Source organism: Siniperca chuatsi, linkage group LG1 (genome assembly GCF_020085105.1).
Source record: "Siniperca chuatsi isolate FFG_IHB_CAS linkage group LG1, ASM2008510v1, whole genome shotgun sequence".
Classification (NCBI taxonomy): domain Eukaryota; kingdom Metazoa; phylum Chordata; class Actinopteri; order Centrarchiformes; family Sinipercidae; genus Siniperca; species Siniperca chuatsi.
Window position 1 is genome coordinate 10,020,627 of NC_058042.1, and position 144,179 is coordinate 10,164,805.

Sequence of the window (144,179 nt, forward strand, 5' to 3'; positions counted from 1 at the left end):
CTCAAGCAAAAGAAAACTCAGGTCACACTCTGGTCTTTTGAAAGGAACAATTGAAGTGGTGTCACAATCCCTTTACGCTGTCATGTTACACAACCCCAATTAAAACAGGCAATCCTCAAATCCTCAAACTGTTTGTCCTGTCTTACATCACAGAGTACCCACACGATCTGTCTGTTGTAATCACAGCTTTAACAATGAATTATTTTCCTTTCGCTCTCCCACAGACACAATATCAAAGACAATGTCATGGCAGAAACAATACAGAAACCAGCCATTCCACCATATTTGTTATGTCTTTAACAGGGGTGTGAAGGGAGTTCTGTGGTGGAGACCCTCATTAGAGACATGAGGATGTTGAGCCAGCAGATGCTGAGGGGGCACCTCTGGCCCTTCTCTCCTCTTTAGCCTCTACTCAACACACACACACACACACACACACACACACACACACAGTACAGTTATTTGCCGGTCTCACCTAGAGCTGTCAGTTTGATGTGCCAAACGCAGATTCACTCCCCTTTATTTGGGAGATAGCTACTAGCAGTGCTTTATGATGCAAATTCCACTGTGTCCTTTTATGTGGAACCTTGCTAACATGCCTGTCATGTCATGCTTTCCAGCAGGGCTACTTTAAATGCTGCACTCTCAATGCCATGGTCAGGATCAACAGTTCTGCTGCTCTTAACCCGGAGTTAATATTCCATGAGTGGAGAAACTCAGAGTCAAGCTAGGTGCTCCCAGAGCAACCCATCCTCACTCAGGTGGACTCATGATAGAGAATTATTTAGATGTGAATAGAAAGGACTGTCAGTGAGCGCATAAAAGAGGGAGGAGGAACTGAGATAGTACCTCTGCTCTTTTTTGTGGCTTTATTACTGAGCTATGGTCAGATATTGCATCATGTTTTTTTCTCTGGAGCACAATAATTTTATAGAGAGTTTAGTATAACTTGTCAAAGGAAGAACATTTAGCTTTCGGATTGTTTGGGCACACGTATTTCTCATGCGTTGTACAATCCAGCTTATACACAGTAACTTAAAGTAGACTGGTTTATCGACAATCAGCTTGCTTTTTTATTATTTATGACGCGAGAAGCAGCTTGTGTTGGTAGATGGTGGCAATTTTGTTACTGCACTGCTCGCTTAGAATGAAACACAGCGTGACGATAAGGCCTGCAAGAACACACACTGATGTCCTCTGATGTCCTCTACGTTCTCCCATCTCTCCCAGAACACACATATATCTCCTTATCACACACAATTAGTGCATAGTCCCAGTGTAAGCACAGGAATACAAGTTCAACACACAAACACACACCAAACACTGTTCCAACATGAAATCAATGAGCCCATCCGATGATGATTAACAGTACAAAGAAAGCACATTTTCCTGCCTCTTTGGCTATTTTTGTTCTGGATATGTTACTTTCTAGTCCACACAGACCTCACTGATTTTCATGAAAAGTCATTTCTGCATGCCAAATGCCGTTAGGATCACAGATGTATGAGTATCATATTGAGGATGTCACCTCAGGAGAAATGTGAGCTGTCCAGCATACTGAATTGAGAATTTGTTTCAGCTTTCAAGTCTCATCTGTTTTTGTGGTTTACAGAGATGCATTTGAATATGATTCAGTGCAATTTTTATTTTAGATGTCTTTCCATGCTGACAGGGAGGAGATCATAATCTCATTTGATCCTCTGTTACCCTATGCCGTAACATCACAATGTTATTTTTTTAATATCAAAACCGTTACACAAGTAGGCAGAGAATAAGGAAAATGCATTGCTTGTATGACATGACTGATGAAAGTAAACATGAAATCCCTGAGTGAAGTTGTTTTATGATCGTCTGTGGGTGCTGGCAATGTTTTGTGTTGAGTGAGGCAGATATAACTTGATGTGATATTTGCGTTATAAAATGTATTTTAGTTGGGTTTGGAGCCTTATTTTGGCCTTCCTCAATGGTTTATCTTCTCATGCCACTGCGAGATACAATGATTGGAGACAAATTTATCAGATATTTATTATTTTCATGTCCTTGAGTCCTTCGCAGATGGGAAATAGCGCACAAGCACTGCTTACAGTGCGTGCAGGTGATTCCTCGTGAGAGCTGGTTTGGGTTTTACTTCTACCATCTGTAATGCACTTGGAGGTCTGTGCGGCCTTTGTAGTAGCCAGGGATGGAAAGCGTACTAGAATAGTAAAAGTACTGTTACTTACAGATACAGAAATCTTGTTCAGGTCAATTAATTAATCAAGTACAATTAATTGTTTAAAAATTTACATTACTTACATTTTTATGGGGGGTCCAAACCAATATTAAATTCCTTTTCTAATGACAGACATTTGCAGCCTGTGCATACAACTGATGATCAGTTATTAATATATACAACCGCCTTCCTCAGTGTAGCGTTACAAGAATTAACCAAATAAGAGGACAACACTCAAGACAATTAAACAAAAATGACGACAATAAATAAAATGAGCTATGGAAACAATGAAAACAATTCTTATTTTCATTAAAACATGCTTATATTAATATTATATTTCATTTGTGCCGATAGCTCCTCCTACATGTTACACACTGGACCTTATACAAGTAGCCTACAATTACACTTTTTTTTTAAATTATCACTGTGTTACTTCCACCCCCAGTGCCGCTGCTAGCCATTTTGGTGCCCTAAGCATAATTCCTTTATTATTCGCCCGCGCGAACAACCGGAACGGGCCATCTGGCACGGGGGGGGGGACGACTAGACTAGAGCAATTATTAGATATCTTTCTTGTTCCCCCTTTTTTGTTACATATACATGGCTAAAATGTGCTTAATATTTCTATAGGCTAATGAAATAATACCGGCATTTAAAAAAAAAATTTCATTAGGCTATTTTTGGTGCCCCCTCAGCACTTGGTGCCCTACACACAGTGCGTGATGCGCGTGGTGGGAGCGGCGCCGCTGTCCACCCCTGGGTTTAGCAATTTTTTTGGTTCTGTGGGCTTCTCACAGACAAAATAGTCGGGTGTCACAGCTCTCATAATCCCCAATTATGAACTTGTGGCTGGAGCAGTAAGTCAAAAATCCAGTATGACCCAGAACTTTTTCTTTAGGAGTTGGTGGACCAGGCCAGTGCTAAAAGGCCAATGAATAAGGATTTAGATTGATCAGGGAGCCAGAAAACACAATGCTCAATGCTGTCATATTATGGCTGAGGACAAGATTTCACCCACATTCTTACCAACCTTTAAGAGTAACTTAACACCAGGCCGAAAAGCAGTGTTTCACTGCCCACTTGGGGCACACCCAGCGTCACTGAGGTGTGGTCAGAAGTGGGCTCTTTTGCACCTGTAACCACGACTGACACACCTTGGTGAACATTTCTACATCACTGCAGCAAGATGTGAAACCAATGAGAGTAATCAAAAACATGATTTTGATTTGATTTTGATGAAACAAACCTTTACCGAAAAGGACTGCCTGCCAAAATAAGACCGACACCCGACATGAACGTATTTACTGTAGGCTACATTAAACATGCTGCCCTGATGATATGGCATCTTACTAATACTTTCTTAAGTGTAAATTATTCCTCTTAAAATAACTTAAAGAACATATTTCGGGGATATATGATTGCCCCTGCCCCCCCAACTCGGGATTGCAAAGGCTGACGATGACCAGCTTTTGTTTTATATATAAATATATATACATATATAATGCTAATAATTCTGAGTGGTATAATTTACACTTATAATAAATTATTAGTAAGATGCTATACCATCATCAGGGCAGCATGTTTAATGTAACCTACAGTAAATACGTTCATGTCGGGTGTAGTCCTAGACCAGGTCCATACTGTTGAGTGAACGGTATGGATAACACATGCTAGAATGGATATGACAAAAGAACTTGAGTAGGCAGAGGAGATTTTACTGTACGTTCTCACCAACAGCAGCAGGTCCTTCAATTTTACTGAGAGACGCTAACAGTTACCTTAGCGGTAATGTTAGCCTAACGTTACCTGTCAAGAGAACTCTCAGCTAGCTAACATTAATGTGCAACTATCCAATCATGGTCATATCTGTATAAATGAAAGGTGTATAGTGTATATAGTTTTTATTATTTCTTATTTATCACTCTTATCCCTCGTCTTTTGACTCTTGAGCTGCTAACCTTAAAGTTAACGTTATCTTACCAACATTAACACAATGTTTACCCATACCGAACAACCAAAAGACAACTGGGCAGTATAAACATTGAATGTTATAAAGAATTAATTATTTCAGTCTTTCCAAAAACACTGTAGGTTACTGCGGTGGCAGGTCATTCACTCCGGTGACAGGTCCTTGCTGTTGCTGCTACGCATATCGACGTCTGATTGGTAGTCTTCAGTCGAATCCTAAGATCCAATTGGGAGTCTACAGTCAGACTGTAGACTCTAGGCCAATAAGAACACGTAACTGTCTACAGTCAATATCTACTTCTGCGATCTAATCTAAACATACCAATATCATGCCTAAACCCAACATTCTGGTTTAGAAAGGCCAGTCACAGTCCCCTTAACCACATCCCTGACTCATAGTTTCAACCGCTTGATGAGTATGTAGGTAGTTACTTGATTAGCCATACAGGTTAGCCATAACAACTAGAAAAAACAATAGTATAACAGGGTTGTGTTTGTCTGCGTTGCACATAAAAATCAATTAATGAAGCTTTAGGCCTCATGGGATAGAAGTTAGTTTTAAGGGATTAAAACATGAACGATAAACTAAACTACAGTACAGCCAAACCCCCACCCTTTGCTAAAGAAGCTCCTTTGCTATCTTTGTTAAGGTTCTCCCTCAAAGTATAATTTAAATCTATGATTACTCTTTGGTCGAACTCAATTATTCCGCTCAGAAAGAGATATAGAAATCCTCTGCAAAAGTTTTTCAATAAAAGTTTTACAATGAAAGATGAGTCCAATAAAAAGCAATAACACTAGCACATCCTCATTAAAAAGTGCTTTGTCATATTTCAACTCCAAAGGCAACATAGGACCAGAAGACTTTTATTAACCCATTAGCATGCTAATTACTCCCAGCGAATAACAACACATGGAGAGATGGGTGTTCAACCCCACCAGGCCATTTTAGTTGCAAGGAATGTGTTTCGAATAGTTGAGACATATTTTCATGGCCCATTTCTCATTTAGACAAATTGTGGGAAACGTACAACTTGCTGCTGAAAAATGATATTGTCAGTGTAATGAAGGAGCCACATTAAGCAATCCTGGCTTTACTGTTTGCAAACAAGCATCATTCATGATCAATATCCACAACTATGAAAGGTGATCCTTTCCTTTGTCTTTTGTCTGGGGTTTATGAGTATACTTGAGTGGCATACACTGCAAAAAGCTCTTAAATGTTTCTTTGTGTTTAGCTTGGTCTCTTGGCAATTTTGTTTGATTTGATCCGAAATAACCTCAAATAGCTAAAGGCTGTTTCTTCCCCTGTTACATATTGAAAGGTTTTTAATATATTGCTTCTTGAGAGGTGCTTATGAGCAGGCAAAGGGGGCTGGCAAAAGCAATGCTAAGTGTAGGGAAGAAGCTGGTGCTGCTAACACCATCATCCAGGTGATGGGTTATCCTATAAAATGAGATGAAAGTCATGACTTTTGGTCATGTACAGGAACACACCAGAGACCCATATGGAATTGTATGTGTGTGTGTTTCTGTGTGTGTTCGTATAAGCTAGAGACAGAAAGACAAAGAGGGAGAGTTTAATGGAGTGTCCCAGGGCGAGGCTCCGTTGTTCCCCCTCATCAAGCACGCTGGCAGTGCTTTAGCCCCATAATGGCTACCGTGTGCCCTGAGCCACTACACGCTCCACAGTTTCCTCTCACTCATTGCTCATGCTTATAAGCCAGGTGCAACCACATTCCATACTGGGGGCGGGAGGTTGAGAGGATGCACTACATTAAGAGACAAGAGGCAAGTGGGTGTCGTGATAGGGAAGAAAAGAGATGCAGGGACCAAAAGGGACAGAAAGGGGAGGAGGGAGAGTCAGAGGAAGGGTGACTGGTGAGGGCGGGAGGGGTTTACGAGGTGATTATGGAAGGAATCACATAACAGCACAGTCTAATCACAGAAACAAATGGCTGCCAGTCTGTGAGAGGGCAATGCTGGCTCTTATTAACATGCCCATCTGGAATCAAGTTCCACACATCATCAAACACACATACAGAAACTCACGCTTTTTCATGTGTAGACACACGTACACTCAAGAACATCTCTGACAGCAGCCATTTATAGGAGAGGAGTGATATTTGGCCAAGTGGAGAATAGTCTGGGACAGCTGAATCCCTCCCACATATATCACTGGCAGAAACCATTACAGACAACCATAACAGTGTCATTCAATGCACACGAGGAGGACATCAAAACAAAGCTGAATGGGCTGCCAACCTCCTCTCTCACACGCAGTCTGACTGCCTCTGTATGTTTCTGTTTGTGGTCACTGTTTTATTCTCTCCATCTTTGGCTGATTTACAAAACTATGTTATGAGTTGATCTCATGTGACTGAATAGGAAAACACCCAAAGATTAGATTTTTAAAGTAGTGAATGCTGTTATTATCTCTATTGATTGGGATAAATGGTTTTAGAGAAGTCTCAGGTATACGAATTATTAGTCAACCCTAAAATGGCACTTCCAGTTATTTACAGCTGAGCTTTTTTTCTTGGTCTCTACTGCCCCCTAATGATCATAAAGATACACATTCTGATTACAATGATTGTAGTAGGAAAGGTTAACCCAGAATGCAATACTATTAATGTAACTGGCTATTTAAAACAGTCACATAAAGACAATGTCATCATGAGTAATTTAGTGAGTACTTCCATCAAGCCTCTTTTTCTACCCAAAACATCCCACAGCATTTTCCCAAGATAGGCAAAATGCAGTGCTGGCACAATACAAGTAATGAAGGGAAGAACTGTTTCTTAACACGTAAATGTGTCATATCTGAGTCAGCTGAATGGCAGGATCGGTGACACTGTGCTTGCTGAGTGCCCTCATTTCATATCGCCCACAGTCAGGGGAAATTATCTGACTAAGCCTGGCGTTTTCAACTTATCAGTCCCACCAATCACTAATGTATAAGGTGTTAATGAAGGATGACACACAGCTGTTTTTTTTAACTAGAGATCCTACTTTTTCCTGTCTACATCATACTATTTGGCTCTGACCAAAATATGAATTGTTTTATTGCAGGGGAATTAAGTTTTGTTTGCCACAATGTGTCATTTTACAAAGATCAGTTTTACAAATTACGCTCCAAAAATCATCCCATCAACATGTAAACACATCTCTTTTAACACATTATTTGTTTCATTTGCTGTGACACATACCAGTAAAAAGATGTAGATGAAATTTCACACAGTTTTGTATAGTATCTTTTTTTTTTTTTTGCTCTTGTCAGCCAGTCATGCCTTCTTCACAGTAAGCATTAGAATGTTGGAAAAGATGTTTGCTGATTAGGATTTTACATGAATAGCCCACCGACAAGCAAAACATTTGTAGCTAACTCAACCAAACTATTCAACCAAATCGGCTACAGTTAACAGTTTTGACAATTTTTAACAGATTTAATTAGAAAATGAAAATCTATCTCTGCACCTGGGACTGAATCTCATCTTGCCACGGCTTTCTCTTCTCCCTGCCAATGCCTAATGGCACTTGTTTGAACAGGTATGGAGTAGTCAATTCTCCACCTCATAGACCTTTATTTGGTCCTCTCTCTTCACAGGCTTCATTGTCTCCTCAGCTCAGATAAGAAGTCTATTATGAGCTTCCTTTAAAATTTACAAGGGCTGCAGTATGACCATCATCAAACTCAAGGTCTTTTAAAGTGCTATGGTTTTACACTCTCTTCCTCTCTCTTACCTACACACACACACACACACACACACACACACACCCATCAGTATAAGAATGATCTTTTAGTTGCTTCTCTCTTTAGAAACATCTTATCAGTCCTGATGGCTGAGATTAATGATCAGCCAGAGTACAAAGACACACACAGACAGAACCATTTACAACAGTCCACTTTTAAATCAGGCACTATTCAAAAACACCATTTATTATTGCAGTCCTTTTCTCTCATATCCAATCTCTGTTAGAAAAAACACCTTTTCAAACCTGAATACAATTCCTAACTCTAAAGTAGTTTCTGTTGTTCACACAATGTGGACTATTGTATAACTATGAAGCAGGTATTTAAAAAACCTAAATCTGTGCCATATTTCCTCCTACTGGGGCTGGATGTGTGGCACTAGCTGCTAAATATCACTCAGCCAACTCTGACAAAAACAGTAACACTGAAATGTCTTCTACTTTATAGAAACACAACATAGTACATGTAGTTGTATTTTCTACTTTTCTTGATCCTGCATTCTAAGCCAATGAGCAAACACTTTGTGGGGTTGCTTTCCTAATCTTACTATCTGTCTTTTCTTTTTCATTGACCACATTGGTCTGTGTCATGATATAATCCTGATAATCTCACTGTAGGTTGTTGAGCCAACTGAGCCGTATGTAAGCTTGAAGGAGGGAGGGAGGGGCAGAGCTGCCGAGCAGCAGCAGTGGCACCGTGTGGTATAATAATTTCCTCTTTCTCTATAGGCTACTACATTCCTGGGGTTCACCCGTCTGCCAAGGCCAGACACACAAGTACTGTAAATGCATACTGCATGTGTGCATGCAAGAAAATACACATAAGCAGATGCACACAGACTCACATATATAGTAAACTCACTTATATACACAGAGAGCCGTGCACTTTCTGCACAAATTTGGCACATGTCAGCAAGAATAAATTTCACAAGCATAGACATACACACAAATGCACACACAGACATATTTCATCTACTACAGCTACTACTCCTGGTATGAACTATTGCCAGGACCTACAACCCAAGATAAGGAAATAACTCACATCCTTTGTCTAGTTTATTCATACACCAAAACCACACAGAGCAGGCCTCCGACCAGCTACGTCTGCATCTTATTTACTTGCTCATATTAGTGCTAAAACAGTCCCTTAGCTGAGTTGTCACCAGTCAACAGTGCCCTCTTCTGGCTACTATGTCATATTACACTATCACCAAGTAATTTTCGGTACAAGTTGCTGCAACTAGCTAAAATTTCTTCCATAAATGTCTCATACCCTGTATACCAATTCATATTAGATGCAAAACTGTGGAATCTAAGTTCAACTACAATAATTGGTGTTTGAAATGGAACATTTTTTGGTGTTTGTGCGTCTCAAAACAGGCTGTAAAATGCATTTACCATTAAAAAAAGTCATTGCTGATGGAACACCCAACACCTTCAGGTGGTACGGTGATATACCAGAGGTCTGAGTCATTTTCTATCATGTTTAGATTTTTGTAGGCCTAGAATAAATGTTCCTGCTTAGCTAGACTAAAGGACCAAAATGGAGGGACCAAAGTTACAGCAATTTAGATGATATAAGACATGTCACAACCCTGCCAAAATAGTTGTTTGTGCCTGTATTTTGAAATACAGTGTATGATTTATCTTGTATACTTTGGACATGTGCACCTTAAATGGAAAACTGTCCCACAGTCAACACATTTTTTGAAAAGAACTGCCAAGTCACCACTGTTGTCCAGGGTGACTTGAGGAAATCAGTTGAGTTAATGGTTTTACATCACCACACCTAAACCTCTCAGTCATAAACAAAAAGCCTGAGATAAAACCTGATTTTAAAGAAGCCTTACTGCCAAGGAGGCAGATATTTAAAGCCATTTTGAATTTTATTTGAATTATAGATACATATGTCAGGGACATAAAGTTTGAAGTCTAGTCCAAATAGTTTCACTGTATGTGATTTACTACTACAGGAAATTAGGAAATGGCAGCAATACATTATTTTATGGAACAGATTCGCTGAGCATCAAATGTTGGAAACCTTACTTGTGATATTGGGCTATATAAACAATGACTAGACTTACAAAATGGAGGGTCAATTCAGAAAAGATGTGAAATTGTCAACTACAGGTACAGTACACTACAGGAGGGAGCCACAATGTCCTTTCCACTTGTTGGCAACAGTGTAGCCTGAGACATCAGACTGTATGGGATCTAAGGGGTTACCCAAGCCCCAGTGTTTGAAATCCTATTAATAGTACTGTATTCCAATGAAGCTTTTCTGCTGAAATCAAATAAACTTCTCTTTGCCATATTACTTGCTAAAAAAAACAGTTCTAAAGATTATTTTATGGCATGTTGTCTTTATTAGATAGTTTTCAGGGGAGAGTGGCAGGAAATATGGAGAGAAAGAGAGGGTAATGATACTGGACTAAGGTCCCTAGTCACATTCATACTGGCTATAACAAAGTGCCCTGTGTGAGACTTTTTTATTGACTCCCAGAAAAAAGAAGATAGGCTTTACAGTATATATGGTAGAAAGAAGTAGTTCGAAGTGAGGATGATCCCTGTTTATGTATGCTGTCTGACTGACCCTTACTTCTGATGCCAACAATAATGATGATCTCTCTGTTGACCTCTAGTGGTTGACTACAGAAGAGCTCCCTTGCCTTCAGTGTACTGTGTATACAAATACAGTAGTCAACATTTATTTTTTTAAGAGGTTATAGTAATAATAGTGTTTTCTTAATATTGTTCTCCTTTGGTATTTCAAAACATTGTTTCATTAGAGGATATTTTCATGAACCTCAGTGCACAGAAAGCAACATGTATGCATATTCTTAGTTCAATGACAGCAGCTCCTGTGTCAGAGAATGCTTGTTGACAGGTAGCCAACCTTTTCTGCAGCGGCTTCAACCTGACTCCAGCCTTTGACCCTGCTAAGCAAACTGGCTTAATATCAATGAGTGATCTCACAGTCACTTTGTCTATTATTTTCAGTCTATACAGTAGATGCATGTCCACTCTTAAAACACTGTAGAACTTACAACTCAAAATATGACATAACCATCTACACAGGGTTTTACTCAAGCTACAATATTGATGCAGTAATATGACTAGTATTCTTCATTAGAGAACATGGGCTAGGATAACATTGTAAGAATGTGCTGAAGCCCCATGATGCAAACATGAATAACAGATGTGTGAACCTCTTGCTTTGCAAATGTTTGAAATTGTAGAGAAATAAATTGACATGCAAATTTGAAAATTTGTGTGCACCAGTTAATGCCAAAGTCATCTGAGGTGCATAATATAAAAACAAAATGACCGTACAGCTGTTATGCTCTCTCTAACATGCCCTCTCTTCTCTTCCCTTTCAGGAGCTCATCACTGTCTATCACAGTGAGTCAGTAACCTGTTGCAACACAACTGGGATTATAAGCTTAGGTAGGGTCTCTTTGTGTGTGTGTGTGTGTGTGTGTGTGTGTGTGTGTGTGTGTGTGTGTGTGTGTGTGTGTGTGTGTGTGTGTGCGTGTGTGCGTGATTGTTTGTGTGCCAAGCCCTTGATCTTCTCATCACACATCAGAGCCACCTCAGAAAACTGCTCACACCCACCATCTGGTCCTCTATCATATACTGTACTTTGCATAGAAGAACTCATATTTGTGTCTGACAAATTATATGCTACAGTATATCACTCATATGCACAGGTACTTGGAAAATAGACACATGCACACACTCTGTGAACACAGGCGCCTGCCTAAAATAGAATAGCATGTGATCCAAATATGAATGAGACAGAGAAACACAATAAAGCCCAATACTGTGGAAATGAAAAACCAGGTAATCCTATTACAGCTCAAAAGGGGCAGAGGAAACTTCCCAACACAAATGCACTCATGTGAGTGAACACACCCACACACACACACAATTATATTGCATTATTGAGCACAGGGACAGACCTGAATAGGATTCTTAACCCCTAAATAGAAAAGGAAATAATTCACACACACACACACACATCAGCAGTGGCAGTGAATAATCCCTGAAACAACTGCAGGTGTGAGAGATTCATCAGTTAGCCCAAGGCTGGCTGGACAGGAAAGCAGGAGAGACAGATGGACTAGTTAAACCACAGTAAGAGAGGCTGACCTTCCTCAGAGCGGGAAGAGGAGGGGAAAGCGACAAGAGTGTAGAGAGAGAGATGGGAAAGAGGGGGTGGTGTCAAAGACTGAGACAATGCTCTGGAATAGCTGTCATCAATCTTCAGTATCTCTGCAGACACAGAAATCTCTGAGAGTCTGAGCAGGATTGCAGTGTGTGTGAGACAGAGATAGAGGGGGAGCAGAAGAAAGAAAGCAATAACAGATGAGACTTACTGTAATAGGAAAGCAGATGTATGAGGTTAAAAAACATTCACACCAAAATCAAATACTGTAATGTGGAGGAAGAAGTTACTGAGGCTGAAGGGATGAGGAGAAGTAATCACACTTAACCACTGCAAGAAAATGCCTGCTGATAAAGGAACAAATTAACCTGTTATGAGAATCGCAGATTGTGAGTGGTTGTAATTTTTCCTCCAGGAAAGAAAAAAAACAATAAGCATCCATCCATCCAGAGGCCCTGGCTGCCATCTAGTTAGAGCAGTTTTATCCTATTAAAGGTGGGTTATGCAATTTTGGAGAAATCCAATAACATGAAAAAAAACATGTACAACAACACAGCAAGTAATGTAACTAACGTTAGCTAGGTTGTGGGTTAGCTTAGCTAGGTTGTTAACAAACTGTGCTACAGTTGCTGCTGCAAAGCTAACAGCCAGAGAGGACGAGACGGTTTCCCAAAGCCAGCAAACCAGCTCCAGACAGCGATACTCACAACTCTCCTGCTACTATAGCTAACATCAACAACAACAGCATATCTTGGCAAACTAGAAAGTAAGCTGAATGTCTGCGGGCAAGTCATTTAACGTTACCTGGCACATCATGGCTGGAATAGCTGGAATAGTGTTGTGTGGCTCGGTCCGAGCCACTTTGTTTGTTTAGCATTTACAGAGCCAGGGCTGTGTACAAACACCAGAGTTTATTTCAGCACACACAGAGCACTGAGAGTAAGCGGACCGTGAGGAGATATTTGCTGTATTTGACAAAAAGAAGTGTATTGGATTAGAATCGTATACCCCACCTTTAAGCGGTACTGTTACCAAGTACTGAGGCTGAAGACGATACAGACAGGATTTTCAACCTGTCTGAGATACTCACAAGAAAAACTGCAGCATTTGTTTAAATGTTTGAAACATTTGAAGACTTCAAGGTCCCCTAGCCGGGAGTTGAACTATGGATATTACAGTTATGTGGTATATGGTAGGCTTAACCATTAGGCTAGCAGGGTACCTCTCACCTGGATGTTTTTAATTTGTAATGACAGATGATGCCAGAGATTGGGAACAACAATAGCGAATGTGACGGCCTCCTTTAGTCCTAAAAAGCAGTCACAGGATTCTTTGGATTTAGCTGAAGAAATGGGATAGTTTTGCTCTGAGATACATACTTGCCCTTGCAGTGCTTTAGATTTGAACAAAACGAAGTTTAAACCCAATTCTGCTCTCAGTGGGTAATGAAGGGTGGAGAGCACTTGAGCAATGTGTCATATAACGTGACAAATTCTCACAGCAGCATTCTGCAGTAGGAGGCAGCTAAGTGTTATAAACATGGCATTATAGTAGTCTAGTAAAGAAGACAAAACTGATAATATTTTGGCAATTTTAGTTATAACAACAAAAGCAACTATCATTATCATACTGTATGATTTGTGAGTATGGTTTGACATGTTATGCTAAAGGACTAATGTGTGTTACTCTAAACATGTGACTCACACACACACAAAAAGCTAACAAGGTTACATCAGGAGTAGACCTTGCCCCTGACCACAGCTTCAGTCTGCATTACACAAACTATTGTACAGAGTGGTAAAGTGTCATTGGTAAATGGACTATACTTATATAGCGCCTTTCTAGTCTTTAGTCTTTAATTGAATAGACTCAAAGATTATAAAAAAGATGACAAATAATAATTTACTTATTTTATTTATTTGTTCTGTCAATTCATCAGGAAGTTAGTCATCATTAGTATCAGTCGTTACAGTTGAACACAATCAGCTTCGTGAAATATTAGGGGGAAGAAGAAAAAGCTAGAGACAGAGAGACTGCATGCAGTATGATCTGAGACCGGAGGCATGTACACATCTGTTCATGAATAGGGTAGATGGATGAACACTTGAGTGGCCTGTTTTAAGCCTGCTTCCAAATTCCTTCCTTGTTCTGTCTCACTTAGGGCCCTTGATAACTCCTCACAAGTGAATGGATGAGAACTGTGCCCAATTGTATACAAGAATCTTGTGCTTTGGAATGCAGCATTGCTTTTCTGCCATTAGTATGACACATTTCATCTTCTTTCTAAGCAGATACTAAGGAACTAATAGAATGACAAGTGAAACTTATAGTGCATAACGTGCAAAAGATAAAGCTTAGTCCTGCATGCATTTTGCTCATGCATTGAATTTACATACAGTCATGATGTACTGGTCATCCTAGTGGTCCTTAAGCTTTGATTTCTGATTGTGCTAAGAATTGTGCTAAGAGTTGAGAATTGTTTTAATACACAAAGGTAACCTGATCAGATCACCTGATTACACGTGATTCATTAAAGGACACTTGAAATATTCTGATCTCGTTATTCTAACTCATGGCTGCCATTAGTATGTCTTTTTGAGACTAAGAGCTAATAGTGTAATTTAATAGCAGTTCTGAAAGCTATCTTGAAATTTCTCTTCCCCCATACTCTCTCCATATTACTCAACATTTCAAAAGCAGCAATCAACATAATAGATGTCCTGTGTTGCTCTCCTGGGCCTCATTAGCATTATTTGCAAACATCACAATGAGTTTATCTGGTCATTTCTAACATAACTCTATTCAAAACTGCCTCATTTTCAGAGAACCAGTGAATAATTATTTTGGTTGGTCTCTGTTCCCTGCTGGTTAAGGCCCATTTCTTTTGAAACAGTGACAAGCCAAAATGCACATGCCAGTAATCACAAATTGCCACAGCACACAGAACAGCATGAATGGTGTTTCTCTTGGTTGTAAAATTAGATAAAAAAGATTCCTCAGAAATTCAAACTGATTATTTTCTTTTAATCAAAGTTTGATTGAAATGTCAGATTCACTTTTCCTCATTTACTGTGAAGACACAAGATACTATTGTGCTAAAGCTGTTGTTTATCACTGTATATATGTGCTACTTTGACAGACAACTAAGGCACTCACACTGTAAATATTGATATTCATGACAATCACATTTAAACAGTATGCAATGATTTAATTATTTAATATTGTGAAGAACACATTACATTTTTGTCCCAGGGAGCAGAATGTCTTGCACCTCAGGGTCAGACTGGAGCTCCCTACAGCTAGCAGCCATCCATGAAATGAGAAAATCTATAATGCATTTAATTCTGTTCTCTGTAGATCAGAATTCAGTCTCCCAATGGCACTGCAGGGACTACAAACACTGCATCAACCTTCTTCCAACCCTTCTGCAATAACCATACAACAGCTATCAGTGTGTACCATCTTTGTCTCTCTCACTCACACACACACCTGCTGTACACACACTTGCACGAGCCTCCTTTCCTGCTCTAAATACACTCTCCTCTTCACAGGTTAGCTATACTGCAGCAATGGGATATCCTTTTTTATATTTATTTATATATATACTTATTTATTGGCACTGTTCTCTCTGCAGTGATCTCAGCACTCTTGGCTAACTGCACAATGCCTCTGGTACCTAAGAGATTAATCCGTTGTTTCTTAATAATCTAAAGTGGATGCCCTCCGTCATCTCAAGAATAATCAGTATGGACAGGCACACATGAATAAACTTGCAGGGAATCTGCATGAACCTGTCCATCTATTTTTGTCTGGGTTGATGAAAGGGGTGAGAAGTATAAAATGCCTTTTTTCAGTCAGAAAGAGGTGCTTCAATCAATCACACTTTATTTATATAGCACCTTTTAAATCAAATGCAATTCAAGCCAGACTAAATAGATGGGTTTTTAGTTTAGTAAAGTTTTCAGCTGCTCTCAGATCCTCTGGAAAGCTGTTCCAGCGGCTTTGAGCGTAGTGGCTGAACGCAGCATCTCCAGATGTTTTTGTTCTGGTTTGTGAAACAGCTAAAAGAGAAGAACCGGAGGATCTGAGGGGCCTTCCTGGTTCATAAGCTAAAAGCATTTCTGAGAGGTAGTCTGGTGCAAGGCTATGTAGTGCCTTATAAACTAATAAAATTATTTAAAAATTAATACGAAACTAACAGGTAACCAGTGTAAAGACTTTATAATAGGTGTAACGTGTGCTCTCCTTTTGGTTTTAGTCAGCACTCGTACAGCAGAATTTTGAACTAATTATATCTGATTTATTGTATTCTTTGGTGGACCAGAAAGGAGAGCATTACAGTAGTCTAGCCTGCTAGTTATAAAAGCGTGCATCAGTCTCTCTGTGTTGCTCAGAGAGAGAAATGGCCTCACTTTGGAGATGTTCTTCAAATGAAAAAGGCTGTTTTTGTGACACCCCACACATGAGCCTTGAAATTGAAATCACAGTCAAAAATCACTCCTAGGTTTCCAGCTTCTTGGCTTGGGTCGAGTTCTAGTGTATTTAGTTTGAAGGCCAGTTTCTCTCTCTGAGCTTTTGAACCAATGATCAGTACTGAATGATCAGTAAGAAATTACGTGACATCCAGGCCTTTATATCTAAAATACAGTTAAAAAGTGAGTCAATTGGCCCGGTGTCATCAGGAGACATGGCCACATAGATACTGTGCCACCTGATGACACTGCCCAGGGGTAGCATGTACAAATTTACAAAAAGTAAAGGTCCTAAAATTGATCCTTGTGGTACCCCACAGGTAACTTCATAGTGCTTGGAGGAGTGGTCATCTATAGATACAAAACATTTTCTTCTGTAGAGATATGAGGTAAACAAGTTAAAAGCAATTCCAGACAGGCCAACATGCTCACTTAATCTATTTAAAAGAATCTGGTGGTCCACAGTATGAAAGGCAGCACTCAGGTCAAGTAGCACCAGAACTGAAGGCTTGTTGTTGTCAAGATTTTTTCTGATATCGTTCACTACTTTTAGCAGGGCTGTCTCTGTGCTGTGATGTGTCCTAAAACCTGATTGAAACATTTCCAATGTTGGAATTTAGTTTAAAAAGGTACTTTGCTGATTAAAAACTAGTTTCTCTAAAATTTTGCTTAAAAATGTGTTTCGAAATCAATCTAAAATTGCTCATGTCCTCACAGCAGTCTGCCCTAACTAATCAAAATAAAAAGGAGCTGAAAGAGGCATATTTCTAGCAGGAGTTTGCTGACTTTCAATTTACTGGATGATTATTTGGATTAAATAATTCTACATAGTTATCCAGGGATGTCACTGTTGATTTATAATGGCTTACAAAGGGCTGGTTGTGTAGTTTAAACATTACACTGGTCTTTAAGTTATTCTGTGATATCATTATAGAACAGCTGTAAAGTCTGACACTCGCAGTTAAAAAAATGCTAGTCACCAAATGCTAAATGGACAGACACAGTATTACACATGCTACAGGATGAGTGTGCCCCGCCATTGTTGTTGACACTGTTTATATGTATGTGTCACATTCTTGCAGGGCTACTGCCCTGCAATTTTATGTGCTGTTGTCCTGTGTGTCATGGTGGCTGGCAGGCAGGCCCTGTCTGATGATGTCAGTGTGGCTTAAATAACTAGGCCAATGCAATGATGGTTGTGTGTCACCACCATGGATCTCCTGTCAGTCCTCCATCATTTATCTAGAAACAATGAAGTAGAGAGTGTGACAATGGATTTGTAAGAGGGGGTACAAAAGGGAAAGAGGGCAAACAGTATAAAGGTGATTTGCTCCATCAAATCTCATCAGTGAGATGAATGAGTAGATAAGGAGATGAGGGACAGTTGCAGCTACAATGAACCTCAGCCTGGTCTAGCTAGCTCACTCTCTGTTCTCTGTAAAATGTCAAACAGTAGTGGACATTATTGTCACAGTATTTCATATCTAATGTTTTAGTTGCCCATGATATTAGGGCTGCAACTCAATTAATCAGCAGATTATTTTCTTGATTGGTTAATCATTTGGGTCTGTCGCTTGCTTGTTTTGTCTGTCTAACAGTTCAAACCTCAAAGGTATTCAGTTTGCTATAATGTAAGACAAGGGACAGCAGCTAATCCTTACATTTGAGAAGCTGGAACCATCAAATGTTTGGCATTTTGCCTGAAAAATTCCCATACCTGTTATTTGATTATCCAAAGTTAGAATTAATAGAATTAATTTTCTGTTAATCAACTAATCCATGAATCAACTAATTGCTTCAGTTCTACATACCTGGATACCTAAAGATAATATGAGCTAGTTAATAATTTCAATGTAATACTTTAACTCCAGGTAGGTTGGAAACACATACAGTTTTTGCTTATGTATGTATTGAGTGATTGCAGGACTGTTTCTTGTGCATCAAAAAATCAACAATTTCATGTGACTATTTTAGACTAGAATAGGAAGAGAATGAGGCCACTACCAACCCCACATAAACAAAAACACCTTCATGAATTTATGTCTGTTAAGAGTATGACTGCTCTCTGCTGCAATTGAACGGTGTTTTATGTGTATGTTTCCCTCATTCGATAACTTATTTTGACAAAATCACTATCCCATCAGTTTTGGTTTTACCCCAGACCCTAAATTTATGATCAATGAACTCAAATCGTCGACAGAGGGACTCGCCGTAAACATAGAAAAGCAGTGCTAGAGCAGCTGTACAGTGCCCCAGAAAGAAGCACGGTAAATCGTTAAAAGAGGTTTGTATGTCATTTCAAAGAATATATACGACAACGTAAACAACTATATTTTTATTTCAGGAATAAACCCAATGAAGTACTAAGTAAAATTCAGGAGTTGGTATTTCCCAGTCTAGATTTCACGTATCTATGGCCATGAAGTCGTGCCTTGACAACGCCGTGAACGCGCATGTCATCTTCGCTGCGGAGATCCGGCTGCCTCGGCTCTCACGATTAATCGCAGGGATGGTGTTGACAGCGAGAGGCGACGGACGGACAGTTTTACATGTTTAAATAGATGACAGGCAATGGCCAGGTGAAATTACATTTATACGGGTCGAACACAAATTCCCCGTAACACCACCGTTTGTGGAGGAAGACGACACTGCCAGGCCGAGGACAACGATAACGCTACTCATGGAATTCCCAGTCGTTAGATGGAGAAACCGAAAGGGTGGGCTCGTTATTAATAATTAACAAAAAAACATCTGCTGCTAAAATATAAGGAAAATGCATCTGCATCAGGTGCTGACGGGAGCTGTAAACCCTGGAGATTGCTGCTATTCGGTGGGAAGCGTGAATGACATTTCTTTCACGGTGAGGATTTATTTTGATATTATTTGCTCAAGAAAACACCCATTGAAGCTAACGAATGACTAGCTAGCTGGATAGTTAGCTAGCTAGCATTATATTGGCTGTAAACAGGCTGGCTAGCGAGATAAGGCACTGGCTAGCCGGGTAGTGTGCTAGCCAAACTGCCGCACCGAGAGATTCACAAATAGCGAGTCAAGACTACTCGGGGCATCCTTATCACAAGCCCCTCTTTCATTTACCTTGCTAGTCAGACATTGACAAGCTAATATGCTCAAGTAGATTTTCAACGGTAATGTCTGCATCTATTTCTTTAGGGGTACCGTTATATTATTTATCGCTCCAAGACAGCTAGCCACTCAAATGACCTTTAGCTGCATCTCGTAACGGTAGAATTACTGCAAGGGAATCCCTTTGCGCAGCCATAACATTGGCAAATATTTGCAATGGGACACGCTCCGACGAAATTTTGCAGTGCACACTACAGGTGACCAAGTTACGCATGGGGCTTGACAAAATTGCGCAGCAGTTCTGGATGAAAAAGCTTTGTTGTGTTGTGGTTGCAGAACTAGCTAAGCTTGCTACCATTTAGCGTTAAATCCTCCTCACGGATCATTAGCTAGCTGTCATCCTAGCATCAGCTGCGCCAGTCATGACGTAGAGAGCCATATATGGATACATGAGCCAGAGGGCTGAATGGCAGTGTTTTGGTGTCGAAAATAACATATTCAGAAACGTGGTGCCATCTGTCAAAATTTTGAGATAAGTGAAATAGAATACACTTACATTTTTATTACTGATGCGTATTGGCCCTTTATCGGCTCATATGGGGGAGCTTGACATCAGTCATTTAGACTTTATGTATTTGTACTCATGCTGATCAAAACGTTATACTTTGAACCAAAAACTGTGTCTGTTATTTATTGACCTCTTTGGGCTATATATATTCTTTTTCTGTCTGAGGTCTGGCAACTTCCCAACATTTCTCTTTGTGCCTCAAGTTGACAGCACCGAGCGGCTCAATCAATATTCCATTTTGTGCAGCGAGACATGGGAATAACCTATAATATTACGGCCTCTTTTGTGATGGCAAATAGGAAAAAGTGCACAATAATTCATAACCCCAACAAATGTTGTGGCTCTTTTGCTTAGAATGGATCTGTTGAAGTTAAAGTAGGGGTAGAGTGTAGTAGAAAGAAAACTGTAGCATCCTGAGTCAGCTCTTGTACTGAGAGCAGAAGATGAATGGTGATGACTTTCTTGATAGCTGAATGATCTTTCATAACATCCTATAAAACCCTTCAAAAGCCATTACTGTGTTTCGTTTTAACTGAGTGGTTTAACATTGCGTTGTCATCTTGACAAGTCCTAGCTTTTGGGGGTCTTTATTTGTTTACCATAATCTGTTTATATTAAAATTTTCATGTTTATCATGTTTCATGCAACTAGTCATTTTCTAAAAAGGCAGATACACATTCTCTAGAATAGTATTTACCTGAAGCTTAGGGTTTGTTGTCCTCAAAGAGTGATATGTGAGAAAATATGCTACTAATTTATCATTACATGATCAATATCAGTCCATACCAAAAGCATTGTGACTGCATTAGTTAAATTCTGCCAATGCAGGCTCACAGTAAATTCTTGAGCAGCTATGTCGCACGCTACCATTCCCCCATGCTGAGAACACTGTGAGCCTGTCCAATGGCTGCCAAATCTAGGCTTGGTCTGTTCCTGCTGACTATTAGTGAGGTAGTGCTTTGTTGTTGTTTCATATTTATATATATATATATTTTTTTTTTTTCAGAAACACAGACACCCTCTCCTCCCTCCTCTTTCATTCCCTCAGTCTTTTAGAATATAGTGCACTCATTCGTTGTCCTGCTCATTTTTGTTAAAACTATAAAGAGGCGTTGACCCCCTTTCCTCTTACTCCGCTCAACGACGGGAGCCGGCTCTGGCTTTGTACCTACGGTCATATCTGCTCAACAACATAGGGCAGAGTTGGTTGTGAGGCCTTGCGCGTTGCCACAGGGCCCCAGTTTCTATGCCTGGTCTTTTCTTTCTGTGTCTGAGAGGGTGTAAAGTAGACATCATGTCCAATCCCGTTACCTTCACACTGACCCCTAGGCCCAGACCCTGACACACACACACACACACACACACACACACTACATCTAACCTACAGCAGCCATGAACGCACCAGTTCAAATGAGCAAGCATGAGGTTAGAGCTTCATTGGATGTGGAATCATTCCATCTTTATGCTATTTGTTTCTGTGCTCCAGCATGGCTTCTACAATGTTGCATGCTCAACTTTGTACATTGGCAGATTGGCAGAAATCTGCCAATAGTTAATAGAGTAATAATAGAGTAGGAACGTGAAGGAACTAGATGGCAAGAATTAAGAAGAGATCTGTTCATTATTTAGGCAAAATAAAATGGTGTTCTTTTTCACAATGAAACATAATGTAGGTTGATTTTCAGTAATATAGTAATTGCCATTACCTAAATTGCCATTTTAAATTGTTGATTGTTCAAAATGGTTCAAGTCTGTTGTCAGTTAAATGACAAATATGACAGAGCAACTGATTAACTAAATTTAAAAAAAGCTATTTAGTGTGATTTGTGTCTGTTTATTACATTGTGAAACACTGATGACTGATAATGTCCTCTTGAGAGGTTGTAAAAATCATGGTTAGAAAGACTATTTCCATGTCTATTACAGTGTTTTTTTACCTGTGGTCGATGTACATACAAACAGCCTTGTGGGGTTTGATATGCAAATTATGTGCAAGCCACTAAAAATAGACTACATGTGTGAACTAGAAAGCAGACACAGAAAGAGATTACAATCTGGCAGAAAGGGGTGTGGCCCACGGAATGAAGGAAAATAAAAATTGCTTCTTTGTCTTACAATTCAATAATTATTAAGCCAAAAAGTAACATGCTTTATAAAGGATGACATGGTAGTTGTTTGCTCCAGATCCAAGCCAAAAACTGTTCCTTAGCCCATGGTGTAATTGTCCACAAAATTTCATAGACATCTGTTAAGCCGTTTTTTGATATCCTGCTAACTATAGATAGACAAACAAACAGAACATTATCACCCTTGTCTGTTTTTTGAGATCCATTAAGTTGCTGCAATTGCAGCCAGTCTAGCTGGATACATTGATTAAGTTGGATATGTTATGATCAACAGACAGTATGGAGACTTGGTGTAGTTTGGCTTTTAATGCACACTGCTTCACTGCAGTCATGTTACAGAGAATAACAAGGCCCATATGATATGACCATAGATGGTGGGATCAAAGTACAGGTCTGTTTTCCAGGGATAATGCAGATTAATACAGATTGACAGAAAGACCAGGTTACAACAGGCCAGAATTGATCAATTCATGTTTTTTAAATATTTGCAGCTAAGGCTTTTGAATACAGCTCAAAGCCATCTAGCTAGCACAAACATGAAAATGGTACACATGGTAGCAGCTGTGGCTATGGAACATGCTCGCATGATTGCATTGGGCATGGGTAATGAGTGGCATTTGATGGAAAGGCAGAAGTCATCTCTCACTCCCTTCCTCTTATCTACTTTCATTACCACAGCACATGACTGCATTCACTCTTTTCTTCAAAAATTCTTTACCCTGAAAAGCAGCTAAATCCCTGCCTCATGGTGTTTTACCATTGTTTTGCCAGTATTCAAATAGCATTTAAGATGCTCTTAACTAGCAAGATGTGAATCGATCACTCATCAGTAATATAAACATGCCATGTGGATGACCATGCTGTCATTCAATAGACTAAAAATAGAGTTTGCTGACTGAAATTTTTAAAGCATGATGCATGGGTTTCCCAGAGTTAGGCTAAAGAAACCAGCCCAGATTGGTGATTCAATGAGAGATGTTTTTGATTTTTTTGATCAGTAGGAATGGGTATCATTAAGACTTTAATAGTTCTACTACTCTTGCCAATACTGCTTATCCATCCGGTACTTTAAAGGCACTCTTGATGGTTCTTTTTGTTATGAATCCACCCATATTTATAGCTAAACAATCAGCTGGCTAATGGTAACTTTTAATCATTAACCCATGTTTGTATAATTTAGTTAACTCTTTGGGCTCTATGCTACTAGCATACATAACATACCTGAGTTGGATGGGGCACCGAAAGCATTGTCAGCATCGACTCTAGTGAAGTGTAACCAGACTTTTGAGCATTTAGTTCTCTCTGCCATTGTCACTAAGAGCAGGCTCTCTCTCTCTCTCTCTCTCTCTCTCTCTCTCTGTGTGTGTGTGAATGAGAGAGGCAGAGAGCTGGCCCCCACCCCTCGCATGTACGACAGGTTCCGAGAGAGAGCTCTCGCTTCTGGATTGGGAATAGCAAAAATGCATCATAGACGAATGTCTTAACCTTATTGCAAATTAGAAATGGAGTTGCTGAGATAAAAGGTACAAGATAACGTTTATGTAGCCTAAATAAATATGAAATCTATTTTCTTAATTTCTCCAATACCAAGAGCAGAAGCTGTAACGTCAGAGCTTATCAATACTACAGCCTTTAATAATTTAGCCCTGTGGCCTGTTTAATACCGGGTTTCGATACCCATCCCTTTACATCAGACAGTAAAAAGAGCATATCATATTAATATCCTTTGTCTCACGTACTGTATCGGGACATCTGTAAACCCTTTAGGCTATATGAAAGAATAGCATGCTCCCAACAAAGTGTCGGGGAAAAACTTTTGTGTGTGAATTACTTACAAGCAAAATGTCACATGACTCCACTAGACATTATTTAAATACATATAGTTCACTTTCTACAGATACTTGGGTGTAGATCAATTACATTCACAGACCGAATTAGTGACTTACTTGCTGTCTGTTGTTGAATCAAATAAATATCCTGACAGCTAGGCAAACATTAAATTGATTAGAATGGGCATTCAGCAGACCTTCATGTCTTCATTTAATTAGTTTCACGGGCTGCCTTTGATTGAAATAAACTATTAGTTGACTAATAGTCATAAAAGGTCTTATCTCGATCTTGACTTACTTTAAATATGTGTGAGACTGTTTCTCCCGTATTATTATTATACATATGTAGATAGATCTCTTAAAGTCGAGTGCTTACTAATGACCAAAGCGTACCATTTTTGTATTATTTTTGTGTCATTACATTTTCTAGTAATGACTGTTGAATATCTCACTCTCTATTAAAAGACCCCAAAAAACAACTGATCTTTGAACTGACTCAAAATGTTTCAAAACTCCTAATTGTTTGTTTATGCTGTGAAGTTGTGTCAATGTTTACCATGATGCCATGTATCAGTATTATGCTGCTACTACTAATGAATCATCCTACTTTGTATTGCCATCCCTCAGTACCTTTTTGTTTTCTCTTCTCTTTGTGTCTCTGTGTGTGTGTGTGCATGCGTTTGTGTGTTCATGCATGTGCATTTGTGAATGATGAAAGAAGTACAGGACACACACAAGCCCAAACCAAAGAACAAAGCAATGATGATAAGCCATCCTGTTTAAGGCAGATACACTCATGCCTACCAGCTTGGCTCAGGCTCCTACCAGGTCTAAATTACCTTGCTGACAAAGACAGTATAATGGACACACACATCGTGTGTGTGTGTGTGTGTGTGTGTGTGAGAGAGAGAGAGAGAGAGAGAGAGGTGCAGAGCAGCCCTAGACAGTGCGTGACGATGACCGCTTTTAATTCCAGCTATAATGTGCAGGAGCAAATGCTGCAGTAATAGTAAAGTGCAGACTGCACCTCCCTTATTTCTGTTTCTACCCGTCTCTCACATATTATGCTGTAGTATGTAAAGTATAATCTTAAGACGATCTTCACTATCATTTAATCCCCGGCTGTCACTTTATATTATACAACTGGCTGTAATGATGTACTGTTGTGTGACCCATTGGTTCCCAGCCTCTCCTCCTGTTCTCCTGAATAATGAAAGACACAAGCCGTCAGCCTGACTGTACTGTTGCTTCAAGGCCATCTTGCCTGTCTCCCAGGTGCTGCTGCCATTGCTGCCAACCACCATTGTATCAGTTTACCTTGCTGCCCATAATCCAAATCTTAACACAGGTCTGCCCATTAAGCATGGGCAATTAGCATGTGATGTGGATGTCTACGTATTACATTAGTAGCTGTTATTTTTTCATGCAGTGGATCTGTAAAACAGCATCTTATGTTAGTTTTACTGTTATGTTATTTGGTTTCTCTGCTCGTTTTACCACCACAACCTGCCAGTGCTATGGTGGTTTAAGGTGACTACCATGCTGTGCTAATCCTGTTGTAATATCTCACCCTGCTAATGCAATATTCATATTAGTGCCATTGAGTGCTATGATGGTCTACTTTTAGTAATTTATGACATTATATTGTAGATCCAGTTTAAACCACACATTATGAAATATTAAGTTTATTAATAAATGGGACTCAGTGTTTTCCTGACATTCATTATTTAAAGCATGAATGCATTTTACAGTGATATTTACCATTTTAAGTTTCAGTGGTTTGTCTATTGTGGCTCAATCTGATTTGCTTCCTCCTCCTGTGACCATTTCTTTTTCAGGCCTATGGCTCAGGTTGTGATGTAGTGATCTTGGCTAGTGACTTTGAGTGTGTGCAGATTATCCCGGGAGCTCAGAATGGAAACATACAAGTTGGCTGTGTGGAGTGCTCCCACCAGCTTGGCAGGGTAAGTGTTAACTGCACACTCAGACACACAGTTTTTGTTTTTCTGTGTAGCCAAAAGACATTTTCAATTACACTGAGCATAAAGACGTACGTTTAGCTGTCTTGTACTGACCATGCTTTCCTCTTCTTGCTATCTTGCTCTCCTGCACCACTCCCCACTTACGCTTACTTCTCCTGTGGGAATGGCTGTGCAGAAGCACTGATGAGTTGAGTAATGTGATGATAAACACAGCTCTTTATTTTTAGATCGCTGCATCCTATGGAAACACAGTCTGCATCTTTGAACCTCTTTCTACCAACCCAAACAAACGCCACAAGGTGAGCATGAATGTCAGTATTTTAGACATGTATAGTGGTTTAAATCAGTACTCTAATGAGTTGAATCACACTTGTGTGCCAATAACATTGCGTGGTGTGTGTCGCTCTCCTATCACTAACAGCAGCTTAACTGTCAGTGGCAAAAGACAGGACAGTTCTTCCTGGATGCCATCACTTACAACCTGGCCTGGGACCCACAAGGTACACCAATGCTTTCTGTGTTTAACTGATTCACTGACTGTTTGACTAAATTAATCCACACTACGCACAGCTCCTATTACAGCTTCCTGGGGTTTGTCTGAAGCAACATGTGCATTATGTAACATAGTCACAGTGTGCATGCGGCTCTGTGTACTGTAGTCGTCAACGTGGGACGAGAGGTGTGTAACATAGTGCTTTTGTGTCCTCAGGAAACCGTATCCTAGCAGCAACTGAGCGGCTCCAGCTGTGGGCTCCTCCACTGACAGATGCCCTGATAGAGGAGGAGGATGGGCAGATGAATGAGGACAAGCCCCACCCTGTCCTCAATGACTGGAACTGTATCTGGCAGTGCAAGTAAGTTTTTGCCTTTGTACATACTGTAAAAGCATCCGACATGATTAACATGGAAAAAAAACTTCCTGCTTCACGGTTATTAAATTAGGTCAGCAGCAAAATTAAAATCCAAAGATAATTTGGTAGAGAGCCAAGTACGGTTATACAGAGGAACAGTTGCTTTTGAAGTAAATGGCCTCTTAGTGCTGTCCATTGGTGAAGGAAATACATAAATGTCCTCACAGATAGCTAACCAGTACATTGATTAGACTGTGAGTGTCAAGCTGTGAGCTGTGTGCCTTCATTTTCTTCATTCCCTCCTCTGCCAACTCTAAATTTCAAGTCAGGAAAAGCTTTTTATAGCCAAGTTTGTCACAGGTAAGTGTATGTGAAAAAAACTTTGCTAATCTTTGAAAATCCCAAAGTTTTATGTACATTTTGTGATTGAAAATTTAAGTGGATTTTTTATTCAGGGCATTGATGGAACAGTCAAATATTACATGCATGCACTGTTTTTTCACCTTTGCCTGTTGAAAGTAAAACAGGAGCAAAATATATCTGTCAGCTGATGTGTTTAGTTTTTTTTCTGTCATACAGTAAAGAGTTAGTCCCAGCCCTGAACAGACAAAATATTAACTTTAATTCTTCCTCTTGAAGGTTGTGGAATTACAACATTTTACAACATATTACTAATAAAAACTTATAGGCAGTTACTGATTATCCAAACTCATCTGCACATAGCCTTACATGAAAGGTTTGCATGCACTGTTGTAAGCCACTCTTTTGAGTCTGTGGCCTGTGCTTTAAGCTGTGTAAGCAGACATAGACATATAATACATATTAGTAATTGTCATCTGATGACACATTTGCATGCTCAGGAAAGAACCTACAACACGGAAGTGCAAGCTCTGAAATGACCAGCAGCATAACTCATGTGCACAGTAACCACACATCAGCTGACAGGAGAACCACTTTGTTAAAAGTTTCCTGTGGAGAAGTGAATATAGCTGATATCATTGTTTATGCTTGTGTTTTTCTCAGGACTGCTGCATCTGTTCACATTGCCAAGTGGTCTCCTGATGGGGAGTACTTTGCAACAGTTGGGAAGGTATATGATTCATGTAAACATGTTGCAATTGTTGAACAGTTTTTGTAATTATAAGGTCTGTGGTGATGTTTGTATATAATGTACGTTCACACATGTGTTTGCATACACAGGATGACTGTTTACTTAAGGTGTGGTATCCCACCACGGGCTGGCGTTCTGCAGTGGTGGTCCAGGACCCCTCTGATAAAAAGTCTCCTCCAGTTCACTTCTCCTTTGTTTACCTGGCCCATCCTCGCTCAGTCACTGGTATGTCCTGGAGGAAGACCAGCAAGTACATGCCCAAGTAAGAAAGCACACACACAATCACACAGTCAGGGTGGCCAGGAACATGTTTATTTTGACACTGTCAAAGCACGACACAATTGTCTCAAAAAAGAGATTTTGCCCCTTTTGAGTCGTGTTAATGAACGGGGGTGTAAAATGTCTTTTTTTACTATGCCCAATCCTAAAACTTATTAGATTATCTTTATCCTGTCTGTTACACATTTCTATATTTTTTAAGGTCAGTATATGGAAAATAAAAAAACATATACTCAGTAAGTTTATTATAATTTCTGCCGATCAGTATCTGTCAAAACATATTTCCTGTGATGCAACATTGAAAAAGCTGTATTTACGCAAAGGGTAGATTTACCAAGACTGCAGGTTTCTGTGTGATTCACCCATGGTTCCTGCTCTCAGTAAGCAGTCAGTCCTCTGTACTCTGGAATGTGACATAAGTACACATAAGTTGTGTATTAGGCTTGTCACTGTAAAAAAAATAAATAAAAAACATTCACACCTGTATACATTTTCTCAGACCACCAACCAATATTGGTGTTACCGTCTTTTAAATAACTTCCCATAGAATCATGACACACAAAGCGGACAGTCTAACAGGTGAGAGGCTGTCATTGAGTGCCTGTAGGTGACCATCACCACTAGTTGCTATATGTCTGGCCAGTTTGCCCAAGCTGCACTTATCTGTGGCTATTCGGCAAATTATAACTGTTAAACCGGTGAGAGGGAGTTCTCTGTTTGGCTGTTCCACTGAGTGAATCAGTTATTTCATCAATTTGATGCAGTCTCTCCATATATTTCGCTTCTGCCTTTTCTTCCACCTCAAGCTAAAGATCACAGGCAGAGCAAAGAAAAGTTTACAGTGTCAGTTGCAATTTTTTATCAGACATATTCTCGATTCATTATCATAGCATCCAACATTTTGTTTGTCTTGTTTGTGAATTTGTAGTGTTTTACTGGATTTAGGAATAAGGACCAGGTTATTTCCTCTCATGCAGTGAGAATCTGGAGATGTAAAATTTTATTCCTCCCACTTGCACTCTCACTCTATTTGATTGAACATTTTTAGGTTAAAAATATTCGACACATTGATTTAAAAAAAAAAAAAAAAGTAATTACTAATGGTGTAAGACAGTTGCATTCTCCTGTTGTTTTCTAGGGGTTCAGTGTGCAATGTGTTGCTGACATCCTGCGAGGATGGTGTGTGTAGGTTGTGGTCTGAGACCCTGCTACCAGAAGACAGCCTGCTTGGGGGACAGATCTCTGAGAACACACACTCTTTCAGCTCCAGCCTGCCAGGCGTCGCAGGCAATAAGGACAAGATCCAGCATGCTTTGGAGGTACACTTACTTACTCAGTCAGATCTGACCAGAAATAATTCATAAAAGAAAATATATACTATATCTGATGAAGAAATAACATAACTCTGTTCTCTGTGTTTTATTCCTGTGCTTTGCTTGATGATTAGTCAATCCACCACCTGAAGCATCTGCGCAGGGGCCGGCGACGGTCCTCTGCTCTGGTGGCACATAGTGAGCTGCTGCCCTCTCAACTTGGCACACAGGATGCACACACTCACCGCCACATCGCTCATCATGCCAATGCCCTGTGTCACTTCCATATCTCAGCCAGTATTAACCCCAACACAGGTAGGGTGTCTTTGATTAAACTGGCTCAGAAGCATTTCTTTATTTTTTTTACCATAGATCCAAACATAGTTGCACTATTGACCATATAAGGGTGTTCTATAATGTTCAGGTTTTTAATGACTTCCTCTGTAATAGTAACATCGTTCAAAAACCACAATATAATTAAGTTGCTGCAAACTGTGTTAAACCAAGAGGCATTAGTTAATTGCAGTGATTCTGTATGTTGTTTTAAGATCCACTGTATTATAGCTCATTATAGTTTTAAGTCTTAACAATATAATTTTTTTGTTATAAAACTTAATTATTTAGTGAAGAGGCTTCATTGCAAAACATAATAGACGACTGTGCAAAACAGAATTTATTTTATTTACCCTTTTTTCACTACTTTCATCCATATATCTCATCCTCCTCCTACCTCTCTCTTCCTCTGTCAGATATCCCAGCAGTGCTAGCTGACTCTGCAGTGTTCAACCCAGACGATGGCAGTGGTGGTGGAGGCTTCGTGGTTCACTGGCTCAACAATAAGGACCTCAGCTTCACTTCCTTCATGGACCTCTTTATGCTGCAGCTCCGTAAGTTCTCTGAACAGCAGCTGGACCAGACTACTGAGGACCCCCTGGACGCTGATGGATCACCTATGAAGTTTGACTTTGGTATGACCCACAACCAGGCCAACACACATCCCTTAAAAAAACATTAGCTTAAAAGCAAAATCACGTTGTAAAAGCACATTGTTTTCTGGCTTTCTAGACCTGGACGAGATGTCTGACAAAGCCTCCTCAGAGCACGGTGAAGAGGGTGAGCCAGGGGAGCAGGGAAGCACCAAGGCATCCTCCCCGGGATCCAGCTCCAGCATGCCTTTGCCCTCCATGCTACTGGAGAGGAAGATGGAGACTCTGACCACAGAGTGGAACAAGAGCCCAGACATGCTGTTCACCATCCACCCTGCCGATGGATCATTCCTGGTTTGGCATGTGAGGTACTTGGACGAATTCAACCAGGGCATCTTCAGACAGGTTCAGGTGAGCGGAAAATCAACTTCATGAAAAAAATGTTGCTGCTTTAAATTCAATAGTGAATCACTTACTCACTCACACACTCAATTCATACACACACAGTGGCAGCAGTGTAGCTGCTGTTAAACTTTGTCTAAAATGTAAGGTAACTCAGCTCTCCCCCAGCCTTATGTAAGACTCCTAATATATTTTCTAGAAATCTTGTGATCTTTCCTGAGTAAAATATATTTTATATTTAGAAATATAATAGATATTATTAATATTTAACTTATAAATCTTTACACCTTATTTGAAAGTTTTCACATTCTGTATGTTTAATAATCCAATTATTTTATGCAACTAAGTAGGGATGTCCCAATCAAGTGATCCCGATCAAAGTCCTTTAATATTGGGTATCTGCCGATACTGAGTCCGATCTTGTGCTTTGTGTTGTGTTGATTAAATATGTATCTGACACACTGAAATAACAACTGTTGCCTACTAAATCTGACATATCCTATTTTCACACAGTAATCCAAATACTGAAGATCCTGGTTCAAAACTATTAAGTTTATAATTACTGGTCTGGTATAAATGCAAGTTTAACTAGGAGAATGCAACTCTTGAACACTCACAGAGTGAAGCTTCTTCCCTCATAAACAATCTTTGGCTGAGTACAGATACTGGCTGCAGAGAGCATTTCAACCAGACAACAGATAAATAAAACGTTGGCCTGTCATCAAGTTACTCACTGAATTAATGTTACTAGCAACATTTGACATGATCTGCCACTGGCGACATTTGTCATTTTAACTGGTGAAAGTGATGGTTAGCGCCAGCTAAAAATGAGAAGCTACTACCTGAATGTTGCGTACATGTTGTGCAAGAAGGAGAGATAACAGATTCGTTAGCATCAGGAGTTTAGTGAATCTGTGTATTTTGCCAACCTTAGTGTCTAAACTTACTAAAGTCGCTCACTGGTGCGCCCAAATAATTTTCTTTACATTCACACACTAATTTTCACTTGGATATGCAGTGAGATGCTCGCACTGTAGAGCCCAGCTGTCCTAAAAGAGAGCGGCGCAGCAACACAAGCAGGCTGAGGAGGACAAAACACAGAAAGTACAGTAAAGAAAGGATAGGAATTTGATCGGCTTTGTTTTATCTGATACCGATCCTTTAAATTATGCCCGGATTGGCTCTGAAAAGATCGGCTCGGGTCATCTCTACAAATTAGTTTACACGGCATTTCACAGCTCCTTACTTATTGTGATTACTTTTTATGGACTGCACTGATACAGTGCTGTATGCGGACACATAGCTAGTCTTTATCATATGATAATAATAATAATAATTAATTATAATTTATAAAAAGAGAACACACACTATACACATTGTAATGCCATGTACACATATGAAGTCCATATATACTGTAGAAAGTGATAGTATATGTATGTAATATGCAATAAGCTGTGTATGTTTGTGGTTCAGTTGTGAGCATAAAGTATCAAGCCAGATAGAGTATTGTTAATGTTGTTGCTACTATGATGACCTAGACAGCTGACATCACATTGGTATAAATTGCTAATTAGGTCTTTATAGGGCTGAAAGACTGGGTCTTATTTCCCTCCAACTCTCCCACCAGGTGTCCTTCTCCTCCCGTATTCCAGTGGCATTTCCTACAGGTGATGCCAATTCACTGAGTAAAAACATCCTGATGTACGCCTGCACTTTGACCGAGGGTGAGAGTGCCGGGGCAGGGGAACAGGGGAGAATAGTCCAACGCGTTTCCCACTCTGCTTCAGCCTCGGCCGGCCTGGGTTCACCCGCCCTGGCCCCCTCTCCCAATTGTCGCCCTGGCAACAGTCCTGCTGTCATGATGGTCTCCAAGCATGTTGACGGATCTCTCAACCAGGTAAAAGATTGTTATGGAGCAAAGTTGAGAGATGTGCAATTTTTCTGCCAGAATCAATGCAAGCATGTTTTCATAAATTACCACTATTGACTATGGTGTTGGTTTCCTCTGTCTGTAGTGGGCAGTGACATTTGCTGAGCGTTCCGCCTTCTCCAACGTATTGACCGTATCTCACAAGTTCCGGTACTGCGGCCACCGCTTCCATCTGAACGACCAATCCTGCCACACAGTGCTGCCGCTGCTGCTGACGTCCTCTCACCATAATGCTCTGCTCACCCCTCCCTCAGCCCCTGGCAGCCTGGAAGGAGAGCAGCCTCCCACCTTTCCCTTAGCAAAGGGACTTCACAGGTATAGAACAGAAGGAAGGCAGAGAAAGAGAAGGGAGGCAGTAAATATGAAAGGGATGGGGAGAAGAAAGAATAGGCAAGGAGCACATGGTTGAAATGCCATAGATGGTGCTTATTGTAACACGCTGTGACACACTTTCATAAATGATGGTCTTGTTGTCCTGTGCATGAGTTCTAACGATGCATTACTTTTCTATTAGCAGGAAACAGCTTCGTAATGCAGCTACAAGGACCTTCCATGACCCCAACGCCATCTACAGTGAGCTGATCTTGTGGAGGGTGGACCACATTGGACCCCTGTCCTGCACTGGAGGGGTCTCTGAACTGGCCCGCATCAACTCTCTGCACACCTCTGCCTTCAGCAATGTTGCTTGGCTACCTACTCTAGTACCCAGCTCTGTACTTGGTAAACACACCATGCATTTTTAATATAGATGTAAATTTTAACCTCAGTGATGAATGACACAATAAAACATTCTTGTTTAGTAAATAATTATCAACTTTAAAGTGGAAGTTTCACTGTTGCTGAATCATCTGAGCTTTTGCTTTTGCTTATAGAGCAATGTGATATTTGGGTCACTATTTGTCAGGACTTAACTGTGCTAAATGTATGCACAGTATATAATGGCATTAAGGCGACTAAAATGCATACCTCCATGCAGTAGTCAAGCTAAGCCAGTTTTCAGTCAGATTTGCACTAAAAGGTCAGTATTTCTTCCATGTCTCATTATTGCCTACCAAGATATATAACATATTTTTGTGATTGTGCCCTGACAACAACAATATAACTTTTTCAATTAAGATCCAACCTGGAGCTAGTTTCTCTAGCCTGAGGAAGGAACTTAATCTTTTAAGTAATTCTTTTGAAGTTGTGAGATGTATTTTATTGATATAAGCACATGGCTCAATTTAAGAGTATCCTCCAACTTTGTATTAAAACTATCAAATATTTAATGATTTTTTGGGGATCAATATATGTAGACAAAATAGTAATTAATACATTCTTTGGCACTGCAGGACTTTCCTTCGAACTTTGTGTTGTGTCCCTCAGGAACTTACTGTAACAGTGCCAGCGCCTGCTTTGTGGCATCAGATGGTAAAAACCTGCGTCTCTATCAAGCTGTGGTGGATGCCAGGAAACTACTGGATGAGCTGTCAGATCCTGAAACGTCTGTGAGTGGACACACACGCACTCATCACTGCACACAAAAAAAATATTTTATTGCTCATTTGGATGTCATAATCTCTGTTTAGAGTCTGTGTTCAATGAATTTTATATATCTGGGACTTCATGTCTCACACCATGGGGCTTTAAATTCCAAAGCAGGCTTGTGGGCCATGAAACATCACAAATCTGATATAACCACATCTTTCACAGATATTAAATTCTTGTTATAGGCCAGCTTTTCAACATCTGTGAGCTTTTTAATATTTTCCTTTTGATGCTGTCTTTATTTATAAATGTTACCAAAAAACAACAATACATTGTTTACATCAGGCAAACAGATCTCACATGGAAATATTGGAAATGTTATGTTCTTCATAAAGCTAATTTTTCTAATCTCTTGCTTCATAACCACCACCAGTCTACATTACCCTGTACTTCAAATCATAATATGCAATATTTACACCACACTAGTGGTTTCAAATGCATTACACTAAATGGATAGTTTACCATTTTTCATGTGTGTCTCTGTTTAGAAACTGGTGGGCGAGGTATTCAACATTGTCAGCCAGCAGTCCACTGCCAGACCTGGATGTATCATAGAGTTGGACGTCATTACAAACCAGGTTAGCAGCTGCTCTGTGTTTTTCACACCCACCTCAGGTCAGTGGTGGACATAAACCTGAAACCTCCTGATCAATAGACATACTGATGCTATTTCCATGTGCATCCAGTGTGGCGCCAACACCCAGCTGCTGCATGTCTTCCAAGAGGACTTCATTCTAGGTTACAAGCCCCAGAAAGAACCAGAAGCATACACACCGGCCTTTCCATCTAGTGAAGGTATAGCACACTGTTAAATCTAAAACTCTATGTAGGTCTGTTACCTTATACTTTTTCAAACCTGATTGTCATTAGAAGACAATAATGTAATTTTACTATATCCAGATTACCAACCTGCCCCATTCTCTGAGAAGTTCTTCCTGGTGGTGATAGAAAAGGATCTCAACAGGAACTCTGTCCTGCAGATGTGGCACCTGCACCTCAAGTCTGTCCAGGCCTGTGTTGGTAAGTGTAGAGTACACACAGCTGAGCAGTTATTGGCATCATTGCAAGTTTTCTGGATATTTTTAAGCACGAAAGCATGAATTTTAAATGTGAAGCCTACCTTTTTTTATCTACATTAAACTGAGGTGTAGTCCAGCTATAATATTCCTGTGTCTCTGTGTCCAGATGAGCTGAGCCCAGATTATACCTTCCAGAGCCAGCTAATGGTTCCCAATCAAGTTGTGAATGCCGACTCGTCTCCGGAGACCTCTCCTATCAGACCCCTGCCACGGTCAGCCTCTACAGCCAACTTACAATCAGCCAGCAAACTCATCCTCAGCTCCAAGCTGGTGTACAGCAAGCGGCTCGACCTGCCCCATGGGGTGGAGGTTACCAGGGCCACGCCCTCTGCAGGTTGGGATGGGCACACAGTTATCACACATATGACTCGCACCATCTTGTTGTCGACAAATTAAAAGGAGTGTGTAAAACCCCTTTGTTCCAAGGGTGACTTGGTGACATAGTCCCAAAAAGGTCTACATTTATTTTAGGGTATGCTGACAATTGGTTTAGAAATAAAATAAGAAGTGCGAAAGGTGCTTCTATTTCTTTAAGTCAGGCAGATTCCAAGAAATACCTGGAAAATCTATTTGCCACATAAAATCAAGTTAATGCAAGAAATTATAGAACATGTTTACATGCTTTGCAGTAACCTGCTTGAAATGTTCTCATTTTTTGTACTTCCTCCTCTTTCTGCTAGGGCATCTGAGTTCCTCTTCTATCTATCCTGTGTGCCTGGCTCCGTACCTGCTTGTTACTACCTGCTCTGACTCTCGCGTGCGGTTCTGGCACTGTGCTGTGGAGGGTGGTGATGGGTATAGCGAGAATGACCAGGACAACCGTGTGTACCGCTGGGAACCCTGGGCCCTGATGAATGAGGAGGAAGACAACAACAGTGCTGTGTGTGTGTCAGGACGGCCTGTAGCTGTGTCCTGCTCCTACACCGGCAGGCTGGCCGTGGCCTTTAAAAAGCCACGACAAGGACAGGTAGGAAATTAGAATTTAGCTTTATAATGGTGTTTTTCACTATTGAACCAAAAACATAGAGATGTGGAAATTTATTTGCAATCACCTAGAGATGGAAAACTGCAATAAAAATGTAAATGCAGTAACTAAACATCATTTGGCTATATAGCATGGATCCTCCAAAAATAGATAACAATTCCATATATCAGCATATGAATACGTATTTATGTAAAGTGGAGAATGGTGAGGGAGGAACTAGATTAGATAAACATAAATTATGCATTAAACATTGCAGTGTATTTAAAGTTTTAAACAGTCATGAACCATTAATGAACAGGAAGTGATATTTGAAGTATGTTGAGCTGGATGTCACTGAACTGAAACTCAGTCGATGTCTATTATCAGCAGTCTGACTTATGAGTCTGGGTTTTCAGTGTACTTTCACAGTTTCACAGTGTCTCCAGTATCTTCAGTTTTGACATATTCTAAGAAATCAGACCTTTTGTCCTCAGCTGCAGGGTTCTGGACAGGACTTCTCCATGCATGTGTCCATCTATGAGTGTGAGTCTACTGGTGGCTCAGAGTGGGTTTTAGAGCAAACTCTCCACCTGGACGACTTTACCAGACCCTCGTCAACCCTGGATCCAAGAGTCAGTGTGGACTCCAACCTCTTTGTCTACAGCAGGTCAGGAGGGTACTGCTTGTGTGTTTGTATCATATTCCGTCAGCCACTGTATGTTTACCAGTATGGGGGTCTCATAAGTTAATCATTTTCTCCATGCCAGGTCTGACCTGTACATGAGCAGAGACCATAGCTCCCCCAACATTAAGCACTACGTCCACCTGGACTGGCTGTCAAAGGAGGATGGATCTCACATCCTCACTGTTGGAGTTGGGTCCAACATTCTCATGTACGGCCGAATCTCTGGCATGGTCAATGAGCAGACTAGCAGCAAGGAGGGGGTGGCTGTTATCACCCTTCCTCTAGGGGGCAGTATCAAACAGGGGATCCGCTCACGGTGGATCCTGCTTCGGTCTGTGGACCTCCTGTCCTCTGTCGACGGCACACCGTCTCTGCCAGTCTCCTTGTCCTGGGTGAGGGACGGCATCCTGGTGGTGGGCATGGACTGTGAAATGCATGTGTATGCCCAGTGGCATCAGGACAAGAAGCCTGGTGAGGAAGAGGAGGGCAACCTATCATCCGCAGACATTGCTGGAGGTCAAACCACAGGTTCCTCATCGGCCTTTGAAGGGAGATCCAGGTCTAAGAGTGTGTTTGAAGGTAGTACCGCAGTGGATGAGGCCCTTCGTGCCCCGGCAGGACTTCAGGAAGGGGGACTATTTGAGGCTGCTCACTCCCTGTCCCCGACTCTACCCCAGTACCATCCCACCCAGCTGCTGGAACTCATGGATCTGGGCAAGGTTCGCCGTGCCAAGGTGAGTGTTTCTGCCTCATTAAGTGACTCCAAAATATCCAAAATGGTTATTTAAAGCTCTCATTTGTTTATTTAAAAATTATAAGTAGTTTAAGTCTCTAGTAGGCTAGGGTCCAGTGAAGCCCACCTTTTCTGGATTAGACTAACCAAAAAGACAGATGGCCAGAGACACTGTCTAATAGATAAACAGGGATATGTTGTGATTTAGCTCAGCTAATCCACATTGTTGTATATGCTGCATAACCCATTGCTCTTCTATGTATCAGGCCATCCTCGCTCACCTGGTCAAGTGTATTGCCGGGGAAGTTGCTGTGGTGAGGGATGTGGAGGCGGGTGAGGGCGGAGCCAGGAGACATCTGTCCCGGACCATCAGTGTGACTGGCAGCACAGCAAAAGACACCATTGTGGCTGGCCGCGATGGGGGCAGGGACTACACAGAAATTAACTCCATCCCTCCCTTGCCGCTCTATTCGCTCATGTTGGCTGACCTAGATACCTCGTACAAGGGAGCGGAAGAGGGCGCTAAGGGATCTAAAGCGGCCGACGGTGAGGGAGCCCAGAAGTCCACAGAGGACCAGTATTCTGACCTCTTCCAGGTAGGTAGAATTAAGAGAGCTCTGATTTTGTTGTCAAAGGAGTAGTCCACTGATACTTCTCACTCCTTTCCTCCTGTGATAACAGCTGGCAACAGTTACCACAGATGACTTTGTCAACTTTGCCACCGACAAACCAGAGAAGAAGTCTCGAGTTATCAACCTCTCTCAATATGGACCTACTTACTTTGGACCAGAGCATGCTCAGGTATTGCTGTATTTTTTAGGAAGGCATACCATTGGGGAAAAAAAGGAAAATTGCACTGTTAATGTAGGCTATTTATGATGAAAATCCCAAATTAAATATTCTTTTCATTCCTCAATTGTATTGGAAGTGATTAATAAAGAGGTAGTAGCTTGGTAATAACAGGTTAATGATGTGTGATACCATAGTAATATCAATACAATAATAACCATTTAATATCTTGTTAACAACAATGACAATATTGTGGTAAGGGTAGTAATGGGGAGGAAACATGACAGTAACATGATCATAATAGGCTAATTGGCACATAACAATCTGGTTTTATCAGAGTAATATTCTCTCAATGATGATATGTTTATTATTGTATAATGTTTGCAAATTCAATGTAACAATGGGGTCATATTAAGGCTGGGTAGTATTTAACAAAATTGACAGTAATGGCTCACATTGTAAATTCCATCAGTATATACTGATGATACCTTTCAATCTGTTGTTCTGAGTTTCTCGTTGCTCTCCTTTATCACTTTCTTCCTTTGTGTGTCCAGGTATTGTCCAGTCACCTCATGCACTCCAGCCTACCAGGACTGACCAGACTAGAGCAGATGTTCTTGGTGGCCTTGGCTGATACTGTTGCAACCACCAGTGCTGAGGTCACCAGCTCCACTGATCAACAGTACACAGGTCAGTATATATGTCTGTGTGTACAGGTTACAGTCATATTTGTGATATTTACAGTAGATTGTATAACATAGAAGACACATATTGCACCAAGGTTTACTGGGGTTAGAGACTGTTGTCTGTGTTTCTTGAACGGACGTCATCACCACATTAAAATACAAAAATGACTTCAAACCACAATAAACACACTCTATCTTATATTGTAACACTGCACTCAAATAAGTTTAGCCATCCACAATATTTATAGGTTACTTCTGATGCTTGAGTCTCTTCACAGTTCTTTCAGTATTATACACCTTGTAAACTAGCAAAACAGTTCTACCTCTCAGTATTTAATTTAGTGACCTAACAAAATATCATGGTTTGCTGACCTATTGTCCTTTTTCCAGTATCCACACAACAAGTGTTGATTTTTATGCTCACATCCATGTGACAGTCACCTGTGGCAGTCCAAGCTCTTACATTTAGAGTCATTACCTTGGTTGATTCAAGTTCATGTACAATAATCCTCCCTATTGAAGTGTCCTTGAGTAAGAGACAGACCAGCTCCCGGGTCTTTATTCTGTAGCTGTCCCTACTCTCTGATCTGTCAGGGGCACGGACAAATGACATGACAATTTTTCCATTACTGATGAATAAAGTGCTGCTTTATTTTGTATTATGTACTTTGTATGCAAGATGCATGATGCACACATAACTGCAGAATAGGCTTGTATTGTAATTTGGTGTGTTGGCCTGCCTCATTATCTACCAGTCCATTAACTGTGACCCTTGGTAAGAGATAATATTGTATTGAAGTTGACTAAAGGTTATAGACATAAAAGCTAAGCATAATTTTTCTTGATTGTGTGTTCCTGGATATAGTTCCAGCCATCAAATCTTTATTAACATAAACAACAGTGCTTATACTATTCCTCTTTAACTGTATATAAACAGACATGGCACTTTTTCCACTATCTTTGTCTTTTTTCTCCAATTTTCCATAATATTTATTTAGTCTTTTGAGAGGAAGACATTAGCAGGTTGTTCCAGGGCTAAGTAAGCACAGAGAGGGTAAGAAGGTTCAGGGACAAGCATGAACTCAAGTGATACTGGTTTTTAAAGGGCTTTGCTTTCTGACTACCATTTTAAAAGAGTGATCGGTGGAATAACAGTGACAAAGCTGACAGCTCCCTTGTGTTGTGTTTGTGTAGGTGCTGAGGCTCTCGATGAGTGTGGACTGAGGTACTTGTTGGCCATGCGTCTTCATACCTGCCTGCTCACCTCTCTGCCCCCCCTCTACCGCATGCAGCTGCTTCACCAGGGTAAAACACACTGCTCATTATACTGCTGCTGTGACAATATATAAAACATTGTATAATATTACCAGTATATATTTGTGATTATGAGGTCCAGATTTCTAATGCGTTTAATCTTGGGAATGAACTTCAAACATCTTGCTCTCTCCTTCTCCCTCTCCCTCTCCCTCTATCTCTTTCTCCGGCAGGCCTATCAACATGCCACTTTGCATGGGCCTTCCACTCGGAGGCGGAAGAAGAGCTGCTAAACATGATCCCAGCCATGCAGAGAGGCGACCCACAATGGTCTGAGCTCAGAGCTGTTGGAGTGGGTTGGTGGATACGCAACATCAACACTCTGCGGAAAATGGTGGAGAAGGTACCAGGAAAAATTCAGACTAATAAATACAAGATTCACAAGATATTTATTTTTAAATTAGCACCTGCTGATGCAAGTACAATATTTTATTTCCTGTATGTTGTTGCTTGATTGATGAACACCTTATAGTATGTATAATGCGGTCAGTTAGAGCATTGCCATTAGCTACCTTCTAGAAATACCACAGTTGAACCAGCATGTCTCAACAAAACAAAGACATTATAAGATTTAAAAATAGAGCATTCAGGTCAGGTGTTCCTGTCATGTGTAGTTCAGCCATCAAACCTGACTGTACTGACTGCACCATTCAAAGGCAGTGTTACATTTATTGTATTTGGAGACATGCATTCTTCTCTGTACTAACCAGCTGAAATGTATTTCCTACATGAAGTATACATATATAATGATAAGCAAGTAGGATTATTGTAAAGAGCAATGCAAAGAAAATAGTTAATGTGCATTGGTCCTAACAGTAGCTAAATAAGCTTAACATTTGTACTGGCATATGAGACGATTTGCAGTGTTTTAATATCTTGATTCCTATGTTGTCCTATGACATCATTCCAGCCAATAAGGGAAAATTAGAACTATTGATTTAGTAACTGTAACGTTTGTGTGTAATCAGATAGGTAAAGCTGCGTTCCAGAGACACAACGACCCTTTAGATGCTGCTCTGTTCTACTTGGCCATGAAGAAGAAAGCTGTCTTGTGGGGGCTCTTCAGGTAGGACATTGTTTCTGAACACATAATGATTTTGAATTGAATTACTGTCTAATTTCAATGTTTCAAGTTTCTCACAAAACCTTTATACTGGGGATACTAAGCTATGTGGTTTTCTTCTCTCAGGTCTCAGCATGATGAAAAGATGACTCAGTTCTTCAAGAACAACTTCACTGAAGACCGCTGGCGAAAGGCAGCTCTGAAAAATGCTTTCTCCCTGCTGGGTAAGCAGCGCTTTGAACAGTCCGCTGCCTTCTTCCTGTTGGCTGGATCCCTCAAAGACGCCATAGAGGTGTGAACCACACACACAAGCACACACACAAGATACACAGACAGAGATACACAGACATAACCTATTACTGTTGAGTCTGCTCCAACACTCCATTTTAATTTCCGTCACAGTGGAAACTTGGCATAACCTTGTTTTATGGAAATACAATATTGAGTGTGAAGGTGTGTCTGTATAGGAGTTAAATCACGACATCACTGATAGTGCAGATATCTTTTGCTGAGAGAGCTGGACATTCTGCAGCTTTTAAATTACATGAGAGAAGTTTATATTATACTGATAAGATGCATAAAAAGCCTGCATAGTTTTCCTTGGCCAGGGTTTTCATATCACACAGTCAAAATATACAGATAGCCAAAAAAAGGAAATAGAAGTGTGAGTTTTGTATGCTTCAGCTCCATGTATTGGTTGCAGTGGAAATTACTACCTTAAAATTCCTTAAATTCCTGCACTTTAATGCTTACTTGCTTACATTTCTTACTTAAACTACAGATTTAACCCACTCTCCTCTGCTGTTGTGTAGGTGTTGTTGGAGAAGATGGAGGATCTCCAGTTAGCCATGATAGTAGCAAGGCTGTATGAGGCTGACTTTGAAAATTCATCCACCTGTCAAGGCCTCCTTCATGAGAAGGTCCTGGGCTGTAACAGGGATGGAAGTGGTTACCACTGTTCCAGACTGCACCCTGACCCGTTCCTCCGCAGCATAGCTTACTGGATCATGAAGGATTACACCCGGGCCCTGGACACACTGTTGGAGCGAATCCCCAAAGAGGATGATGAGAACCCTGGTCAGTTGGTTGCAGACATTTCAGTCAGTATTTCACAGCAAGATCCACTAAAACCTGTTTGCTCTGCTCATTATTTACATTGTGTGCTATGCTTAATGGCTTTTCTTTTTCCTCCCCCTTTGCTTCATCCCTCTGTGTTAGATGTGACAGTGAAATCTTGCAACCCTGTGGTGTTTAGTTTCTATAACTACCTTAGGACACACCCTTTGATCATCCGTCGCCACTTTGCAAATCAAGAAGGCACAGCAACAACTGTGGGCCTCACTGCAGAGAAGAGCAGCGCAGATGAGATCAACCTTATAGAGCGCAAACTGTTCTTCACCACTGCCAATGCACACTTCAAGGTGGGCTCATCAATAATATGGCCATTCACTCCTCACTTCCAATTCTTCTGATGCAGTGGGGAACTTTTATCTACCTCTCCTATTACAGTTGTTTTACAGTCTGCTAAAATGTTAATTACAAAAGCAAAAATGTGAAGATTATATAGCAGGTGTTTAGACATGGTTTTAATCATATCTAAACCTTCTGTAGGTGGGCTGCCCAGTTCTGGCTCTGGAAGTGCTTTCCAAGATTCCCAAAGTTACCAGGAAATCTGGCTCCTCACCTCTCAGCAAAGCTTCATCCAAGGCCAACTTAAACTCGAGCCAACCCCTGGAAAATGGCACCCAGGGAGGTGTGGACTGGGGCTCCCCAGCAGCCCCTGCCCATGCCTGGGAAGGAAATGATAGTGTGAGTGGGTTGGATTGGAGCCAGCCTATGGTCAAGGTGGAGGATGACGGGCTGAAGCTGGACTGGGAAGATGACAAGGAAGATGATGATGAGGATGATGATGGTCTGACCATGAAGAAACCAGAGGCTGAGACCAAAGCAGATGGAGGCTCAGAGAGTGGCGGCTCCAAACTGCAGAAAGAGAACTCACAGGTAGGAAGAATATATCTAGAATCCATTAGAACAATTGCAAATACTGGAATGATTATAGGATAGGATGATTATACATCCTTGTAACATTAAAGATTTCTCTATTTCATATCTACCCAAAAAAAATCTTCAAGTAATTTCCAACCTATTGCAAAATTCAGTTTTAATTTATAAACTTGAACCTGTTTCTTTACCAGAACAGCAAACACACAGGCATCATTTTGATGTTATGTGAAGACATATCCTGGCTTAGGACAGTTCCTGAGTTAACTGGTATATAGGGGCATTGTCGGATTCACAACTAAAAGTTTTGCAATCAAATTAAACTCATTTGGATTTAACATCTCAGACATCTGGAAGCCTGCAGAAAGTGTGCTTGAGACCCCTTGCAGACTTATATTGTGAATTTGGACAGCCCTTAACACTCCGGACTTCATGGGAATGCTCCCATAAGTGCGGGTCGTTTCCTTTAACTCACTCTCATATGTTTCAGTGTGAGTCAGAGGTGGACGTGATAGCAGAGCAGCTGAAGTTTCGTGCCTGTCTAAAGATCCTGATGACAGAGCTGCGCACGCTGGCTACAGGCTTTGAGGTGGATGGAGGGAAGCTCCGCTTTCAGCTCTACAGTTGGCTGGAGAAGGAGATAGCTGCCATGCATACGATCTGCAACTACAAGGTGCATTTTGATATTATTTGATGTAGTCTATGCATCTTTATATTATCTTGTGCAGTAGTAGGTATTAGCAAAAGTGTTTGTTTTTTTTCTTCCTGGTTGACCATGATATTCACCATAAATTTTGTTAACACAAAGGTGGAGGGGAAGGACGAAGATTCAGAGGTGGAGCGTTGGGGAGAGCGTACAGCATCAGTGGACATATCAGACGAGACCCTGGAGCACACAGAGGCCGGGGCCTACGAGCGTCACCAGATGGAGCGACGTCGTCTTCAGGCCAAGCAGCATCACTCTGAGAGGCGCAAGGCATGGTTGAGGAAGAACCAGGCCCTGTTGAGGGTGTTTTTGTCCTACTGTAGCCTTCATGGAGCCAAGGGAGGAGGAGTCACCTCTGTTCGCATGGAGCTTCTATTCCTTCTGCAGGAGAGCCAGCAGGTACACACACACACAGTCATCCACACATGTATGTTATGTACTTCTACTGGATTAATGCAAGACAATCTCTCTTCAGAAAAAGCAAATCTATATCTTCCTGTCTCACTCTGTAGGAAACCACAGTTAAGCAGCTGCAGTCTCCTCTTCCTCTGCCTACTACACTGCCTCTGCTATCTGCTTGCATTGCCCCCACCAAGACGGTCATAGCCAATCCCGTTCTCCACCTCAGCAACCACATTCACGACATCCTCCACACGATCACCCTCATGGAGGCCCCGCCGCATCCTCACATCATGGATGATCGGGTCAGAACTCAAATAAGAATCTAACTTTATGTAGACTAAGTTCTATGTAGACTTGAGTAATCATCTCAAGTTGATCATTTTGATGTTGAATAAGTGAAGTGTGTCTGTCTTTCACCCTCAGGTGAATACTCTGCACACACTAGCAGCATCTCTGTCTGCTTGTGTCTATCAAGCCCTGTGTGACAGCCACAGCTACAGGTAACTGTGCCTCTGCAGTGCAGTGACACAGGTCCAACTGTCTCTGCAAGACCATAGATACTTTTTGGTGTCTCTTGGTTTCACTATTGAGTCCCCAAAATACAGCCACTGCTACTCTTTCATTTCATTTCTTTTCATTTTAAGTTAAAGTATTAGCTAAAAAATGTTTCTCTTGATGCTAAGCTCAGCTAACCACACCCTGACTCTAGCTCAGACACAAACAAGAGATTTATATTTATTATATTTATATTTATCTTCTCATTTCATTCTAGGAAAGAAAGCCAATGAGCGTATTTCCCAAAATGTTGAACATACATGTTTTGTATGGTTGTGACTCATGGTTTACCTTTCTGTTGGCTTTGCAGCAGCCAGACAGAGGCCAACCAGTTTACAGGAATGGTGTACCAGGGCCTGTTGCTCAGTGAGAGGAAACGACTCCGCACAGAAAGTATTGAAGAACATATAACTCCCAACTCCGCTCCTGCACAGTGGCCAGGTAACAAAGCCCCTGCTTTTCCAACCACTGGCATTTTTGGGGTTAGATTGAGTTAGACTCTATACTTAAGGCAGAAAATAAGAAACACTTTTTTCTTTTTATTTGCTACTAGGGGCTGTCTCTTCATTTACATTTTTGTTGTTATATTCTCAAAAATATTTTTAATGAGATTGAAGCTAAGTTAGATCATATTCCAGAATCCTGACAGAATGCATAGAAAGGGAAAATGGCACACGTGTGAGCATCAAAGACATGATTGAGAGAGAATATGAAAAGCAGAGGGAGAGGAAGAGCATAGCAAAGCAGGCAGTCTGTGTTTATGCAGAGAGGCAGATGGTGTTCTATAATAGGAGCTTCATGGCCTCTGGGAAGGAAACGGAAAGACAGAGACTGATCACGCCATCATGCGAATGTTTCATAAATGTGTTCTGTATTGTGCAGAGATAGCATTTTGTTCTGCTCTGGAAGGGTTTTTTTTGTAAATTACGAGTTAATCTTTTACGCAAATACTGTGTTGTGTGTATGTGTCCTCTCTCTGCAGGTGTGTCGTCCCTGATTTCTCTGTTGACGTCTGCCAGAGAGGAGGACCAGCCGAGGCTCAACGTGCTGCTGTGTGAAGCGGTCGTGGCTGTTTATCTTGCACTGCTCATCCATGGCTTGGGCACTCACAGCAGTAATGAACTCTTCCGCCTGGCAGCACATCCCCTCAACAACCGCGTATGGGCCGCAGTCTTTGGGGGAGGGGCTAAAGTCATTATTAGGCCAAAGAGGCCTGAGGCCCCACCAGGTAGAATTATTGATTTATTATTAATTCCTTATATACCTTTATTTCCATCATCATTGTCATTGTTGTCTTGAGTCTTCCTCCCTGGGCTTCATAATCTGTCCCTGTCTCTATACCCCTTTTTTTGCCATTGTCCTCTTCTGCTCCATCTGTTGACATTCTACATCCTAACTCATCTCTGATCTGAGGCAATGCTTCCATCCCTCAGGCCTGTCTACATAGTTACATAAACATACACCTAGTCCTGTCCTGTTGATTATCCTAAGATGCTGCTGCTCCTGTGTAGTGTCATGTGTGAGTGTGCCCTCTGCCCTGTGTCCCAGTGCCAGCTGATTTTGAGGCAGCCAGGCCAGAGGAGTCTCAAGAGACAGGAAGACCTGAGCAGAGCAGCCTCACCCCAAATCCCACTCCCATCCCCACTGAAACTCAGCGCCCCAAACGACCCCCTCCTCCCGTTTCAAGGGGAGAGGGGTTGGGCACTGTGGCACCAGCAACTAAGGCCAGCTGTGAGTAATTGGGCTGGTGGATTGCAGTGCTGGTTTGCAGGATTGCAGTGCATGGTAACTGTACAGGTTTGCATTGTTGCAGATGCTTGACTTTCCCCTGTCTCTCTCGTGCAGCTACTACTGAATGCCCATTACAAACAACAAAGCTCACTAGTGCTATGAAGACATAGTCATCTGTGTTCAGTGTTATGATAAGCCAACAGCTGTGTGTGTGTGTGTGTGTGTGTGTGTGTGTGTGTGTGTGTGTGTGTGTGTGTTGCATTGCATGTACATGTTGTAACGTCCTCTATGCTCATCTCATTGTGTCATTCCTGTTGTGCCACTGAAGCACCAGCTGGGCCTAGCAAGGACTGTTCAGAGGCCAAGGCTGAGCAGCCCTCTCAGACTAAATCTGAATCTGAGACTAAACCAGGTACACCTTGAGAGGTTATTAGACTAATGAAATTACTGTAGCGCTGGAACTGCATAATTAGTTCTCTTTTGTCCAGTTTGTAGCATTAAATGTTTAACAAGAATGGACCAGAGCTATATCAGTAGTCTGTAGTAGAGGTAATAACTACATCATAGACTGATAGTAGCTCTTGTGTGACTTGATTCAGCTGTTTGTCAGTGTCCGATTTTTAGATTTGTAGAAATTAAGCCATTTCCTGAGTAGCTGTGCTGTATAAGTCTGTTGACTGAACTTGACACTTCTCACCCATATTCATTAGGCCAAAGGAATCTGTGCTCCCATTGTGTTTGAAGGGGGCGAAAGATATGGGCTGGCATTTAGACTTTATATCACTGTAGAGTCTGATAGCTCTCAGCAAAGCCAAGAGCCTTTTGAAGAGCTGGTTAGGGGAATCTTAAATGCCAGCCTGTTGATAGGAATCACTTTACCAAATGTTAAAACTCTGCCCTTTTGAGCGCTGCTGCAAACTTATATGCAAAAGTTTGCATATGGCATTGATGCCTCCCACAACATTTTTAAACAAAATAAACATGTTACAGTCACCAATGTCATCATGTTTGCCTCCCTCAAGTGCTGTAGGTACAAAAAAATGCTTAGCACATGACTGCTCAACAAATTCGCCATCGTTGTTTGATGTGTTTTCTGTGTGTATTTTGTGTTACGCACTACGTCAAATATTTACTGATTCTATTATGTAATGGTCTGTGTAGTATCTGTATGTCTAACTGCACTGTCTACTCTGGTTTGTGTCTTGTCTTGTTTTTTTCTGGTGCGATGCCAGAGATAGTCACCCAGGATAATGGTGCAGGTTTGTGCACAACCTAGTGTGTCTTGCCCTGTGCCTCCATCCCAAATGTTTGTAATTGTGCATTTGTATTTCTCTTTTCCAAGTGTATTGATTTTCTTTCGTGTGCTATGAAACATCAATGTCACAGAACTCAAAGTTATATTGTACAGGACCCACATTTTAGACAGGATTAAGGATAATGTTCAAAGTTTATAATTCAGCTCTAACTAGATGTAGGGTATAGTGTGCTCTGTGTAGGGTGTGGATGCAGTTCACTTCCTCCCGATCTATTTCTTGACCCTCTTTTGGCTTTAAAATGATGCTGAGTCTCAGCTCATCCTCATCATTTGTACAAAAGTGCAGCATACTGCAGTCTGCTGTAGATTGACCTTATCAGAGTTCATTGTGTTTGAAAGATACCATCTCTTTGTTCTTCTCCTCCCCACAGTGGCTCCCCCTCAGCCCCCAGCGGAGGATGTGGACCGATACAGACGTAGGTTTAACATGAGGATGCTCGTTCCTGGGCGCCCTGTAAAGGAGACGCCAGCTGCCCCACCTCCTGTACCCACAGAGAGACCCACATACAGAGAGAAGTTCATTCCCCCAGAGTTGAGCATGTGGGACTACTTTGTAGCCAAAGTAAGGCATTGAATTCTACATATGTGGAATCGACTAATGAGATCTGTGATTCATAGTCTACAGGTTATTAAAAAGTTATTCCTCTCTCTCTCTCCCCCTCTCTCCCTCTCTCCCTATCTGCCTTTTTCATTTGCCTTTTCTATTCCACCATTATTTCCTCCCTCAGCCCTTCCTGCCGCTGTCAGAAAGCAGTGCTCTGTATGACTCAGACGAAAGCGGCGCAGAGGATGATGAAGATGATGACGACGCCTTCCTGTCTGACACACAGATAACGGAGCACTCTGACCCCAACTCCTACAGGTAGGGCTCACCCTCTTTTGATTTTCTGCCACCTAATTTGGAAGCTTTGCCTCAGATTTTAAACTTCTTGCATGTCTGTCTGTGTGGTACGTAGCTGGACTCTGATCCGCCTGGTCATGGTGAAACTGGCCCATCACAACGTCAAGAACTTCCTCCCTCTCACTGGCCTTGAATTTACAGGTACACACTCACCTCATCATTGATCCTAAACAGCTTCTTAAATCTTAATATACAGTAAGATGTATTCTTTATGAAGATACACTAAAACATTTTAGTAGAATTTGCAAATAATTTGTATAAATTTACATAAATAAATTATTCATTGGTGTTGCTGCTGCCCGTATACAGTATATACTGTATGTCTGTGTTTGTGTCACAGATCTGCCAGTCACCTCCCCTCTCAGCAACGCTGTATTGAAGACTTTAGAGAATTGGGAGCAGCTTCTGCTGGAGCGAATGAACAAGTTTGACGGCCCGCCTCCCAACTACATCAACACTTTCCCTACGGACCTCAGCGCAGGAGGTGGCCCCGCCATACTCCGACACAAGGCCATGCTGGAGCCAGACAACACACCCTTCAAGTGAGATTTAAATCATATACAGTATACAAAAATATAGACACACTCTCACAAACTAGGGCTGGGTTGTAAAAACATTGATACAACAACATTTAAATTTATTTTATCCTATCCAATCCTAACATTAATACTTAATGACTGTTATATAAGCAAAGAGTGACAGTGCACAGTAACAAAACAAAAGATACACTAATCAGAAGAAATACGACCACTGCAATACAAACCCTAGCACAAACTATATTAGTGTAGCTCAAGAGCCCACATAGATACAGTTGATCAATTTCAAAAAGGTCATAAATCATAAAGATTTATGATTTGATATTTCCATATGTCAACCTAGCAAAAATTGTACTTTGACTTGAGAAATAGGAGTCCTCTCTTGACCAAATGACACTGTTGAGTAGTAACAGCAAGCAAGCAAATCTCAAGATACATTTTGACTTAATATATAAGTTCTGCCATAAAGTAAAATTAGTTTATGTGGGGCGCCCCGGGAGCTCACCTGGTAGAGCGCATACCATACCATATTAAGGCTGAGTCCTTACCGCAGCGGCCCTGGTTCAACAAGTCATTGGTTAGATGTGATGGTACTGACAATTGTATGTATATTGTGTGTTTAGATTTTATGGCACGTTCAACTCACTTAAACACGGTTTCATTAAATATAGGTTTACCGACATGTTATCACAAGTTATTTAAGTATACTACAGCATGCAAAAGCCCACATGGTTTAAGTAGTGATAATACAGAGGAAGTGGAACTACAATATTAAAGTCATTTGCCCTTTCTATATCAGTAATGCTTATATACTTTTCACACAATGCAGAACAAATGTGTTGCGAATCACAGTCATGCATGCACTATTAGATCATATCGTATTCCATGGCATTGAAAATGAACCATGACATAAGACTCCTTAGTGGATCCACTCGTATGTGACCAACTTATTTCTGTCCATATTTTTTCTTTCAGGACAAAGAACCACCAGTCCTTTCCAGCCCGACGTCTTTGGCATTTCCTGGTTAAACAGGAAGTCCTTCAGGAGACTTTGATTCGTTACATCTTTACTAAGAAAAGGAAGCAGAGTGAGGTCAGCAGCCCACATGCGTACAAATTTTTCTGCTTGTTTTTTCTTCAGTTCAGTGTTCATTCGCTATGATGATTAAACCCCCCATTGTTTTATTTAACAAGTCATGTTAATTCATATTTACACCAGAATGTTTGCATTTTTCTTTTTTTTTGTGTGTTCACTTCCCCTTACACAATTACTGTATTGGCCCAAATATAAGACTATATTATCTAGGCAACTGGGCCTCACATTTAACTACTAGAGGTTTAAAAGTCATCTGTAAAACAAAGTTACCGTTTTGACTGGCTCAAGTTACTGTTACTAAACTACAGTGTCTACAGATGAGGAGACATTGTGACTGTGTTGAAAAAAAGTGACTAAAAGTAGGCCATAATAACCTCTTGGTGCCCATAATGATGGTGATTGATGAAATACGTAATAGTCATCAAACAACTGTCCTGCAGCCAAAAATTTGAGGAATTACGGTCTTAGATGCTTAGTTTCTTATTATTACAACATTCATTTCAGTCTTTGCTAACTGGAGTAACCAGATTACTTCAAATTAAACTGTAGCAGTCAGATCCATATCTCCATATATATATCCTGCTACATGACTATAGCCCCATGCTAATGAGGTGGACTGTGTTCAGAGTTATTTACATTTTATCACCAAGTGTACATCGAAGATCCTGTCAACCTTTTACATTTTCTTTTCATTCCATGTTTTATTTTTCTGTGTTTGTGCATGTGTTTTGTGTCGTGCCGTGTTGGTGTGTTCTGTGTCTATATTGCCTCTGTGTGTGTTGTGTAGTCTGTAGAGAACCATATGGACCATATAAGCCCAAACTGCATAGCAGGACCTAGCAGTCCCTATAAGGTAGTATCATTTACTGTACCAGCCCAGGCCATGGCTCTGTCTGTCCATCTTTCTGTCCGGGAGAGTCACTGCAAAGCCAAGCTTGGAGGAGCAAGTGCATTAAACTTGAAAAGAATTATTGTGCACCGATTGCACAGGGTTTAGTTTTGCAGGTTATGGTTAGATATAGCACCAAACTGGGTGAAGCTCTTGATGTCTCCTCCCCAGCTTGGCCTGATAGTGACTGCTCTGGCAATTTATCTGGCATAAAATGTACTCAAGGCTCTAAGGCTTGGATTTGACATCTAATATTTTTCTCTCACTGGGACACCTCACCATCCACTTGCATAACCTTACATCCTATCCCTACCAATAACACGTCTCCCTGTGTTTCTCACTCCTTTCTCCTCTCTAGCTGAACTGATTCTGTTGGACCCAAAAGCAAAAAAGCTCCCCATAAGAGAGTTGGCACATACAGTAAACTTACTAACTTGCATGCTCATTGTCAGGGCTGTGTAAGGCTTGCTAATCGTGCAGGGTGTTTTCACCAGGGAATCCCAAATTAACAGTCAAAATTGTCAATATTTATTTGAGTACATCTACATGTCCTATGATTACTGCTCTCCCCTTGTAAATGTGGCTGTACTTTGTGCTACCTTCACATTAAGTGGGAATATTTGGAGCAACTTGATGGCCCAAAGCAAGTGTTTTGGAAGTATATATGTTCCACCCTACTCCTGATAGAAGGAAATTAACTTAACAGAAAGATGTTATGAAGAATAGGCTCCTAAACTCAAATTCTTGAAAATTTCACTCAGTGGCCCCAGAACCCCTTATTGTAACTTTAATGTGTCTTGAACCTTGCTTTTTCAGGTGGAAGCAGATCTGGGCTACCCAGGAGGCAAGGCTAAAATCATTCATAAGGAGTCCGATATAATCATGGCATTTGCCATCAATAAGGTAAGTTGTGTTTGTGTGTGTGTGTGTGTGTGTGTGTGTGTGTGTGATACAATTACTGGGAAGCACTTTATTTTACAAGTCCATAATTTCCTAATTATTTCCCAGGACATTTCCTGGATGTAATTTGGTACTAAGTACCTTTCCAGGAACCTTCTTCTGAATTTAAAAATACATATCAGTTCCTTTCTAGGAAATTAGAGGAAACTGTTTCCAAGTCCATCTTTAATGTTATCTCTTCCTCCCTCCTTGTCCCTCTCCTCCCTGCTTCTTTCCATTTCCAGGCTAACTCCAACGAGATAGTATTGGCCTCCACGCATGATGTACAGGAGGTGGACGTGACTAGTCTGGTGGCTGTCCAGCCCTACACCTGGATAGGGGAGGACTTTGATAAGGAGTCCCGCAGGTGAGATTCTGGGCAGATCATACGTGGCATTTGTCTGTCCTCAAAGAAGCAATTTCAACCCTCACTGCTCATGGTGGGATTTGTTAAGTCTCTGTAATTAATATTATAAAGAGTACGGTCTAGACCTGCTCTATAGGAAAAGCGCAATGAGATAACTTCTGTTATGAATTAGCACTATATAAATAAAATTTAATTGAACTGCTCCTGCACACATGCAATTAACAGTTAGTTAGTTAGTTATTTCTGCGTCAAGACGTCGTTAGGGATAGCTAGGGATGTCCCGAGCTGATCCTAATGATGGGTATCAAGGCCAATACAGGCATATTTTAAAAAATCGGAATCAGCAAAAATAAAGCCGTTCAAAATCCAATCCTTTCTTTACTGTACTGTGTAGAGTGAAAATTTGAGTGTGTGAATGTGAAAAATTAATTTGGAAGGCTACACATTTTATTTCAATGTGTCAGATACATTTATTTAATTTATATTTAATCAACATTTAGGTAAATATTAGTATCGGATTAGACTTGGAATCAGCAGATACCCAATATTAAAGGACTCTGACTGGGATTGAGGTAAAAAATAACTTGATTGGGACCTCTCCAGTCGTAACATGCTCGATATACACCGACATGATTTCAGGTAACATATTTATTAAAAAAAAATCAAATTAATTGTGCACTGAATAGCAGAAGAAATGCTGCTGTAGGCCATAGGCCTGCTGTAGGCTGTAATGTTAGTTATATAATGTTTTTGTATCCAATTTGCGGGCTGTTGGAAAAAGCTAAACACCTATAAACTAAAAGTGAGATTGTTACAACAGTGGATTGTGTGTGCAGGAGGCTGTTCAATCCTTTCTGGTATGAAAAAGGTCTTAAATTTAACTTGGTGAACCCTGCAGAAACCTGGTAAGTGACTGGCTGACTTAAATGTTTTGTGTGAATAGCTGAGTCTTTGTGCATCGTCCATGTTTTAAACATCTCTACAAAACATTCTCAGTGACGAGTTATGGTTGTTTTTTGTTTTACAGCTCCGACGACATAGACTATCGTTCTTCTCATACCAACATTGCCCAGGCTAGCTCAGTCCCCTTTGCACCACCACAGATGCCGGTCTCTGCATCTATGCCATGGCTCGGCAGTGGCCAGACCAGCATGGGAGCCAGTGTGGTATGAGTCTATGCACTACAAACATTGATATACACAAATACAGCCAAACCAGACAGTAGTGGGTATGCAGTTCTCAGTAATAGCCACTAGGGGGAAACTAAGTTCTGTTTTGCATAGAATCAGCATATGATCTGTGTTATCACTCTTTTTATTTCAGCAGTCTGTGCTCCACAATGGATGCATTAGTGAAGTTTTAGATTTATTAACACCAAACGTAAACATGAGATAAAATTATGATTCAGAATTAAAAAGGCAATTGACTACTTGGATTTAATTCTGCAGTCTGTGGCCCCTGCACATTTTCAGGAGAAGTTTGTATTTTTTAATTCTTATCAATGTCGGTCCAAACTGAGCCATGCCGACTAAACAGCTGGCCTGCTGAGTCTATGGAGGCTGATACAAAAAGGGGGTGTGTTTGCATGGCAGAGATGGACGCATATAAACACAGATAGCAGCAGCTCTCACAGCCGGCTACCCAAGGTACAGATTTGCGTCACAATTACATGCAGTCAGGGTTCTCCATGTCCCAGCCATGTTGATAAATGTTGAGTGTGATACACTAATGAAGACAGGACAGACGGTGTCATACAGGTTCAGTGGATTACGGAAGAGGCTTTCTTGTGTGTGTAGTGCAGTGGGGTCTGGTTAGTGAAGATCCCAGCCATTTAATGCCTGGATTCATAGTCCATGGATCGTCATCTTTTGATGTGCAGCATATCATGACACCAACAGCGTACACTACAAACAGGAAATTTAAAGTCCACAGAAATAGAAGGGTGGAAAGTCAACTCCTACATCCTTTTTTTTCCCCAAATACTTTATTTTATTTTATTTTAGATTTTATGTTTTGTCCCTTGTCAACAAGTTGAAGCCTGGAACTTGGTCAAACTGTTGCTGTGTAGTTTTAACACCTTCACATTGCCTGCAGCTTTTGAGAACAATAGCTAAACTTTGTAAGGCTTTTATTTGCCAAGAAAGTTATGACTGGTCTTTGAGTCTATAGCATTGTATTATTCAGCAGTAAAGAACCACCACACTAAGACACACCCCAACACTGCTGATATACGAATGTGAGTGCAATAACAAATTAGTGTTTATAAATAGGACTGGGATTGATAAATCATAGCAGAAATATTGCTAAAAAAGAAAAGAAGCTTCATTTGTTCTGAAGAAAATGTATGTCACGATGAAATATGCAGGCATAAACACTGTAAACAGTTATCTTTGCATGTGAAATGTATGGGAAATATAGTTGATTTCTAGTCCAGAAACTTTGAGTTAAGGTGAAAGCTCTGAAAACAGATGAAATCAGTTGAATTTTAATTGATGTGTAAGAGTTGAGTCAATTGATGTGTAAAAATGTAATTCAGCATATTAATATTAAAAATTTTATGGTCACATCCTGTAGTTTTTGTTTGCACCAATGAGCAGTGATAAAGTGTTCAGTGAACGGAACACAACCGTTTTTGTTTTTTTTTCTAAAACAAGACAAACCTCTGACTTTTGTGTGACAATTGAACAGCATCATCAGTAAGAATTTATCAGTAAACTAATGAGTGGTAAGCCCCATTTTTGTGTTTACCACAGAACACAGGTGAAAGGCTTGGGGGGCTTTTAACCTAAAACCTATAATTAATCTTCTGGACATCATGTGTTGTGAGATAAACTGATGTTTTTATTGATGTTTTTCAGATTATGAAGAGGAATCTAAATAATGTGAAGAGAATGACATCCCATCCTATCTATCAGTATTGTAAGTGCCTACACTGAAGCCCGCGCATCCATCATCAGGTCATCACCAATATTCAGTTAATCTTTCGGTTAATTTCTCACTATCTCTCTTCCCCTACTTTGTATCTACCTCTCTCCCCCTCTGTCTGCCTCCATCTCTTTCTTTGTCCCTATTTCTCTCTGTATGTTTGTGTGTGTGTGTGTGTGTGTGTGTGTGTGTGTGTGTGTGTGTGTGTGTGTGTGTGTCAGACATGACAGGGGCTCAGGACGGTAGTGTGAGAATGTTTGAATGGAACAGACCTCAGCAGCTCATTTGCTTCAGACAAGCAGGCAATGCTAGAGTCACCCGGCTCTATTTCAACTCCCAGGGCAATAAGGTACACACACACACACACACACTGCAATGCAAGTGTTTTGTCTATTTGGTGTGATTGTTCTGATTGCGCTGTACTCTTCTTGTAGTGTGGAGTTGCTGACGGAGAGGGCTTCCTCAGTCTCTGGCAGGTCAACCAGACATCCTCCAACCCTAAACCCTACCTGGTGAGGTCATCTCCCATTTCCCTCACCTCCTTAATCACCACCCCAGCACACACATACACATGTTTAGACAAAAAACAAAATATGAATCATTAAAATGAATATGCACTGTTTGTTTTTCTTGTCTTGTTCCTGCCGACAGAGTTGGCAGTGCCACACTAAGACCTGCGGCGATTTTGCCTTTATCACGTCCTCCAGCCTCATCGCCACGGCCGGACAGTCCAATGATAACAGGTCGGCTTCTGCACTGAGGAACACCACTATTAAACTAACACTAATCTTTCTCTTTTTACATCGACTAACTAATAGTATCCTTGGTTTATTTTGTTCACAGAAATGTTTGCCTGTGGGATACTCTGATTTCACCTAGCAATACCATGGTCCATGGTAAGAAATCCCAAATGCAAACAAGCCTATTTTAATGATTTTTCCCTTTATATACAGTTGTTTTGTGATCCAATTTCACATTTCTTCTCACCCACTCCTTCAGCGTTTCCCTGCCATGAGAACGGGGCCACTGTGCTGCAGTATGCTCCTAAACAGCAGCTGCTGATCACTGGAGGCAGAAAGGGCTTTGTGTGCGTGTTTGACATCCGCCAGAGGCAGCTGCTCCACACTTTCCAGGCCCATGACTCAGCCATCAAGGCCCTTGCACTGGATGCCTTCGAGGACTTCTTCGTCACTGGCTCTGCAGAGGGCAACATGAAGGTGACTCATGCTCCATCCCTCAGTCACTGACCTGCCAAAACATATATTTTTATAGTCATACTTTGATTGTGTACTGAGGATTAATATCTTATTCTAAGTACAGTATCACAGTCCTGAGTGGGTAGACAAGTCAAATACCCAGTTCTGACATTTATTGTTCATAATTTTATCAGAGAAATACTGTATGTGATTGGTAAATAACATGTCAGGAGATTGTGGAAAAATACCCATTGCACTAATACCCTAAAGCCCAAGTTGGTGTCTTCGAACTGCTTCCTTTGTTTGACCAACAACCTAAAAAACGAAGATATTCAGTTTACTATGTGGTTTACTATGAAGACTAGCAAATCGTCACATTTTAGAAACTGGAACCAGAAAATCTTTGGCAATTTGCTTGAAAAGGATCAGTTATCAAAACTGTTGCAGATTAATTATCTGTCGTTTGACCAATCAATTAAATTACTTATCATTTCAGCTTTATACTGAATAACAGCTTTATTCCTGCAGTCTCGGCCATTTGCCTGACAATCTAATGATGACTTCAATTCCAGCACATAACCTCTCATAAAACCACAACGTGCCGTTTTTACACTTACACGGCCTTTGTACGGATTAAACAAACAAGATATGATGTGTTAATTAGTGAGCTTTACAGGTTCCGATAGTTGTTTTTTGTTGCCTTTGGACAGAGCCAGGTTAGCTGTTTCCCTGTTTCCAGTGTTTATGCTTAGCTAAGCTAACCGGCTACTAGCTGTAGATTCATATTTACCATACAGACATGAAAGTGATATCAATCTTCTCATCTAACTCTCGGCAGGAAAGCAAAGTGTATTTCCCAAAATGTTGAACTATAACTTTAAGTCTAGTTGGCTCACATAATAAATAAATATCTGAATGAATTACCTTAATAAATTACCTCATCAATGTAACCAGTTCTACCATAGGCAGAGCCAGAGCCAGAGCCATTTGGCTAAAATTCAGTGGTGCTACATGTATTGATATATGAATATATAGCAAACATAATATAGGTGATTAGGAATATAACACTTTGGGGCCTATTTTAATGTTAATGTTAGTTTATATGATCACATCAATCCAATGCTTTTCAGTCTTTATTCTACTCTGTCTCACATTGTAAATTGTCACATCATATCGCAGAATGTGATACGGCAGCATTTGCACTGTAATGCATGTCAAGAATGAAACATGAAACGCTTAAAAAACTGCACAGAAAGTTTGAAAGGAAGTCATGCCAAACTTATTAATGAGTCCCAGTAATCCGTCGTCTGCTGCATAAACAGCAGAATACCCTGTTGTAGCCAACCCATCTGATGTTTGTAGAGGTGTATGTGGTTATTTTGTAGCAGCCTGGTGTCATTTGCATGTGATTTAATGAAGGTAAAACACACTGGACAGCCATGCATAATGGCAGTGCGCTCTGGCACGGCACTTCTCAAATCAAAGGCTACAGATTTATCAACATATATGTCCTTTAATGAACTGAAGGAGAAGGTTTTCATATCTGTATAAAGCAGCTGTGGACAAGAGATACTGTACAAATCACTCGTGAATTTGTAGATTAAAGCAGACTGATTTACCAGGTTTTCTTCTTTAACCACATTAAATGTTATTTCTTATGCTGATTTAAACACATCTATTGGTTGGAGAGTGCTTATTTGTGTTTTAAGTATTATTCCATTATTTCTGCACATTTGCTGCATATATTTGTTGATGAAATCATCAAAGTGGCAGCAGAGTGATGTTGTGCCAGAAACAACAGGTTCTGAGATGTCTATTCTCAGTGCAACATCACATTTTCCACCAAAATACCATGACCATTTGGGGAGGCTTAGCCTTCCCTATCCTCGAAATGAGTTCTGCTCATGCTGATTATAGTGAGTCATTGTCGACTTGATTATCAGGTATTACTAATTGGATGCTGTTTAATAAAGAACAGAAACCGTCCTGTTTTGTACGAAACTTATTTTTACACCACTGAGGAAGCGTCACAGCGCTCAAATTGAAGTTGGCACTTGACAATCGTAGTGGCAGGCTCCGCACTATGAAAATAATGAAGAACAGTAGGCTGGTGTGAAAAAGAAAAGAAACTTAACTCCTGTTCCATCCTCTCTCCCTCTGCTTTCTCTTATCTCCAGGTGTGGAAGTTAGCCGGCCACGGGCTCATGCACTCTTTTAGCACCGAGCATGCCAAGCAATCCATCTTCCGCAACATCGGTGCCGGTGTCATGCAGGTGGAGACGCGCCCCGGGAACCGCATCTTCACCTGCGGAGCAGACGGCACCCTCAAGATGAGGGTCCTCCCTGACCGCTATAATATCCCCAGCAGCTTGGTCGACTTCCTGTAACGCCTACTTCCACTTCTGAGGGTCCAAAGAGGAAAGAGACAGAAAGAAAAAACACAAAAAACTTACATAACACTCGCTAGGCACTAATAGTATAATTGATGGGGAAGAAAGTCAAAAGATCACCATGCTTTTGGCATCTTTCAGAGTGTTCAGTGTTCATGGGTTTACTGTTGATGTTAATCATATCCAGAATGAAAAACGGAGCTGCAAATATTTTTTTTTTCCAAAGGCTGAAAGCGAAGTTACAAGAAAAAGGTATCATACTTGATTTTAAAGCTAGATTTATTGTAATTTTATTGAAGAATCTCTACTCTTAGAGTGTGTCCATAGGGAAGCTATGCATGTCCTGTTCTCGTTACGCGGTGCAATCACAGGTCTATTGATAGTGCTCTGTAAAAGTGCTCAAGCAAAAATTTTAAAAGTGTGTAACTGTCGTCATTTTGTGCCCACAGCTGAAATCTCTTAGCATCTACTGTAACCAGCACTGTGGTTTGTTATTAAGTCAGTGGTTTCCAGTGTGAATCGAGTTGTTGGAATCTGCATTTTGTTTCAATGGTTTTGCCCGGCTTTTCTCAGCCCTTATGGAAGAGTTGATGGTGCATTGCTCCTATAGTGACACCCCCTATTTCACTGGCTGCCCGTCACTCACTCTGGCCTCTCATGGTTTGGGCTAGACCCTGGCCCGGTTTGGTCCTCGAGTGTGTGTTCACTCTGCTGTGTCTGCCATCTGTACGCCTGCCCGCCCACCTGCCCTCAAATGCCTGTTTGTGTGGCAGACTCACTGCTAGAACATTCCTGTTCCTGGAAGATGATGTGTTTTACTCCTGTAACTGTGATTTCAATGTTTCCATCTGTCTGGTCCAAACCTGAATGCCCACCCACCCAGAGCAGAAACACAAAGGTTCACTTCTGGTTTTGCACAAGATATTGTTGAATTTGTTTTTGTTTTTTTTATTAATTTAATTTTATTGTTTAAATTATTTATATGTTTGTGTGTTTGTTTGGTTGACCATTCCTTTTGTAAATCTATTTAACTTATTGCCTTTTATTTTAGGAATGTAAGGGGTTTTACTGTATCTGACTGGGAGATGTGCAACACAGTCTACTGTATGTAAGTGTGTGTTACCTCGCTAGTTGTTTTTACTGTTTTATCCATAAGGAATAGATATTTGCACTCAAATTTTGGACACTAAAAGTTTATTTCAAATAAATAGGTTAGGTTGAAGAAGAAACTGTTATATACAAATGAATGTCTGGCTTTATTTGGCCTAGTAGTAAAACGTTTGAAATAGTTTTAATATATAAATTATATAAATATATATATATATGAAATACCACAACAGCTTGTACAAACATTAAAGCATTTCTTTATTTTTGGTTTGTATCATACCAGCTGGTTTAGTTGTAACTTTTGTTAAGTGTATGTATGGTATTTATTAAAGAGATTTGTGTTTCTCTCCCTCTTTCTGCCCACTATGTGTACTGTATGTATCTTAAGTGTTTTACCGATGGTCCTACTGGTGTCTGGTGTGTATGTGTGTGTGCATGTAATAATGCAAAAGAAGCCAATATCATGGGTAGATGCTTACTAGGGCACTTGAGCCTGGAGGTGTGTGAGAGAACAGGTCATGGTCAGAGTTTTACCTTTGTAAAGTGAATAAATTCTTTTTATTTCATCAGGGTGATTTGGCACTGTTTTTTTTTTGTTTTGTTTTTTGTTTTTTCCTTCCTTTTCTGTCAAGAGGAATAAGCGACCAGGGACCATGCTGCTTCATTACAAAGGTAGGTGGACTGTCTGTATGTACAGAATATCAGGGGGGATAACATGTACATCTATATAAAAAATACATAAAAGATCATTGTCATGCAAATACACTAAATAATGTAACAACTTACAACACAGACGGCCACAAAAGTTGAGTTATAAGTTCAATTTGTATAGGTTGTGAACTGTTTGATACAAAATGATAAAAAGTTTTCACACCGTTAGTAACTCCAAAATCTCACATGTACACTGCAAATAGGATATAAATACAGCAGTATTTTTTTTTGACAATATAATAATTATGCACCAAAAACTGATTTCCTTTTCAGTGAAACTGATTTTTAACGCTGACAGGAATGCTCTACAGGACAATAAAGTTGAGACTGAAGTCTACATCTCTCTTGAAAACTTAAATATAATTGCTAGAATTTCCAAAGATGGAGTGACTAGTTGGTACTCAGCAGGGATTTTGCTCTCACTATGTAACAGTCATATCTGCATGTTGTCTGTCATGTCCAGACAGTATGTTTCTCACTCGTCAGAGATGAAGTGGACCACATAGAGCCTGACGTAGCTGTGGTCCCACACATACAGGTGTCTGTCCTTCGGGCTGTAAGAGAGCATCGCCAGCACTCCACCGGGAGACCTCAGGTCAAAGGTCACATTGACCGGCTTTCCCTTCAGCAGGTCAAAAGCAAAGGTGACTCTGGTGTCCTTGGTGTCGGTGACATACAGGACACCACAGGCAATGAAGGCGTTGCCAGCCTTCGTGCGGGGGTAGGTGGTGTTTATGTAGGACGTTACGGAGAAGGTCTTCTGGTCCAGTTGGGCCACTGTGATGCTCTCATCTACACTGGAGGCAAAAATCAGCCACAAGCTGTTCTCATCTGCTGCCAGTTTGAAGTAGGTCTTAGAGTTGTGCAGCAGGTAGGCGAGGTTGTGGTACAAAGCATTGTCTATAGTGAGAGTGTGAAGCCTCTTGGTGTGAAAGTCAAATCTGTGAACAAACAAGCAGCGAGTCATTAACTGGAGGGAATGGAACAAATGGAAACAACAGCAAAGCACCTAACTCTGCATCACACTGTCTGTCGGCTTACCTGGCAATGCTAGAAGTACCAGCGATATGATAATAGAAGGAACCGTTGTGAACAGTGTGGCCGCAGCCTTGGTAGAACTTTCTAACATCCACAGTGTCACTGCTGCTGTTCTGGAAGGAGGCAATGCTTTTATACTCCTTCACCACACGACCTGGGGGGGAACGAGCAAAATGTTCACTGCTAACTGCTAAAAAGAAATGATGTAGAGCTTATTAGAGATCCAATAGTCTAACATGCCTGTATTGCTTGACATACAAAGCGTTGACCTGGGTTTGAAATACAAAGATGAACATCTTTTCTATCAGTATCCATGCTGATGGTCCTCTGTAACCAACCTACCAGAAAAGTGTTCTGCCACCCATATTCGCTCATCGTTCAGCTGAGCGGTGTCTTTCATCCATGTTCCAAATGTGCTCTCCATCTTTGTCACATTCCTGGGGTTGATCAGAGACTTAATCAGGCACTCTAAGGGGAAACAAAATAACAACAAGCTTAGATGCTTACATCTCTACAACACAGCTCGTATTGTACATGTAGAGACACTTCTCTGAAAACACACCGTTCTTCTTAGCGGGCTTGTCATGTAGTTTCACAGCCTCCTTTACAGAAGAGGTTTCATCATTTGGAATTGCGTGTAACAACCCTGTTAGAAACAATTTCATCTGAGGTTAATCACAGTGTTCAAACATGGTGTATACTTGACAAAACAATGTCACCACAAGGTCCAGGTAGTAGCTGTTATGGTTTCGATCATATCACACCATCTCCCTCAGCAGATGGAGTTGCCCAATTTTTATGAAATTGTAGATGTTCAAATTTCATTTTTTTTTTAAAGTTCAGCTTTCTGAACACTTTAAGGACTTGGATGAGAAGTCCTTTAAGTGCTCAGAAAAAAATGGAAATTTGAACATCTACAATTCCATGGCAACCAGGCAAACTCCATCTGTTGAGGAAGATGGTGTGATATGATCGAAAGCTCCAGAACAGCTACTACATGGACCTTGTGGTGAGATCGTTTTGCCAACTACTGTTTCCAAGGTCAAGAATGAACTTTCAATGTTAACTGCAGAGTATATGTTTTATATGAGTCAACAAAGGCCTCTGACCCAGGGTCTGAGCAGCCTGAAGGTTGGCTCTATGGTGCCTTGTTCTGGGAGGCCCCTGAGGGCCAGGAGGTCCAGGAGGTCCAGGAGGGCCCATGAGCCCAGGAGGTCCTGGAGGACCAGGTGGACCTGTACAAAGAAGAGAGGAAAACATCTAAACCCTCTGGATGTAAAAAAGTAGATTTATTCCGAGGATGTCCCAGATGCTGCCATTTTGAAAGAAATTTTTGTATTCTTTACATCCAACATCATTTTAATTTAAAGTTATGGAAGCAAAATGGTTCAGGTGACACCAAGTCATGAGTGTAAAGCTCTACTTGCCCTCAATAATGACATCATTGGATGGTTGTCCCTTCTCTCCAGGCGGACCAGGCTGTCCTCGCTCTCCTTTTTCTCCTGGTTCTCCTGTTTCACCTGGCGGCCCTGAGGAGAACATTATGCAAAATAGCTCCAAGATTGTATTCATATCCTCAATACACTTTGCCCTATTGTTAAAACCATGAATTATTCCATTGATTTGCTCTGGTGAATCATGCCATCCACTTAGGAGGAGAACAGAGTGAAGTAGGAGAATATTTCCAGTTCATTTAGCCGAAGCCCAAAACCACAGAGATGAATAATATTAGCTGAGAATGTGAGAGAAAGGCAGCTGTTTCAACCATTTATGTCATTTATGAATTGCAAGTAGAATCCACTTTAAATAAATAAATAAAATCTGACATCATTATGATACATGAATGGATCAGGAAACTGAGTGTGTTGGTATGTTTTGAGTTTGTGTCTTTGTGTGCTTCTTGGTATTTTTGTATTTTTACCCCCAGGTTACACTCAACCCTTTGACTGTTACATTGTACCAGTAGTTCTTCACTAAAATGGCCAGCATTGCCCGAGGTATTAATAAAAATGGATGGTGAGTAAAAACAGAATAAAGCCTCACTATTTTCTTACCTTTTTTTCCTCTTTTCCCATCAGCCCCGGGCAGTCCATTCAGTCCTGGGATGCCATCAGTCCCATTGTGGCCGGGCATACCGTCTCCACCAGGCAAACCTGCAGTAACACAATAAAATCTTCACCATGGGCTGAATGGAAAACACATTTCAGCAAGGATATGGGTCACTAAATCACAAAGGAGACACAAAGTGCGGCTAGATTTTAAATTTGGATCCAGAATTAAGAGTTCACTTACCAGGCGGTCCTGGGGGTCCTGCAACAGAAGGTTTGAGGATGTTAGAGAATAAAAAGGGATATTTTGGACATGAGTGGGTAGTTTAAAGTATATGAGAAAGGCATACCAGCTATGCAGACTCCTTTGGTGCTGTTGCAAATGTCAATCAATAATTTGATCTGAAGAGAAAGAGAAAATATCAAAATATATATTAAAATACTGTGATACAGTTCATTTTAGCAACGTGGCCAGATTAACCAACTATGGGGCCAAATGAAAAAATGAGCTGTGATGCCCACATTGACACCCCCCATTTCACCAGTGCTGGAAGAAATATTCAGATCCTTCACTCAAGTAAAAGTAGCAATACACTACTATAAAGATACTCCATTACAAGTAAACTTAAGTTAAAGTATAAAAGTATGATCAGCAAAAGTATCAAAAGTAAAAGTAGCCTACACATGCAGAAGATTGCCTTAATATATATGTTATATTATAGGATTATATTATAGGATTAATTTTACCGGTGCTAAACATGTAAGAAACATTTTATTGTTGTAGCTGGTCAAGCTGATTTAACTGCTTTAAATTATGTTAGGCCGTTTAATCACAACACTGAATCATATTTCATAAACTGATATTTTTTGTATGTAGAATCTTGACCTGCAAAGTAACAAGTAGTAACACAAAATGGAAATACTTAAGTACAAGTGCCTAAAAAACTTACGTGAGAGCCTCGAGATTACATAACAATGCAGGTGTTGCCTGAAGGCCCCTATTATTTTAGTTTGTGTTATGCTAGTGGAGCATATAGCATTACCAAACAAATTTGAAATTCAAATTACCACAAACTGGACCTGAAAGCTTCGGGCCCCCCTGATGGTCACAGGCCCCAGGACCATTGCCCATTTCAACCAGTTGGTGATCCAGCATTAGTCAGCAATGACAAAATAATGCAAGATACTATAGACTGTGTACAGTATTTATAAATCAATTTGCCTGCACTCCCTCCCTCACTCTTTCTTTCTCATATACAGTACACCAGCAGGTACGTCATCTCACCGGAACCATGGAGTAAGTCATCATCATCATCATGTTATCCTGCATGTGTGCCTTGTGGTAATTCTGGCTGTGTCGGTGCTTGTGCTTCAGCTCATGCTTCATCTTCTTCTCTGTTTCCTCTCCCACCTCCTGGCTGACCTCCTGTCCCTCCTCCTGGTGAAGCTCCTGCTGCAGCTCTTCACTTCTCTTATTCCTGGAGTACTGGTATTGGTTCTGGTATTGTGGATGTTCCCCCACGCTTGCCTGCATCCCCACTGATCCTCTTGGCACCTCCTGGAGAAACTCCACCACCGAGCTCTGCTCCACCTCCGTCAGCCTTGCATCTGTCTGCTCCAGCAAGGCACGTTGCTGACTCTGCTGGACCAAGAGCACCAAAAGTCCCACAGAGTTCATCAGTGCCACAAGACATGTCCCATACAGCACCATCCGCTGAGGGAGAGTCATGCTGGGGGTCGGGATCCACATGGTTACCACTTCACCTCCTCTTTTCTGAGGGTCACCCACCAACTTCAGCATTCACAGGGGAATACAATTCCAGTACAGCAGTGAATAGAAAAGGACAAAAGTCAAACAGGACAGAGCAAGTCCAAGTTTTATGACCTTGCGGTCCAAGATGCTGCCACCAAAAATCAAATCAAACCAACTAAAGCCAAACTAATCCAACAGGAAGGAAGTCCGTTGCTGAAATTCAAGGTCCTGTCCAGATTATTTGAAAGCTCCAAATAGAGTCCAGTCAGCTTCAGTGTCTGTGCTCTACAGGGGTGGTCTATCTAAAGGCACACTGGTAAATACAGTGCTTGTTGTGTTGTTCGCCAAGTGGAGAAGGGGTTGTGTGTGTATGTGTGTGCGTGTGTGTTTGTGTGTGTGTGTGTGGACATGCAAACCAGTAACGTAGGAGTGGGCATTACACAATCTTCTGGGCTTGTCTGGGAAGAAACCCCCGCCTGTTCAGTCACCTGATTTATATTCAGCACAGCCCATTCTACTGCACCGCCGTGGGCAGACTGACATCACACACACACACACACACACACACACACACAGATATGCATGTATGATGTACGCATGAAAGCACTCACATAACAAATGAAAGCAGTCTGACTGGTCATTGATGTTTACGTACGTGTACACATTATTATTATTATTATTATTATTATTATTACAACTGAACCAATCTTGAATTAAAAGAAAATGCATTACATCAAAATGCATTAACATCATTATAGTTTCCATTGAGTTGGTTCAGAACTCCTGTGTTCTCCCTTCATTCTTCCCCCTCGGCGCTGGTCCTTGTCACATCCTCACAGCTTCCATCCACCAACTGCAACAATGACCCATTTCCATTGCTTTAATTTGGGCCAGAAAAGAGACATTTTATCAGACAAATGACAGTTCAGCAGAAAAAAAATAAATCAGCTCCAGGCATTTGTAGCATTCTTCACTGTAAAAGGGAGTTGGTACTGCTTCTTTTGACTTGTGTAGGTGTAGCTGGGCCAATTTTCTGTTATTACCCATGTAATTACTTCTGTAACAATAGTGTGTTTCAATAAGTCCATCAATTGGCCTCTCTGGTAACATGGCGCTGTGCTGGATTCATGTAGCTGGCTTACATACTCTTGCAGCCATGTTATGCCCCATATAACTTTTGCGTGCGCGCGTGCAAACACACCCACACACACACACAGGAAGAGGTAGACAGAGAGAGATAAAGTAGACATGCAACATTACTGTTAGATTGAGGTCCTGAGCTCTGTTGACCGGGACTGTGGTGTGTGGGCTCCTGCCTGAGGCTGTAGGTCACTGACAGTTGTTGGACAGCTTGAATTGTTCCAGCAGATGTGTAAATGCGTAAGTGCATACAGTCTTTCTCTTGTCTCTCATTGACTCATTCAAAAAGCAGAGGAAAGCAACCATTCCTTACATAGATCTCAGATTCAAAGTACTCTAGGGAAAAAGTGTACTACAAGGATCTTAAAGATAATTTTATATTTGAACACTGTAATGTTTGCACAGCTGCTAAGTGATTCAGATAGTGAGGATCCATTAACATGAACCATGTGGTGTAAAGATGTCGACATGCCCACAAAATCTTCTCCACCTCTGGTCTCTGACCATTTCTGGTTATGTTTCCTTCTTCCTTAGGTGCAGCTGGGAAAGCAATCTTATCTCTCTTCTTACCACAGGGCTGAGAGGTCCATGTCCGTCTTTGCTGCACCAGGCCAAGGACAGCCAGATAACCTGACGTGTCTTCCTACAAACATTATCCTCCCATCCACCTGATCTCTGTAAACATCTGTTTCCCATGCTAATAAAGCCCCTTTGAATTGAAATGAATTGAATTTTTATCTAAGTAGTTTCACAAGTTTAAAATGTATTATTATTTGAATGCCACAATTCAGCAGTCATTGAGAATGAAAGAACAAAATAGATTACATTAAATCAGTAAAATGGCACACAATAGAAAATTACAGAAAGCCAATAAATAAATAAGTAATTTACAAAAAGAAAATATTACATTTTTTTGAACGTCTAAAAATAGAATTTGAATTAAACACAATGAGAAACGCATGTAATTGAAGAAAGTCTCAGATTTTTAAGATAAGTATGTTACGTAAGGGAAGTTTATTATGTAAGTGTAGTGATGGAAGCTACACTCTCAGCATGTGACTCCCAGTGTTTTGTGAGAGAGGTGTTTGAATAGTGAGTTCATCTTCAAGCTGTTATCGCATCTCTTTGCCAACTCTGCAATGCCCCTTTAAATCTGACTCGTGAAATCAATTCCTTAAAAGGTTGTTCAGGCAGGTCACATAGCGTATGGTCTGAATTCATATCCACTACCTTTTGATGCATGTCATACCCCTCTGTCTTGTTATCATAAGTTAACTGTTTCTATTTTACTACACATATACTAAGGAATATCCAAACATACTCTTTTACCCACAGCTGTCATAGTACATGTGGAACTTCCCCCTCTCTATAAGCAGGGTAATAATGTAAAAGCGAAGGTAAAAGAGGAGTCAATAAATTCTCTTCAGATATCATACTGTTCCATTCTGACATTTAACCACTTTTCTTCAGCTTTCTATTAATCTTGTTTGTTCATTTCTGAACAACTCCCCACTCACGTGGTGGAGACAAAGATGTGGTTGACCACAACTCAGAACCAGAGACAAGGTTACATTAACTTCTGTTTTCGGGAGAAACAGGGGGGTTGTCTCTGCTTATTCATGCAGAACAATCTAGGTCTAAGCCATCATACAGGGCATCGTTATCAAGCCCGGGCCTCAGCACACAGTCGGCCATTTGATCAATGCACATTCTTGGACTTGAACGTGGGCGGTGAGTGAATTCACAGAGTCCTTTATACAGAATGAACAAATGGAACAAAGGAAGAGATAAAGCCAAACAGCACTGGCTTTGTCACAAATTGAAAAATAAAATAAATGAAACACATATTTGGGATTAGTACAGTTAGTACATGTTGTGTTGACAAATTACACAGAAACAAGTTACATAGATACAGTATGTTAAGAAAGACACAGAAGATGAGTCTGCACAAAAATAATAAGGTTTGATGAAACTAAAAATAATCAAAAAACAATAATTAGTAGGCTACGCAGTGGTGTCAGTGCCGTAGACAGGAGGTTAAAAATGCTGATGTCGTAAGTCTGAGCAGAGACCTGAAAAAAGTCTGTAGAATTTCCTATTAATTTCAATATTTCATCCAACTGTTTTATTCTTTTTTTTAATTAATAAAACAGCTTCACTGCATGATGGTGTACAGTATATATTCATGTATGCATTTCTTCATTTTTCTTGGCCTGAAAATAGTCAAATTTAATGGTCTTAGATATAAAAAAAATAGTATATGCCTATAAAACTTAAGTATAATTTTAAATGATAGTATATCAATTGCATTTCAGGTCTCCAATTCCCCCCCAAAATTCAGATGACATAACTTCCTGGCTTCAACAGTAGATACAGCCCTGAGTGAGTGAGTCACAAGAGCTGGTACAGAACTTAGAACTACAGAACTCATAGTCATCTCATAATAGTCATGATTTTGTTTTCCTAATGTCATCATGTTGCAGTAAATCTAAAGACCCGGTTTAATGCCTCACAGCTCTGCTTCTCCATCTACTGGTAGTCTAATAGAGGAATCTGGGAGCAATTACAAATACTGTAGATTCTAAATAATCCATTCAAATAAGAGATTGTAATGAGAGTACAGTATTTATTTTAAAAACAGTGAACATTTTTAAATGTAGCATTTAATTCCAGCTTTCCCTTGTCTTTCTTCTTTTTATAAAAAAAATGAAAGAAAACTGAAGTATGGATGTTTATTAAAATAACAAAGAATTTTATTTTGCAAGACAGATAAAGCTGTAATAATAATAACAATAATAACACAGATTCTCCCTTGTTCTCACAGGCCAGGTGCTCTTTTGTAGGATTTCCAATCATATTCTTTTAATGTTCAAAGGAGGAACAAAACTTGCTTTTCATCACCAAAATGTCAAATACAACCCACGATAGAAGCTCGCTCCAACATTGGATTGGATTAAGTCCTGTACGCTCAAGGGCACAGGCACAAATCCAACACCTCAAGGTTACAAGTGTAATGTTTACCATTTTCCTGCTTTGTTGTGGCTTTTGCATTACCCTGACCTGGCTCGTGACCAGCTCAGACCACATATAAAGAGAAAGCCCACGATTGTTGAGGCAGCTTTCATCACTCAGCACGGTCGCTGGGTTTGTGCAGTCGTGTGCTGGTTGTTTTAAATCTGCCTTCTTATGGATATGATCTCTGCTTGTGAACGGGCGATGACTCCTGTAGGTTTGGACGCCATGGTGACAGACCTGGTCTCCATGTCCCAGAATGCCACAGCAGTAGGATCACCGGGCATTTCCTTGGCAACCAGAACCCTTATACTGCTTGTCTGTCTGCTGCTGGTTGCTTGGAGCCACACAGACAAGAAAACTGTACCAGGTAGGTTCAATGGTCACATATCAGGTTTGACACCTTGCAGTTTCTTTCTTTGTGATGGTGCCGGTTCTGTTAACCTCATCACTGAATTTGGTGAGCTGAAATACATTTATTGACATTCACCACAACAGGTCCTTCTTTCTGTCTGGGTTTGGGGCCACTTCTGTCATATCTGAGATTCATCTGGAGTGGTATAGGCACAGCCAGCAACTATTACAACAAGAACTATGGAGACATTGTCAGAGTCTGGATCAATGGAGAGGAGACCCTCATACTCAGCAGGTTGGTTATCTCTATCTGAATAAAGTTGCCAAATAGTGAATCCAAGTGTAAATTGATAATCTGTAGTTTCATTATTTATTTATTTATTTTTTTTTTTTACCATAAGGGCATCAGCGGTGCACCATGTACTGAAGAATGGACATTATACTTCACGTTTTGGGAGCAAGCAGGGACTCAGCTGCATCGGCATGAATGAGCGAGGCATCATATTTAACAACAACGTAACTCTATGGAAAAAGATACGCACTTATTTCACCAAAGGTAACATTTTAACTTTTAATCAACCTTGCGGACTTACTGGTTGATCCAGTTATTCTGTGATTCCAGATACAAAATATATGAAAATCGTGATTTTCTGTGTCAGCCCTGACAGGTCCGGGCTTGCAGCAGACTGTGGAGGTTTGCGTCTCCTCCACACAGACTCACTTGGACGACCTGGACAGTTTGGATCATGTGGATGTCCTCAGTTTACTGCGCTGCACAGTGGTCGATATCTCCAACAGGCTCTTCCTGGGTGTACCTGTGAGTGGTGAGTAGACATGCGTAAATCTCTTATTTAATTTTTGTTATCATGCAAGTTGTAAATCGAGGACTCTGTGTGTTTGGAAAGATGGATCAAACACACGTGGGAAATATGTGTGTTTTACTTAATTAGGTTGCGTCAGTTAAGATACAATGCATTTATCTTACTACTGTGTTGTGTTCTTGATACACTTGTGTTCACCCTGTGTCCAGAGAAAGAGCTGCTGCTGAAGATTCAGAAGTATTTTGACACATGGCAGACTGTGCTGATCAAACCAGACATCTACTTCAAGTTTAACTGGATTCACCAGAGGCACAAGACAGCAGCGTGAGTCACTGTCACTATCATTCATATTATCACTCTTCTTCATTCATAAGCCCACCTTTAGACTTTTTTATAATCAAGTGTAATATGTCTGATATCTCACAGCCAGGAGCTGCAAGATGCCATAGAGCGCCTCGTAGAACAGAAGAGGAGAGATGTGGAGCAGGCAGATAAACTGGACAACATCAACTTCACCGCAGAGCTCATATTTGCACAGGTCAGCGAAGAACTGAACTGCTGCCATTTCTTTATGCAAATACTCTTCAAGCCCTTTCAGCACTTCCTCCAACACATATGTCAGAAATCCTCTAATGGTGAATACCCATTTTTTCAGCCAAGTCAGCTTATTCATATTGTGTGTGTGTGTGTGTGTGTGTGTGTGTGTGTTTGTCAGAACCATGGCGAACTGTCTGCAGAGAATGTGAGGCAGTGTGTGCTGGAGATGGTGATCGCAGCACCAGACACTCTGTCCATCAGCCTCTTCTTCATGCTGCTGCTCCTCAAACAGAATCCAGATGTGGAGCTGCAGCTGCTACAGGAGATAGATACTGTTGTAGGTAAGGAGCTGGCAGAATCAAGACTTAAAGACACTGACACTGATAAAATATAGTAGAGAGTATGTTCTGCCTACCAATGCTAGAATTTAAAAAGCTAGATTTAAACATTTTAGAAGCAGTCATGTAGTTCTCACCTGATCTGCTGCACATCAAAGATGCATTTTAACAAATGCAGTGTGTCGTAATAGTGCACTGAGATAGGCTATGTAAAACAAAATACTGTGCATGTAAGCAAAGGTTTTATTAGATACAGTACACCTAAAAGCAATGCAGTCTAATACAACAGTTCTGTTATAAATCCTACATTTGGGAAGTTCAGTTTTTATTGAAACTCTTTTAGAGAGATATAACAGTAATGACATCTCATTGCCATTGTCTCGCTATAGGTGAGAGACAGCTTCAGAACGGGGACGTTCAGAAGTTGCAGGTGCTGGAGAGCTTCATCAATGAATGCTTGCGCTTTCACCCTGTGGTGGACTTCACCATGCGTCGAGCCCTGTCTGATGACATCATAGATGGCTACAGGGTACCGAAGGGCACAAACATCATTCTGAATACCGGCCACATGCACCGGACAGAGTTTTTCCTCAAACCAAATGAATTCAGTTTGGAAAACTTTGAAAAAAATGTAAGTAGATGTATATTTTTTGCCCAGTTGTCCTATCTGCAACTCTGAGACTCAAACTAAAATAACTTGAAGTGAATAAATCGACCCTGAAAGCCTGTTTTCTCATTCAGCTCCTTACTATGAGCAATGGGGACCTACATGAACACACAATTTTAGATATTTCACATGAGAGATTTCTGCATTTCTTTTTTCATCCTTGCTTTTCTCACTGGTTTGAAGTGGGCGGGGCTTGGCTGTAAAAGGTGATATCATGTACTTCTGTGCACCAATCAGGATTTAGCAACATTTGAATCAGAATCTGATGAAAGTCAGTGGGTTGTTTGTTTGTATTGCCACTGTCACAGTCCTGATGAAGCAGATTAGCTCAGTTTTGAGTGCCAAGCCAAAAATAAATAATACCTAAAGTTGTTTTTTTCTTTAAGTCATGAACATTTATGTTAAAGACATATACTTGATTTGAAAGTTTTCAGGGGCTTTAACTACCTCTCTGATCTGTCCTCTGCCCCTCCCCTTTGTCCTCCTTCAGGCTCCTCGTCGTTACTTCCAACCATTCGGTTCAGGCCCTCGCGCCTGCGTTGGTAAACACATCGCCATGGTGATGATGAAATCCATCCTGGTGACATTGCTCTCCCAGTACTCTGTTTGCCCCCATAAGGGCTTGACCCTGGACTGCCTCCCACAGACCAACAACCTCTCCCAGCAGCCTGTAGAGCATCAGCAGGAGGCCGAACATCTCAGCATGACATTCTTACCCAGACAGAAAGGTAGCTGGCAAACACTCTGAGACTCTGACCTTTATTGTTTTCTTCATTTGGACCTATACATTTATACAGAATATATACTATATTATCTCCATTACTTTTATAACATTTATATTGTCTTATAACTGTACATAACTTTCATATTTTGGTATGTATTAAAATTGTATTTCTACTTGAACTACCATGCTTTATGTGAAATGTAAGTTTAGACATTCTAATACTGAAGTAAATGTAAATTATTGTGCCAATATTATGTGTTGTTGTCTTCTTTTTGGGTGTTTTCTCATTGTTTCTGAATGTAATAACACATACTTAGACTAAAAATATAATATAATATTTGGAGCTTTTTTCAAGTAAGAAACTGACCATTAGTGTAAAAATCCCTCTCTTCTGTGTTTTAAAATCTCCTACACCAACATTTCATTTTATTTAAACTGTGTATTAGTTTACTTCCCTCCTCTTTTTAAATACATTAATATTTGAAGTCTTCTTTAAGTCTTCTTGTCTGCTCTTTTCTTTTTCTGCATGTTTAGCTGCATTTTGTGTATAAAAGGTGCTATATTAATAATGTAATGTATTTTTATTATTAGAACACAGAATTTCATGAAAAGAGCATTTCTAAAATGTTGTACATTAAGAGTAAAAACTCCAACTTTGAAAAGCCACAGATAAAGGAGCAGGAATAATGTATGTGTATTAGATAGAGCGAGTGAAAAAATATATTGCTCATCTTTTCTTCTCCTTTTTTCTTCTCCTTGTATTTGCAAATATTGGTCAGGAGAGGGCACTGCAATACATAACACACTTCAGCACAGCCAAATATAGCAACCAATCTGTTCATTATGTTCACTTGCTCTGCCTCTGGGTAAACGTGGCAATACATTTCACACACAGATATTTCAATTTGTAGTGCTTCCACTCTCTAAACACCAGGACCACTCAAAGGATTATGCTCAAAGACCACGGGAGCTCTACATGCAAACATGGTTGTTGTGGTTGTGCGTTTGAAAGATAAGAGAAACAGAAATGGAGGTATTGCGGAAGAAGCTAAGAGAAAATATACATGTAGATAAGGTTTTCAGCTGTACGGTGCAGTTCCTCCAGAGACGTCAACCACCAGCTGTCTATCAGTGATGCAAGAGAGTGAAACATCTCAAATAAGAGTCTCAGTCTCAATTTCACTGACACAACCACCTGGGAGCTGCTTGTGCTGATTACAGAAATGAGGAGAGGAGAGAACACACACACACACACACACACACACACACACACACACAGTGCTTGGTAGGCTAATAGACTATTTCACCACTTCAGCAACAAGTTTACCTACTGTATGTGTCAACTCTAAGTGTGTGCACTGTATTAGAGTCCGTATTGAGACTGAAGCTTGGTCATATTTATGTTTTTTCTTTTTTAAGTGTTATCTGTGTGTATGTGCATGTAAATATCATTGTGTGCCTGTTTTCTTGTTTGTGTGTGTGTGTGTATCACAGGCTGTTCCTTGCAGGTTTCCTGGGATATAGCAAATGAATCACTGTATTCTCATCAAGCTCAGTCTCATTCCTGCCCTCCATCAGGATGAAAATCATCTGACGTACACTGCAGGAGCTCTGTTTGCACTTTGCTAGATGTATCTTGTTATATTTACCAGGCAAACAATCATCTCTACAACAATCTCCATCATCTCTGTAAAGCTTGATGCCATTATTAAGAGTTAAGAGAGAATTCAGTCATTAAAAACAGATGTAAAGAGAAGAATACTGGGAAATATCAAGCTGAATCTGTTGCTGCTATACGCTGCCTGTTGATCTTCGGTCAATCTGTTTTTCCACCACCCAGAAGTCACGTGGTCAGTGTATTTCTACTAAAAAAGTTTAACTGAATCACTAATCTGTAGAGGATGCCTAAAAGCTAAACAGCCAGTGATAAGGCCAAACAGGTGGATCAACAGAAATGGCAATTTCAGTTTTAAATGAGTAGAAAAACCATGTATTATCTTTAAAGTACCACTTCCAACAACATCTGTCATATTTGTTAGCACTTACTACAGTGTACAGTAGCTTCAGGGTGAAAAGATGCCTTAATTATCACTTCCTCATGGATGGGCCTAGTACTGTCGTTTTCAATCACCATCAGTATCTATCTATCTATCTATCTATCTATCTATCTATCTATCTATCTATCTATCTATCTATCTATCTATCTATCTATCTATCTATCTATCTATCTATCTATCTATCTATCTCTCTGCTTTTACATTTTGATAAACAGCCTCTGAGCCGTGTATCATGGCTAGGAGCTCTGTGAGGCTGTACTTAAGCACAGCAGTGCTTTCAGCTAAATTTTAACGTTAGCATGCTAACATGCTCACAATGACAATGCTAAGATGCTGATGTTTAGCAGGTATAACGTTTACCATGTTCACCACCTTAGTTTAGTCTGTTAGCATGCTAACATATCTAATTAGCTCTAAACACAAAGTTGAGGCTGATGAAAATTGAATTAGTTTTGTGGGTATTTGGTCATATTTGGTCAGTGTGTGTAAGGTCTATTCCAGGGTACTGGAGAGGAGAATTGTCCGATAGTCGAACCTCGGATTCAGGAGGAGCAGAGTGGTTTTCGTCCCGGTCGTGGAACACTGGACCAGCTCTATACTCTCCATCGGGTGCTCGAGGGTTCATGGGAGTTTGCCCAACCAGTCCACATGTGCTTTGTGGATCTGGAGAAGGCATTCGACCGTGTGCCCCGGGCGCTTTGTGGGGAGTGCTCTGGGAGTATGGGGTCCGGGGCCCTTTGCTAAGGGCTGTCCGGTCCCTGTATAACCGAGCAGGAGCTGTGTTCGCATTGCCGGCAGTAAGTCAGACCTGTTCCCGTGCATGTTGGACTCCGCCAGGGCTGCCCTTTGTCACCGGTTCTGTTCATAATTTATATGGACAGAATTTCTAGGCGCAGTCAGGGCCGGAGGGTGTCCGGTTTGGGAACCACAGGATCTCATCTCTGCTGTTTGCAGATGATGTCGTTCTGATGGCTTCTTCAAACCAGGACCTGCAGCATGCACTGGGACGGTTTGCAGCCGAGTGTGAAGCAGCTGGGATGAGAATCAGCTCTTCCAAATCTGAGGCCATGGTTCTTGACCGGAAAAAGGTGGTTTGCTCTCTTCGCGTGGGTGGGGAGTCCTTGCCCCAAGTGGAGGAGTTTAAGTATCTCGGGTCTTGTTCACGAGTGAGGGACGGATGGAGCGTGAGATTGACAGGCGGATCGGCACAGCGTCTGCAGTGATGCGGCGCTGTATCGACCGTTGTGGTAAAGAAGGAGCTGAGTCGAAAGACAAAGCTCTCGATTTACCGGTCAATCCACGCTCCTGCCCTCACCTATGGTCATGAGCTTTGGGTAGTGACCGAAGGACAAGATCGCGGATACAAGCGGCCGAAATGGGCTTCCTCCGCCGAGTGGCTGGGCGCTCCCTTAGAGATAGGGTGAGGAGCTCAGTCACACGGGGAGCTCGGAGTAGAGCCGCTGCTCCTCCACGTCGAGAGGAGCCAGCTGAGGTGGCTAGGGCATCTGATCCGGATGCCTCCTGGACGCCTCCCTCGGGAGGTGTTCTGGGCATGTCCCACCGGGGCGGCCCCGGGAAGACCCAGGACACGCTGGAGGGACTAATGGTATTTGGTCATGAAAGTTCTGGACAAATAAAAAGTTTTATCTGAAAATGGCACTAGATGAGAAGTCCACCAAAGTTGTTACAATTCAGCTTTAGGAGAGCAATGTGTGTAGCAAATTACATGGCAATCCTTCCAATATGGAGATATTTTAAGATATTTAATTCCCAAAGTGGTGGACCAATCAACCAACAGACCAACATTTCCATCCCTAGAGTCACTCCCGCAAAATATTAATACTTACAAATACCAAAACTTTTCCTGTGTGTCTTTACAGTAAATAATTGAATTTTTTTTTTGCCTGTCAAAATTGATGCAGTTTCAGCAGTGTAGTGGAGACAATGTGGATTGCTCCAGTATACTGAGCTAATGTGATTCCTCTGGCTCCAAACTGTGGGATATCGGGCATCTGCTAAATAGATCCATGGTAACTTTCACTTCAAGTCTACTACTGGAGACTGTGGTGTGTGTGTGTGTGTGTGTGTGTGTGTGTGTGTGTGTGTGTGTGTGTGTGTGTGTGTGTGTGTGTGTGTGTGTCAATCAGTTTAGGAAATATTTTTAAAAGGAGAATTGAATAATAGGCTACTTGTGGTTTCAAACTGTGTCAGCCTTGCCTGCTTTTGGCAGAAAGGTCGCCCGTCTGTCTGTCACAGTGATTGCAGTTTTATTCTGCCAGCGTCTTTCAAAGTGAGAGTTTTCACACTTTGAAACACGTTTTACTATTTTAAGGTAGGGCACCTCAAAGAAAATATGCATATTGCAAATCTACAACACATAACTGTATTTTACTTGGACTAGAACAGAGAATTACTGTTAAAGTTTAAAAGAATTATAACAGCTTGCCTTGCAGAATCTAATGCACTTCTTTGAAATATTCAGTCTGTTCTTTCTCTTTAGGAAGTCCATGGTTCTTCTTTTGTGGTTTTTGTTAGTCACATGATGTATATTTTCCGTCCCGTTCCATTTATTTCTATTGCTGCATGACAGATTTATAGAGGCAGGATGCCAGACAGCTTTTAAAATAACTCAGACATAAGAGCCTCGCAGCAAAAAGTTTAGACTGTCCTGCCTCGTGCTCTGATTGACAATCGGATTGATTACATGCTGTTTACCACCCACAACCACACACACACACACACACACACACACACACACACACACACACACACACACACACACACACACACACACACACACACATAGGCACACCACATGCACACACATTATGTTGTGCTAAAATCCTCAAATGCCAGTGGCCATATTGTCTCTCTGTTTCAGTCCCCTGCTGGATTATTGCTTCATTAAAAGAGAGCCTTGGTTACCATGGAAACATCTACCAGAAAGGGTCAACTGGCAATGTACTTATCTCTCTACATTGTTAATGCTGTTGTTAATGCAAATTCTACCTCCTACAGTTAATGACAGTGTTTTCCACGTGTTGTGTGCTGTGAGACATTTGCTTGTATGAATGTTTCTCACTGATACTGTGTGCTCATATGAACCACACATTTCAGTGCTTTTAATAATCACAGGAAAACAACTCGACTTGAAACAGGAGTGAATCTCTCTCATTAGGCCGGCCTGTCTGAAGAAGCCCAGACTGGAAAGCTCTCTGCCAGTAAAGGCACTGGATCACAGGCAAACTCTCACTTCATGGCCTTTTCATGTGGCCCGCTTTGCAAAGTCAGCTCATTTGTTTCTCATTGAACATCAGAGGAGAGTGGTGGCGCCCATCATTACAGGAAGCTCTTCTGTTTCTTCTTCTTCTTCCTTTTGTCCCCCTTTTCTGCACACTTTCAAAATAAGAGCCTAAAAAGTTTATTACAGCAGCTATACAGGCTACATCGATGCTGTCGTGTCTCTTCTTTTTCTTTTTCTGGGTTTGACTGGGAAAGTTATGAAATCAAAACATTTCCATAATGTGTATTACAAAAGCATTCACCCAGTTCACTGAAGATGGGTCATTACCAGTGGTATATTTACTCAAGTACAATTTAAAGACACTTGTGCTTTACCAGTAATCACATTTTATTCTACTTCTGTACTTAATACTACTTCACACTTCTACTCGACTATTACTACTTTATAGTAGTAGTAGTGTTGTTTATTATGTCATGCACAGACAAGTGAGCAGCCCATACAGACTTCTAAGACCTCAAGAATAAAGTTGCAGTGGTGAAACATTTGTCATAAAAGAATATAACTTCATAACTAAAATCTGTCAAAATAAAAAGATTTAATTGTTACAACACTGACAGTATAGCCCCACCACCATGTTTGTTACTACTTTATTCTACTTTGGACTTATACTCCATTACATTTCAGAGGGAAATATTGTTGTTGATTGTTTCCTTAAGTAAAAGTAGCAATAATACAGTGTAGAAAATACTTTGTTACAAGTAAAAGTCCTGCATTCAAAATCTAACTTCAGTAAAAGTTCAAAAATATTAGCATCAAAATATACTTCAAGGACCAAAAGTAAAAGTACTCATCACGCAGAATGGCCCATTATAGAATAAATTATATTATGTTACTGGATTATAATTAGTGATACATTAATGTGTACATCACTTGTTGCAGCTGGTAAAGGTGGAACTAATTGTAATTGCTTATACTATACTTATACTGCTGGGTAGCTTAATCCATAAAATTACAATATAATTTATTAGTTGATTTATATTTTATATTATTAATCTAATTCTGCAAAGTAACTAGTAACCATAGTTATCAAATAATGTAGGGAAGTTAAAATACAATATTTGCCTCCAAAATGTAGTGGAGTAGAAGTATAAAGTGGCATAAAATGGAAATATTTAGTACCTCAAAACTGTACTTAAGTACAGTAATGGAGTAAATGTACTTACTGTATAATGTAGTTAAAATTTGATTCACCTCGACCAGCTACAACATGAAAATGCTACTTACCAATTAATTCATCAGTAATAGTAATCCTATATTACAGACTACATTATAACACTCTGCATAATGACTACTTCTACTTTTGACATTGAAGTATTTTGCTGATAATACGTATGCACCTATACTTATTAAGTAAGATTTTGAATGAAGGACTTTCACTTGTAATGGAGTATTTTTACATCATGGTACTGGATATGAATTATTCTTTCACCAGTGGTCATTATCTCCTGTTAGTGTAGTGTGGTTGGTTTATCCTATCACGCAGAGACACAGTAGATTTGACAGTAGCTTGTAGTTATACAAGAAAAATAACTTAATGGCCCCACATTACTAAGGGCACATTTATGGAAATGCTGATGATGGTGATTATGTCAGAAACTGAATCACTGAGGCTTAGCCAAAACTCAAGAGCTCAAAGGCCAGAGGGACAGAACTGTGCTCAAGAATAATATTCTGTTTCACTTTCATATTTAAGTTCTCGTAACTTTTGATTTAAAAAAAAAAGTTGAAGTGCACTTCCAAGCAAACAAAGATACTGTAGACTCACTTTTATGCTTCTCTGTCTCAGGGCAATAGCACTGTTATTTTCTGTTCATGCTCATACAGCCTACACACACACTCTTCACATCAGGTTAAAGAAATACACAGCTTTATTGCTAGGATCAAAGTAGCTCAGCTTGTTGTGATTTATGGCATATCTTTCTTGTCACTACAATATTGCACAAGAGAGTACACATGCACACACATGCAAATGCACACAGTGTTGAAGATAAGTGAGCCTTGGGCAGTGGGCAGGCAGGCTGATGCCATCTGGTGCCCAGTGTTCATGCTGAGCAACAGTCAGCTCCACACCTGGGAGATGGTATCGCCTGCAACTGTTGTCGGATCACCAACTGCACGCCCACCTGCCCCCACTCTTCTGAATCTGAGCTTTATGTTGTCTCACAAACTGCAGACAAAAAGTAATTCAACTTGATTTAAAGAGGAACCCACCCTGAGATGGTTTTACACATTTTGGACGTCACCAGTCTGTCATGTTCAATGTCTTGGAGCTATTTTGTGATGAAGTGTTGTTCATTTAGTGACTGCCTTCATACAGTGTATCCCAGAATGCCACTGAATCTGTTTCTGGTTTTCAGCTGTGGGAGAGAGAGTAGGATTTTTTTGTAGTGAGAGTTCCAGTGAAAGTCACAACCTTTACTCAAAACACAACATCTTGCTGCTTTAAGTGGGTGGAGAAACAGTTGTATCTTCTTCTACTTCTCAAATAAACTTCTCTCTGCACGATTGTTGAATGTGTAAAATGGTGAGTCAAGAATCTGTTGTCTGTTAATTCTGACAAAACCGGACATTGATTGCTAAAAATCGAATGCAGCTGTGCTGGAAATACCTAGAGACATTTCCTGTGCTTTGCCAGTTATCCATGGGAGCAATTTAACCCAATATTGCAAAACAATATTACCGATAGCTCTTTTTAAAATGCTTTTAAAGCAGATGTTTTGGGCTGCTTGGGGGCAGTGGAACAAGCTGTAAACACAACACTGGCATATTATCACCTTATAAAGTTGCTGGGTTTGTTTGTTTTGTTTGTTTGTTTTTCTTAATTTAAAGTCGTGTTTCTGGCCACCTGATGAATGTAAGTCAAAATGTAAATGTAATATTCACTCTCATTTTAGATCTGTTTGATCTCCACCAACTCCAGAAGGAAATATCTGGCTCTTTAGCTGCTAAACGTTCCACTGTTTTCACCGGCTGGTCGTTAACTTTGTCTGTTGGCTGTTTGGTGCATGCAGTTAGCATACACTGGGTTTATTAGAGTTTTTTCTTTTAAAAAGCTGCCTGCTGCTGGAAACAAAGTTGATGAGAGCAGTGAGAGTGAACCAAAACATTAAAGTTGTGGGCTGTAAAACCAAAACAATGAGCTGAAAGATGCTACAACGCTCTGCAGAGCTGAGGGGAACTGCACAATCAGGTAATTCTGTAATTCTCTGTGGGTTTAGCACAGCATTGAAAACTACAACAGTCTTGCATGTTTATTGTGAATACTTTACAATAGAAAGAAGAAATGTAAAGTTAGCATTATTATCAACTTTTTTACGAAGTTCACCAGAGTTTCTAAACTGGGCTCCAATCTTTCAGGTAGACTTAAATCTGCCTGGATACAGATTAATTATCCCATACAGTCTCATACAGTTCATCAAGTTATATATTTATTGAATAGTAGTGCAGGTGCAAGTGTTCTGAAAACTCTCTTTAGCGGGACACTCAAGGACACACTGGGACTCTGAATTTCAGACTTTGGGTTCATAAGCTAAGTGATCAGAAAATCAAACCCACAAGACAAATATAACTTTTTTGCTTAGAAAAGGCAGCTGTTTGTCAACCGATTACAGAATATCACATGCTGGAGCATCCTTGAACATCTATCAAGAACACGTAACGCAACAAATGGAAAAAAAAATCCTGTAAGAAAGAAAGGCAATCTAAATATATAATAGGCTTTGGATCAGTGATGGAAAGCACACAAGAGCTGTACAATTGATCATGTGAGTTGATTTTTCTTCTAAATGTGAATCATCATCTTATACGACTCAAAAAACTACTTTCCTAACACATTTAAATGACCCAAAACATTTCAGATCCATTCAGTGATTACTGTAGATAGTAAAACAGTACCCTGGCCTGACTTTATGTGACCACCTCAGATAGTAAGTGACTGACAACCAGTAACAAGGGGTCATGGGATTTTTACTGCTGGAGATGAATTTCAAGTTGTCATGAATGAGTCTCTCCCATTGCTCTGCTAAAACACAGGCAGCACTCTTACCCAGAGACAGAGAGAGGGAGGGAGAGAGGAAGAGAGAGAGAGGAAGACTCTTACAGCATACAGAAAGAGGTAGAGAAAGAGTTTGAGTGGAGAGAGCGTGAAGAGGCTGAGTGTGACAGCACCGAATGAGAGGAGGAAGAGGAGGAGGAGGAGGAGGAGGGACCAAGTGGCAGGGACAAGGGAGGGAGAAACCAAGAGGGGGACGGACTCAGAGTGAGCGAGGGGAGGGAGCATCAGAAACGGGGAAAGTAGCTGAGGGGGAGAAGGAAAGAGGGAAACTGAGAGAGTCAGGAGAAAAGAGAGCAAAAGGAAAAGAGAGCAAAAAAGAACACCTCAGCAAATCAGCCCAGTAGCATTCCTCTCACAGCTGCAGTGATCCAGGCTGGGAGGGGAAGTTTAGCTCACCAGGAGAAAGAAGAAAAAAAACACAAGATATTGCATTTTTTAATTTTTTTCTCTGAGTGAAGAAATCAGAAGACTCCCTGGAGAGGAAAGGGAAGAAGAAGAAAGAGGAATCAGAGAGCTTCTGCAGCCTCCGAGTGTCCTGCAGGGGAAGATGGATTCAGACTCCGGAGAGCAGAGTGACGGAGACCTCTCTCCAGGTAAGCCTCACTAAGCCTCAAGACTATTACTGCAACTACAACATCAGTTTCTGACATGGTGTGGTAACTAGACTTTAAGCAAATATTCTACATTGTAGTGTGATAGTTTATCCAGAGGGTCAGTGAGTTCTTTTCAGCATTTTCCAGCATTTTTATCAGGTACTGGACCCTCAACACATTTTGTCACTGGCCTTGCACCGATCAGCAGTTTACCTATACATGTGAATACTTCTTTAATGCCCCCCAAATCATGAATCACCCGATTTTCAACTTTAAGAGTCACTTTGTCCAGTATCTGTAGCTCATTCCTGAGATGTATCAAAAGCAAGCTGCTGTGAGCTCTGATGCATGTACACTCTAATGCTGGTGACTGGCAGAGCCTCGTTGAGTGTGCGGATGAAAGCTGGCTCAGTCACCACCAGGAACAGGCAAGCTCCGACACGCACAGCCAGTTTGTTCATCAACACATCCAGCTACAGAGAGAGCGCAGCCTCCCCGATCGCTAAAGTCTTCTCCTTCTCTGTGGTGCATCTCACACTCAGAGAGAATGACAATGTGTAGATTCACAGTTTACTGGGAGTTGTGTGCGGTTGTTTCATAAATAAATTCTGTTCAAGATGTTTTATGGTGTCAGAGTTTAGTGTCTCTCATTGGATATTTCCCAGAATTGCATGTGTGTGTGCAATTTATTGAACTGTGATCCTGTGGAAAATTCAAGCCAGGAGATCAAACAGCCTTCTGAAGATAAGTTTGAGTTCCAAGATCATGAATCAAATGTGTCTCCAGGAAGTTTTCATCACACAGCGCAGCATACTGGAACAGTCAAATACCTGCACTGCATGTCATCTTCTAGAATTAAAACTTTTCCTCTTTGCTTTTTCACATACTCCCTGTAAAAAAGATTCAGATTGATGCTTTAAATAACTTTATCCTCTATTACAGAACTGTGGGTTCCCATAAAATATTTTCTATTAGGCTCGTGTATGGACTGTCCCTGGGTACCATCAGCAGATCTGCTATAGGTGTAAAATAATGGACATATTGTTTATCAGGGCATGTTGTTGCCCCAGTTAGTGATTGTGTAATAATGGTGATGATGGTGTGGTAGTTTGCCTGTTAATTTTACGGTGTAGAGCTTTGTAAGTTAATGATGCTCTGCTGAACTCTAACCATCTGTCTGTCCATCTGGCCCATTGTTTGTCTGTCTTTTGGTCCATTTGCAAAGGGAGAAGAACCTTAATATGAGGGCCAGAAAGTTTTAGACACATCAATAGTAGGTGGTGACATATCTGTATCATCTGCTGATTTTACAGTTCAAGGTTAAAACATCAACCAGGATGCTCATATTGGTGCAGCATGGCCAAGCCAATCTGTAGAGACAGATTATCCATTTCACTTTCATGTGAAGTGATGTACACTGTTTTCCAGAGACTGGGCCAAATGTAAATCATGGAAACATTTTTCATTTTTCTACAGATGCTGTGTTCTGCTTCCAGCAACGTACAGTGGGATAGTCTTTGTAATATAAGAGGAATTAACTCTTGTAGGCTTGTCTTTTTGGCCTAAAAACATGTTACACATGTTGAAAAGGAAGGGTGATTTGAGAGCAAAAGCAGAATGACATTTTACCCAGTCAAAAGAAAGCCAGACTCATACTCAAAATGCATCGTGCTTTGTGGTTGTGCTGCAGTTTCTACTCTTCTACTGTCAGTGAAAAAAAACTGGTATGGCTCAGTTTATAAGGTCAACTGTCCCAATGAAACATGAGCAAAAGTATTTTGAAAACAGGCATATTCTGAAAGCGTTGCTGTACACAAACATGGCCCTTATTCATGTATATGTGGATGAGGGATGTGTGATTGATCTATGCTTTTAATACGTATTCTGGCACAAAACGTCAGCAGTGTAAATATTGAGGTATTTTGTTTCAGCTGGATTTGACCCTTCAGACCTCTCCTCTGCCCTTGAGCTGTCAGTGGTTGTTGTTAGAGGTTGAGACTGATATCTTAGAGTTCAATGTTCCCTTAAATTCACCCTCAGCTACTGTTTTTATTAGCAATTAGTGTTGTTTCATACATTTCTGGATATCACTTGCAGTTGCATTAACTTTCCCTCAACCTATCTTGTATTTTTCTTCAGTTCTACATTTCCCACAATGCCTTCTGAAAACCCCCCAGAGAAAGTGCCTGACCTTGATCCATTCAGCCCGCAGGTTATGCTGCCTTCAAGTGAAACCTTGGGAGGTTGAGTTTTCAACATGGGAAGTCAAGAAAACACACTACGGTTGCCGTTCGATTAGTTTAAGTCATGAAAACATTGTTGCTAAGTGACTGATGATAGATAGATAGATAGATAGATAGATAGATAGATAGATAGATAGATAGATAGATAGATAGATAGATAGATAGATAGATAGATAGATAGATAGATAGATAGATAGATAGATAGATAGATAGATAGATAGATAGATAGATAGATAGATAGATAGATAGATAGATAGATAGATAGATAGATAGATAGATAGATAGATAGATAGATAGATAGATAGATAGATAGATAGATAGATAGATAGATAGATAGATAGATAGATAGATAGATAACTTTGTTAATACCCCTAATTTGTTGTCATACTAGGAACAAGAAATGTTTTTCCAATATTATTAAAAACATGAGCATAGATTTCTCTCAGGTGAATGTAGATTGTTGTACAAAATGTACAGTTTACGAAAAAGCTCTTGTGGCCTTCGCTGCTGATGTGCCTGCAATGAAAGCTTTTTCTACTGTAAACGTTTTAGTTGCAGTGGAAATCTTTCAGCATGACATCACATTACCTGTTTGTTTGTTATCTCTCCCCAGGAATGCACGACAAAAACACAGGGAGAACTGTTTAATGGGAGATTTGTGCACAATAGTATAGTGTAATACTTTTTTATAACAGGTTACCATGTGAGAGTCAGGATTTGGACTATGGAGTGAGACGGAGAATCACTAGAGAGAGCAATAATGTTTGTCTATCTTTGCTCCACCAGCCACAATACACCGAGCTCAGCTGTAACTGCTCTGAAAGAAATACCCTTTAGACCTAACACACACAAAACACACCCACACACACACACACAATGGCTCACATTTTTTCCCATAATCACCCAGTCATCCAGTCATGCAATGAGCACAGCACTGACCATACCAATACCCACAAACTGATTCATCCAGCAGTCCTGTCCTTCCCTCCCGTGGTGGAGTAGAGATGACCACACCTAATTATAAGTCAAAGCAAGGCTGACTGTCACTACACCTGTTCTACTGGAGGACTGTCTGAGTGCACAATGAGCGCACAACAGACATTTGCATTTCACTAAACAATAATACTGAATATGATACTCCTGCATTCTGGTTTGAATTATTCTTCAGTTGTTATATTAGTCTGACATTATGTTGTTGAATAATCAGCCCACAGTCTACTTTTGGCTGATTCATCATGGTGATGCGACTCACTATAACACCATAACCCAATCTGCCATCTGCAGAGCTATTTCCAACCGTTTGTGTTCACTTAAAATTTTCTATGAGAATCAGACTTGTTGAGATGAGAGGCTGTTTAGCTGTTGTAATAACAGCTGTGAGATTCATAAGGGCATGGGGGCTGTTGCTGGTGGTTCTTTTATAAACAATGAAACTGCAGATGTTGTTTCATGACACAACTGAAATTGAATCTTCGGCCAGGTGATCTTCTTCAGTTTTCACACATTCACATACTAACAAACTATTGCCCTTGTTCATTGCCACTAATCCACACTTCCACAAACACTTCAAATATCTTTGAAAAAAAATCACTGCTGCATTGGAGCAGGCCAGGAGCACCCAGCAATCAGTGGAGAGCTTCTGCCTCATGATTGCCATGTTGGCAGACTGGCCACATGCTTTACACATGAGAGACAGGCAGAGTGGGACAGCCCTGCATACACTGTAACACTCCCATCCACAGACAAACACACACACACAGAAAAAAATGCCCACACTCTTTTTGCTCATTCCCTTCGGTCTTGTGCTCTCCCAACACATGCATCCCTGATTTTTTTCCCCCTCCGCCTTTAATCTGGCCCACAGATGGAGAGTGCTTACTGCGCCCCAGCCTCTATACACATAAACACACACACACGCACACACACTCTCACACACTCAAGACACCAGGAGCTGGTTCTGGAAAATTGTAACATGAACTGAGAAAAAAAAAAGAAAACAGGAGTGAAGCTGTAAGTGGAAAAGACGACTCAAGAGAAAGTGTTTTTTTCCTTTATCTGCAGCGAAAGACAGATCCTAAAACTCCCAGGTCCCTGACCAGGGTGTGTGACTGCATTTTCCCCCGTGTGCACATGCATGCGCTGACACAATAATACTGTGGCATTTCATAGTGTTTGTGGGACATTTGGAGAGAGAATTGTTTCCCCAATGGCTGAGCCATTACTGAAACATGAAATTAGACCACAGAGGCATTTTGACAAGGCCTCATAGACACACACTCAGTAGGAGGAGAAGGCTGTGGTTTCGCTGAAGGGCCAGTCGAAGCAAAGCAAACAGTCACTAGTGGCGCCTGGTGTGAGAGGCGAGCTGTTTGAGGGAGGGCAGTGTGTATTAAGGGAAGGCTGGACTGGCGTCAGTGGAGCATTGAGCCTGTACAGGTATCTAGATCTGTGAATCATGTACATAGGAGCTGTGATGCAGGCAACTGTGTGCATGTTGGTTTATTTCTTCACTTGTGTTGACTTATATTCATAATCATTTATAGAACATTTTGAGGAAAGTTATTGTTTTTTTGGATCCGGTTTCTGGTTTCAACCTTTATGGTTCACAAGTGTTTTCACCATTAGGACCAATGAAAAGTCTGATGTCCTCGTGAAAGCCTGTCTTACTTCTCCTTCTCCTAATATAACTTTACCATGCAGATTATATCAAGTTAAATGAAGACTTTTCCTCTCCCACTTGCCTATTATGACAGCAAAAAGGCAACAGAAAACTAGGTTGAGTGGGAGGCAATTACACACAAAGCTTTTCACACTTAACTCTAGCACAGCTGAAGTAACTGTTCTGAATATACTATTATCAGGTTGTGATAGGAAAAAGTATAGAATACCCATGTTCAGCATAATATATCACATCAGTTAACATAGCAGTATGTCACATTAAGCTGCTTTTAGCATACCTTTAAAACTGTTTGCTTTGGAGGTAGAAGGCAGCAGAAAAGACAGAAATAGCAAATGTGGCAATTACATTTGTGGGTTTAGACATTTCATGGGCAATAATGGCAACAGAGAGAAACTAAAATTCCACACTCTGTTATCCTTAAAGGCTAGGATTTGAATTAACTCATGGAAGGATTAGGTTTCGGCTGGTAGTGGAGAGGGTTAAGTTGAAAGAAGGAATGTAGTCACTAAAAGTCAGAAACAAATCTACAAATGTGTGTGTGTGTGTTTATGTGAAATGTGTATGTGTGTGTGTGTGTGTGTGTGTGTGTGTGTGTGTGTGTGTGTGTGTGTGTGTGTGTGTGTGTGTGTGTGAGAACCACAGTTATTTCCTGGTCATTAGTTAGTGGTGGGTTGGCAGCCAAGAGAGCAGCAGCACTTTGGCTTTACACTAAAGCGTGTCGTGCACAGTGGGGGCCCTCAAGGCCAAAGCTCAAAGTCTATCCAATTTTATCACTCCTATCAAAGTGAGAGCAACCTTTTAACTGAGGCAGCTTGGACAGCTGAAACCCTGCCCCCCTGTCCTGGCTAACCTTTGCTCCTCGAACATTTATAACTACATGTTATTTTCTCATTGAGGGTTTATTTCATCTGTCTTCTTGAAAAGCTGTAACATCTACCACTGTACTGGCTAGTAGAATTTGAACACCTTGTCATTTGAAAATAAAACAACGACATATGGCACTTGCCATATTGATGCTGTGCTCACCCATGGGAGCTGTTAAATTCTCAATGCTATATGTTGTATAGCCACAGTCCTGCAGTCACGTCCGGGCAAGCCCCTGTTCCACTAGCTTCTGTAGCTCAGTGCAATCTCTCTTTCAGGATTTATTTCATTAGCCTTTTTGAAAAAATGAAAAAAGTTGCCATTATCTCGACCAGCTACAACATTAATAGTAATGTTACAGCAATAATAATCAGATAGTATAGTATAATATGATAACATTACAATGACAGGAGCCATTATGCTGCCTCATGAGTATTTTAACTTTTGATGCTTAAGCACATGTATCTATAGTATTTTTACATTGTGATATTGCTACTTTTACTTAAAGGGACAATTCAACCCAAAATCAAAATCATATTTTTCCTCTTACCTGTAGTGCTATTTTTCATCTAAACTGTTTTGGTGTGAGTTGCTGAGTTTTGGAGATATCGGCTGTAGGGATGTCTGTATTTTTTGAATATAATGGGACTATATGGCACTCGGCTTGTGGTGCTTAAAGCGCCAAAAAATAAATAAATTTGAAAAACTCAACAGCAATGTCTCTTTCCAGAAATCATGACAAAGTTACTCAAGATAATCAACAGATTTGTTGTGATCAGTTTTATGTATAACTATTTTCTTTTTACCGATAGTTCCTACATGAAACTGCTCACAAAAAACTTGGCTTAGCAATTGGCATGCAGTCAAAGCCTCGTGGGAACTATAGTTGTGGACTGCTAAGAAAATTATTATTTTATCTTTGTTAAAGTGGCAGGGTCTTCAAATGTCACCATCCAGTACAGCAAATACCCATGTTACACGTTTCAGTTTTTCAGGACAGCAATTCTCTATGAGAAAACCCACTGAGTTATGGATGTTAGTGGTTGAGAGGATAGCTAGGGCAGGGGGGCAGGGCGTCAGCGCTATATAAGGGCAATGACAGACTGTGCTTCTGGTGATTTGAAGCTTCCTGGTGCCTCATTTTTAGGTAAACTCAGTTAAAGTGGGTGAACAAGTAAACAAACCAGGAGGCCAAAGTTATGGGGAAAGCTGGCAAGGCCTGGATGATTGTGCATGCAAGTATTTGTGTGTGTATGTGTGTGTATGAGTGTGTGTGTGTGTGTGTGTGTGTGTGTGTGTGTGTGTGTGTGTGTGTGTGTCTTTGCGTGCACGTGTGTTACTCTTTGTAAACGATGCCACAACATGCTGAGACTTGGCCAATGAGAGGAGCGACTCACCCAGGGCCGGAAAACACTTACTTCCTTGCCACTCACGCACAGCTCAGTGTAGATTTGGTGAGAAATGGACAGAGAGGAAGAGATGGACAAAAAGAGATGAGAGCTTCATGAATGCAAGACAAAGATACATGCTACAGCTATTTCTTAATACAGCTGCAGATGATGTAAAAGGGAAAGAGGGTGAGAAGATGTTTTTGATGTTGTGTGGGTCTGTGTTTGATGTAAAGGGACATTGACAGGAGCTAGACAATCAAAATATGGACATAGGATTTCACCTCTCTTTCTTTAACACCCCCACCTCCTCCATCCTTCTCCTCCACGCTCCTTTTAAATGAAGTGACACATCTGCAGATATTCAGAATGGCTGTGATTGTATATTTATTTTTTATTTTTGTATCCGTGCTAATTCAGTGCATTTTTCAAGCAAACATATTCTCTTCCCTCAAATTTTTTTACTTTCCCATTTCCACTTTCTCCTGCTCACTATTAATCTTGACTGAATGGTGTGAAATGAAAATGTACATGTTGCCAGCTCTGCCCACCCCGTCCATCTTTCTCTCACTGTAAATAGCTTAGTTTCTTTATTTCAGTTGGAAAAAGTTAAAGGAACTTTCTGTATGGGTTCCAGGCCAGATAAAGTAAGGAAAGCCCCAATAGTTTATCCTCCTCTGTTTTTTATTAGGCCTCAGTCTCACAGTCTATCATTACAGTCCACACACAAACACACCCACCCACACATTTGTACCCAGCTTTCTATAAAAAGAGTGCCACTGTTTTATGAGTCAAATCATTTTTTGAGGTCGTTATCTACAGGATTTTTTATCGACGGAGCCCCCTAAAGGTTACGGCAAGATTTTTTTGAGGACTACTTTTGCATTCCCTTGTAATATGTTTTGCGTTCTCTCGCAATGCTTTTCTTCTTCCATTCCTTCTGAGCCATATGTCAATTTCTGCTGTATGTAGTATGTAGTAAGCGGATATAGTACTACTGCTCAATAGGCATGCATGGTTATGTATGTGAAAGTAAACTTAAATGAATTCTTAGATCAAGAGGTCTCTCCAGAAGAAAGCAGTACGGTAATCTGCAGGTTACTGTATTGTACTGCATTTTTTGTGCTGCCTCCCATTTCTTTGCATTTTTGGTCAGTGAAGTTTGACTGTAGTTGGTGCTCTTGTCTATTTGTCCAGTCACGGTGGTTATCCAGTTGTTGCTGACAAAAATGTAAGAAGCATCACTTCCTGTGAGCCAAGACAGTTTCAGAGACTTTCCTAACACTGGCTGTTTAGAGCAAAATCTGGCTATAGTAGAAACCTTACTGGCTCTTAACTTGCTAAACAATGGCAGACATCAGCGACCAACAGCTGGTGAAGACATTAGCTTTACAGCAGAGGAAAAGTCAAAGGGCAGGGATCTCACAGGGCCCTGCAGACCACGCTGTGTCCTAACAGGATGTCCTGGATGCCATTTCGCATCCTTCGCGGACCAGCCACTTCTCGTCTCCTCATAACAAGGAGTGACTGTGATCAAAGCCAAGGGCCGAGCTAAAGGTGGAGGTCAAATCGCTGATATCTCTCTCTCTCTCCCCCTTTCCCCCCCTCCCACTCCTTGTGACAGGCGATCAAGCCAGCGGCACATTAATCAATCAGACAGTTCCTGCCACTGCCTCATTTCGTCTCATCTCTGGTGGTTCACCTCTACAGGGACATGGCCATTAAAACTAAGAGACAGAGAGAAACAAAGAAAGAGATGAGGGATTGAGCATTAAATAAGGCTGTGCAGTGGCCAAAAGCAATCTTGTGTCCCTCCTGACTCCGAGAGGCTCCTAAGTGCTTTTCCCTGGACTGTTTATCACAGTAGAGACACTTAGACCAGTCCCAGGATAAACACACTTGTAGTTTCAAAAATTGTCTCATACTGTATATCAGACCTCTTCATTATAGTTACATTAACATCCATCAATTTGCTGTTATTGGGAAAAACTCCTAACAGGTTTATTTGTGTGATTTTCATCTGTTATGCATTTGCAAGCAATGCTAAGTCAAAACTTGTTTTGCTGTCGTGTGTCATGTATACTGACTAATACACAGAGAACATCTTAAAGTGTACTAGCCAACTTACCATATTCCATCTTCATTTAGCACTGCAAGTTAAGAAAGCACATGCAAATAGACAAAACACAAGCAAATTAAGAAAACATCTTCACTAATTTGACAACACATGCACACCATTTAGAAAAAAATGCTGCAAAGTGAGAAAATGCAATCAAATACAGAAACACGCTGCAAAAACAGAAAACACAAAGTAGCTCACAAGGAAAGCATAATCATCATTTTAGGATAATTCAATAATAATTCACTAATCAAATATATGCAGCAATTGTATCATGTTATATGTCATTCCAACATAATCAATTAACATGTGAATGAATAGTGAATATCAATATCAATATGTGAAAGCTTGGGAATTGTTGGCTTTCTGTATAATATTATAAAGATCTGCTCTGTAGGAGTGCAATGAGGAAACTTCTGTTATGAATTGGCGATATATAAATACAATTGAATTGAATTGAATTGAATTGAAATTTATAAAGATCTGATAATGATATTTCAGCTGATATTAATTTTGTAGCATAAACACATAACATAAACAGTTTTGATAAAAATCCAATAATTTTGGTTATTAAATAATAGTCACCAACTTATGTACTGAATGGGACATTTTACAAATGAAACACAAACTACTGCTTATATGGTGGACAAACTATGTAAAGGCATCACTTAAAAAAACAAAAAACATAAAACACATCTTTGGCATTTCTGTACTAAAATACACACTGATACCAATATAGTACCTGCAATGAGAAAATATTGGCCGATATATCGGCCCAACTCATTTATCAGGTCAAGTATAAATCTGTTGAATTTGTGCGCTGGTGTTGAGGGTTTCAAGGGAAACCACTTCAGCCATCTGCCATTCATCATCCTCTTATCAGGATAATATTCGCACAGTCCTCCAACAAAAACATCATAAAGAAGTGACTCATGGGATCAGGTTCTAATCTGACCATTTATTGCATTTTAACAGTAAAATTTATAAAGCACATTATCATTTTTGCTAACATCCATTTGTTTGCTTGCTTAGTTGTTTTTGCACTTTATGATATTTCCTTCATGTGTATTTATGTCCTTTTTCTTTAAGTTTCTCACATGTTTTTTTGTGAGGATGCAGTGTTTTTTTATGTGTCTCACCCTCATCCATGTTTCCCATTTGGGACAAATAAGAACTAGGTTAAAGCAGAGACAGGTAACACCTGCACAAACCATTAACATCCATTTGTCTTTTACAGAAAGTTTACACAAAGTTAACAGTATGCCTCTTACAAGCCTTGGGGATCTGTGAGGAGGATAAATCTGTGTTTCCTGTCATTACACATTCTTCCAGTAAAGCATGAGTTAGCTGTAACCTCTACATTCAAGTTTCATCCACTAAATGATCCACATCTACAAAAGGGAATGAACTTTACACTTTTTAACCTCACTTCGCACAAATGAGAGTCACTAAGGTATTAAAATTAGTTATTTATTAACTCTAAAAGTCTGAATGTTCCTCTACATCCTGAGCAGCTGTTAATGACACAGTAAAAGACCTCTTTCAGCACCAGAGTGCCCTTTGGAAACTGGCTCAGAGGCAGATTTTACATACGAATAATGCACATCAATGCACTACACGGTACTGTGTCTCCCTCTCTTTCTCTCAATAGAAACCATATCTTTTTCAATCTTTATCATCACCAGTTACTTTCATCTAGATACAAACACGCACATGCATTACAACAGACAGAAGAGTGAGCAGGGGTGGTATGTTTGAGTCATCTTCTGATTAGAGCTGTGGGAGTCAAAAATACGCCAGTGCGGAGCCTTTGCAGGTTCAGAGTAAGTGGAGGAGAGACGTGAAATGACTAAAAAGCCTACATTTATTCCACAACCTGGATAATTCTGCAGCTTTTTCCTTGTGAAGGCCTGCATCATGATGTATCTTTACACACTCTATATGTCTGCATGCATGCGTGTGGAAGTGAAATTGCCGAAGTGAACTGATAAACACAAAGCCTGCAGCCCGTAGAGTGACACTGGAAAATAAATATGTCACTCCTCCAGTTCCATTAGTCGAACTCTGGTACCAGCTGGCACAACACACCATCCTCTGCTCCCCACTCCAGTCCACTGGCCTCTCAGCCTTGCTTAACACTAACCCTGCAGGCTATTAAAAACCCCTTTACTGCTGCTGAATGACCCACTCCATTGTTTTCCTCAAGCCTTGTAAATACAGCCAGAGAGAGTCTGCAGCGACTCCTTATTGGAAACCAAAAGCAAATGAAAAGGCCAAGGCAAAAGTGGAAGTCAAGCTGTCACCCCTGTTTACTTCTCCTGCGCAAAGAGCATTTTCCCTGACATTTTCTTAGTATTGATACATTGTTAATGTTGTGTTTGTACCCTGTGAAATGGCAATGCTGATGGGTGAATTTATTACTGTGGGCTTTTCCTGGACTTCTTGCAACAGTGTGAGCACACAAGCTGGCAGATTTTAAAGTCTGTCTCTTGTATGTGAAATATGAATGCATGCTACTACTGCAGAAGTCCAACTTTACAGTACACATGAGGCAAAAGGGGATTAGCACTGTACTGATGTTCCTGTTATTAAAGAAAATATCTGAAAAGGAAAATGTCTGGAAAATGATGCCATTTTAGCATTTATAGGGTGTAAAGAATGGCCTGACAACTGTTCATTTCAGCGAGGCATGTATTGGCTGTTCAGTTATAAAATGAATGGAAAATAGGTTGCACATGGAAAGTAGATGTACAGCGCGGAAATTTGGTGATGACTACAACTGGGCTACAAGGAAACTTTGCAGAGCTCAATAGCTTTTTTTCTTTATCACTCACCAAAAACACTCCTAATTATACCTTTTTGCATCTGTAAACCAGGTTGTCTGTCAGCAACCTTTACTGTTTGGCTGTTTGAACTAATAATGTTTAGAGGAAGGAGTGACAGTAAATAGCTTTTCTTTTCTTTCTTCTTCTCACCTATTTTTGACTCTGAACGTTCATCCCATGCAACCCCAATTGAACGATTGTGCATGAACACCTGTGTCTGTTGTGTGAGCACATACAAGCATGTGTGGTAAACATATGCACCGATGTCTATCTGGCAAAAAAGAAAAAACATCCCATGCACCTGTGCAGATAGTGTGACCTGGTTTTGTCCAATACTGAACATGAGCATGTTGTCATTAGCAACCCCAAACAGGGAATGACTGATCAAGCATTGTGTTTCCTGTGTGTGTGTATTTCAGATACCTGATACAGGCAGGATCTTGAGCTCTGCAGAAGCTTTAAACCATCATGTAATTAGTGGCTACAAAAGTAAATGACTCACAGCTCTTCAGGCAAAAAACTCAGAATAGAAAATAATATAATAATAATAAGTTACAGTTACCCGGAGGGTTTTATACTTCAGGGTTATTTTAGTTTTGCATTTTCATTGCTTTTTATCTTTATACCTTAATTCGCTTTTTGTAAAGGTCTAGTATGTAGGATTTAGTGGCATCTAGAGTTGAAATTGCAGTTTGCAACCATTTGAATACCGCTCAGCCCACTCAGGAGAAACTACAGTGGTCATGAAACCACTGCGAATGGCCCTATCTAGATCCAATGATTGGTTTGTTCGTTCTGGGCTACTGTAGAAACATGGCGGTCCAACATGGCGACCTCCATGGAAGGGGACCCGCTTCCTATGTAGATAAAAATGGCTTATTCTAAGGTAATGAAAACCCAATGATTCTTATTTTCAGGTGATTATACACTAATGAAAACATACTTATAAATATTATATTCCATTTCTGCCAATAGATCCTCCTAAGTGTTACACACTAGATCTTTAAATCAATTTCAGCTTAGTTTTACTTGAGTATTATTGTGTTTGTGGTAGTTTAATTTAGATTTTTCAATTGGTGAAAATGCATTTGTTTATGTTGTTATATTACCATATATTATATTATACAACATATTATAAACTGTACATTGTATTTTGTTATTTTAATTTTTGTTCATTTATATAAGTTAGTTCTATAAATAGATGCTGCAGTTTAATTCGGTTACATTTAATTCACTTTATTTCCAGATAATAATAGAATAAAATATATAAAAATAGATACAAATACAAAAGAACAAAAAATATTATCCAATATCCATATTACATCACTACCACTTCTCAAAATGGTCAAATAAACTTTCGCAGATCTGGTACATCTCAGATGTATAAAGTGCAGGTTTTGATAATGTTAACTATGCATAAGTTATATTCACTACTTTATTTACACATATACACACCCAGTTACACATATATAAGTTTCCTTATTACGGCCTGTCATGGCTACTTTCTTCTGATGAACGTACTTTATTTATTAATTTCATTTTATTGGATATTTCTTAACTTGCTTGGCTTTCATCTTAGTTTTATTAATTACCTTGACCAGTTAGTGGCTAAATACAGATCAATTCAGTTACTTACTTACTATTACTATAAATATCTTTGATCATCACTGTAAATAAGCAGTCTTTTCTCTAAACTGTGATGATGACTGACTGTATTCTATTTATCTTGAAGTTGTTTTTTTCTGCTGTCGAGATATGAAACCCAACAGCCAGTGAAAAACACACACACTCACACAGTTGCCTCATTCAGACATGTGTGTTCTGCAGCGTTCCGGCTGATGAGCCCACAAGTGCCTCCAGCGTTGACTCAGTAAAGGCCATTCGACCCTCGTCAGTGCTAGCTGCTGGTCCTGCTAACGGCTCATTCCTCTGGTTATTCTGGAACAAGACCAACACAAGCCTCAGAATCCTGTCTCACAGCCCAGCTGCCCAGCACGCTGCAGAAAATGTCCAGATTAGCAAGTCATTTCATCTAGTGTTGAGTTTTGTCTTTTTACACAAATAACAAGTTCCAGGATCAGCTCACTTAACTTCCAAAGAAAGCCTACTTATTTCATTCATTTATCAATTCATTTTCTACATTATGCCGGAATTATCTGCCTATTACTGCCGAAGTACACAGAAGTTTTACCAGATGGTATTTCAAATCACTGATTCTTGGTATCTCAATTCTCAGAAAGACCACCATAGTTCAAAGATGAAGCAATACAGAGCATAGCATTAGTTCAAGCTGAAGTTGCGCTTGCATTAGCTGATTGGTATCAGCTGCTTCATTCATGCTTCACTATCATTGGCTCATTCATAAGATGTTTGGCTACCAGCTGACTAGTTACATCCAATCATATTCATGCAGGTGTACAGCACCGATATTATAACCTGACACTCATGCCAGCGCTTTTCCCGCTGCAGCTCCCTCCGCCACCCCAGCCTCCTCTATGTGTTCTAAGTTTTTGTTATTGTTTATTTAACTAAGATTTAATGTTTATGTGCAGTAGGAGAGTTTGTTTTTTGTTGTTTTTTTAATAAATTAAAAATTAGAAATAAGGAGCGTTAGATAAGAAGATCAGTATCACTTTGATATCTACTCATGAAACATAAGGCTACAGTCAGCAGCTGATTAGCTTAGCTTAGCAGAAAGACTGGACATAAGGGGAAACAGTTAGCCTGGTTCTGTCCAAATGTAAAAAATCTGCCTACCAGCACCTCTAAAGCTCAATAATTATTATTATTTTATCTTGTTTGTTTGATCTGAACAAAAAACAAAGTTCAAAAACGACTTTGCTATTTAACACAGGGTTATGTGCCAGACTATTTCTCTTCCCTGAGCAGTTGCCAAGCAACCAGCGGAGACTCCAGGAAGTCATTGGTTGTGGCCAAGAAATAGTCCAACACATAACTATTCATAAAACGGCCCATTGACACACTTCAGTTTTTGTACGGATTAAAAAAATGAGATATAACGTGTGTCACGGATGTGTGTACAACACAGCATGACTGAGGACCCAAATGCAGACAATGAGGCAGAACAAGTCAAAGAAAAGGTCTTCACTAAACTAATTCTCAAATTAACAGGCTTACAGTTAGGCACAAGAAGGCAGTTCAAACAAGAACAAATCCAGAGGGACAAGGCAGGTCAAAACACAGGTAGAAGATACAGAAAATACAGATTGCAAAGGGAATGGGCTGGTGACCTGGTTATGACTGATGAAATAATGAGAGGCAGGTGTGTTAGCAGGTGGGGATGATTTGGGAATGTCAACAGGTATGTGGCAGTCAGGTGATCAGGATTGGTGGGAAATTCCGAGGGCATCTGGTGGACAGGTGGAGAGTGGCAGGTTCATCAGAAATGCATGGGCCTGGGGAAAGTGGGAAGTGGCTGGGGGTAGGGACAGAGGGGCAGACTGAGCAAAATAAAAACAACTGAGGCAGCCGTTGCGACAACATGTTAATTAGTGAGCTTTAGAGGTGCTGGTAGGCAGATTTCGTACCTTCGGATAGAGCTTGGTTAGCTGGTTCCCCCATTTTACAGTATTTGAGCTATGCTAAGCTAAACAGCCTTGTATTTATCGTATTTGTATCAATCTTCTCATCTAAACGCATGTTCACATTATTGCAGAAAAACGAGGGTCTTGCGCTGAGCTGTTGTAACGCACCAGATACACAATAATGGGGAGGTGCATGCAAAAGCTGTTCATCAAATGTGAATACGCCATAATTCTATGCCAGAAGGCAAATAAGCATATTTACCAAAATGTCAAACTATTTCTTTAAGAGGGTTTCATTTTCTAGCAGGATCCTTGTTGCTGCTCAGATTTTTTTGTAGCTGTACTGCATAGTCATTTGCTATAAATCGTCACTTTCTTGATAAAAGTATCTCTGACTGAAATGAAAATAAATCAGTCCAGATGGACATTTTTTGCAGGGCACCACCTTTAGCAGGGCAGGTTTGGCTGATCTCCATGTTCCACACTGGATGTATGTTCTGATGCAGCGCAGCAGAAACTGTTGACTCAGTGCTCTAAAAACATCAGGCGGGACAAAGAGAGACTGTCTAGTCAACAGCCACGGCCAGAGAGCAGCAAGCACCTTACTAATCCTGATGTTAAAAGTAAACTTCACCAACTCCCAAAACACTTGTATATAACCACTCTGATGGGCCGATGACTCCTACGACTGGCCCAACATCGGTGGAGAACTCTGCTCCTGGTTTGTTTTCAGTAACTTAGACCTACATGCTATACAGAATAACCACTTTATTTCATGAAAACTTTATACGTGAGGACAAGTGATGCAGAGAAAATAATGAGCAGGCAGGGGAGAAAGTGTGAAAGCAGGAGAGACATAAGTAACAGGATAGACAGTTTTCTGGCCATCTCTCCCTTGACAGCTTGGACTCTTCTCTAACTCATTCTGACACTCTGGCTCATGCTTGTCACTCATCTCAGCCTCTGGGTGACATGCTGTATGTGAGTGTGCGAGAGAGCTTGGACTTCTCAGTGTCTCCATGTGCGCTCTTATAATCATCTACCCTCACTTACTGTATGTGCTAAAATCTCCAACCAGACTCTGAATCACCCACCTCCTTCCCCAGCACTCTGACTCACACCTCAAACTGCCTCATGTCCATTCTTCACAGCACTCCCCCCCATTCATTTTTCCTTACATTCTTTGCCACTCTTGGATGTGCAAACAGACTTGAGACAGGGGTCAAGGCAAGTTAGTCGATAGCCACCTGCTGGTCCTCAGAAACAGGCTCCAGGCTGTGTAGTGGGGGGTGGCAGAAGAATAATTAGTCTACTTTTAGCTCTGCACTAAAAACAGAAAGATCAAATCAGTTCCTGTCACCATTCTTTTCAGTTATGAGTTAACCTGATCTTTGTAGTGATAATCACAGATGTTGGTTATTTAATTGCACAGAGGAGAAATTAATTTAGAAAGCGACTGGTCACACATACTGGTTGGATCCAAATCCAAATATCCTGCACGACCATTGGTCTGACAAGGCTGGCATTATGGAGCAAGCTGTCACCTTTATCAGTGTGCCAGGGTTTCAGAAATCTATCCAGTTGGGTTTCTGAATATCAGAGGCTCACTGGAACAAAGAGCTGCTTCAGAGAAACAGGAAATAACAGTGACAAAGAGAGCCTGTTGATGAGAGGCACAGATCTGCCTAATGAGAACCACAGTTATATGTCCTGGTGTTGCTATTCAAATGTTATGGAAACTACTTACATTACTGATGTGAAGCTTATATGCATAACATGCACCTCAGGCCATATAGTTTACATTTGCTATCTTTAAGAGCAGTCTCTAAACAGCAGCCTGCAGGGATGAGACACTAGCTCATTTCTCCCAGACTGATGTTGACTGTGTAAGTCTAGGATTTTTATAGAGTCATCGGCTAGAGTCAGAGGCTACTCTTAGTACTGTATAGTTGTGGTCACAGTATATTATAATTATAGATAGATTTGTACTATGAACAACCTTCATAAATGCAAAATGAATCCTTTCACACAACAAAGACCACAAAACAGTAACTTATATACTGTCCACTAATGTGCTTGTTTTTAAATGTACATGTTTTGATTACTTTCTTAGATCAGTCATTCTGATTCACTTAAATCTGCACTCATCAATATTTTTATATCACTAATGGATCAAATGACTACCTGTAATATGAAAGGAGTTGCTCTTAGTGACGAACACAAAGAGAATTATCACCTGATAATTTAGCGGCTAAAGAGACAGATATGTCCCTAAGGAGTTAGCAGAGACCAAAACAGAGCTAGAAGAAGAGTGAATATTGGACTTCAATTCGCCAGGTCATCAGAAAAACGACTCAAAATATATGGTAATGTTGCTCTGTGTCTGCTGTGTGTGGCAATTGTTAGCTAATATGTTGGCCATAACAACTTTATTAGTGTGAACATGTCATGTTTCCAGCTTGTGCTGCTGCCCCAAGTGGCCAAGAAAATCCATTCTTGCTGCTTTAAGTGGATTTTTGATGAAGTACTGCACTCAAATACAATCTGGAAAAGCAGAAATTATGGCACAGTCAGGAGTTTATTCACATTCTGTTTGCTTTATAACTTGTTTCCTCATCACAAAGGCTTTGATAAAACTTTCTTTTTAAAAACATGCAGATTACTTTAGAGAGCATCATTGGATTGGAAAGGAACTGGTGGTGGGTTTAATTATATAGATTACAGTCAGGATGCCACCCAGGAACTTTAGAGACCAAACATTTTGTAAATTAGTAACTGTCGCTCTACTTTTGCCCATTTACTGACACAAGTAATCTTACCCTATTCAGTAAGTTTTAGGTTAGGTTCTTATTTTACTTGTGTCACCCCTGTCTGTGTTTTTACAGTGGGTGTTAATTTAACTCATCTAAACACTGGAAATGTTGATTTTAACACTTTCAACAATACTGGCAATTTCTTTCTGCAGGTAGGACATCTTCATACTCACCCACTCCACTTTTGTCTAACATACAATAAGTCTCACCCCCACTCTCATGAAGCTGTACAAAGAAGCAGTACATCAGATCTTATGTAATGGGAAATGACTGTAGACAAAGACATTTGCCTTATTAATTGTAAATGTCACAGTGGGCTAATTATATATACATGAAATGTCATTTAGCCTCAGATCAACACATGAAATGTCACTTCTGCGCATTCACATGAAATGCCACAGATAGGATTTCTCCCAATTGTTGTGCAGCATTCAACCAATTGTGTATGTGTGTGTTTAAATAACACACATATATATAGACACACACACGCAGATGATGCGATGATGGTGTGAATTCTGCATGGTCACATAACTGTCTGTTTTAGTAAAATCATAATGACAACAAAGCAGGTGTTCCTCTTTGAATTTGGGCTCATCTGCTGTTCCGTGCTGAGCTCACTGGGCAATGGTGCCTCCGTACTCTGTCTCTCTCTCTCTCTCATGCTATCTTTCACTCTCTCTCTCTCTCTCTCTCTCTCTCTCTCTCTCTCACACTATCTTTCACTCTCTCTCTCTCTCTCTCCCTCTCTCACGCTCTCTTTCTATCTGGACATACATGTGGAGGAGGAAGAGGCTGACAATGTGCCCAGGGATCAGGATGAAAAAGTGAGGCGTCTTTCCTGAGCTTTAATCATAATAGGAGTTATCTGGTGTACAATTTGTAGCTGGGTGGCACCTAAATAAAACCCCTTTCCATCCTCCCACTCCTCACATTCACACAGACATGTTAAGCTGCTGGCATCGCTGTATGAGGACACAGGCAGCCTTTGATGTTCTCCTCTGTGATAAATTGCGACTGCAGTGGGACACGGCATAAAACTGTGATCAATCTGGACTTGTAGAGAGACAACATGCAAAGAGGTTCTTATCGGTGTACAACTGTTTGATGTTATCCAGAGCAGATTCCTCCCATATTCAGTCAACCACACCACTGGCAGCTCCAGGAAGGACACCGCCCTGGTTGAATGTAGCTGCACCGCGATTCATGTCTCCTCAGCTTTCACTATTTCAGACTGTGTTCTGTATCAAGTTACTTTCGTAATTTTAAAAATAATCTATAATCCCCTCAAAGTACAATATTGTTCTTTTGTCAAATAAACTTTTAGTCAGCAGCAGTTCTGTATATCCAAGTTTGGAACTGGATTCAGCCTTTGTTCATGCCAAAAAAACTGAATCATCCAAGAGCAGTCTACATCAATGCTGTGCCTTCATATTTACTTAGATCACATTAATACTGCTACCAATTGTCTTGTTACACAACTTACTGTTGTGTAACAAAACAGAAAAAAGTCAGTGTCTTCCTCTGAACAACTAAGAAATCTATGCTTAAGATCAGACTTTTTTCTAGAACAGAGAGTTCTTTATGCAAGGACAAAGTAGTGTCAGTGAATGCTGTACAACGGAAGGACCCACATTTTTTCTTACACTGGGTCAACAGAGTTGTTGAAAGCCTGTTTGTCAAGATGTAAGTCAGCTGTTACATGTAAACATACTAAAATTTAAGGGCAGTGTTTAAACACCATAATAATAACATGTACAGAGATGTACTGTAAAAGTGCTCCAACTTATTCTAATATTCAGTCTACTGTATTTATGAAAAAATACCTCAGTTTAACCATTCAATATAATTTAAAGGCACTGCACACTGTCTGTTCCTAATGCCCTTTGAAAAGTACCATAATTACACTTTGTTTTCAGTCAAACAGGGTTCACTTTGCTTTGGATTGGTTTTCCCAATCCGTGCAATGTACTCAACACCAGGATTCACTTGTACAAATACACAAAATCTATTGAGGTTGAATGGGACAATGTTTTAGCAGGTAGCTGATTTTAGCAACAACAAAAAAAACACTGTACACTACCTGCCCAGCACCAAACGACAGACAAATTTAGCAATTAGCTGGTGAACATAGTGCTGCATTTAGCAGCTAAAGAGGCAAGTATTTCCCTCTGGTGGAAACCAAAACAGAGCTAAAAAGGTTCATGAATATTGGACTTACATTCATCAGGTGAACACGAACATGACTCCAAATTAATGCTAGTGTTGTTCCATGTCTTCTGGATGTGTGAACTTTATAAGGTGATAATATGTCAGTGTTGTGTTTCCAGCTTGTTCTGCTGCCCCAAACAATGGCCAAAATAATATATTAATACTGTTTTAAAGTATCAGTGCATGACAAGCTGCTACTTCAGAAGGGTCATTATTATTATTAAAGTGCTCCTTTAAAAATGAATGTTAGAGTGAAGATTTCTGACCTTAAGGATTAACCCCAAACCACTTGCCTTTCTCTGTCTTTCTCTTTTCTCTCCCCTCAGGGCAGGAGAGCTTTAACTCTCGCTCCCTGGCCCTGCAGGCCCAGAAGAAAATCCTGAGCAAGATGGCGACCATGGTGGTGGCCAACATGCTGACAGATGACACCAGCAGTGAGATCTTGGACGAGCTCTACAAGACGAGCCGGGAGTTCACCAAGAGCAAGAAGGAGGCCCACAAGATCATCAAGGACGTCATCAAGATCGCCTTGAAGATCGGCATTTTGTACCGCAACCACCAGTTCAGCCCTGACGAGCTGGACACAGTGGAGCGCTTCAAGAAGAAGATGAACCAGGCAGCCATGACAGCGGTGTCATTCTATGAGGTGGAGTACACCTTTGACAGGAATATTCTGTCAGAGCTTCTGCTGGAGTGCAGGGACCTGCTTCACACCCTGGTCGAGCATCACCTGACCGTGCGCTCGCATGCACGCATCGATCACGTTTTCAACCATTTTGCTCATGGGGAGTTCCTGGCCGAGCTGTATGGGGACGGAGAGGAGTATAGATTCTCTCTGAGGAAGATCTGCAATGGCATCAACAAACTGCTGGACGAAGGAACGCTTTAACCTCTCACACCTGACCTCTTTCACCTCTAGCTCTTTGTCTCACTGGCCTCTCCTGCCTCCTTCTATTTCCTTTTCACTTGCTCACCCCTGACTGCTCACATCCTCTACCTTCTTTTTGCTCTTGTCTTCCTGTTTCTTCTTCATCCATTTTCATGAAGATTTGTAACATCCTGCTGCTGTGGTTCAATGAGGGATTTTTTTTTTCTTTCCACTCAGTGAATCATTGCGGCACACTGGGACAGCCTGTTTCATGTTGTATGCATTATAGCATTTCAAGACATCCCTTTTGTGTGCAAAAGTTTACTGTACCAATGGCCAAAAAACATACATTAGATACATTTGGATATGAAAGATAATCAGTGGTAGTAATCAGTCTCTCTCTCTCACTCTCTCTCTCTCTGTGTGTGTGTGTGTGTGTGTGCACATGTGTTTGTATGGGATTTGTTCGAGTAATGTGTTTGTATATAAGACCAACTATGACATGGTGTGTGTATTATGTATCTGTGTCAATCTTCTATACAAGGGTGTAACACTTGTCTTTTATTAAAGATTTCTTGTAAACATTATTTTGCAGTTCCTCTGACAACAATACTCCATGTGAACTGAGAAAAGTTTTAGGAAAGATGGGTCTGTTCCTTCTTGTTGGCAGTCATAATGATCATTTTCTCTCATGACTCATTTCTTAGACAACATGTGAAGGAAAACAATGATTTGCCTGCCTGCTAACTGGTTACTTTCAGAATAATGCCTCAAATGTACTAAAACTAAAATACCTAAAGATTTTGCTGCCTTTTTTAAGGGGAAATATAACTACCATGATAGAAAATGCATGGATGGAATGGATCTGGAAAATAAGCCACAAATGGTGCATTAAGCTACTACTTTCCCATCCATTTGCACGCAAGGTTTAAATTTGCCAACACTCATTTTGAAATGAGCAGGAAAATCAGTAATTTGTCATTTCTGGTTCATTAGATGCCCTCTGGTCTATTCTGTTCTACAGTTCAGGAAAACATATTACTGGTGGCTTGGTGTGACTCCAGCTGAATTATTTTGGCAGCCAGTGGAGAAGAAGCCTAGTTTTATGCCTCTGTCTCCTTGTAGAAACACAAAACAGACAAACCACCCACCCGTTGAGCCTCCATTTGCACTCACATACTTGCTGTCAGGCAGACACACAGACATTAAGAATAAGGTGGCATTCATGTCATTAACCATACATCAATCACATATGTAGTTTTGATCAGGGAGTATATCATTATGTTAGGTGTAAGGGACTGCTTTTTTAGTTGCCATGACACAGGTGAGCACAGTATATACCATAAACCAAAGTTTCACTCTAAGCCAACTTCTATTCTTATAAGGTCCTATCATTGAATGCAATACTCTTAAAGCAATAGTTCAACATTTTTGGAAATATGTTTATTCATTTTCTTGCTTAAAGTGAAATGAGTAGATCGATTTGACTCTTATCTCTCTACTGTGAACATCAGGAAACAGCTAGCTTGGCTCTGTCCAAAGGTTAAAAAAAAAACCCTACCAGCACTTCTAAAGCTCATTAATTAACACGTGCTATCCCTTTTATTCTGGGACTCACAAGAGAATTTAAAAAAGAATCGTCAAAATTGAAGCAGCATGGCCCAAGATATGCTGACTAATTGATAAGCTCTAAAAACGTCGGAAACTACACTTCCCATAATGCAACCAATAGCATTTTTTCTTTAAACCCAAACTGCCTGGTATAAACCCACATCTTTCAAACTCCATGCCCCTAGTTTGTAACACAGTCTCCATGCCCAAGCAAAAATAACCCTTACAACATCGTTAGGGGTCATTTTCGCAGACTTGACAAAGTTTCTCCAGAGCTACAGATGACATTATACAACTGTTTTCAGAAGTGCAGTTAAACGAGACCACACACACAACACATAAACAAACAAAAAGAAATACACATATCTTCTTAAAGTCGAGGAGGGCTGGTGGACTAAAACGGCCTGAGGCCATATGAACTCCCAAAGCTGCCACCTAAAAGATTGGAGGATCAGGAAGGCGTCAGCAGCATCACCACTTAATGTCAGCTGGTGAAAGAATTTAAAAATAGTACAACTAGTAAAACAAAAAAAAGGAAATTATAAACCAGGATTTGGCAGTGTGACATGTGCAGCAGCTTTTTACCCACAATGAGTCTCATTAAACCAATTTGCATGAAAACAAATAGGAGGATAGTTAAGATTTTTGCTCTTTTTGACTGTTGTAAATGTACTAATTGTACATTTTTTAGCCTCATTCCCCTTTTCTGATTCCATGTAACTTCTCCATCTACTCTGTTCTCCACTCTGTGTTTAAGAGGAAAGCAAAGACCTCTAGTGGTGAACCTGCTCATCACACACAGTAATATCTCACTGGGGAAGTTGCTCTCAAGCTGACAGCTGTCAGTCACAAAAACAGTGTAACTAATTAGAAATAAGTTGCTCATCATCAAGGTTTATCAAAGGGATTTCATTGTGTTACAATGTGTCATAACTGCTGTTCAAATGGAACAAAGAAACCACTTCAAATGGGACCTATTTACACAGGCCTGGTGACACACAGATAGCAATCTGAATAAAAGAATGGATCATCCTCAATTTCCTCTGGAATGAAACCTTAAGTCAGGGATGAAAAAAAAAGATAGGTAGATAAGGTAGATAAAAAGATAAGGAACTTAACTTTAAGCCCCTTTAAGGTCACAGCAATAATTTTTTGAGGACTACTTTTGCAATGTTTGCATTACCTTGCAATACTTTTCTTCTTTCATTATTTCTGAGCCATATGTCAATTTCTTCTCAGCTGCTCCCATCGCAACACCCCAGTATATCATCAGCTAAGTGAATTTTACTTTGAACTTAATTACTTTGGCATTAAGTATGCTGATATAGTACTACTGCTTAATAGGCATGCTTGGTTATGTAATTATCAGAATCAGAAATACTTTATTGATCCCCAAAGGGAAACTCTTTGTTACAGCAGCTCACCTTTACGTCAGTGCACACAGGAGTAAGTACTAGCAAAAAATATAATACAATACACTATAAAAACAGCTCAGAAAATATATTAAATACAAGGTGGGTATAAGTATAAGATAAAATAAGTGTGAGGTACCAAGTGGGTTTACCAGTTGATGATGATAATACAGTATAATAATACAATGTAATAATATAAGTAATAAGTAGTGGTGCAAGTACTGTCGAGTTAAGTGTAGTTTATTGAGATTATTAAGATATTGCACAGCAGTAATGGAGATATATAATATCAATATCCATAAATAGGAAAAACAAACATAGGAATACTGAATATTGCACGGAAATATTAGTGAAAGTAAATTTAAAATGAATTCTTAGATCAAGAGGTCTCTCCAGAAGAAAGCAGTATGGTAATCTGCAGGATGCTCGGTTTTCATTCGTGAACAGTCTCCAGAGGCGGATTAACAGATGTGCAGTTGAATCTACCTCATAAAGCTAATGTGCTGTAAGTCAAAAAAACAACAAACAAGAAGGCAACTGAAATGTTGAAAACAGAGTCTGTGGTTTTGTCACAGACAGAGCAGACAACATTGAACCACTTGCAGAGATACATCAGGAATGCAGACCAACGCAAGTTGGAAAGCTTTTTGCATTTTTGCACAGGATCCTCTTTGCACAAAACAAATTATAGTAACTTTTAATGCTGAAACAGGTTTTGGTAGAAGGCCTGTTGCTAAAAGTGTGGAGCAATAATAGATGTTCCTTATACTTACAGCTCCTACCCAGATGTGGGTAGGAGATTGATAATGTTCTATCATACAAGGTGAGGTGTCCATAAACAATGCTAAATGCATTAACTTGAGAATCTCCACATTACCTTCCATTACAAATAAACATATGGCTCAGAAGGAATGGAAGAAGAAAAGTATTGCGAGATAACGCAAAATTTATTGCCAGAGAATGCAAAATATTGCGAGGGAACGCAAAATATTGTGAGGTAACGCAAAACATATTGCGACGGAATGCAAAGGTGGTCCTCAAAGAAATTCTCGCTGTGACCTTTAGGAGGCTCCAGTCCTGGCAAAACCTTTTTTTTCACCTGTTCTAAAGTCATAAACACAGGATCTAAAACAATTTAGATCAGACCTAGAAAGTGGATCACCATAATTGTTTTTCTCCCTTGCCTCTCAGCAATGTTTTAAATGGTATGCTCAGAACTTCCTTCAGCTCCAACCAGGATAAAACAGAGCTACTCGTCATTGGAGCAGAGGCACAGAAAGAGAAACTCACTGGCACTGAGTCCCAGGCACCAGGCTAAAAACCTAGGTGTCATCACAGACTCTAATTTAATTTTCGACGCCCACATCCAGAATGTGACCAAATCTGCCTTTTATCACTTGAAAAATATTACCAGTGCGCGTTCGTTTCTGTCCCAGGCCAATAATGAGAAACTTGTGCAAGCTTTTATCACTAGAAGGCTGGGCTATTGTAATGCTCTCCTTTCTGGTCCACCAAAAAAAAGCCATAGATCAACTTCAACTTATACAAAATTCAAACTACTCGAGTGCTGAACCAGGACCAGACACACATTACACCTGTTTTAAAATCGCTGCACTGGCTACCTGTTAGTACTTTTGAGGCTCTGATAAATTGCCTCAAATGATGTCAAGGAAGAAGAATGCACAGAATAAAAAACAAAGACATCTCTGGTTCTGTTGCATCGATTTTGATCCTTTTATTTAACTGTCTATCGTGAGTCTGACAATATTGTAGGAGTGCAATGCTATATAGGTGGAACACACATGTACTCAACTATATCAAGTGAGCTGTGACTTTAAGTGTTTATTGGGCAGCAATGATGGTAAGTGTTAGGGTCAGGAAGTCATATGTGGATGATAATTCACAAAATATATCATTATGATCTAGTTTATATCACTACTGCACAAAATATGTGCATCTGTATGAAATGTATAGTTTAATTAAAAGCTAACTAATCAAAAGCCTTATTTCAGCACAAACTGTGATATATTCAGTAAACACACAATGGCTGTATATTCACATATATAACACAGACTTGATCTGGGAATATCGTCCTATAGCCTACACAGATCAAAATATTCACCAGCAGCAACAGTTTAAATAAGACACCAAGAATTTAAATAATGAACATAAAACTGAAATTATGTGTAACAATCTCTCCCTTACACACAGAGTGAAACTATGCAAAAACTTGACTAAAAGACGAAAAAGCATTTGAAGACCAAATCAAAACTAAAGTGACTAAAGAGACTAAAAATGTTCATTTAGCTTGTATTCCACTAGTTTCCATTGCTCAAAGTAATTTTTCATATGCGGCTTCTTTCATCATTTCTAAAAAGCTAATACATGAAACAAGTTGCTGTAAATGGCTACTACTACTACTGTATAGGAAGATTTGACAAATTCCTCATTTTAACAAAGATAAAAGACCAGTCATTTGTTAGAATTCAACAGGTACATTTCCCATATGAAGCTTTGACAGTGCTTATATAGTTATTAAGATTATGTTGTTGTTGAATGCTAAAAACAACATAAAACAAGTAATTCTAATTGTTTTATTTATGATGAGGTGGTCCAATTTTGATAGATAGGCTAGTGCAGTAGTAAACCTTCATTTATGTAAGAATTTCAACTGGAAACCTTTGAGTCATGTTTCAACTTTATTAGAAAGACCGGTGAAAGAAACCATCTATGAAAAAATACATTATGTACAAGTATACCGTGGTCAGAGGCTTTCTTACAGTTCAGAAGAGCTTGGGGTAAAAGAAGAGTATGAAGAGCAAGTATGTGAATAAGCCAATTAGAGAATTAGAGACAAACCACTTGTTTACAGGAGATGGGGGTTTTTTTGTATCAGAGGTCAGGAAGTCCTTGTGAATATCATTTCTCTCAGGAGTGGATACTGACCGATTAACATCTTCTCTCCATGGAGTGAACAGTGGGTTTTTTGTTTACATGTTGGCATTTTGTCAAGATGCTTCTGGAAGGAAGAGTGAGTGTAATTACAGCCACTACACACAAGATGTCAGTGGTGTAGTACATTTTGCACCTGGCGACAGCCTGAGCCAAGACATACATTGAAAAGATCAGTAAAAATAATCAAATATGAGGGATTGCTAGCAAATATAGTCGAATAAATGAGCACTGCTGCACATCCTCAGAATCTCCCCTCTGCTGATCTGTTTGGTGATCATCACTGCTTTGGATTATTACATGATATTCCTTGGAGGTGTCCTTTGGTGTTTTTACTGGATTGAGTATCCGATAGGCCTGCTCTTGGCAGTGCTGCTGTTCTTAGACTGCTGAGGCAGGCAGAGGACAGGAAGTACAGTCACCCCACAGAAGGTGGCAAACATCCCATCCTGCACTGCACAGGGCACAGTGATGGAGCAGAAATACTTCTACAATATTAAAGCATCTGCACTGTGTTGGCAAAATGGCACCTGTATGAATAATATTAAGATAATGGTGGTGGTGATGATGATGATGATGATGATGATGATGATGATGATACAGTGGGTCTTTATATTATTATAAAGTGTCGAATGGGAGTTTTCTCAACTCTACTTGTGAAACAAATTGCTTGATGAATACATTTACCCTTAACTGAATAGTGTATTCCATATAATGAGCACAATTGCACATTGCTTTCAGAGGGAAGACAAAATACCAGGAACACTTTGCATTATACTGTAATCCAACACAACATTTGTGCAACACAATAATACAATTTTCAGAAGCTTATGGTGTTAAACATTTGACACTCATTTTTGAGGGCACATGATGTTGTTGTATTGGCCTATTTGATTAACTGAAAGTGTTCCTGTTATTTTGTCCACCCCCTATAAAAGCCTGTAAATACTGTTCATCATGCTGTCCACTGCTGTAAATTGTTTATTTCATGTGCTGGATCATTTGTGAACACCTAATGAGACTGAAAGCTATTGTGCTACAATTAACCTTTATTGTGTATTCGGTTATTAATAGACCTGAAGTGATTATAGTGCTTACTGCTAGATAAATGGCATATTATAATGGGTATATTGTGTACTATATATATAAATTGTGTTTCCTGGTCTTCACTCACTGAAACCTTCCTTAGGACAGCGCAGGATAAAGAGAAAACAAGAGAAATAGGAAAGCTGGAGCTGAGAGGGAGCACATTAAAAGGAGGAAAGCCTTGAAGGAAAGTGCAGCCAAATGCTGCAAAATGTAGAGACACTGTATGTTCAGGAGCAAGGGACCACGCACGTTGTTAAATAATAATAATAGATGCTAGCAGGGCCGCCCTCAGCACGTCATATCATCACAACTATCCTTTTTTAAAAGAATAAATGGCATTAACAAGTAACCATGTTATGTAGGACAGCAGGAGATGCGTGCATGGTAATAATATTGAAATAAAGACCTGTGTGCTCATTTCTGTCAGGTGGAAGTGCTTCTAGTTACTCAGCTACCACAGCTTCCAGTCAGAGCTCTGAGGAAATACCAGGTGCAAAACAAACACTCTAAAAGTGCACAAAAATTATATTTATGAATAAAAATTTGCCTTACTCATTGAAACTAAAGACACTTGTTTTTAACAATTTTGGATGGGTTTTTTTTTGTGTGGCATAATAAAACTAAAAGATATGTTACTGGTATATAAACAGTAAACAGAAAAATATTTTTCAACAAAACAGTTACAGTGTATGTGGTCATAGCTCAACCACACAGGTGTTTTCACTTATGTTGCTTGATTAGACCTCTTGTCAGCACTGTGTGGGCGTGTACAAACTGAGCTTTACTGACTTCTTCCTCACTTTCCTGTTAGTTTTGTTGCACCTTGCAGAGCTTCAACCTGACTTGAGGTCTAATCAGCCAGAGTAATTGAAAACACCTGTGTGGATGTGAAGGGCCTTTTAAATTGGATAGGCCTTTTTCATGGTAGGAAAATCACAGGTGTAAATAATAAGATGAATGATGGCTGAACTCCATTTAGCTGCTTTGCTCTCATGGTCTTGGTATTGTAGTAAAAACCCATCCTTTTCCTACCATGACAAGCCAATATGTCTGCTGTGAAAAGCATGGTATAGCTTGGCGTCATCATATTGTATTCTATTAAATGTACCTAAAAGCAAGCTGAACTATAACAGATAGCAGGTGCACATACAAACCATTAATGGCACACAGCCAGCCAACAGTGATACTAAATCTTAACAGGGTGAAAGCTAACAAAACTTCACTCCTACATACTGTGTGGGTAAAAGAACAACTGATGGTAAACAGCATTAAGTCAAAGCTACACACAGGAAAAGGTACTGAAGTGAAGAGTTCATCTCAGTTTACTGCTTGTCACAATGACAAACAAATGTGTGGAGAGAAGTGAAATGACTCTGAGAGAAGAATTGTCCAATCACTGACCAGGGGGCATTTTACTCTCATAAACCAGAGGAATAACGGTGACATGCCATATCCTGTGAGATATGAAATGGTATTAATGTCCTTTAGATCACACGCCTGTTCATGACCACATCTGATTATTCATTCTATTTGAAAACATTTGTTGTTATTATAATAAGTGTAGTATCTTCAGTTAGGAGAAGGAAAGTTTTCATCAAACAAATTATTCTTCTGCACGCTCTCCTGTTGCTCAAGTCTAATAAAATAAACTGAGAAATTAAACCACTGCAATTTGTCAGGAGCCTCATTTTGGGAGCTTAATAGATCACTGGAAACTGAACCTAATAACACCTGAATCATCCATAAGAGACGGAAGCCTACATCTAATTAGCAGCACACTGATCTTATGAAAGCAAAGTAGTCATAAAACTGGCCTAATATGTATTCCCCTTTGTTTATGTGTCTAATTGTTTGCCGTTGTAATACCGGTTGCTATTGACTGGGCAGTGAAAGATCTACAACCGTGACGCAGGTTGTGTGTGACGCACGAAATGGGCGGACTTTCTGCTCAAACGCTGCGAAAAGTATTCAACTCAGCATTTTGTTTACCCTCCTGTACACTTAGCAAAGTTATGGGTTAGCAATTAAGCAAGTGATGTAACATGAATGTCGCTTACTTCCAGTGCAGTCATTTCCTGCAAAAAATATATATTTTTTGAAAAATGGTTGAAAATGTTCACGTATGTTCACTAGTATCGAGACAATTCTACTTCTTTAAAAAAAAAATCTGAATCAACTCTTAAATATTTTGGCACTAGAAATATGTGAAATTGCTTTCGTAAATTGTTTCCCCTGATCAACAATGGGGAAAATTACATTTTAGGACTCCAGACACCAGCTGAAATGTCTTAGTAAGTTGGACACTTTTTGCAGTGTTCCCCTCCTCTTCCTCCTCCCTCTCCTCCTCCTCCTCTGTAAAGACAGAGGGGGCAGGTCTTGTTGTAGTGGGCTGTATTACTGCCTTGGCAAGTGATGCTGTATCTCACACGGGGCTTGAAGAGCCTCCCTGCTTATCTCGTTATAATTATAGAGAGGTGACCTGGTTTCAGCACCGCGACTCGTCAACAGCTCCAGTGCACAGCGGTGATTTGGCCAGCCCCTCCCCGCCCGGTGCGTCTGACAGAGCGGGAACAGGGCGCAGCCTCCGCGGCAGTTTCAGCACCAGCGGCCGGCCGGAGCGTAGTGGAGCTGTCCACACATTCAGCACTTTTCTTCTGGAGGTGGGAACCAGACCACAGACAGCAAGACAGCCAGGATATATTTTCCACCTGGACACTCATAGAGAGCTTATTTCAGAATGGCGTCAAAATCCGTTGGCCTTTTTGTCCTTTTCCAGCTTCTAGCCCTGAATGTAGTGAGCCAGATATCTGCCTTCCCCACACCTACAGCCTCAACGGATGGTGAGTTGGCCATCGCCTCTAACTGTGCCATAAAAATGTATTATAAGCATTTTTGCAAGAATACTGCAGGAATGTTTGCGAGAACTGTTTCTGAAGGCAGTCAGTGATTACAAAGGAGATTTTTAAAACGCCACAAAGTGCAATAAGGTCAAACAACTCTATTCAGCACACATGGTGACCCGAAAATAGAAAAGCCTACAAGGTTATAATAAACTCATCATTGATGATCCAATCCTTCCATCTGCAGAGATTTAAACTATTTTGACCATTACACGTTGTACACCTAGTACAGTACACTTGTGGGCAGTTAAATGGATAGGCTATTATTGGAATTTCTTGAAAAAATTCTGTTCATCTTTCTATAGATTTTATAATATTTCATATACTGTTTCAGATGTAAGCGCCAATTTTAAATGCAGCTGTAAACCTGTTGACTAACAAAATATAGAAAAAAGCAGTGCCTTTAAAGTTCAGCTCCAGCTCAGCAGTGACTGGCGGGGTTTTTAACGACGCCTGGTCGCCTGTTATGGCCGCTTGTGGTCTATTTTCGCCGCAGTTTAATCTTTTGTTTGATAATCCGATTAAGCTCTGCCTTTGCGGTGGTGAGTTGGGAGAGCAGAAACGATCACAGAAGTCTGAAAGCTGGAAATGTATTAGAAAAAAATCAAGAAATCAAAGTTTAAAAAATGTGACACTTTTTAATAGAAGTACATTGTCTTATCACATATTTGTTAAAAAGCCTATTTGCAATTTGTAACCTACAAAGTCTAGGTCTGCTTATCAATAATAAAGTCAGCTTTAAGCCACCAGTTTAGTAATTATTAGGTTTTTGTCTGTTACAGATAAAACTGTGTACAATAGACAGTTGACAGAAGAAAGACCGCTACAAGAGCAGGTAAGCCCCTCTTTCTCTGTCCCATATAGCTAATTTTCTCAGCCAATATCTGTCCAATTGGGCTTTGTGGTCACTTGTCAAACAAACCAGATATTAGCACTGCAAACAGTATTAATCAGAGTTTATATCCTGAGTGGAAGTTATTTATTTAATGTTTGTCATTTCCCCAGATTGCTGAGGCGGACAGCGTGAAGGCTGCAGTACAGTCAGCTGGTAAGAGGAAGCCTTACTGCCAATCAATTAATGACTTCATTTCCGCCCTGCGGAGTGGGTTCATGTTGCAGAACTTCCAGTAAAACAGGCTTCATCTGTACTGAGAAATAACAACTATTAAAACCACAATAATGTGAGAGGAGTTCATCTTCACCATTTGTATTTCTCCAGTTTGATCAGTTTGTCTCTCCTGCTTTTCAGAGAGCAAGCATCCCACTGCCTCCAAGGAAACAGAGTCAGAGCAGGACCTTGATGACTTAACCGTGCTGAAGTCACTGGCTGATGGCCAGAAATCAAAGGAGGCCACTGAGGTGCCACTCAAGAAGGAGGTCCAGTACGTTCCAGATGAATCAGATTCGACCAAGAGCCGGCGTCTGGTTGAGGACTATGATTCCACCAAGAGCGGGATGGACTATGGAAAGTACCAGGGTATGCACACCTGTTACCATGCACCTAGACATTTTAAGAAAGAGTAGGCAGAGAAAACACGTGCGTGTGATGGGGATAAGCAGACACAGATAGAAAGAGTCAAAGACAGAACACGTGCAAGCAAGAGACAAAGATTATCCTCTCCCTCTCAGACCTACCGGCTTCTTCTTTTATCACTTCACAGGAGACTTTGGATTTTTCTCATAGATGCCAACCATCACTATCTTCATCTCCAGCTCATATGGAATAATGAAGAAAGAGAACTATCTAACATTTGTGTCTGATCTAACATTATCTTAAGAAATCACTCCTGTCATCACTCTATTTGGTCCAAATACAGTCCTGCACTTAATTTTGAATTTATGTTTGTAAGTTCACTCAAAATCCAATCACTTACTGATATCTACATTGATTTTTAGTCTCAGTAGATTTAATCAGATCAGCACATATTTCACTGTATATGCATGAAATTTGATATCTAGACCAATCATCAGCAATTCTGAGGTGAGGTGACTCAGACACAAAGCGCTGAGTGCTACACTTCATCGATTCATGCGGTCGGCCAGGCAATGACAAGCAGCTCGTCAGGTTACGCTACATCTAAATTTGGCAAGCGCAGTCTAGATTTCTTATTTCCTAGAGTGAGACAGAAATAGGCCCGGTGTTGAAGTATATCACTGATGATTCAACCTGCCAATACAGGCAACAGTATTCTGGCACTACTTATTTTTATTGTGTGTGGACGTTGGGAAGCAGCAGGGACTGTTATGTAAGAGTCAAGTTGTAACAATTGCACATTTCTTACTCTGTAATGCAGATACAGATGTGTTAAATATGAGGAGAGGAGAGGACGAGTCCTTTATTACTGACAAATCTTTTTCCACCTAATGAGAGAGAGACTTTGTTTCTCGTTTTAACATTTCATGGTCTAACAGAGAGACAGAGAAGAAGAAGAAGAAGAAGAAGAAGAAGAAAAGATGGATAAAGTCGAGAGTGGAGAAGGGAGAAAACAAGCTTCATGAAATGTTGTTTGATTGTTAACTAATACGTTTAGAAAGTTACAAATGACAACATATTTGTCGTCTCCTCTCAGATGACGCAGAAAGCTTCCGTCAGGTTGACGGCACTCCGCTGACAGCAGAAGACATTGTCCAGAAGATCGCAAACAAGATCTACGAGGAGGACGACAGAGGGGTGTTTGACAGGATTGTCTCCAAACTGCTCAAACTCGGGCTGGTAGGTCGTGAGCTTATACTCTCGTATGCTGTTCAATTCCACACAGCATGTAGCATGACATTTTCTCAACAGGAAGTCTCTCTCTCACTGCACTCTCTGCTTCCTCACCGGGAAAGGAAGAGATGTGTGAATTATGCTTTGTTCCGTGATTTTGGCTGTGAATTTGATAAGTAATAATCAGTAGTTTGGCGGTGCCCAAATTGCTCCCTGAGATGGATCGCTCAGTGACAGTGATCAATATGAGATACATAGAGGTTTACAGTCAGTACATGTTGTTCTGTTCTGCCACATCTCACAGCACATTTGTTATTGCACACAGTTGTTCTCAGTCTGTCTCTTTCTCTTTGTCTCTCTGTAGATCACAGAGAGTCAGGCAGATACTCTGGAGTACCAGGTGGCTGAGGCTCTCCAGGATCTCATCACTAAAAACGCCAAGAACAACGAGATTGAGGACATTGAGAGCAATGACCAAGAAACCAGGGGAGAGCAGGACGACCAGGGTTCAGACGCAAACACGGTAAACCTGCAAAGAAGTGATAGTAACGATAACAGTGATAATAATAAGGATGACAACAATAACAATCAAAAAACATTGGCATTTCCAGGACACATGGGAGCAACCCAGGCGCCGCTACAACGAAGATGAGGAGACAGAGGAGGAAGATGATGATGAGATTGAGGACGAGGTGGACAGGGATGCAGAAGAAGAGGTGGGCGACACAGCCGACAACATATGGGACAAAGATACCGAGGAGGGCAACGAGGTGAGACCTGAAGACGGGCTCCAGGACCTGCAGTACTTCCCAAACTTCTACCGTCTGCTCAGGAGCCTCGACTCGGGTAAAAACACAAACACACCCCCGAGGTCGCTGCGACATTTTAGATCAGAGGCACAAAAGTCATTGCTTCACAGCATCCTTCATACAAAGATAGAAGTTCTTCAGATCAAGAACAGTATTAGAGAGCTGTTGTTGTCATGGCGATATTGTTGTCAAGGATGACTCAATGCATGTTTTGTCCGCCTTTGTTTCCACGACACATCTTCCAAGGAAGTGCGGATGAAACACACACACACACAGACATAACTAATTATTTATAATCCCATCATCATGACCCCCAGAGTCAAACACCATGTGGTAACATTAACACCAATTACCATTAACAAAACATTGATGCTAGATGTCGGTTTTGAATTTGTCCTCTGGTTTGCTGTTGCAGATCAAGACACTCAGGAGAGAGAGACATTGATCACCATCATGAAGACTCTGATTGACTTTGTGAAGATGATGGTGAAGTACGGCACCATCACGCCAGAGGAGGGAGTGTCCTATCTGGGTAAGACACAACACAGTACCAACACTGTTTATCTATAGTCCAGTACGTTCAGTGTCAGAGCATGAGGCATAGAATCATATAATAGGTGCCACAGTCCTTGAAGGCCTCGCTGCTATTGTGGTAAATAATATTATGTATGCAGTACGTAGGACAAAGCAGTAATTCAATAATGTATATCTTTAGTGTGACAGTTCAATCTTGGGACCTTGGGACTGGTAGTGCGACAAAATAATCTTAACTCAAGTTTGATTTATTAGCTTTTTACAAACCTTTTAACCGCACCAGTCCAGGAAAAAGTCCCATAAAAAGTGCTATAAAAGATAGTATTGTAGACCTTGATTTAAGATTATTTTATCAAATTGTTGTATATCTACTTTTTACTGTGTTCCACTGTAATGCATTACAGTGGAACACAGCTGATTGCTTTAAAGACCAGTTGCTATCTTATTTTGTGTGATTTTGCATACATTTTCCATATCATATTATATATTAATACATTATTACAGTATTAATAATATTGTGATATGGATTTAAATCATGTTAAACAGCCCTATATATGTGCGTCTTACATGTGGATGAACGATTTAAAATGTAAGTTTCAATCCATCCAGTTCATAAGCCGACTAGCGTACATGCATTTCTGTCTCTGTGTGTTTATTGTGCTTTTTCTTGCGTGCTATTTGTGTTCAGTCGAGCTAATGTTCCCCATCAGTCAATGCAGTGGAGTGTGAAGCCTGCACAGACAGATTAGTGTCAGGGGTGCCCTATGTAACCAGGATGCTTTTTATGGCTGGCCATCACATCAGTAGCCAGTGGAAAGGTCAGCCACCTGTAAGGGACAGCTGTAATCTCTCTGTGTGAGCCTCTGGAAACCCCAGACCCAACATCTCTCTCTCTCTCTCTGTTCAAATGACATTCAGTCCCAGACAGAAAAAAATAGAAATGACATGCTCTTTCATACATGGGAGGGGATTTAGTTGTGCTTTAAAATCAGCTCGGCAGACGTGGTCTCATCTATGGCCGCAGGATTATTGTCATTATCGATTAATATGTCAATTATTATTTCATTCATTATTTTATTTCATCATTTAAAGGTGAAATTGTGAAAAATGCCCATCACAAGTTTCCAGAGCCCAAGGCCATGTCTTCAAATTGCTTGTTTTTTCAATCTAACAATACAAAAACGGAAAGGTATTCAATTTACAGTGATAAAACATAGAAAAGCAGCCAATCCTCACTTTTGAGAAGCTCAAAACAAATAATGTTTGGCATTTTTGCTTCATAAATGACTTAAACCAGTTAATCGACAACTGTTACAGATTAATTTTCTGTCTGTTGAACAATCAATTTAGTAATTGTTTCAACACAAGTCTTAACACAGATCAGAAATATAATTTGTAGCTAATTAGAATAGGTTTACAATGTGTATGTCCCACTATAAGAGATCAAGCACTATGAATAAGGCTGACCTATGTAGACTATAGGAGAATTAATCAATACTCCTTCAGATGATCCCTAGCAGCAGCTAGCCATTGTTGTCTCTTAAAGCAGAGCAAATGACCACTGCTGACTTTACACGTGATGTGAGTTTCCTAGGCAACCACTCTGGCTTTATGTAGTATAGGTTGTGAGGAGATTAGAGGACAGAATTCTACCATCACCTAGCAACATGTTATTGCCCCCCCTCCCCACTTCCACCCCCAACTGGCTGTGATGCTCCAATGAGTCACCCAGCTACACAGCTGTCAATCAACGCTAATCTGCCTGAGGGTGATACAGGCCCCAAGCTAGATTGGGAAAGAGAGATGTAGAGGAAGAGAGTGGAGGAGGACGAAACGTGGTGTGTATGTGTGTGTGTGTGTGTGTGTGGGCAGAGGGTGAAATAATGGGCCTCCACTGTGCTACAGGTGGGAGGAGATGGCTTGAATACACAGAAAGTGCAAGGGAAAGAGAGATGCTTAGATAATGAGAAATAAAAGGAGACTGGATGAGAACGTGGATGTAACGCTCAGTTACAGCGCTGAAGTCAAGCCTTCCTGTTTCTCTTATGTCTTTGTTGTCCTCGTGTCCTACTATCCAGAAATCTATTGTTAACTCCCATAAGATCTGGACCCATTTCAGAGAAAACAGTTCCTCTACTCCAACTTGTCATCATATTTTCTCCTCATAGTCAGACTAACAGTTTTTGGCTTTGCACAGAAGGTGTACTTGTTACTTCATAGCATAAAGTAAATAGCCAAAATGGATAATGTTATATCCAGAATATTAACCCAGTTAAAGAGGTGCTTCTTAGGACTTTAAGTCTCCCTATTTAGCATTTATAAGAAGTAGCACATATAAACATTTATTAAATGGTTTATAACACACAATAATGTAGTTGTAAGCAGATATAAGTGTTTTGTAATTAATGAAAACACAGTTCTAATTATATAAAATATGTCTTTATAGGAGGAATGCCATACAACTACATTACAGAGTGTTATAAACCAGGTATTAAATGTTTAAATAGTGCTTCAAATGCTAAATAGGGGGGACTTAAAGTAAAGTGTTACCAGAACTTGATATAGGGAATGAAATTTCAGCTGATGTGTGTATCTCCAGAACATCTGCTTCCTCTATGTTTGAACATAATTTTACCCCTTTGTTAATCCATGAGGATCAGTTGTCACTTAACTTCAGTCTCTTTGAACCATATGATCTGTTTGTGTCATTGCCTGGCTGATCTGGGGTATTTAAAATTTTCTAATCTTGCTGTGAAAGCGTAACCCACTGTAATAATTGTGGTAACCGACCCTGAGGACAAATTATTGAAACTCCCCAAATAAATGTGGTTGTTTTTCTTATACATTTGGCAACCCAGCTTTAGATTTTTATAATGAAGGGTAACTCTTTTCTGTGCTGTTTAAGAGGGGATGCTATAAACTTTGGAGGGGATACAGGATATAATAAATACTATATAAACCCTTATATGATTCTATAAAGGCTGTTCTTATACTGTATCTTTTTTTCCAATATTCAGTCTACTGCATAAATACCTTATTGAAGATGAATGTGGAAAAAACAAGATTTTGTTTATCTCTCTCGTCGTACTCTTGAACCTCCTTTTCATTAATTAGATGAAACCCTTTTCTAATGATAATCACCCTCTGAGTCACACAGGAATAGCGTGGTACTTTCAAAAGGTTAAAAGGTTTTCATTCATCGTCTGTAGAATGAACTGACGACACAATGCTGATCAAATCTAAATGTAAATGTTTGGCCTGTTTTACCCGCCTGCAGAGAACCTGGATGCTATGATAGCCATGCAGACCAAGAACAAGCTGGGCAAGTCTCTCGGGCCTCCTGACTTCACTGGACCCAACGGTAAAGTTATCCTCCAAACATGTCAAACATCAATGAAATTCTATAAGAATCTTCTATTCAGAAGATAACAAAAGCCGCTTAGTAGCACCTCTAAAGCTCACTAATGAACACATTATATCTCATTTGTTTAATCTTAAATGGAAAAACGACTATTTCTTGGGTGGGAGCAGTTGCCAGGCTACAGCTCAGTCTCCAGGAAGTCTCTGCTCCTACCCAAGAAACACTCCAGAACACAGCCCTCCGTAAAACAGAAGATTACCATTATTACACTTCAGTTTTTGTACAGATTAAACAAACAACATATAACGTGTTAATTAGTCTCCGCCAGAAAGCGAATAAGTCCCAAAATGTTGAACTACTGCTATAAGTATCTCTACCAACAACAATTTGTAATGCTCCATGTACTGTTTCTTTGCTGTAGGGAAAAACTTGGATGAGGATGACAACACCAAGGCTGAGGCCGCCAAGATGCAGAAGGAGTATGAGAACCTGAAAGACTCAACCAAGGAGGAGCAGCCATCAACTGAGACCAGTCAGTCCACTATCCAATGCTGATAACCAGAGGAAACATGAATAGCTTTTTGTCTAGTGATTTGATCATTTGATAAAATAATTTGATACAATTTTACCATTTTGCCCCTCAAAAATTATCAGCTATGTGCCTTGAAAATTGCATGACTCGTTTTGTATTTTAGGTTGTTTTGGTTGTTTTTTTTGCATTATGGTTTTATTGTTTTGTTTTGTGTCAAATGTCTCAAATAAATCCTGAATTCTCAAATATAGCAAATTGCCACCACATCAGTTCAATGAAGCAAAACATCTTCTTCACTCTACCTTTTGTTTTCACTCATCAGGGCTGACATGAAATAAACAACACTGTGTAGTCCGGGCCATTCATAGTTAAGTCCCTGCTTGACCCTGAACTAGGCCAGTCCAGTAACACTAGCTGTGACAGTAAGCTTGTCACAGCTGCCGTTGGTCTCTGTCCCTGTGCACTGTACTGTGTCCTCTGATCAGTCTAATCCACATAAACACACACACAGACACGCATAGAAAAGACAAAATATAATATGAAATGTAGAGCAGGATTACCATCAGGACATTCGGTTCAGCAGGAAATGAATAAATCCTGAGTAATGTTAACTAAACTTAGTATTATCTGTATGTTAACAAGCCGAGTTTCATAATATAATATTTTTGGGAAAATCAGGGGCATGTGTTATAATCCAAATTTAATCTGTGGTTAAGCAATAGTCTGATCTTGATTAGTGGTTAATATCAACTTAAATCTCAAACTGTGGAAATCATATACATACTGTAGCTACCATTTCTCCACATTTAGTGGGTCTTTTTTGGACCAGATGAAAAGAGTCTTATTGTGCTGCTAGTTTAACATGAAAGTACAATCCTGGCTGCCAGCGTGTTCCCATTGCTACAGAAATTTAAAAGATAAAGCATAAGTCTTGCTTCAGGAAAATTTTGTGGTGTAAATAATTGATAAGTCTAAGATAGCACTGTCTTACTCTTTGGTGGAAACTAGGCTCTTCTGAGTGCTAATGTACAAAAAATTCAATTATTTTCTACTTTCTAATACATTAAAGAGGAAGATTTTCATGTCTCCTTTTCTTCATTTTCTCTTATCAGATCAGCCTGGCAAGTCAGAGACTTATCTGGAGGCCATCAGGAAGAACATTGAGTGGCTGAAGAAACACAGCAAAGAAGAAGGCAAAGATGGTGAGACACACTCCCTTACTAGATAGATGAGAGAAACAAGCTACAAACCAGTGTCGTGTGTGTCTGCTGAAAGCTCATACACTACCAATTCTATTTTAACCTGTCAGTCTAAACTGCTCCCTCTTCTCCAATCTTTGCTGAGTTGTAAGAGCCAGAAAACAAGAACACATCCTCATTTGCAAACCTTTGTCTCCTCACTAAACTGTGGTGGGTCACAGACAGGTCTGAGGCGACGCACTGAAGAACTGAAAATTTGAAGCCTCTTTTGTTAGCCCAAATTTGCAATTAAAATGACTGTGGGATACCGGGATAGATGCTTCACTCCAGATCTCATGAATATGGATAATTCTTGATGAGTCTGTCCTAATTACTCGTGATACAGCTTCCTTGTTCAGAGACAAAGGTCTACTCAGTTATTCCCTCCTACCTGTTCCTCAACATTTATGGTGTGTCCTGGTGCATAATTAGCACTTCTATCACAACAACACAAAAAGAAAGCCATGAAGACCATCACGTCTTTGTCATCAATGTCTGCTCATGTCTCGAGATTTATAGTGTTTGTGACTGTGTATTTATATTTACTGCATTACCCATACTGGAACTGTCATTCATAAAGAAGTGACCCAGAAACTGCACCAGTCTGCAGAGCGAGGAAAACTGTGGTAGTTTCACACACAACAGTGCACTCGTCTAATAGGGTAAAGCCTGCTGTTGTGCTCTCCAAACAGTGTCAAATCAACGCCCAGTGGTGCTTAATTAAGCAGCAGAGAATGAAATGTTAATGAGTTCTCACTATCCGTCCACTGGTAATCATCTCTGTAGGACATCTCATACAAAAAACAAGTTCTAGCTCAGTGAGATTTATATTTACTGCTAATGTTCAGTGGACTGATCTAATCTGAGTCAATCAATAGGTGATTCAGCCACTAGTGAATCACAAAAACAACTCGAAGACAGAGAAATTACATATGAAAAGAAAGTTTGACCTAGATTCTGGAGTGCATCTTAAACGCAGAAGAAAGAAAGAGCTGACACTGAGCTTATAGTGCTGCAGAGTCCGGAGCAGAGGGGCCGAAGCAGCAGGGAAGTTTTGTTTGGTGTTCATCTCTGACCTGGCTCCATATAGGGCACTTCATTAGCATTCTAGTGTGTGGAGTGGTTGTCTGGGACAACAGGGGCCTCCTCGCCTGCCTGTCAGTGATCTGGGCAGAGGAGACAGACAGATAATGGTGTCAGAACAGACAAGCTCAGACTGAAAACACATACTGAGTCATAATGTGCCCCCAAAATCACCAATTTTCCCCTTAGTGGGACTCTCAGTAGCTAAAATGATACACCATTACATTTCTAGCACACCTTGTACCACATTAAACTGGTCTCTAAATTTCATCTCATCCCTATTCTCTCTATATTTTCCCTCCCTCTTCGGAGAAAGTACAGCTGCAGGAGAACAAAAGCCTTTTCAACCAAAAAACACTGTCATAGAAGCAGAGCGGGCGACGGGCCATTTATTGTGTTTACTCTACCAGAAGCACCCATTAGGACTATCTCAGCGGACACTCTGTTTGTGTGTAAATTGTGCATTCACTCGTGTGTGTGTGTGTGTGTGTGTGTGTGTACGCCCACACACTACACAGATTAGCCAGAGGAGCAGATGGACGTAGAGGCAACATCCTGGTTTTGGCTCTTGGCTCCTCACAGCCAAGATTGAGAGAAGCGGTTATTATCACACTAATCACATTCTGTTAATCCCTCACACACGTCATGTTTGTCATCGTCAAAGCAACTGTATCTTGAAGCAATGCAATAAATTGCTGCTGCTAGAAATGTTATAAGGATGGCGCAGACGTTGTTGTGTGACTTCTTGGCTGTCCTCTGCCCTTCTGTTCCCCCTTTACTCAGAGTGGTGCAGCAGCTGTTTGCCTGCTCTCTGAAACTCATTTGTTGCTATGATGGATAACACAGAGTTAGGTTATGTTCATCTCTAAATATAGCCACATTCTGCTGTGGCCTTATGGTGCTGTGTTAAATAACAATGACTTGTCTAGAGCCAGATGAATACAAATGGTGCTAAAAAAAACTTTTTTTAAGGTGTATCGAGCTCTTTTAGTATTTGAGGAAACTGATTTGTTGTCTGAAACTGAGTACATTGAAATTTAATTAAATACTAGGAATAATTTCATTGTAAGAACATAGCAATTATGTTTCACTCTGTGATCTTTTGGTCTTCGTATGTCATGCTTGTATGTGGTATCTTCTTAACCCCAGACAAACATGCTGACTCTGACCTTAATCCTCCTTGATAATGAACTACCGAATCAGATTATGGCTTGTTTGGGTGTGCCGTTTAAGACAGTGCTTCAGGAGTTTAATGTCTGACCTATACTCATAGCCTCATGATCTTCCTCTTTGAATCTCAGATTATAAACCTATCATTTGCTGTGTCTGCCTTTCCAGATTATGACCTCTCCAAGCTGAAGGACTTCATGGACCAGCAGGTTGACTCCTACATTGAGAAGGGCATTATCGCCAAGGACGAAGGCGACACCATCAAGAGGATCTACAGCAGCCTGTAACGCCATCATCCATCCTCCAACCAACCTGTAGTCTAAAACACAGGACTGAATCTGATGCTTAAGATCTCCAACAAAACCCTGACTACTTACAGTTATTTCCCATGGCATGGTATATACTGTGTATTCAAAACTACCTGCTTAGGGGAACTTGTTCACCTTTCCAGACATTCCCAAAATGTATCGAGAAGGGATTTAATAATACTATCAACAAAACAGTAAAATTGCTCTTTACAGCTACCTAACTGATGATATTTGCACGCCAATATCGCAGAGTAATAATCTCTAGAATATTATTGAGAGAGAAATCAAAGTATTTTATGTAACCAACTCACACATCCAACTAAATGCTAGCATTTACTCCAACCTGACTCCTGTGCGATATGAATGTTGAGAGTATGATGCTTTAGCTTTGTCATCAACTACAGTTTCCAATGCATTTTTTGCAACAAAATACACATATATCAAATTGTTCTCATTCTGTGTTACCTATCTTAGCCTATTATATTTCTTTTTTTCCAGTGTATATGTAAGATCTTAATGTATTCTTGCTTTTCAGTTTACCAAATATATATTTGTTATGCATAATGTCAGTGCCCTCCGTACTCCTCTGTTCAGTTCTGCTGTAATTCTTCTGGGGCCCACTAGGGGGCTGTGTCTGTATCATCAATTCTCTCTGCATGTCTCTCTGTAAGTTCAACATTTCCATCTCTGTAGAGACAGAAGATAAGTATTTTTAAATGTAAATATTTGTGATTTTTTCCTAAAGTTTAAAAGCAATTAAAACTTTGCCTTTTCTTTATCTGTGTACTTAACTGTGATAATGAAACAACAACAAATAACTGACATCCACTCTCACAAGATCCTGAATTGTCTAGAAAACACTTGAGATCTTCACATCTGGTTTAAATACATATTTATTCTCATATTCCCAAATAAAACCAATAGAATTTTAAAGCACAATAAAAACACACGGAAATAATGCATTCACACCTCAAAAATAGAGCAGTCCCAAATGGAACGTGTTCAAAGGCTTGAGTCCATCCACTGCTTCTGTTTGGGGTGAGCCCATACAGGGTAAACACTGATGAGGAAGGCCTGAATGTACTTTCCAATGATACTATTCTAGGAGGGGATTTAGAACATCAGAAGCGGTTAGCAAGTCTAACAAGCTAATCCTTCTGAAATTGCTTAGCGCTCTGTGTGTGTGTGTACATATGCAGCAGGTGGGCTCTGTACAGCAGCTTCAGAAGCATATGATGAGTGGATGGGCACGTGTGATCTGATGCTATTTACTGTATATCAGATGCTCCTCTGCACTCTGTTAAGTCTCCCAGTAAAACTGTACAAAACAATAACAATCATATACAGCATCATAATTCCATATCAATAAATAAAAGGCAGACATGACACTTCTGTTCAACATGGTTTGGTAAAAGCAAAAAGGTAAAGAGGGTGGAAAAAGCAATGAGGTTGTGGTAGTTTGCGTGTGTGAGCATGTACGTGTGTGCGTCTGAGACAGGGCTTCAGGTAAACAGACTGGTCCTTTAAATCTCCTGGTATGACGTTGTTGGGGCCGTGTAGTCTTCCTCATTGCTCCTGCGAATAAGAAAAAGATAGATAACCTTTAATTGTCTGGAGATTTTCCACAGTGGAGACACATTTTAATATGATTGCACACACACACACTTTCCTCTCTTTCTCCCTCTGCTTAACTGCTCACCACAGTGTCTAGGTGAGCGTGCTGTGTGTGAATAATGGATGACGCTAATCAAACAGCCGTATTGTTCTCTTGTTGTCACAGGTGAAGGCTCATCTGGCCAGAGAAGGGCCTCTCGGTACAACGCACCAATGTCCAGAGCTTAATCATAAAGTTTAAATTTTGCTGTTAACTGGCCACTCTTAGAAAAGCTACGTCAGAAATAAAAGCCACAAATTCCTTCATTGAAAAGAAATCAGTTTTTCTTTAGAGCAACTGCACATGTCCAAACTATTCACATGGTTGAGAGAACAGTCTAGCTGCCAAGGATTGAATTAGGGGAAGAAATATGGAAGGATCAAAATCAATAGAGGATGGAAAGGAAGGTTTCACACGATAACTCTGCGAGAGGAGAGAGAAGAGTAAAGTCGGGAGGCTAAAAGAATGTAGCTAAAGAGCTATTGATTTTCTTTGACTAGAAAACAACCTGAGGGATGACAGGATCAATCTTTTGAACCAAGAACAACTCGCTAACAAGTGCTGAGTGCTGTTTGGCCTTCAAGAGGCCATTCATGGAAATAGGGAACCGTTCCGATAGATTCCAAACTTGCTCATTTCTTGCAGGGATCTAGAGGAGAGTAAACTTGTCTAATCCCACATTATTCTGCTGTTTATAACCACCTTTAAGCTAATTATGCATTCTACCTTGTCTTTTAGTTAGTCTGTCTCTCAACAGCATATCTCTATCAATATCTACTTATCTATATCTAAATTTACATGAAATTTGGTGGAGAGCGATGCCTTGGTCCAAGGAACAACCAGCTAAATTTTGGTGGTGTTTTGGATCTGGGAATTCAGACGTTGAATGAAACAGAGATGCAGACATGATTCCACTTCCTAACGGTATGTTTACAGTCTCGAGAAGTAACCAAATGTTTGCTTCGACAGCCTCCAGATTTTGGAATGACCTGCTTGATGAGGTGAAGCTGGCAACCTCGAGGTCTTGTTTTAAATTACTTTTGAAAACAGATTTCTATTGAAAAGATTTTCTATTCCCTATTACACTAAGGCTTTTTTGGTGGCGATATATACTTACATATTTAACAACTTGTTCCGACTCAGAAATTTGAACCTGCATCTTATTTGGCATAGCGACAGTTATTAAGTGTTAGGAGTCTTTGTGTTTCTTTTTTCACCCTATTATCCATATCATCCTTTATTTTGTATTATCTTCATAATGTAAATTCACATAGTGATATCATAGTCACTGATATCAAACTATATGAAGATACAAGGTCTTCTAAAGGAAATGTATCACTCAACAGTGAACAGTCAACTATTCCCTACCGTTTAGCTTAAGAGGTTTGTGGTTTGTTTCATCCTAGGGAGGACGCCAAACAGGCATGCGGTCTGTGTTTGCTCTAGGACTGTGTGGAAACAACGGAGTGAGCCTTTGTTTGTCTAAACACACTACAGCGCCACAGGCCAACCTTTGATGTGGCTGGAGTCAGAGACAGGGCCTTAACACAAAGCTCTGCTTTGCCTCAACTGGTAGGTAAACATTTAAAGAGAAACTAAAAACTTCGTCTTGCACATTTAATCAAGGCTCGTGCCGTTGTAAAACAAAACACAGGTATAGAGTTACTGGCACATCATGACAAAATTAATAGGAAATGCTGTGCAGTCAGTGGTCATATAATAATGAAATACTTACTGCAATATTGTCTTGATACACTGACAGATAGTATTGACAGTATTTAGTAGAAGTAGTGACTGTTTATCACATGATGTTAATAAAGATAGTTTCCTTAAGGAGTTCTCCTCGCTCTGTCACATAACAAAAGAAAAACGTTGAATACTAGATCATACTAGAGCCTAAAGCAAATGAAAATGAAATTAACAGGATGTAAGAAAACGTTGAAAATCCTGAACTGTATTATTCTGTGGTTGAATTATAGGGATATGATATGGTATGAACTGTTTTAGTAGATTAATGTGATAATGCCCTCCTTATTCTTTCAGCAGAAATTGGAGATCTTAAAGTTCTATAACATGGTCTCAGACCATCAGTAGGAATCAGATATAAGGGAAAGTTGATGCCAGTGCAGCTGCCAAAGGTTAGGTTATGTTACCCTAAGGCAAACAGGAAGGAAATTAACATAACCGCTGCTACAGGAGGGCCTGTATCCATTCTGAAAAAAACAATAGTATGAGCAAAACACTTTTAGAGAGCCTGAAGTGGAAAAACAGCTTATACTCTGTGTCTGTAAAGGAAACTGCTGCAGTGTGACTCAGTCCTGACTAAACTGATAGTACCAACAAAGCCTGTATCTCTATGAATGGGTGTATGCCAGGCATCCATTACTACCTCACTATTGAGCAGACGTGAGAGCGTTCTCTGTCTCAACATGCAGTGTTAGGAAGACATGCTCAGGCCTGATTCAGCAAGCCAAATCTTCTAAATACCTGACTGTTGCATAAGGTGGCATCTGACTGGTACAGCAGATGCCACAAAACCCAGATTCCTATCTTCGATCCTGTGAGAACATTTTCACTTTGGTCTCTGTTCTTGCTGATTGGGACTTCTGACAATCACCTTCTGAGCTCAGGGATGAGAGTCTGGGGCCGTTTTCTACAAGCATTTCAAGGCTAAGATGAAATGCTTGTAGAGCTAACAATGCTCTAACAATGCTTGTTAGTCCCATTGTAAGTCTATGAGCTGTGGTCACCTGCTGGTCACCTGCTTTTAGGAAAAGGGTCTGTGAACAGCAACAAAACTCCCAAGCTTCTCAAGACAGATGCTGGACTTTATCATAGCAAACTTACAAATGTATCCTGTCTACTAACCCCTATAAAATGCTACCAACACTCTGTGCATGCCACAGTTTGCAGGCAGAAAAAATGACTCAGCATGTATAATCCCCCAGTGGCCATTATCCAAACCAAGAAACAGTAGCAACATTTGCAGCTGACAGGTACCCATCATTTGTTTGAGGCAAAAGTCAGCTATCATACCCAGAATAAACACCATCTGATTTAAATGGCATGCTCAACAAGCACAAGTCTGACTGGACCATAAAGGAAGAACTGGTCCAGGGGACTAATTTGGTCAGTTCAGAAAGATTACTGGCAATGTGCGTTCACAGCCTGGTCTGAAAGAGCGTACACCAAACACCTGCACAAGCAGAAAAGAAGCAGTGGTTAGCTGCGGGCTGCCAATACCTCACCTTACTTCCTCTTCTTTCAGCCTGCGTGCTGCCTGCTTTGACTGTTTAATTTGCAAGTCCAGTCTGTGTAAGAAGTCTTTGGCTGACAGCTCCTCTGACTGGGGGGGTTTGGAGTCCGCAGGAGGCAGGGAAGGGGGAGGCGAGGGTCCCTCGATATCCTGCGTTATAATACAGGGTGTATCTGCCTCCTGGCATGCTGCTTCACCGTCCCCATCAGGAGACTCCAGAGACAATCCATTAAATATATAGCGCTTCTCCGACACCACGGGGATGTTGAGGCTGTTCCTCAGAAAAATGCAGTCATTGCTGAACAGCTTATTGGCTCTCTTGACTTGCTCCATCTGGCATATCAGGGTGACAGAGAAAATGACACTGTTAAAATAGTATCATTTCTGTGACTTAACTACTACCTTCCTTTTTTTGAGCCTTTGCAGTTTGGTGTCACTGATATAAACATATGGAGTTGCTTTTATTTTGTTCACATGACAGTCAGTCTTTAAGTCTTTTTGATTCCTTGCAGGTGAACCAAAAGTACTAGGTTTTTACATTATACATGCATTCTTAACTGGAGAGAAATACTCTTAACAGCATTTAAACCATCTTTGGACACAAAATCTATACTTAGGGTTAGAGACTAGGTTTGTTAGCAGATGTTTGAGCATGCTAAATTCATTAATGGGGAAACCTATGCAATTCTGTTCTTAAATGGAGATTTAGCTTCTTATCAAACATTAAATTCATGTTTTACATTTTTAAAATGTGTAAAGAAACTAAAATTTCATTAGATGTTGTTTTGACTGTATTTGGTGGCTGTGATCAGGGTGGCTGTGTTCCCCATCAAATCAGCAATGGATAACTCATGGCTGTCCAATATGCAACAGTTCTTTAAAAAGTAGAATATTTTCTAAAATAAAATCAATCCCTAGAAAGTATCTGCATTATTGGCTTGATTAACCTGTTAGTGGTTCAGTGGGGCAAAATTATTGTTGCAGGACCCCTATTGATTAGGTAATTGTGCAGGATCTGTTTTAGTAGATATTGGTGCAAATAAATGCGCATTTAATCAAATTTCAGACAATTAACACACAGTGAACCTTGGGCTTTTGGGGCCAATGGGGGTCTGGCAAACTTGGGCCCTGGGGCAGTTGCCACTTTGCCAGGTTAGTCATCCAGCCTTGGCTGAAGAAGCATACATGCAAACTTGATAAACCTTTCGCTTTCAATCAGCTGTCGGTACTGCTTTGACTGGTCTGTGCAGGGACATGACTGGCTCTCAGAACTGTCCCCACCTTTCACCTCACTGGTGTTGGCATGTTCTAAAATCAAGAAGTAAGCCCTTCCCACTGCATGAACTCAAATTTAGAAATACTCTCAATGTGTTGGTTCACAACTTCCTTCACTAGGCCTATAAGAAGCTGCAACATTTTTGGCATCGCCAAAATATCACTGCGTGCTCAAAGGCTTTAATGTGATATTTCTGGACTCAAGTTTACTTTGTCCCATAAACTGACTTCAAAGAGGACAGATCCTGACAGATGAATGAATTCAGAAGCAAACGTGTTGTCCACATCATAGTGATGTTGTGGTTTGCTCCTATTATCTGTCAGTGAGGAGGGGTGATCAAATGAATTAACGCTGATTTCATATTCCATCAGATCTTCTTGTCAAGGTGAACATCAAAGCACAAACTAACATTGCAGTGGTTGTGTTGCAACCTTACCGTAACACCGTATTTGAGAGCAATCCCTTGCAGGGTATCAGTGTCTGTAACCCGATGCTCTATGTATTTCTCCCCCAGAGAGGTCGTGACGCTAGCTGTGCTTCCGTACGAGCGGATCTTGGTCCGGGCCAGGCTCTGGGACAGTTCGCTCTCTGACTCGGAACCGGACCTGGACCGAGGGAAGATGGGCTGGCCAAATCGTCCTCCTCCATCCCGCATCGGCAGGACGGGCGAAAACTCCGCCATCTTCTCTTGAATAAATAAAGAGCCCGATTGCCTCTGTTTGTTTTAACGCTCCAGTTGGCTCGCTGCAGAAAGGTAAATCGCTGATTTAGGCGGCAGGGAGATTCCCCTCCCCGGTCATGTTCAGCATGTCAACCCAGGGGACAAGAGACATGTTTCGGGGACCACTAGCTCACGGCTCGCTTTTGTCATAGATCCGTTACGTTGACGTAAAAACGTATAGAACGTCGGAACGTCCAGGAGGAACAACAATAATACAGTTTCCGGTTGCACTTTCAAAATAATTTACAATACCATAAATTAATATGATCATGACGAACATTGGTTGAAAAGTGCCAAATGGCTATGAAGTGCAAGTATTTGGAATAAGCTGGAGTAAACTAAAATGTAAATCTTAATTCAACTGAAGATGCCAAATAGACCTAAGTTAATGGTCGTGTTTTCCTGATAAATGAACAGTTGCTAATTTCCGGTAACTTCCTGGTAACGTTAACGCCTGCTAACTTTTTGCAACCAAGTAGTTGTGAGTCACTAATAACGCAAAAAAGGAAAGGGGACGTAAAAGAAACTATATTACGATTTGTATTGATAATAAAGCAGCTACGCAAGTATGGAACGAGAGTTGCTGTTGTCACCTGTGTGTGTGTGTGTGTGTGTAGTGACACCTATTTAATTAGTATAATTGATCATTTAATTAATTGCACATATGTTTATTAATACTGTATGCACCACAAAATCACAATATACACTGAAATGGGACCTGCACATCTCGTAGAGGGGCCCTCTTTAGTTAAAATCTAGTTTTAAGGGCTGTGTTGTTTCAGTATATATTGTGCTTTTAACTTTTCTTGTGTGACACATAATGAACTAGGACTGCAGAGATAATTTCACATTGGGTGGACACATTCAGCAGGCCTCTGTGACCACTAAACACTGCATGTGACATCTGGAGCCAGTGCTGTTAAATTCAGGATCACTTTGGATGGCGCCTGAGAGAGGAACCTGGTTAACAGTCCCATGACCAATCATGCATAAAAATAAGGTGTTTTTTCGCTTATCACCACATGGTAAGAGCTATAAATATATATATAAGGGATTTTCCCATATCAGCCTCATAAGGTCATATGAGGACCTGACTGTTTATACACTAAACAGAATTTTTCCATAGTCCCTGCAATCATATTGACATCAGTCATGCAAACAAAACATTCACCCTTTACTTTTAGAATGGAAAGGAAGGATGAAAATGTAAAAAGACTTGGATATAGAAAATCAAGCAGAAAAAGATATTTTAATCTTCTTACACTCCATCTACAGTGTATTGAATAAGGGTTTTTCTGTATGTTTCTCCATTCTGGCCTCTACAATTGGCTGTACTGTAAACTAAGTTTGTATGACACTGACGATAGTAAACATAAATGACATGCAATAAAATCCCTATTATCTTTTTCTTTCTCCGAAGAGTGTGATGAAAACCTGAAAATTATTATCAGATGCCATCCTGCAGCCTGTGACAGGTCAGTTAATCATTGTAGAATGACAAATGAAAGACCATAAATGAACAACAAGATAAATCCCAATTAAATATCAAGTTACATGATAGCCAATACGTGAACTCAAACAGTACCCCTCTCAGTATTTTTTCATTACTGGATGGTAGCTGGTGGAAATTTTCACTGCCTCCTGTCGCTGTCGTCTGTGTACTCAGTATAGTTCATGATTATTCAGAAGCCAGAATGGTGCTGAATTCCCTGAGGTTGTTTTCTCCAGTTTGAATCACAGTGTTAGGAAATTAGAACCATGTGATTACTTACTCATAGACGCAGTGCTTGCAGTGGAAAACAATGACGGTACAAATATTAACATACTAATTTTAATGTAGTGTTGTAGTGAATATGTAATTTAACAGGAACACAAAGGCTGCAGGTGCTACTTTGGGATGCACAGGACGCACCTCCATGAAATCTAACTTGCTGAGGAACAAATACTGGGACGCAACAAGTGGATTCATGATCCCTGAATGATTAATTCATTCAATTAGTCTCTCTTGGTTATAGATGATGCTGCGGTAATCTCACTGTCTGGCATTTTCTAATGGAAATCAGGTAATTAAGTACAAAGAGAGACCAGGAGGAGGGAGCTCAATTCATTAAATTATACATGATGTTCTCAATGTGAGATGACACTTTTTAGATTGAACTGCAAATCAGTTAATTCTTCATATTGTATTTGCTCCACATCCAACACACGTGGGTACAGGTCTGCATATTTTAAAAAAAGTTCATTGTTTTTTAAAATCTATATCTACATTGAGTCCCTGGGATACAGTGAGGACTCAAAACAACAACAGGAGATTGCACTGTCAGACTGACATACAGTAGGAATCAGATTACTTCTCTTTCTCTTATAGGCAAAAACAAACAAAAGAAACAAAGAGGGAGGAGAAGAACACTGTGAGTCATTTGTCACAATGTTACCATGACAACAATCACTCGAGCCGCCTCCTGATCCAACTGCACCCACAGGTCTTGGGAGAGAAGATATTGCAATCAGTGCAATATCATTCTCGCCATCAGTTCATCATCTTTAAAGAGGCTAAGGAGGCCAAATCTGATTCAGCCTGTAGGCCTGTAGGTTTTATGGTGTTGTGAGGACTGAAGGTTATTTCAGTCTATAACTGATGGAGGAAAATCAACTATAAAGTTGATCAAGTGAGTCAGATGGGAGCATTTTTGTTCCAATTATACACAGGTAGTTTTAAAGTTCACAATTGTTATATCATGAAGTTTTATACTACTGTCTATGGATTACAATAAAATGAAAGTTATGCATCTACATGAGCAGGGGCGTAGCACAAATTTCTGGACCCTGCACATAGGCATTCTCTGTGGGCCCTTCCCCGCATCCACGGCTGTTCATTCTAGTATCTTTGTGGGCCATCGTCATGTGAGGGCCCTGTATACTCAGTCCCCTTTTTCCCCCCAGTCCTATGCGCCTGTACATGAGGTTAATGTTAGGATAATGAGGTTGGATAGAGATAATCTATCAGCACTGTCATAGAAAACATGAGACACAGACCAGATCCCTTTCAATAATGTATCAGTCAGTTTTTTTCTGACCCCTACTGGACATTTTATAATATTGCACATGTGCCAAGTCCCTAATATTTCCAACCACCAGATGGTGCAATTTAATCACCAGTCAATCCTGCAACTTCTTGAAACAACCAGATCCATTATGAAAGTGATAAACAACCACGGTTAAAATAATCATAGTATAGTGCTTCTTAATCTGGATACTGAGCAACAAAATGCTAGAGGGATACACTCCTTCATATAATGGAAAGTAATGGTTCAGACGTCCAATCAGTTCTTTAAGTTATAAGCTTTTTATTAAAATCAAGCCCACAGAGAAGAATTCAAGAGCCAGCCATCATTTAATAGCGCTGATAATAATTATTTTTCCACTCCGAACAGGGATTTCACTGGCAGTTTTACTTGGCAGAATGTGTTTGACATTATGAGGCTATTTACTATTTTTAACACAAAAGGAAGGAAAATTAATACTACAGCGTTGCTTTGGCTGCCTTGTAATAGAGACGGCTGTTATTCCTGTTAAAGCTGGCGTTTAGGACAGGACTCACTTTTTATTCATTAGGGCTACCGTCACCCTGACCTCTGTGGTTATGAAGTCTTTTAAGCGCCTTGTGTTGTCCCACCTCAAATCCATCACAGACCCACTCCTGGATCCCCTGCAGAGCCAACAGGTCTGTAGACGATGCAGTAAACACGGCCCTTCACTTCATCCTCCAGCACCTGGACTCCTTAGGAACCTACGCCAGGATCCTGTTTGTGGATTTCAGCTCCACCTTCAACACCATCATCCCGGCTTTGCTGCAGGACAAGCTCTCCCAGCTGACTGGTGACTGACTCCACCTGCAGGTGGATCACAGACTTCCTGTCTGACAGGAGGTAGCACATGAGGCTGGGGAAACATATCTCTGGCTCCAGGACCATCAGCACCGGTTCCCCCCAAGGCTGCTCTCTTTCCCCCCTGCTCTTCTCCCTGTACACCAACAGCTGCACCACCAGTCACCAGTCCATCAAGCTCCTAAAGTTTGCGGACGACACCACCCTCATTGGGCTCATCTCTGATGGGGATGAGTCTGCCTATAGGTGAGAGATTGACCACCTGGTGACCTGGTGCAGCCAGAACAACCTGGAGCTCAATGCTCTAAAGACAGTGGAGATGATTGTGGATTTCAGAAAGAACCCCATCACCCTGTGTGACTCCCCTGTCGACACTGTGGAGTTCTTCTGCTTCCTGGGCACCACCATCACTCAGGACCTCAACTCAGCAGAGACTGTACTTCCTTTGGCAGCTGAAGATATTCAACCTGCCAAAGACAGTGATGTTGCATTTCTACACCGCCATCATTGAATCCATCCTCATCTCCTCCATCACCATCTGGTACGCTGCTGCCACTGCCAAGGACAACGGCAGACCGCCGTTTCCACCCTGGACACAAACTGTTTCAGACACTCCCCTTCGGCAGGAGGACCAAAACCTCACACCACAAACACAGTTTCTTTCCATCTGCAGCCGGCCTCATCAACAAGTCCCGGGACCCCCACTGACACTGACTCTCATACCCACCCAACCCCCCACTTATAGTACATGTCAATATTTTGCACATTGCACAAACTGTCATTTAACTAACAGTCATATTGTACATATTCTTTAATATTTTTCATATATTTTTTAGATTCTTTAATATCTTATTGTTATATTTTATATTTATGATTCTTGACCTGCAGTACTTGCTTTATAGTACTTGCTTTATATTTCTTATATTTCTACTATGTTTATTGTTTTGCACCAAAATACCAAAGCAAATTCCTTGTATGTGTAAACCTACTTGGCAACAAAGCTGATTCTTATTCTGATTCATACATCTTCCCTGAACTCAAATTTGAAAGAAGTAACAATATCTTAACCATCACTAAAGAATATTACAGGTGGTATAGTACTTTATTCAGTGAGTGACTGACTCTTGATACCTTTTGCTTGCCTGTTTGTGAATATAGTACATTTCCATTCTCTCGTCACTCTCGTAATCTGCAAGCCTTTGTTTACCAAGCGCATGAGGTCATGCTAGAGAGGGATTGCTGAGAGCTTTGTTCAGGGCTGACAGAGCTGACTCACTGCAGCACTCATTCTGATGGAAAATCAACTACGGGACTGCAAGTGAACATACCTGCTCAAGAACAAAGCCCCTGTGTGAAAGCTGGCGGAGAGAGTGAAGGAGGGGAAAGGCAGAGGGGAGGCATTTGGGGATTAAAAACACTGATACAGATGATTTAAAGTGTTCTCAAATAAATATGTTAGTACAAACATTTTTGGAGAGGATGAGAAGACACAAGTTCACATCTGTGCATGTACAATATCTGCTTCCTTTTTGCATCACGTTCATGTGGAGGCAAGTCGACTGGTGTGGAGTCAGTCCAGTCCAGTGATGTTTAATCCTTGTCAGCATCACTGTCTGGGCTACACTTAATCCAACCTCCTGACCAACAGCTGCATTAATATCACAGTTGATCAGACTGACCATGCCAAAGTGCTAAGGAGAATATCATCCATTTCATACTCAGTAACTGATGGATTTGTGTTTTTTTTTCATTATGAGCTGGTGCCTTTGCTTTACCAGACTTTGCTGTTTGATGTTAAGTGCAACTAGTCTCCATTTTGTAATAACTTCTGCTGACGTACGGTCAGCATGCAAGCTAGGTTTTATATGACCCATGAATATCTCCTTTAAGGCATTATCTTCATGGATTGCCAGACTATGGCAGTGCTTTCTGAACATCAACCTCAAATAAAGACATGTACTAGAAGTCTATTTTTTTCCCAACATGCGGAGGAGCAGTGCTTATTAATAGTCATGGTCAGAGGGAATAGTTGTACTGTACTTACATAAGCACACAACTGTATATTTTACTGTCAGATTCTGATTCTAGGTTTGGATTTTTCCTTTGAAATGATGCCTTCTGGTGTGATTAACAGACATGACACAAACCTGCTGTTCTCGTTCTCACTATTCTCATAGAGTGGAAACACTTGAGTCATTCACACACACACACACACACCCCTCCTCCCTCCGGCCACAGTTCACTGCCAGCATGCAGTGCAGAGTTTTCTCTGACAGCAGCTCACCGCAGTACTCTGGCACAGGAACCCCAGAGAGGGATGGCGTCATATACATTACATCATCTCTCAGCCATGTGCAAACAATCTGAAAAACTGGATCTGATTAAAAGGTGCATACGTACACCACCTAGAGTACCTCGCAAACCAAAAGGCCTGTCTATCAGTCATTAAAAATACAGTTTGAACTTGATGTGACCACAACCAGCTTTAATAAATCTGCACTTCAGTGGTTACACACAGTTAGGCAGTTTTTTACCCAATGCCAGCAGCATGTCTCAGGCTGTCTGACGGTCAGTCGACCACTTTGGTCCAGACTGAAATATCTCAATGTCTGGTACAGCCATTCATGGTCCTCAGAGGAGGATTTCTACTGACTTCGGATAACCCCTTGGCGCCACCGTCATTTTTGGTTTTTAGTCTTCACAACTATTGGATGTATTGCCATGACATTTTGTCATGGTCCCCAGAGGATGAAGCTTGCTGACTTTGGTGATCCTCTGACTTTTCCTCTAGCGCAACCATCAGGGCAAAATCTTTATTTATCCAGTAGCCTACTTTGGTTTATGACCAAATACCTGCTAAACTAATGACATTCCCATCAACCTCAGCTGTACTGTGTTTAATGCTAATTAGAAAATGCTACTGCATATACGATTAAGGGAGGAAATAATAGGAGACGTGGAGTTTGCACCTTTGTCAACAACTGAACAACTCCATTACAACTGAGGAGAGACGAAACTGGGTCAATAATATATACTGTATTAATATATTTTAAAGATTAATAAAACATTAAAAAAGAAAGAAAGCATAGACAGAGTATGTAAAAACATTTATTGTTGAGGATGTTTTATATTCAGCAGTGGGTTTTACCAGTCTTGTGGCTTTATAATAGTACATATTCCTTGTGTTGAGTATACACCTGGGTTTTGATTTAAGGTTTAAAAAAAAAATCTCAGCAATGAGTTGTGCAGATTTATGTGGTACACACATAAAAGTGTGTGTGGGTGTGTGTGCATGCACTTTTGAATTTGAGATGCCATTTTACAATATACATATTATGAATCACAGAATATTCTCAACAAGCCCAAGTAGAGAGAGAAGCAGTTTTCCACTTTAGCTGACTGTCATCCAGCAAAGCACAGTAATGTGAAAACAAAAAAGTTCAGGATGAAATACTAGCTGATATGATCATGGAAGTACACAGATATAAAGCACAAAGTACTGAACTCAGCCATACAGCTCTTGTCCAAGGAATGTGAGGCTGTTACGATGACGAGCATTTTTGGTCGAGAGAAACATGATGTTCACGTGATGACTTCATGCCAGTATATTGTTCCTATTAAACATAAACAGTATATACAAGTTTCAAGTAACTCCTGAATTAGTCCTGTTATGCCCATCTCAAGCAGGTTAGTGCACCTAAGTTCAGTTTGAGGCACACATAGCATGTTGTCTGTAGCATAATAAATGACATGCTACTGCTGAGATGCTGCTGAGAGCCGAGTGAAAGTGTTTGTGTGAGTAAAATTTCCGATCTGTACAAGACTTTCTATCTGGGAGATGTGGTTCATAGAAACATTTCACAAGTAGTCACAACCTGAGAAGTTTCACACAAACGTTTGCTAACTATTCCTCACATCTCCCTGAACTACCGGTCCTTACGGAACATTTTGCTATAAATGACCCACAAAATGGAAAAAAATAAAAAATAAAATGTAATGGCAAGGTGTGAGCTAAAAACAAAAAGTCTACATCATTGTTGTTAACCCACAGACTCCTTTCCCAGATCTGTACTGTGAGGAAGTGACAATAGCTGACGAAGCCAAAACCTGAACCGATAACCATTAAGTTCAATATTGATACTTTAAGAACTGCATGTGTTAGTCTTTGGCATGGTTAAGCATTAGAGAAACCCAGTGTGTTGAGCAGACATTTACAGCATAATTTGTAGCCAAGCCTCTCCAGTATGGACTGGGGTTAATATCCTGTTCCTTTTATAGTACAATCCCATTTTTACTTGATCCAAAATATCAAAACCTAGTTATAATTTCCTGTTAAGGGACATAAGTGATTAGAATAACCAACATCAGAATTTGAATCATATGAAAACAAGATTTTTAGTTAGAATAAAACAGTAAAGTGATATAAAACATTATGCATTGATACTTACAGTATTACATTTATATAAAGGTGGGTGAGCCAACATCTGTTCCTAGGCTGACTACAGCATGAGGCCAGCGCAAACTTAACTGTTACACACACCAGCCAGACAGTCAAGCTGGCTTTACAAGGCAATAAACAACACCTGCAAACCACCATGCAGATGGAAAGAAACAGTGATCTCATCAGCAACATTAGAAGCAAAAGTCAGCTTGTTACTACATGGTGACTTGTGTTACCTTATGATAACTTGTGTTATCTACAGCTGTACAGTCAGACAAGGTTTGCAGGCTAGTAGTCATGGCCAGGCTATAACCATTCTGTATGCTATCCCCATCGTTTTAATGACAAAAGTCTGCTGCAGGAATTCCACTGGAAGCTTAGGCCTCAACAGCAACCTATCATGGTAGAAGATACAGGGGTTTCTCAATGTTAGTTATTGTTTTCACAAAGTTGTTGTTGTTGTTTCTGTTACTTGGTAATTTTTCACGTTTATTTCACATGGTTATAGCATAGTATAAAAGGAAAAAGCAAGTAAAAAGTCTTGACAGATCATATAAAGGCTCAAAGGAGAAGCTGAAATGAAATGACTACAAACTAATCATTTACACTTTCAATAACAACATAATAATAAACACAAGTATAAACATGTGTACGGGAGAGGGCAATTCCAGTTATTTCCCTTCTTCTCAGATACATGTTCTGGTTGAGCGCCTTGCCCCACAGTTTGGCACAAGACTAAAGTTTTCACACAGTGAGATGAGACCAGGGCATTGGCTGAAATTATTCCACACGGTGAGATGAAACAACAGGATTGGCTGGGAGAAAGGTTGGACTCCGTCCCTACAGGTCCCCTTCCACTCGCTTCTTGCGGACTAGAGAGGAAAAGTAGAATGAAAGAGCCAAAAGCATGAATTTTTTACCAAAATCAATTTCGTAAAGAATATAAGAATGAACAACTGCAAACATGTTACTCAACCTTCAACCTACACAGGCCTGTTAGTTTATCACAAAAACACTAAGTGAGTCATCATGAGCTACACGGTCACAGTTTAGACCCATTTCAACAGCGTGTACAGAAAACAAGAAGTGAGATGTCATCACTCTCAAAGCTGTATGATCACACTGTGTCAATCTCCATACTGTTAATGCAGTGAGCGCTCCATCACACATTTGATGCACTGACACACTTATAGCCACACCCATGCATCACACCTGTGCTACCGCGACTCTGACAGGATGAGGAGCTAAAAGAGAGGAGAGGTAGTCACTGTGGACTGACGTCTTATAGGAAAAAAACACACCGTAAAGGCAGATCAACTGCTGAGATGTTGGCATTGTCATGACTGACTCTCCCAAAGAGAGAGATACCAGGTGGAAGGTAAGGTGATGGGCAACAACTCACCCGGCTTTTGCAATCTCAAATTGTTGTGTGTGTGTGTGTGTGTGTGTGTCATACCCAGGTCGTTGTTCTTGGTGATAGCTGCAGCAGCTCTGGAGCGAGGTCCTTGCTGGTTGAAGTGGTAGCCAAACTTCACTATGCTGTTGTTCTCTTCCAACATTTTAGCTATCTCCATCTCTACGGTAGTACCCAGCTGCTGCCTCTGAAACACACACGAATATACAGAGGTCAAGATAGCAACATCAGAGTCAGGACGTCACTTTGG

The 144,179-nt window shown here is 40.4% G+C and overlaps 7 protein-coding genes across 17 annotated transcripts in view; 4 read left to right on the plus strand and 3 right to left on the minus strand.

The window, feature by feature from the left end:
• The first annotated feature begins 19,006 nt into the window (after nucleotides 1-19,006).
• On the plus strand, nucleotides 19,007-61,436 carry dmxl2 (Dmx-like 2). Of its 10 annotated transcripts, none has more exons than XM_044193281.1 (57): nucleotides 19,007-19,433; nucleotides 26,019-26,144; nucleotides 26,390-26,461; nucleotides 26,584-26,662; nucleotides 26,872-27,016; nucleotides 28,037-28,103; nucleotides 28,214-28,386; nucleotides 29,542-29,722; nucleotides 29,851-30,031; nucleotides 30,466-30,684; nucleotides 30,782-31,053; nucleotides 32,672-32,941; nucleotides 33,060-33,289; nucleotides 33,489-33,694; nucleotides 34,340-34,461; nucleotides 34,990-35,079; nucleotides 35,188-35,296; nucleotides 35,402-35,521; nucleotides 35,687-35,914; nucleotides 36,261-36,547; nucleotides 37,039-37,211; nucleotides 37,312-37,963; nucleotides 38,229-38,558; nucleotides 38,644-38,763; nucleotides 39,306-39,441; nucleotides 40,632-40,742; nucleotides 40,925-41,094; nucleotides 41,720-41,817; nucleotides 41,941-42,106; nucleotides 42,627-42,891; nucleotides 43,033-43,235; nucleotides 43,426-43,815; nucleotides 44,306-44,488; nucleotides 44,624-44,920; nucleotides 45,034-45,225; nucleotides 45,347-45,423; nucleotides 45,789-45,919; nucleotides 46,461-46,706; nucleotides 47,027-47,209; nucleotides 47,538-47,621; nucleotides 48,442-48,468; nucleotides 48,896-49,086; nucleotides 49,253-49,386; nucleotides 49,481-49,566; nucleotides 49,766-49,967; nucleotides 50,937-51,054; nucleotides 51,845-51,910; nucleotides 52,763-52,849; nucleotides 53,131-53,252; nucleotides 54,280-54,418; nucleotides 56,111-56,171; nucleotides 56,399-56,526; nucleotides 56,612-56,689; nucleotides 56,829-56,920; nucleotides 57,021-57,073; nucleotides 57,177-57,394; nucleotides 59,551-61,436. In XM_044193281.1, the coding sequence occupies exons 1-57, from the start codon at nucleotides 19,347-19,349 to the stop codon at nucleotides 59,758-59,760; spliced, it is 9,483 nt and encodes a 3,160-aa protein (XP_044049216.1). In that variant the 5' UTR covers nucleotides 19,007-19,346; the 3' UTR covers nucleotides 59,761-61,436. The 10 variants fall into 10 exon arrangements, with proteins under 10 accessions (XP_044049216.1, XP_044049306.1, XP_044049396.1 ...); XM_044193371.1 differs by having other exon boundaries at nucleotides 33,492-33,694; XM_044193461.1 differs by having other exon boundaries at nucleotides 26,587-26,662.
• gldn (gliomedin) lies at nucleotides 59,751-66,807 on the minus strand. The gene is made up of 10 exons (XM_044194173.1): nucleotides 65,953-66,807; nucleotides 65,018-65,069; nucleotides 64,912-64,929; nucleotides 64,674-64,772; nucleotides 64,047-64,148; nucleotides 63,729-63,854; nucleotides 63,182-63,265; nucleotides 62,962-63,087; nucleotides 62,623-62,773; nucleotides 59,751-62,522 (listed from the first exon to the last, which is right to left on the minus strand). The coding sequence occupies exons 1-10, from the start codon at nucleotides 66,466-66,468 to the stop codon at nucleotides 62,057-62,059; spliced, it is 1,740 nt and encodes a 579-aa protein (XP_044050108.1). The 5' UTR covers nucleotides 66,469-66,807; the 3' UTR covers nucleotides 59,751-62,056.
• Nucleotides 66,808-70,381: 3,574 nt separating this feature from the next.
• On the plus strand, nucleotides 70,382-74,239 carry LOC122875290 (aromatase). Its single transcript, XM_044194289.1, has 9 exons — nucleotides 70,382-70,942; nucleotides 71,071-71,221; nucleotides 71,328-71,482; nucleotides 71,586-71,750; nucleotides 71,957-72,071; nucleotides 72,174-72,285; nucleotides 72,463-72,625; nucleotides 73,012-73,253; nucleotides 73,780-74,239. The coding sequence occupies exons 1-9, from the start codon at nucleotides 70,747-70,749 to the stop codon at nucleotides 74,035-74,037; spliced, it is 1,557 nt and encodes a 518-aa protein (XP_044050224.1). The 5' UTR covers nucleotides 70,382-70,746; the 3' UTR covers nucleotides 74,038-74,239.
• Nucleotides 74,240-83,605: 9,366 nt separating this feature from the next.
• Nucleotides 83,606-106,161, plus strand: tnfaip8l3 (tumor necrosis factor, alpha-induced protein 8-like 3). The gene is made up of 2 exons (XM_044193990.1): nucleotides 83,606-84,021; nucleotides 105,033-106,161. Exons 1-2 carry the CDS (start codon nucleotides 83,976-83,978, stop codon nucleotides 105,593-105,595), a joined length of 609 nt encoding a protein of 202 aa, XP_044049925.1. The 5' UTR covers nucleotides 83,606-83,975; the 3' UTR covers nucleotides 105,596-106,161.
• Nucleotides 106,162-115,025: 8,864 nt separating this feature from the next.
• Nucleotides 115,026-128,058, plus strand: scg3 (secretogranin III). Its single transcript, XM_044193966.1, has 12 exons — nucleotides 115,026-115,478; nucleotides 116,321-116,373; nucleotides 116,544-116,586; nucleotides 116,788-117,015; nucleotides 118,109-118,251; nucleotides 118,610-118,768; nucleotides 118,857-119,091; nucleotides 119,470-119,586; nucleotides 122,866-122,949; nucleotides 123,371-123,481; nucleotides 124,594-124,683; nucleotides 127,141-128,058. Exons 1-12 carry the CDS (start codon nucleotides 115,376-115,378, stop codon nucleotides 127,257-127,259), a joined length of 1,485 nt encoding a protein of 494 aa, XP_044049901.1. The 5' UTR covers nucleotides 115,026-115,375; the 3' UTR covers nucleotides 127,260-128,058.
• A 97-nt stretch (nucleotides 128,059-128,155) lies between these two features.
• lysmd2 (LysM, putative peptidoglycan-binding, domain containing 2) lies at nucleotides 128,156-134,369 on the minus strand. Its single transcript, XM_044193977.1, has 3 exons — nucleotides 133,903-134,369; nucleotides 132,183-132,523; nucleotides 128,156-128,855 (listed from the first exon to the last, which is right to left on the minus strand). Exons 1-3 carry the CDS (start codon nucleotides 134,146-134,148, stop codon nucleotides 128,804-128,806), a joined length of 639 nt encoding a protein of 212 aa, XP_044049912.1. The 5' UTR covers nucleotides 134,149-134,369; the 3' UTR covers nucleotides 128,156-128,803.
• A 6,800-nt stretch (nucleotides 134,370-141,169) lies between these two features.
• The window catches only part of tmod2 (tropomodulin 2), a 17,989-nt gene continuing 14,979 nt past the window's right edge, over nucleotides 141,170-144,179 (minus strand). For both annotated transcript variants that reach the window (XM_044192268.1, XM_044192278.1), the window contains exons 9-10: nucleotides 143,972-144,116; nucleotides 141,170-143,387 (exon numbers count right to left, since the gene is read on the minus strand). In XM_044192268.1, the coding sequence (XP_044048203.1) occupies nucleotides 143,356-143,387; nucleotides 143,972-144,116 (177 nt within the window). In that variant the 3' untranslated portion in view covers nucleotides 141,170-143,355. The remainder of the gene's footprint in view (nucleotides 143,388-143,971; nucleotides 144,117-144,179) is intronic.

Bases quoted from the DNA above. Each gene is read 5' to 3' on its own strand.
- gldn (XM_044194173.1), bottom strand. From the start codon at position 66,468: ATGCTGAAGTTGGTGGGTGACCCTCAGAAAAGAGGAGGTGAAGTGGTA. The intron at 65,070-65,952 runs GTGAGATGACGT...CTTTCTCTTCAG, and splicing joins TGACTTACTCCATGGTTCCG to ATCAAATTATTGATTGACAT. The intron at 62,523-62,622 runs GTAAGCCGACAG...GTTTGTTCACAG, and splicing joins GGTACTTCTAGCATTGCCAG to ATTTGACTTTCACACCAAGA.
- dmxl2 (XM_044193281.1), top strand. From the start codon at position 19,347: ATGCATCTGCATCAGGTGCTGACGGGAGCTGTAAACCCTGGAGATTGC. The intron at 44,921-45,033 runs GTACACACACAC...CTCACTCTGTAG, and splicing joins TTCTGCAGGAGAGCCAGCAG to GAAACCACAGTTAAGCAGCT. The intron at 45,920-46,460 runs GTAACAAAGCCC...CTCTCTCTGCAG, and splicing joins CGCTCCTGCACAGTGGCCAG to GTGTGTCGTCCCTGATTTCT.
- LOC122875290 (XM_044194289.1), top strand. From the start codon at position 70,747: ATGGATATGATCTCTGCTTGTGAACGGGCGATGACTCCTGTAGGTTTG. The intron at 72,286-72,462 runs GTCAGCGAAGAA...TGTGTTTGTCAG, and splicing joins CAGAGCTCATATTTGCACAG to AACCATGGCGAACTGTCTGC. The intron at 73,254-73,779 runs GTAAGTAGATGT...GTCCTCCTTCAG, and splicing joins TGGAAAACTTTGAAAAAAAT to GCTCCTCGTCGTTACTTCCA.
- scg3 (XM_044193966.1), top strand. From the start codon at position 115,376: ATGGCGTCAAAATCCGTTGGCCTTTTTGTCCTTTTCCAGCTTCTAGCC. The intron at 115,479-116,320 runs GTGAGTTGGCCA...TGTCTGTTACAG, and splicing joins ACCTACAGCCTCAACGGATG to ATAAAACTGTGTACAATAGA. The intron at 116,587-116,787 runs GTAAGAGGAAGC...CCTGCTTTTCAG, and splicing joins GGCTGCAGTACAGTCAGCTG to AGAGCAAGCATCCCACTGCC.
- tnfaip8l3 (XM_044193990.1), top strand. From the start codon at position 83,976: ATGGATTCAGACTCCGGAGAGCAGAGTGACGGAGACCTCTCTCCAG. The intron at 84,022-105,032 runs GTAAGCCTCACT...CTCTCCCCTCAG, and splicing joins TGACGGAGACCTCTCTCCAG to GGCAGGAGAGCTTTAACTCT.
- lysmd2 (XM_044193977.1), bottom strand. From the start codon at position 134,148: ATGGCGGAGTTTTCGCCCGTCCTGCCGATGCGGGATGGAGGAGGACGA. The intron at 132,524-133,902 runs GTAAGGTTGCAA...CTGATATGCCAG, and splicing joins CTCTCAAATACGGTGTTACG to ATGGAGCAAGTCAAGAGAGC. The intron at 128,856-132,182 runs GTGAGGTATTGG...TCTTATTCGCAG, and splicing joins CTGAAAGAAGAGGAAGTAAG to GAGCAATGAGGAAGACTACA.